The sequence below is a fragment of the Triturus cristatus genome, chromosome 6 (genome assembly GCF_964204655.1).
Source record: "Triturus cristatus chromosome 6, aTriCri1.1, whole genome shotgun sequence".
In the NCBI taxonomy this organism is placed as follows: Eukaryota; Metazoa; Chordata; class Amphibia; order Caudata; family Salamandridae; genus Triturus; species Triturus cristatus.
The window spans coordinates 1731147822-1731292000 of NC_140589.1; the positions used below are offsets into that span (position 1 = coordinate 1731147822).

Sequence of the window (144179 nt, forward strand, 5' to 3'; positions counted from 1 at the left end):
AATTGTACAGACAGCTGCTTCTGAACATGGGATTGAGGCAGTGTTGGTACAGGTAAATGATGAGGGCCAGGATCCACCAGTTGCCTCCTCCCCAGAGAGCAGTGTCGGAGTGTCATTGAGAGGGAAACCTTTGTTGTGGTTTGGTCCCTGAAGAATCTGAGACCCTACTTGTTTGTTTGAGTTCAAGCTGATCACAGATCTCTTAGGTGGCTGATTCAGATTGGAAGAGAGAACCCCAAACAGCTGAGGTGGTCGATTTCCCTACAGGGTATTGACTTTACTGTGGAATACAGACCTGGGACGGACCGTGCGAATGCAGGTGGCCTTTCCAGGTTCTTCCAATTAGACAATGGGAACTACCAGGGTGTAGGTTAATTGCTTATCACCTTTTGTCCTGAGTAGTGCCATGTAAGGAAATGTCTCCTGTTTGCATGATCAACCCCAAAGTTTTGGACTGATGTTGCTGCCTTTTCAACTTAGAGAGTGCACTGAGTCCTGTCAAACAGGCCTCAGTGCCAGTGCTCTGACCCTTAAAAAGTGAATGTCTGATTTCTTCACCCAAAATTGACATAATCTAACTTACTTATAAGTCCAGAGTATATGGTACCAGGGTTCCCAGGACCTGTAAGCTAAAGTGTATCTCGAGTGTGACGAAGCAAAGCAAGACTCCCAGTCTGCCCTTCCTTGCTGGATGCCAGAGCAGTTTTTGAACTGCTAACTCGACTTTGCCATTTAAAATAATGATAATGGCTGCCGAGCTCCACACACCGATAGAAGATTTCTGCCTTCTTGAGAGTGTGGATAACATTGCAGTCTGGGACAGCTAGATACCACACTTGACAGGAGGTTGTCATTAGGTAGGAGGGGACCTGGTAGCCTATTGGCTAGTAGCCACTGCATCCCCCAAGGCCAAGTTCTGGGCATAAAAGTGGCACTCAGGCCTCAGATCACATCTGAGCTGGAGAGAGAAACGAAGATTGGCTGCCCTGTTGCTCCCTGAAAGAAGAAGAATTGATGGACAGAATGCAGAACAATGTCATACATTCACCCCAGTACAGAGATCTGGGCCTAAATCAATCATTTGTTTTTTTGCTCACCATGCTATTCCAGTTTGGACCCAGCCATATGCAAATCAGTCTTGACTCTGCACCCAGTGGGAACAGTCCAGCCCGAACTGCCAGGCCAGGTCCTCCCTGAACTGGAAACACTATCCTCAGTTGAAGGTAGCCACTGGTTTCACTGTAACCAGAGACCAGTGGCAATTGGCTTTTGCCTGGACTTCAACTGGACTTCGAGGGACATCAACCCCTGTGGCCAAAGTATCTGCACTACATTAATGGACCGAGTGGTGTCACCAGCCCCATCACCGGATCAACATCCTCAATATCCTTCGGCATCCTACATCCTTTGCATCAGGACCGCTCCATTGATGTCTACAGCAGTTTGCCCATAGAGCACAGGGTTGAGCTGGAGACTTGTTTGACTGCAAGGTAACTGTCCTGGAAAGCCTCATTGGCCCCTGTAACTTGGCCCCTACTGAAGTTGGTCACCCAGAGTGGGCCAGAGAAGTTATACCCTACTTTGCAAATATTTTCATAAGTTGTCGTAAGTAAGTAAGTAACCGTGGTATTTGCCAATGCTTGCTTGCGATTTGAATGAAAAGCAGTGATTTACTATCTGCCCAATAATTTATATCTTCGAACCCTCTGGTGGATTTTGTTATTTCAGGGTTTCATTTTCTCCAAAAAAAGAGCTATTTTTATAAATGGGTTTTGGATTTGTTCTATGTCGTGTTTCTTACTTGTTCCACCGTTTGCACCTGTTTCTTTGACAAAGCCTGCCTGCCCAAAGCCACAGCCACCCAGGGTTGAGCTAAGATCTTGCAAATGAGCTTGATTGGACCCAAGCCAGTTTGTGAAGTTGCACAACCACACCATATAATAAACCACTTTCCACCGACTTACTATCTATTTTCCTGTCTTTAGCCTTCATTCTCTCCATTCTTTCAGTATTTTAGTCTGTCCTTTCCTCCTTTGCTCCATCCATCCTTTCTATATTTTCCTGCCATACTTCTGTCTTACCATCCTTCTCTCTTCTTCCGTCATCCCATCCATTTTATTTTTACCCTTGCTCCTTCTATCCACTCTTTTTCCATCCAATCGTCTTCATCCATCCACTCTCCCTCCATCACCACCACCTCCCTCCACCCACTCATCATCCTTCTCTTCACTCACCCATCCTTCTCTCCTGATTTCCTTGTACCCACCTTTTCCTCCCTTCCAACCTCCTCCCATCCATTTCGTGCTCTCTTATTCTTTTTTTTTTTAAATGCTCAGCTGTTTCGCACCATCATTTCCCCGTGGTATTTATGAGACTCTGGGGGATTATCAAGAAGTGGCAATAATTATCGCTAACCGCCGTTAGTGTGACTTTTTTTATCGCCGTCTACCACGGGAAGTTATCGCCGTGTTAGCGGCGTATTATCAACACGCCGCTAACAGGCGATAGTTTCTCTTACCGGCTGAAATGTACGGCAATAAAATTAGAGGGACAGCGATAAAAATCCTCGCGCTAACATTAAAAAAATTGGTGATAAGCCCATTAGCAATAAAAAAACGCACGTTAGGCAGCCCAACATGAGTGATTTTTCCCTCTAACTTACAAAAATAGCCTAACAGTCCCCCTCCCATTGAGAAGATGCCAAAAAAAGATTTAATGCAGATTGGAGCAGCCAGGGCCAAGTGCAGCACACATCAACATGTGTCTTGAGCCTGGATGCCTCCCTGGACCTGCGTCTGGAGCCTGGATGCCCCGCTGGACCTGCGTCTGGAGCCTGGATGCCTCGCTGGACCTATGTCTTGAACCTGGATGCCTCCCTGGACCTGCGTCTGGAGCCTGGATGCCTCCCTGGACCTGCGTCTGGAGCCTGGATGCCCTGCTGGACCTGCATCTGGAGCCTGGATGCCCCACTGGACCTGCGTCTGGAGCCTGGATGCCCCGCTGGACCTGCATCTTGAGCCTGGAGTGGGATTTGGAGGTGTGGAGTCGATGAGCCGTGGCGGGAGACATTGATGCATGACGATCGCCAGTACCTGGTGGTGAAGTCTGGCAGGTCTCATGAAGCCACGTAGCTGACCTGTGTGAGAAGACCGCCTTTCGACCCTTGGAGCAGTTAATGGTATAGGTGCTCCTGCGCACCAATGTAGTGAGGTCCACATCGCATACTACAATCCACCACTACACCAGGGTGCACAGAGAGGATTACCAACGGTGTGTGCCATCTCCCTGCATCACAGGCCGAATGATGTTGGGATGGCCGTACACTGTGGAGGCTGAGGCCCCTGTGCTACAGTGAACTTGTGTGGCGTGAGCGCTGTGCCTTCACGGCTAAGGGGACCCTGCTGCATCAACTGCATTGGGAGGTCCACCAGCATACTAGGCGGCGACTGCTGTACCCAGCCGAGTGAAATCATACCTGGCTAAGGGTCCTGCTGGCTGAGTCACAGATTTGGAGAGAGTGCAGTGGATTGTGCCACGGTGTCAATGTCCAGGTAAGGAGAAGGTGGGACGCGTAGCGCAAGAGGGCCGGGGGGTGAGTCGCTCATGCTTAACACACGTAGATGACACACACCCAGTGGCGGCTCTTCCGCTATGGTGGAAGACCGTTGCCCCACCGCCTCAAGCAGTACATAAGAGGAACAATCATCACATGATGATAACTCAATGAATGAATCAATCAGAGGAATTGTAAGCGCGCTACTCACCCGTGAGGGTATCAAGGCGCTGAGGGGGGTGCAGAACTGTTAGCCGTAGAGCCACGTCTTGAGGGTCTTCCTGAAGGTGTTCAGGGAGGGGGCGCATCTGATGTCTGCCGGCACCTCGTTCCAGGTCTTGGATGCAATGTGAGAGAAGGATCTGCCACCTGCTCTGGCTCTCCTGGATCGACCATCATTGGTAATTTCACATCTTCACCTTGCCCACCGGATGCCACCGCCATCTTCGTACCCCTTCGCAGCTGGATCAAGGCCAGCGAAGTACATCTAGTCAACTCCCTCCGCACCAAAACTCCACCAATGCTTCCAAACGATAACAACGCAGCGCACAACCACCACCGATGGATCTCCAACAGCGCCGATATTTGGGCACCCCTCATGAACAGCACGGCGTCAGTACCGTCCGCCTGCCTCATGGCAAGCATGAGGGTGAGGCAGTGCCATAGGGATCGGCTGGCCCCATGCATTGCTAGAGTTGCGTCATGGTTGTGACACGACTGCAGCAATGCGCGACTTTAGCGCAGGCAGATACATCAGAATTCCTGATGTATCTTTCATTACTTGCGTCATTGAGCGCTGTCCAGTGATTACAGCGCACCCATGCTGTCGCAAGAAGGGTGTAGTGAGAAGTGTTGCAACGCTGTCTTGTCGCAGCGCAGCAACACTTTTCATGACTGTGGCACAGGAATGCGCACTATCTTATTGATTGTGTACATTCCTGCACTGTAGTTTTGTCGCAGGGCAGCGCTGCAACATTGCTTGCAGCGCTGGCCAGCGCCAAAATCTGCAGCGACATGGGCCCAAGTTTAATCACCATTTTTAAGACCAGCTATTTTCTGCCCCTTGATAATATGGAGTAGTGATGTTTGTGTGTCTTTTTGCACGGGAACGCCTACTTTGCATGTCATTAGCGATAAATATCGCTAACATGCTTTAAGATAAAGAAAACGGGCCACTATTGCCCAAAAACTCGCGCTAAGGCCCGTTAGCTGCAGCTTGCTAATAGGGCAATAAAACTATCGCCGCTTTAGCGGCAAAAAAGTGCCGCTAAAGCGGCGAGAGGCCCTTGATAATATGCCCCACTGTTTGGAGACAAGCGTTTCTGATATAAAACAAGCTACACATGCCTGCCCAGTAGCATCCACCACCCCCAAGAGCTGTGGTGCTGTGCGGGGACTCAGGTTTGTGCCTGCTACAGCATAGCAGGAAGTACTCCAAAATCGTGATAAGAGTAATATTTGTGAAGTTCAACGTCTTATCTTGTCTGGGCTTCTCGGTACTTGGTTTTGAGCACTGCTGTCTCGGACAAGAGTCGTGAAGATATGGCGCCATATTCTCTCAAGATGGCAGCGCTTGAATGACGCTTCCCAGTCTCTCCGCATGTTGCACGCTGAGCACCATCTGCTGAAAGCATCGCTCTCAATGCATGGCTAAACCCATGCAGTGACCGGGTCTCGGCCGGACAAGTTGCAGTCACTGCTGTTCAGTGACCTTTTGCTGAACTTGACAGATGGCGTGTCGTGAGCATCCCCTGGACACCTGACTTAGTCACCGATCCAAGAATGACCCCGCCTGAGAGCAGCAGAGCCGGACGGCTGACCACACGAATGACAGGAAGAAAGAACCAACTCGGCTCGCTACGGATTCTGAGGAAAATATGGCCCGTAAGATATGTTGAATTCATATTGTCTGCAAAGTATCCCCAGCTAACTTTCGCTTCAGGTTAATGGCATGAGGATCAGCAGAAGTCTTGCAAAAGAGATGGGCTAATCAGGGACATCTTCTGGATTTTGGGGGCCCTGGGTAGAAAGTAGTTTGTGGCCCCTGTTCGGAACAGCTTTGAATTTATGAACCAATTTCACTTCTTTCATGCCCTTTCGACCAGGCCACTGAAAGTGCACAGGCACAGTCATCCACATGCTAAATGTGTTTACATCTAATATTCAGAGATAGTGAGGTGGGTTTACAATAATGTAACACAGCAGCAGCTCACTAACATTACTGCAAATAATCTCCATGACACCCTCTCATTTCTCATATGTGAGGTCCTGTTTTAAGCTAAATGAAACTTTAAATGGATGATGCATGAAAACAGTATTTAAAACAATCTGTTTAAGAAATATTCAAGGTCAAGACTCTCTAAAGAACAGCGATGGCTCTATCAGGGGCCCCCTGAAAGGCTGGGGCCCTGGGCCTGAGCCCACTTTGCCCATGCCTTAAAACGTCTCTTCTAACTAACTTATATGTTTATTACGTAGCAGAATGGCAAAGTTTTATGAAGTGACGTCATAACCTACTCCTATACCGGGCCACTGGAATTGTGTGGCAATGGAAAAGAACAGTTAGGGGCCCATTTATAATTTACATTTTGTTCTAAGTTTAGAAGTGATAGAAACTATTACTACTATTAGTACTACAAAATGCTATTCACTAACCTACGTGCAGATGTCTGCGCTTCCACCGCTCCTATCTTTTCTGCACTCTGACTGCGGCCCGACTGCAGAGATCTCTGCACATGTATGCCTACGTTTTGGTAGTAAATGTGTCAGGGGAGTGGCTTGAAAATGGGAAATAGAAATTACTAAATAGGAGGGGTTTAGGGAAGGACTTGCACCCACTCATAAAAGAGTAGGCCCATTCCTAGCCACAAACTGTACTTATATAGTTACTACAGGCATAGGCAAAGATTATAGGTTTCAACTATGCAGGACATATTGGCATTGTTAATGTTTTGTAAAGATGTTGCACAGCAGCACAGACTGCTGTAAAACATGGCTTAAAGTAAATAGAAACAAAGTGCTATGGCAGCATTGACCGCATCATAGCGCTTTTTGTGTTTACTTTAAGCTGTGTTGCGCAGCAGCCCACACTGCTGTGCAACATCTTAAAAAACATCATTAAAAAAAATTACCAAAGTCCAAAAACTCTCAGAGAGCTATTTGGCTTTGTTAATGGTTTTTTGGGTGGAGGGCAGGAGGGCGAGATGGGGCATTAATAAAGAGAATACATTAAACAAACTACATGAGGGAGGTGCGGGGGAGCGGAAAAAAAGGAGAGAAGGAGGAGGAGACAAACATGAGCAAAGTGCAGGGAGCAACAGCGCACTTCAGGAGGAAGAGGAGGTGGGAGGGAGCAGCAATAATGGACTGTGAGAGAAGAGCGGGGCAGGGGTAGGGAAAGCAACACTAGGGAGTGGGAGGAGGGCGGGACACTCTTTGAGAGTGCATGTCTAAAACTAAAAAATAAGTACCTGCAGGAGCCTGTACTTGGTGCATTCTCCATAGCAGGCACGGCGCTGAAGCCCTGGGAGGAAGCAGGAAGGAGCGGGAGCCGCTGACTAATCAGATGCAAGGAAACAAGAGTGGTGTCGAAGCCAACTAATGGTAAGTAACGGTAATGGGTGGGTGGACTCTAAGCCTATTGTATATTTTTTGTTTATAAGAGATTTCGCAAGCCAAACCTAAAAAGCATTCAATATAGTTGTAAATGTAATCCAGCTCAGAGGTTGAGTAAGTTCAGCACCACAGATGGCCAACCACTGGTACTGCAATACTGTCCTATAGAAACTAAAAGGGGCAGGGACCTAAAATAAATTCTGATAAAAAAAGAATATTAAATTACGTTATTTTGATTGATTGAAAGCCAAATGTAACCACATAAAAGACAAATATCAACATTGAACTTTGGGTGTGATTGAAATATATTTTTTTTAATTTGATATATTTAAATTATTTAATTCAAAATGAAGTTAACAATGTTGTAGCTTTCCAAAATTATGTTCTGAATGCTAAATAATTAAATAAAAATACATTTTAATAAATTGAATTAAGCAAATAAATTAAATTCATTTAGAACAATTTGTAACATAAAATATATTTTCATTTTTTAAAACGTTTAATAAACTTTTAAAAAATATCTCTACACTTTATCACAAATAGATATCCGTTCTGGGTGCAGAGATCTCGCTCAATGTTGTGGGAAGTAAAATACAGAAGTAAAGTTACTAGTAGTTGCTGAACCAAACCCTCAACTAAAAGTGGGCTTTGAAGAGTACAGACTCTTCCGTCAAAACCAAAATTAAAAAAAGAATGAACCAATACTCAAAAAATCGACCCTCTCCATATTGATAACTACAGCTCTCCTCATGTTTAAAGCATGCAGATGCAGACACAATTAAGGAATAGATATTTCTTGTTCAGAATGCAATGAAGATGCAATCTTGGGAATGAAAGAGATACAATTTCAGGACAGGTCTATCGGAGAAAATCCAAAAAAATGGAGGCTTGCAGGACAGTGTTGAGTAAAACCCTTCATAAACATAGAATGTTGAGGAGGATATATTCAAAATGAAGCCTAGTACTGTGCACCACGTTCATCTTCTCAACCCTTCAACAACTGCACTTCTCCTTCATTTAGAACCTTAACAACATGCTTGAATAAGTAAAGGGGCTGCCGGATCACACCATCATTACTCAACACTACAGACAGGGTACCTAATTCAGGTAATGTTGCCCTTATACCCTGATTTGGAATCAATGCCTTTGTGGTAGCACCACTTCTAGAAAAAGCAATGGTGAGCATAAGAATCCAGGATAGACTGTCTCAGGGCGTCATTAACAGCAATTGCTGTTTCTAGCTCAGTGTGGATGGCACTGTGTTAAACTCTTCTGAAAGAACAGACATTTGAGGTGAGCAAATTTTAGAGTGTTATTGGTGTTGTATGGTGCACTATATAGGAGCTTCTCTCCACCTAAACGTGGGAACTCCACAAAGTTCTCTGCTTTTTTGGCATAATTTATGAGGCCCTCTAAGCCTGAAAGGTTATTGTTTTGAGCTATACTGGGTGCTCCCTTGTATCTGGACAAAGCTAGATCTCTCTGAAGAGCTGTAATGACAGCGACACACATGCTATGGGTTGCTTTTATTCATTCCAGGTTGGTTTGAAAGGTATTTTACCAGTCCAAAGCTGTAATATTCTGCCTGGAGTGGTAAAAGGCTTTAGTCATTGTACAGCTTGGATGGATGGCACTAGCTAATCCTATGCTTAAAGACTTTGCTGTATAAATGGCAATATACTTTGTACCTTTCTAGCTCAGTGTGGATGGCAATGCGCTAATCCTATTCTTAAAAACTATTCTAGAAAAACAGACATTTGAGGTGAGCAGATTTTACAATGTTGTTGGTGCCCAACCCCGGGTCGAGATGTGCCAAAAAGGGGACGGGGCCAACACCTTTCTAATATTCCTCTTGTACTGCTATGGGCCGTGTTGTATGCTTCTCCGGCATTATTGTGCGGATGGTCAAATGGTGTCATTAGCCCTGGACTTAATGCATATCCCTGGTCAACTGGAACAATATAGACATGAACTTACATTTATGTTGGTGTGTCACATTGTCTATTTAAAACTTTTGTTTCTGTAACTTCATACAGTGTATGATATATTTTTGGACATGTGTTACAAATCAGAGATATGGGTGACTAATTCTCATACGACCAGACAGTACTGGCAGACCAGGATCATTATTTGCTGCTAGCACCATCTATGACACATTATCAACATTGCAGACACACATGTACTGACTTATAGATACAATGTATTATGTGGTGTCACATCCCTGTGATCCACTATGCTTTTAGCAGTTTTAGTATGACTTACTCATTAATTATTTCAGTGATACAGACTACATGGTGGTTAAGTTGTGGTTTTTGGTACTTTTTACTAATATGTATATTCTGATACAAATACATACCCAGCAGTACACCTTGCCATTTATTTCTCTTTCCAAGATTTTTTTGATCTTCGACTGCCGAAATATGTAGGAGTCATGTGCTGATCCTGGATATTTGGCCACAACGTTGATGAAACAGTATTTGTCATCGCAAATTGCCTGTGCATTTTTTGAGTAAGTATGCTTCTGATTTCGGTACCGATGTCCAGTTGCACATGGTGGGAGAAGGTTGACATGGGTACAATCTATTGCACCAACAACATCTGGGAAGTTGGCTATTTGGTAGAAGCCTTGCTTCACTTTCAGGATTTCTGCACCAGGTTTGGGGAAGCTGATATGTTGCAGCGTCAGGCTCAATATTGCTTCCAAGACTTTGGGCAGGAATGCTGACAAGGGTCCTTGTGAATCACCATCCATAGCATCTACTGTATGCTGGAAGGATCCGGTGCCTAAAAGGTGTAGCACAGACATCAGTTTCACATCTGCTGGTATGGCATGTGATTTTGTAGATGTAGCTTCAGATGCTGGTGCAATTTTTTGGAGCAGACAAACAATCATGTCCTTGCTTAATCTGTATTTTGGTATTATGTCCTCCTCACGTAGATCAAACAAGGATACCCTTTGCTTGAATATTCTCTCCTTTCGCTGTCTCTTTCCTCCTTCTGTAATGAGGCGGCGTCTGTGTCTGACTATCGCTATCTCCATTTTGGTAACTTCTGGTCAATGTCTCCAGTATTGCTCCTTTCACAGTCTCTGCTTGTTCTGTCTTCTTTTGCCCCTGCTTTATATTTGCACTATTTTTTTGTTCAAATGTCACATGCGCTACCTCGCGGAGATTTGCGTTACTTTAGTAAATATGATTACTGCTGGATTGCATATTATTTTGCGTGGGAAACACACAACCACGCCCACTTTGCATGGATTTGCATGTTTTCCACGCAAAACAACGCCAACACTATTTTGTGTCACGCAGACTGTGAATGTGGAGTAAAACAGGTTTCGCGTGACATTGAAAATGTCTGTGGGACTTTGTGGCTCTTTGCGTCATGCAAAATGTCACACCAAACTCTAGTAAATCTGGCCCAGAATATTAAAAAGTATCTAATAAGAAGAGTGCACACTCTATGCAACACTTGCCAAGAAAGACGCCATTCGCTTAAAATACCCAAGTTCTAAAGGTGCTAAAGATTATACTACCTGATGTCTTCATACTTTGGTGAAAACTTCACAGATATCCCATGTTCTGAAGCAAAGAAGCACATGTACAAAGGTTAGTACCTAGTGCACACAATCATTTAAGTTATATAGAAATTGTTATGCTGTGATGATTCTGTCTAATAAGTCAAGGCTGCTTACAATACTTAGGGGCCTATTAGGATGGCGGGTCGACGCCCGCCACTCTAGCGGTGCTGGGACCGGCCGCCAGTGGTGCGGCGGTTCCGCACCGGCAATTAGGATGCCACCGTGGCAGTGGCATCCTCTAGTCTCAGCATTGTGTCGGGCAGTGCTCACAATGCCAGGAATGCACATTGTGCATTGTCATGCACAAGGTGACAGGTACTGCGCGGTGCCTGCCACCTTGTCCATGACAATGTAGGGGGTACCTATGGTACCCCCCATGTGCACACCCAACCCCCTATACCCTGGGGACCCTCAACGGGCCCCCAACTGCAAAATCCGCCTGGCTTCCCATGGTGGGGTCTCCGCCATGGAAAGCCCTGCACCGCAGCCCATGCTAATATGGATGGCACTGTCTAGCAGACACCGCCACCATATCCAGCCCCTTTTCCGCCCGGTCGACTGGCGGAAAACCGGCGGACGGTCTTTCCGTCCGCTGGAGCCCCCCGCCATACTAATATGGCGGGGGGGAAATGGGTGGCGGGCGGAGGGAAATATCGGGCAGATCGCCACCGCCATGCGGGCGGTGGCGATCCGCCCGACATCGAAATCAGCCCCTTAGTGTTTGGACAGGCTCATTGTGTCCGAAGAATTAGGGTATTGGTTGCCTCGAGTGGAACACTTGAATAGAGTTTTATCAGATCATGCCCCTCTATTGGCCACATATACCTGGAGTGGGCACACCCCTGCTATTCCCATGTGGCACCTGCTGCGAGAAGCTCTTTGAGATGCAGCATTCTGGAAGGACCAAGCCGAGGTCCTGGAGGAGTCCTTTGCCATCAACTGGGGAACGGCGACGACCCAGGCTATTGATTGAGATTACTTTAAGGGAGTGGCCCGATGGGAGTGCCTTAGTAAAGTATATATGGGATAATATCTCAAATGCAGAGAAAGCTCCAGGATGACGAGACAAAATTGGCGTACTTTCAGAGGAGTGAGGTGGGGGTATATGTATCTTATTAGGTCTTGTGTTAGCCAAGATCTTTTGATTTTAGTACAATTTAAAATATACTTGCATATAAGGAGCTTTTAGCCACCTCTCTTCATCCATTCGTCTGTTTTAGTGTCATTCACATTTTACTCCGCCGATTACAGCATGAAGCAATGGGTCAGCCTACTTCAGCCACAGTTGAACTTCAGTTTGAGTGGCTGTATTTAGCCCTTTCACAAGGAACACCTTCATAACCATGGTAGTTCTCTTCTGTGCCAGTGTTTTTGTTTTTACTTTACTTTTACTTAAGTGTCAATTTTGATTATATTGCCTGATGTGACACTTTCGACAGTGTGAGAGCACAGGCTTTATCAGTTACTGTCTTCTGCCAAATATTGTTGTAAATTCCTTTTGAAGTGGCCTTTGTTTATCTGACTGCTGCATTTTCACACCAAGGCAGAATATACGCTCATGAGGGAACTCTATATTCACAACCCTGGTTGTGTTTTATTCTTTCTGTCTATCTTTCCTCCCTTATTTCCTTCTTTCTTTCCTTTTTGTTTCTTGTCTCTCCATTCTTCCTTTTTTACCTCTTTCTTTCTTTCTTTCGTTGTTTCTTTCTTTTTTCTTTTTCTTTCTTTCTTATATTCTTTCTCTTTCTTCTTGTCTTTTTTTTTCATTTTCCTTCCTCTATCTTCCCTTCTTACTTTCCTTCTTTTCTTTATTCTTTCTATCCTCCCTTCTTTTTTCTGTCTTTCTTTCTTTCTTTTCTTCTTTTCAACTTTCTTTCACCTTTTCTTTCTTTCATTCTTTCATTCTTTATTTCCTTTTTTCTTCTTTCTTTTTTCTTTCTTCTTCATTTCCTTCTTCCTTCTTTCTTTTATTCTTTCATTATTCCTTTCATTTTCTTTCTCGTTCCCTCTTTTCATTCTATTATTTTTTCTTTCTTTCTTTCCTTCCTTTTTCTTTCTTTCGTCTTCCCTCTTTCTTTCCTTCCAACTTTCCTTCATCTCTTCCTTAATACCTTCCTACCTTTCTTTCAAACAAAAGCAAAAAGAATAGATGATGGACGGAATGCTGACCAAATCAAACATTTATCTCCAGTCACAGATCTGGCTTTATCTATCATTTATTTGCTCTCCACGCCACCCCAGATTGGACACAGCCATTTTCAAATCAGTCTTGACCTTGCTCCCCAATGGAACAGTCCAGCCTGAACTGCATGCTAGGTCCTCCCTGGTGCGGTGAGCAAAAACACAATGGATTCAACCCAGATCTGTGACTGGGGGTGAATGTTAAATTTGTTCACAATTCCTTCCATCATTTGATCTTTTTGCTTTTGTCACCCTAGGTGGGAAGGGTATGCCCAGACGTGGGTCCTGTGCTCACTGTGCCACTGGATTGAAGCTAGCCTGGCTGATGAGTGGTCGTACCCCAAAACCGTTCCCAGGATGTTTTTTTCCAGTCGAGGGAGGACCTGGCAGGGCAGTTCGGGTTGGACTGTTCCCATGGGGGGCAGGGTCAAGACTGATTTGCATATGGCTGGGTCTAAACTGGGGTGGTGTGGTGAGCAAAACAATGATGGATTAAACCCAGATCTGTGACTCACGGTGAATGTTTGATTTGTTCAGCACTCTTCCATCATTTGTTTTTTTGGTATTATGTAAAGCAGCATAAATAGGAAGGAGACAAGAGGAGAGCAAAATGAATCAGTGTTGAGCAGAAACAATCCGGGGGCTTGGAAGGGGGAGGCTGATCAGAAAGTGGTACAGAAAAGAATAATTAGTGGAAATATTTTTGAAAGAGGAAGGTTTTCTGTTCAGCATTAAAAATGAGCAATGAGAAAGTATTATATAAACCAGGAGGTAAAGATTTCTATGCTCTAGTAGCACTCACTGAAAGAGATTTTTTGAGAACCAGGGGGGCAGCCACATCTTAAGGCAGTCTGGAAGCACTCCCTTGCTACCGGAAAGATTCACTAGATTTGTCCAATAAGGAAGCAGGTGGTGATCCAGGTCTTTGGCAACAGGCTCAAGTATTGGATCCACAAAATGCTTGAAGGATATGGTCTTCATGGTAATTTTCAATAACTCATCCTCCAAGCCTGAGTCAAAATGATACTATGTATTCTTAGATTTGTAAACTGTGTAGTGTTCAGGAGTTAAGAATCAGAACTGCCTTGAAATAACTACTCAATGGATTGCATAATGGATTTCTCAACGGGGCAAATTCTTCTGCTTAGCAGTGGGGTAATCACATTTAATGGAAGGAGCAGCTCTAACTAGTTCAAAGAGTTGCTTGTGATGAGTTTTAGCTGGGTTGACTGAAGATCTGAAATAGGTTCCCTTTGCATTGAATATGATTCTTTTGTAAAGTGGTCTTTCTACTCTGAGATAAACAAGGTTGGAGATGGAAGGAGACTGTTATCATTTCTTCTGCCACAATCTCAGCCATTTCCTTTCCTCATATAGATCTTTATTAAACCAGAGATCCAATGATTGTGTGATTTTAATTTTGCTCGTAAGTGATGCTCGATCATCAAGAAGATCCAAGAGACAATCAAGATAATAGGAGTTAGAGTTGTTGATATGACTTATTGGAGGGAGTAGATTCTGTGTTCTATAGGCAGTATTGTAGAGGTCACGATTGTTAGTTTTGTCAAACCAAGAAAGCTCCTTTTTTGGTTGGCCCCAGGTTATGGATTGTGAGAGGAGCAGAGGGAAAGGGATGAAATGTTGATCTGACTAGTTCACATATTTGTGGTCCTCTTCGGTGAAAACCCTGTATTAGATCTAATTAGGGCTAGTGTGTTGGACTAGATCATTTTCAGAGAGAATGAGGAAAGGAGATTGAAAGTAGCATCATCTGGGCTGCCCCAATGAAGACTAAAATCTACCATAAAGATATTATCATCCAAAGTAATTGAACAGTTGGTAATGAGTTCCATGCATTCCTCAAATTTGTGACAAAGAGAATGGCAGGTAACAGTAAGTCTGATGGAGGACTTTGCTGTGAGTAAGATCTAGAGTCAGACACCGAAAAGATGAAAACAAGTTGGTGGATATTTCTTTACACTGTTAAGTACCCCTGGAAGTTACTGCAACACCTTTGACAATCCTCCTCATATGGTCACATCTAATGATAGTGTAATTCAAGAGAGCTAAAGTTGCATGGCATTGTGAGAAGTGTCTTGAACCAGGTTTCACTAACTACTAATCAATAAAGATTGTGGTTGGTAACAGTGTCAGCAATTTCCAGCCTGTGCTTCGCTGCTTATTTACAGTTATGTGGTATCGAGTGCAGAGCTGAACTTATTATTTTGGTGCTTGGAGCATCCCAGAGTGCAGTTTGAATAGGAGTAATGTTCCTGCTTACCATTGCCTTTGCTGAGCAAGCTTGCTGTTTAGCTCTATGCAACAAGATAGTTGGTATCGTGCACAAGGAAATGTTATGAAGGGTGGTAGAGCTGTTGAAAGCCATAGTGGCAGAAGCAGAGTTTGTAACATAGTCAACCAGTAGGTTACATATCTCATCTTTTGAGAGATGAGACAGAACATATCTGGATGTGGTTCAAGGTTGCTTCTCAATATTGTGTGCTAGGTCAGGATAAAGAGATTTCACTAGAGTAGTAAGTTGAAGTTAGATACTGAAATATCCAGGAGAGGGATCTTTGACATGAGGAGACCACATTTGTGCTGGGGGAGGTTCAGATAAGTGGAGTCGGTCCTTCACTGATACCCATTGTGCATCTTCATCATTGAATGGAGTATTACAGAGTTGGCAGTGAGGCCTGACAAATTGGGAGACAAGGCTGTTGGAAGATGAGTGCATCATCAGATTTAGTGGGTGTGGTATTGGATAGGGTGTAGGGTGTAGGGTAAAGGTAGGCCACCATGTTTTTCTTTGATGGGGCAGTAGTAAGAGGAGTGGGGAAGGGAAGAAACACTGCTCTTCAAATGATAGTGAAGAGTGAGTAAATCCAGGTTGACAGAGATTGAGTTATAGAAAATGGTCCATAGAGAACTAGCCAAATGAAGAGCTTGTTCTGATTCCAATATCAGGATCCACAGGGTAGCCAGGGTACTTGATCAGTATGTGGGTTAGTGAGTTGCTGAGGAGGAGCGCCTTGGGATTACACCTCAACTGTGGAAGATTCAAATTAGGTGGAGAAGGTGCTGGAGGAACAGAGAGGAGGTCATACAATCATGTAGACCCATGATATAGAGCAAAGAAGTAATCCTGAGAAGTGAAAGTGGTATAAGGATGATTCTCTATGTCAGACTATAGCATAAGAACAGGATCTAAAGCAGTGATGTGATATAGAGATAAGTGTATTATGAGAGTGACTCTCTACTTACATAAGAGGAATACAGAGGAGTCAGACAGTTGCATGGGCCCAGAACCTGTAGTGGAGAGATGTCATCCTGATTAATTATAGTAGTTTGAAGGGGACTCTCCATGTCAGACAGTTTTATGAACACAGGATCTGTAGTAGGTGAAGTGCTTTACAGAACCTAGAGTGTGGTGAGGGTACCTGCCTATCAAGGAGTAGAGAGTTATTATCTCTGGAGTTGTGGGAATAGGAGACTTTCAGAGAGGGTGTGGGTGCCCTGACAAGAGTTGTGGAAATAGGGTAAATAATGTCAAACTAACATCAGTGGATAGAATCGTAATCCTCCCATTGCTATAAATGTAAATAGTAATTGATGCATTGAAGGATGGAGAGGGAGGTGTTTCAGTTTGCGCCCATCTGGGATGTTTTATGGGCAGAAAACATTAAATTCCTAAGAAATGTGTCAAACCACAAGGACATGTTATGGGTAAAGAAGGTCTGTTTTGAGATTTCAATCGCAACCACATTAGTATTGTTCATCAATGACTGTTTTCTGGAACTCTTCGAGGGTTCTATGTTTGTAATGTTTCATGAATGTTTTTGTAAGATTTGGTGGGTAAAGTATTTTAAAGAATTATTTAGTACCGACTTTTTCCAGTTTATGTAACATGGCTGCTGAGTAGGCAAAGATCATGTGTATTGTAGAGGAGGATCAAGTGTAGGCAACAGAATGGGAGAGAGGGAAAATGTACTAATCTATACAATTGAGAGAATGGCTTAATTCCAGAGAAAGCAACACTGTCTCTCCTGAACCATAAATTGAATCAGAGAGAGGATACATCTACAGGAACGCGATGAGAAAGCTATGCATTCACAGAGCTTCAGTGGGGAGAAGATGTGGTGACAAGGAGAGTAGCACAAGCCCACAAGACACAAGAAGCTTACTCCTATCAGGAACTGAGCATGTGCAGCTTCTCCTGATAGCTCGGTTCTGCTCACTAATAGCCAAGTGTATCTGACGTGGGTGGTGGTGTATCCAGGGATTGGAGAATATCCAAGATGAAGTAGAGGAGATGATCTGAGCCACCTCAAGTCAAAAGTCAAACTGGTAGGCAAAATCGAAAAACAGAACAGGCTTTGAGTTTTTGGAGTTGTAGAGCATTATTAGTTTACATAGATTTAAGGAGGTGGCAGGGCAGGGATTTTTAAATGATTTTAAAACCTTCTTTTATTATCAGTGGACTCAGTTGACTACTACTATACCCTTTGAGGACCCTGAAGGTTACACCATCGCTAGGGATGAGTGAGAAATCAGCAGAGGCAGAGTATAATCTAATTTTGATCAGCCACTGTTGATCTGAGAGAGGCATTTGTGGAGTTCTTTCTCTCTTTCAATCACCCTCAGACTCAGTCCTGTCTCACTTGCAAAGAGTTATGAAGGGCCAGACAGTCGCTCGCAAGTCCTTTGTCTCAATTGCGCTACTCAGGTGCAGAACATTTACCAGCAAATAGTCCTTCCTAGGAGACAGAAGTGCAAGCTTCCAACCAAAGTGTCACCACACGTCAGTCAGAGAACTCACCATTTAAGGCCAAGAGAGAGGTTCCAACAACTAGCTCACTCTCCAAACCAGCCATGTTCCTGAGAGTGACATCTGCTCGGCAAGTGTGTGTGTACCGCAGCAAAGAGCCCCAAAGATGCGATGAAGGCACATGGAGCAGAGGGAAAGAGCCCCCTGATTGCATACATCAGGAAGCCAGTACCACAGTGTGAGCATGGCTACCCATTCACAACTCCTTCTCTACATTCACTACTAGCCCAGCCTAACACACCATAGCCAGAAACGTCCTGGCACAAATATGCAACAGACATCCAGAAGCAAAGGAAAGCTAGAGTGCCTGACTCCAAACGGCGCAGATCCACCAAATCAGGCCACCACGAAATGAAGTTCAGCAGCAAACTTCAGCAGTGGCCATGGAGAGGAGGCACCTCTGACTCTCTTCAGCACACATTTGCTGAGTCAAGGTGCTACATTAACCTCAGACAGACAACCACCACTGAGGGAGTTCTTGTCACATGCATCGTACTAGCAGAGCCAGAGGATACATTGATTCTAATTAGTATGAGGCTCCGATAGGCAAAACATGTTTGGAGAACTCGAGAACAGTCCCAACTGGCCTCTCACAAAGGGTTCAAAGACACACCTTGAGAAAGACCTATGTCGTACCCACACCACATGCCCTGCAGATGTTTCATCTATGGTGCTCAGGTACCTCCTTGAAGAAGCTAAACATTTTAATGCTTCCACTGAAACTGGTAAAGAAGTAGAAGCTATACTGGAGCCACTTTCTGGGAGGAATGGTTTCACCTTCTTAGTAGTAGTGAAAGCTGAGTTTTTTTGATGATGTTCTATGAGGGGGAGCTTGATCTCCGGGGTGAATTCATGGATGTCAGTGAGTGGTTGCAGCTGTGACTAATGCTTCCCCTTGCGAACTTTGGCCTCAAAGGTGGCAAAAACAATGCCAAGAACACTGGGGAAGCTCGCTCTTATGAGGCTTATAGGGTAAGTAAGATGAACTAGCACAATGATATTAAATAGTGTTGAGCTTAAGAAGAAACATTGTTTAAACCCTATGCAAAGACCTCTCACAGTGGAATGGTGGTGACAGAATGGCACCACACGAGTATGTTAATTTGAAAAAAGAGTGTAGACTTGCTAAGACTCCTAACTTAAGAACAGCTGCCTCCAAAGATTACTAATGGATGGAATGTGACACTGCATTGTAGGAGGAATTAGGAATTCCTGGGTTTTTAAGTGCACTGCCTCCTTCCAGCACGGCCTTCTTCATCAAATGGTGCCTTCCCAGGTCAAGGTATGTTGTGAGCAGGTGGCAGTTGAGATGCCTGATGTATCAAGTGCACTAGCCAGACAACGAAAAGCTGAAAACAAGTTGGTGGATATTTTGCCACCCCTCCCCTTCCTTCTTTTTCAGCACTTCCTGTTTGATTTACTGGAAAATTACCCAGGAGATGTTTCTATATGGTAGAATCCTAGAAGCCAGACAGGCTTCTCTTCATTTCCTTGGCTATTCTTGAATTTAGAGGAGCTCCATCACACCTGAACTGGTTCCCTTCCCTACTGGAGCTGGCTGTCTACGAAGGTCCTCGAAATTAATATTAGAAGACCTTCTTGGCATCTCTAAATGAAAAGGAGGTAGTGTTAAGATGTCTTTTGTTCTGCCAACTGTTCCTATCTACTCCCAGATAGCTAATCCCTGCTTAGTGGAAATCTGTGAATGTCAGTCTGCTCTTCCCAGGTTCAGTGACAACCTATTCTTCTCTGGCATGAAGTCTTTAACTCTCCCAGTCAAGGGTGTGTACTGAATTTCAGGGCTGGAGGGATTGAGTGACAAAACTGTTGTAGGCAAGTTTTCGCCCAGGCAGTGCAAAGTACATTTTTATAAAATTACATTTACACTTCAGTGATCAAAAAACAACTTCAATATTAAATGGAATGTTGATAACAATATCAGAAGTAAAGCTGAATCATTTTTCTAGGATTTTTGCAGGTGGAGGTAGGAAATAAAGATCTAGGCCTGTTATGGGAAAGGTCTAGTAAAGCCTACACAGTGAAATAACCGAACACTATCCCCAATAAATAGTGTGTCATATTCTTACGCATTAGCACCCTGCCTGTAGACTAATAAGGCACACTCTAGGGTAACATGTGAATATGTACAAATTGCCTTTTCCTCAGTGGCAAAGGCACTTTTACCTGCAACGTTTAAGTACAATGCAGCCAGTCAGAGCACAGTGGTGCTCCTAGCAGACATATACTTTGATTGGATGAATCATGTTATTTTATGTAGTGCTATATCATAATTTAAATACTCTGAATTTCTAAGTCCAATGCCACAAAACTATATTTATTAAGCAAAATATACCAAATGGAGATTTATTTTTATGCATGGTCCATTCCGTTTTATGACTGACTAGTTGTTAGCAGTCTTTTCACTTTTTATTTAATACAGACTGGTTTTAAAAATGTTGTTTACCATAAACTGACAATGTTTCCCTTTCCTATTTTACTTTCAACAAAGTTATTTTTTATAGGACTTTCTGATAACCATCTGAGATATGTGGCACACTCTACACAAGTGGTAATCTTTAAATTGTGTTACAATCCAAAGTTTTAGTTCCCGGTTGAAGGTGAGATATTAGCAATCAACCTGTCTATAATATAATTGCAATATGGCCACTTGACGAATATTCAGTTGTGCTCTACAGAGAGTCAGTCCCTACAATACCTTCCTCACATTGCAAGATTCTTTCAGATTGTACCACAACAACTCATATCATATCTAGATGTATCTTACTGCTTTACCAAATCCTTTCTGCACTCCGTTTTCTCTATTTTATGGATATGGTATTTTCATTCAAGGGCTCCATATTTTATTTTTTGTAGACTTACATGATCTACCTTTTTTAAATGGTCGGTCTTCTTTAATCTTCGGCATACTGCCTGTACGCCACTTTGGGCACCTAATTTGTCATTTTTTCCTGATCCTCACTAAGCCTGGGCAAAGCACTACGCTACGCTCGCGTAGTTTGCGAAGTTCGCGCTACTTCGCACTATGCGAATTGCACGTAGCACAGTGCGAACACGCGTAGCGTAGTGTTGTGTAGTGCTGCGGTCATTTTTTGCTTGCTCGCGGTCCTCAACGTCAAGTTGGCGACCGAGAGCAAGCAAAATGACATCCCGGCGAGACTTTTTCCTTGTTCGCGATCAGCAACATCAAGTTGGCGATCGCGAGCATGGAAAATAAACCTTCTGGCGAGATTCCCAACGCGAGGAGGTCAGGTTTCTCATTGCGAGTGGTCGCGTATGCTCGCGACCGCTCGCGATGAGAAACTACCAGTTCGCGTTGAGAAAGCTGCAGCTCGAGTAAAAATCTACTCGAGCAGCAGAAAACTACAGCTCGCACTGTGCAAGATGCCATTTTCAATGATTGCACAGTGCCGGTTGCTTGTCCGCACTGTGCAATCATTGAAAACGACATCTGGCACAGTGCGAACAAGGTACTACGCAGTTCGCGAAGTGCTACGCGTAGCTCGCGTAGTGCGAACTGCACTTTGCGTAGCTTCACGAAGTGCTACTTCGCGAACTACACCTAGGGTTAATCCTCACTACATATTTTGCAGACCTTTTTTTGAAGCCAGACATTGAGGGCCTCAGCTCCTCTGAGGGTAAGCGATCACTCCGCTATTTGACTTTGTTCCTTTTTGGCAAATATACTAATTAATTATCCTATAGTTTTAGTTTTTTATACAGATGTTTATAACTATACACATGCTCTAATGAAGACCACTAGATGATTAGCCAATTGGGTCAAAATGTCAACTTTCCATGTGGATCAATGCATTTATGGACTTTGAATGTTAATAATCGACAAAACCATTGAGTTTTTTTCAAACAAATTATATCCTTACCACTTGTACCTGCATCCTTTATCATTGTGCTGAAATGTTCAATTATTATAAAGAGCATGGGTATTATATTTTAATGAGCAGAGCGCTGAAGCATATCCAGTTAAATAGTGGTATGCGCTTATCAGTGTCATTCCACTGCACGTATGCTTACATGAGACCAGGTCAACTGATGTTCTTGTTTAAGACAGTTCTCTTCAGAAACCGTGTTAACTTTAAGATAGCTTACAGCCAATCAATGCACCATAACAGGACACAGAAGGGGACGGCCATCAGAGTGTGCACTGGAGTTGGGAAGATGCATGGGTTCCCAGGAGGGTGGCGTAATAATGTATGTACGTAATGTACCTGGGCCTGATTACAAGTGACCCACTTAAAATAGGATGATCCCTGCGCAAACACCTGCTATAAAGATTGCACCCTTTGTTACATTTTGGCAGGTCAAACCTGTAGAAATTAATAAGGGGAAAAGGCTTGCTATTACTGGGTCCTGTGGTCTTTGATGTGGTAAGCAACAAAAAACATGTTCTTCCCCAATAACTAGGAGTATGCAATATGTATTGCATTTCTTCAATTCTGAAAACTAGGTGTAAACATTTTCATTGAATACAATATGTATCACATTTGACAGGGCTTACTCTTAATCTGGCCCTAAATCGAATGAGTGGCAACCGCAAATACTAAAATGTACATCACAATGAAACCCAAAGTCGAGGCGACTTCGATTGTCCCTGCATTTCCCAGATGCCAAATTGTCCATGACTAAAGAGAAATCCACAGGCAGGCTATGTGGAAAGAGGCCACCTTCTTGGAGTCAGTAGTGGCTCAACCTACACATAACAGTCTGGGGGGATCCACAGAGGTGCTCTAAGTATAAAAGAAAACCCCAGCTCATCTTTAGTAGCTTTGACTGAGTAGCAAATAAATCATGAGAGAAAATGAGTGATCTGGTAAATGTAACATACCAAACAAGCAAAAATCTAATCAAAGGAATACATAGATTAACAGTCTAATACAATTAAAATAAAATAATGAAAATATTAATAAAAAACATTAGCAAAAATTAAGAACATTCGACAACAGAGTAAAAATATAAATAAAAAACAGGTGTTGCGTTGTCATTCATATAATCTGTATACATTTCTTAAAATTTTAATGTGATTTACAGAGGTCTAGCCTCAAACTAGGAACCTCGTGTGGCTGACACACAAATATAGGCCATTGTTTTGATTTTAAGTAGGAGGTTAGTCTTGTCATAGAGTCTAACTTTGTATTCAGAAACTTTTTCCAAGCCAGAAAATGTCAACCGAACTAACATTGATTCAGTACCTAAAAAAGGCAGAAGGAAAACAGGATACACACTAAATGCAGAACGAAACCATCCCAATCAATGAACCAGGAGAAACAGCTGGTAAACACTTGCAGTGGAAACCAATGTAATAGTTGATCCTGTGAATATTCTACATTTCAATCTAACTACCTTTTGGGAGCTTGAAGAGGTACAGCAAAACAAAGAATACGGCCAATATTTAGAGAGGACTCCATGAAATTGGCTTGTTAATAGGCAGAGCCTCTAACTGATTAGGTTAAGCTTTAGTTAGAGAAAGCTTCTACTTCCCTCAGGTCTTGTGCAATCATTTGCCACAGATTATACAAACAAGCCCCTGAGACCCTGGACATTCTCCAGCCTCCTGGACTTCATACTCTCATGAGGAAACTTCCTGCAGAGGGCTGACTGACTGCTGTCCCTAGCAGGGATGGTTCCCATAGAACCATGGACAAGATCAGGAGTCTGGTGCTTTCAGATTTTGGGTTCATGTACTGGAAGGAAACCGTCTGCCAGAGGTGGGGGCAGTTCTTCCATTGTCCTCTTTCAATCAAGCACATATTCATGTAGCACAGCAGGGAGGTGAGTTTTTCTCCTTTTTCCTACTTCAATTCTGTGTCTGAAATGATAGAGGCTCATCCATGGATTTTTAAAAAGAAAACTCGCGTAACAGTGCATGGTGATCCTAGGCCAAACCCTAATTTCAATTTGTACTATGCCCAGTGGTACTAAAACCTTCCCTGCATTAACATCCAAGAAAATTAAGGGAACTTATGAGCATGTGAGAGTTGGAAAAACAAATATTAATGCCCGTCATTAGAGGAAATACTTTTAACAGTAAACTCAACTGTGATAGGTATCTCATTATTACCTCCAGGCGCTGTGCTGCATCCAGAATTTTTTGTCCAAGTCTCGCCAGACCTTAATTTAAATAGCTGTTCAGGGCTCGAGATTAGTAAACTGCAATTAGTTTATATTAAGAGTCACAAAAAGTAAACCTTTTAATTACAAATCATCCAGAATTAAGTTATCAGAGCTGTAGAAAATATCAATTGACATTGATGCTGTCTTTTAAGGTTTTTCGGAATGCCCTTATCCTAAATAAAACAAAGACTAAAGCTATAGACTCATGCTCCTTCTAAGAAATTAGGTTACTCTTTGAGGGAGGTGATACCCTACTCAAGCAGCATCCACAATTTGTGTCATGGTGAAACACAAGCAACCCCCAAATTAACCTGTGCTTAACCTTCTGGTCGTGTTTATGCAGCACTTCAAACAGTAATATAATGCAAACACAGCACAAGAAAATCCCACCCCAATTTAGAAAAATAAAATGTGATAAATTATTTGACACCAACACAACAAAAATGCAATAAGTAGAACCAGAGATATGCAATTTCAAAGAATTTAGGAAAGTATAGCATCTACAGACAGGGCAGCAGTGCAACAGGCATGCAAGGTAGCAGATCTTCTGGCAGCAAAGCAGCACTGCATTCCTTCTTCTACAGTATCCACAGGTCCAGATATGTACTGAAGAGTTAGGTCTGAGACTTCAATATTTATACTTAGTGCCAGCTTTGAAGTAGGGGAAGGTTCTGGAGCTTTCTACCCCCAGAGGAGTTTGAAATTTCCTGCCTCCCTGCCCTGGCCCCAGCTTGTCTGGGGACACAAAAGACTAGTGTCATGGCTACAGAGAGGGGGTGGCCGACAGGAAAACTAGGCGGCCGGCTAGCGGCAGGTCGCGGGTGAAATGAGAGGTGTGCTGTGGGCGTTTGAAGTGGAGAGCAGCGTAGAGCATAGCAGAGCGGGAATTGCGGTTTGCGAATATGAAGGGACTCTAATGGAAAGCCGTGAGTAACTCAGTTTGGGGCCGCGTTTTAAATTCTATCGTGTTTGGAGAGGAGAGTGGGAGGCTGAAACTGCACCGCGGTCAGGATGATACGCTCCCGATGCCGATGTGCTGTTAAGCTGCTTGAGATCGGGGGATTTTAGAATTTTACCGCTCGAGAGGAGAGCGGGAATCCGAAGCTGCACCGCAGTCGGGATGAGAACGCTTCTGATGCCAATTCCGTTTCCGATGCTGATGTGCTGTTACGTAGAGTCAAAGCGATACCAAAGAGTCTAGCTGTCTGAGACTGGGGTATTTGTTGAATATTACCGCTCGAGAGTGGGAGCTGGAATTTAGAGCGGTTAGAATGAGGTTGATATAAACGCGGTAGTAATTTGGAAATTCTTCTCTGGGTGAGCTAGGACCGTGCTTAAGGCAGCACAGAGTGAAAGCAGGAATTTGGCAGTTACTTAAGGCGGCTAGGCGAGGGATTGTGGCAGAAGTGGGTTTTTGGGGTCTCCACGGCAGGAGCTGAAGCAATCACGGCAGAGCAGCCGTGGCAGAGAGCGGCTCTGGAGCTATGTAGAGGGTGCCGGGCAGAGGCAAGGGTTCTCTTTCGGGGGACTGGAGGGGGGGTTGTAAAAGTTCAGAGAGGCAAGAGGGGTGGAAGACAGTGAGCCCCCTTTTTCTGGTACAACGGAGGTGCAACTGCATGAATCTGTAGAGGCTTCAGTTGTAAAAATAAAGGTTAAGGAAAAACGTCAGGCATCTAATAAAGTAGACACAGAAAGTGGAAGAAGAAGCAATGTGACTGGTCTAAAACCTATTGCTAGATCTCGATACGTGCTGAGAAGCGTTGGTGGGGAAAATAGGAGTAGGTTGGAAGTTCCAGAGCCACAGGAGAACTCTGTCAAATGTGCTAAAGAGCAGAGGGTGTATAAGAGAGAAGTAAAAGAAGTAAAACCAAGGGGAGAACTATTGAGTAAAGAGGTTAGAGCTCGGAAAAAAAACGTAAAAGTAGATAGTACGGAGTATAAGATTAAAGTGACACCCTCTTTAAGGTCTTACTTTAAAACAATACCAAAAACCTTAGTGTTAAGGGGCAACCCTAATATGGCAGAAATGGAATCCCACCCCACTCAAAAATAACAACCATCAGGTGATGGACTCACAGATGAGGGTCCAAATTCAATAGAATGGACAGAGCATTTGAGCCCGAATCGTTTTCAGGTGCTGACTTCAGAGTCGGGGGGTCGGCGGGATCTCCGGATGGGGAAGTTTCCATAGATAATGGTACGGTTCTTTTAGTTCAGCCACCCCATGATTTACATGGTGGATCGCGAAACAGTAAAGCGAGCCAGCCCGAACAACTATCTGGGGGCCAGTATAGGTTTGCGCAGAATGAGAAGGGCTTTATTGCTGTCAACTCTGAGAATGGAGATCTCCCTATTAGTAGCCTGATTGCCTCTCTTACGCTCGAGATTCGGAACAGATTTCAAGTCTCAGAGCTGAACCAGAGGGAAATAAAATCTGCTTGCGAAGTTTTGGAGAAAAAGATAGATGACCTAAGTGGAAGGACTCTCGCCTTAGAAGCGGAAGTGAGTGACCTTAAGGCAACGGTGCAAGTAAACAGAAATGAGATAGAAAATCTGAAAGTAAGGGGAAGAGATCAGGACGAAAGGGTTGAGAGGTTGGAGAATTTTCACAGGAGAAACAACCTAAAAATCCTAAGGCTTCCTGAGGGTAAGGAAGGCAGCGATATTAAGAGTTTTGTGGTACAATTGTTCAAAAAGGAGCTTCAGTTGGAGGAGTCGGAAGAGGAAATAGCTAGAGATAGCCAAAGGATTCACAGAGACCCATTTAAGTTAAATGCAAAGAGGTCTAAGCCAAGGAGAATTCTGGTTAATTTCCTTTCGTACTCTTTAAAAGAAAAGATCCTGGCCAAGGCCCTGAAGAATAAATCGCTTGACCTAGATGGAGTAAAAATTGAAATAAGATCAGACCTCTCAATAGCAACATCTAACAGGCAATGGGAGTTGGGTAAAAGAATGGAACCCTTGAGAAAGCTGGGGGCTTCGGTTCAACTGAAGTTTCCAGCTTTACTTAAAGTGATATTAAATGATAAAATGCATTCTTTCCGATTTGTGGAGGAGGCTGACAAATTTATAGAGGAGCTCCAATCGGAGGTTTAGTAAGAAGATCCCGCTTAAATTGCTCTACTTTGTATATATTTGAATGTACTAGATTAGGACCTGTTGGCACACCGTGGGGTTCCCCCAAATGGCTTTTTTTGGCCATGGGAAGTTGGTTACGCTTTTCCAAGGGTGGGGGTGTAGTCTGGGGGGAGCACGGGGTGGGGAGCATTAAGGGGAAAAAAAATACCTCAAATGTCTTGCTTTACACCAAATCAGTCAGCAATGCTAGCCTTTTTGTTTCTTAATTTTTTTTTCTCTTTTAAGGGATGTTTAGAAATAGGGCTAATGAGATTTAAAAAATTGCATGGAGTGTAAATGGGCTTCGGGTAGAGAGCAGGAGAGATAGGATAATGTTGTATTTAAAAGAATGTCCAGCGCAAGTTATCATCCTGTTAGAGACACACTGTACAGAAGAAGAAAGTAGGGAGTTCTTTAAATCGCATAGGTGGATTGCACAAGCTGTCTACATGAAGCAGACATTGGTTACGAAGGGGGTAGCTTTACTGGTTAAGCAAGGGACAAATATTTCGGTAGAAAGAAGTGTTTCTAATATTGCAGGAAGGTGGCTGGTAGCAAAGTTAAATATTTCTGGTCAAAACTTTACATTGGTAGGGTATTAGAGTCCGAAACAGGTCCATTAGATGAGTTGGCAAATGAGATTTTAGGTTTCCCAGATCAGTTTATAATGGCAGGAGATTTTAATACTGTCTTAGACCATAAAATAGACAGATCCCAGCATAGTAGAGCGGCCTGTAATCCTAAAATGTCGTCTAGAGTTCGGATGTTGATGGCCCAGTACGGTCTTTGTGATATATGGAGGTGCAGGGCAGGGTCGCAACTTGGTTTTACCTACTATAGTAAAAAAATATAAACATAAATCTCAAATTCATTATTTTTTGATTGACAGGGTACTTAAAGATGTGGTAGTTGAAGTTAAACACATTGGTGTACACCTGTCAGACCATTCAGCCATTCTCCTTCACTTGAGGTTAGGAGAGAGGAGTATAAGTTCTAGGTGGACGCTTGATCGTACTAGTTTATTGGAAGAGAAGGTTACTGAGAGGTTAAGAGTCGAGACTGTAGAATTTTTTTTAAGTTACCTAGGTTCAGCCAAGATTGGGATAGTCTGGGATGCTTATAAAGCTTATTTAAGGGGAAGATTGGGCACTCTAGCGGCAAATAAAAGGCGAGCTTATTATGGAAAAGTATCGGGACTAGAAGAACGGATCCAGAAACTAGAGGGGGCTTTGAATAATCTAGGTGGATTGGAGGAAGACGAGAGGGTGCTGGACGAAATTTCCAAGCTAAAGGCAGAGTTGTCAGGAGTTATAAGTGATCGTGTCAGAAAGAGGTGGGAGGCCAGCCAGTTGGCACATTTTGAATACGGCGAAGGTTGCAGTAAATTACTAGCATGGAAGGCGAAGAGTGATCAGGCTAGAAACCTTATAAAAGAGATTACTTGTGAAGATTCAGGGGCAGTGTTGAGTGATAGCCAAGGGATTAGTTCTGCTTTTTTTAGTTACTTTGGGAGAGTATATGAAGAACATCTGGTTATAAATGAGGAGGTTGTGACGCCTTGGCTAGATTACTTAGAGCCTCTTCCTGATGAGCCCTAGATGATGAGATCACTTTGGAGGAACTTGAAGAGGTAAAAAGGGGGGAAAGCGTGGGAAGGTTCCAGGGCCGGATGGCCTCCCTCTTGAGGTTTACAAAGTTCTGGCAGGTACTATAATTCCAATTTTTAAACAACTTTTTAACACGATATTTCAGACAGATACTGCCTTTCCCGATTCTTGGGAGGAAGCTATTATAACCTTAATTCCAAAACCTGGGAAATCCCCCAGAACAGTAGACTCATTTAGGCCCATTTCTCTGCTAAATGCAGATTATAAGGTGTTTGCAAAGGTTATGGCAGGAAGGCTGACTGGTTATATGTTTCGGATGGTGAATGAAGATCAAAAGGGGTTCATAAGAGGAAGGGCACTGAAAGAGTTGACATACTTATTGATTGGTTCTATTGATATGGCAACTGCCTATGGTCTCCCCCTGGCGGTGATTGCGTTAGACGCAGCTAAAGCGCTTTACCAAGTCAACTGGGACTATTTGCAGAAGGTGGTTAAACATTTTAATCTAGATCCTAACTTCCGTAGAGCTTTAAACAGTATCTACGCCGCTCCGGAAGCCAGAGTGTTAGTTAATGGGATATTGACTTCTCCAGTAAAAATCATGAGAGGTACCAGGCAAGGGTGCCCCCTCTCACCGCTACTGTTTGATCTTTATATCGAGACATTGGCTGGAAAAATTAGGAATTATAACAATATTTTGCCATTTGAGTTTAACGGCTGGACAAAGAAGGTTGGGCTATATGCTGACGACATTTTAATTTTTACAATGAACCCTGCAAAAACCATGAAGGCCGTAATGAAATTAACAACTGAGTTTGCCAAAGTGTCAGGTTACGATATTAATAAAGATAAGACAGAAGTGATGAGTTGGAATATGGGGGGGATGGGGATTGCTGTTAAAAGAGAAATGAGATATCTGGGGGTAAGGATTACCCAAAATAGTGCCGACCTTCCTAAAATTAACTTTGACCGGGTTAGAAAAGAGATATGTGCTAATATTCAGGGTTGGATGCATCTTCCGCTAATTCTGTTTGGCAGAGTGAATTTAGTAAAAATTATCTTGCTTGAGAAATTAACCTTTTTGTTTGACTCTATCCCCTTAGTATTTAGAAAAGAGTGGTTTGTTAAGTTGCAGAGTGATATAAGTTGGTTTATTTGGGCATCAAAAGGGCCACGAATTTCATGGCGTAAACTAAGAAGGAGGCTGCTGAAGGGTGGTTTAGCTCTTCCAGATTTGAGACTTTACTCATGGGCCTTTTCTCTTAAAAATGGTAGTATGCTATTGGATATCCCCCTAGATTCAGAAATAGGCAGGATGTTTAGAGTGATGCTTATTAAGGAGAAGGGAGCAGGAGTTGGCTTTATGTTTAAATTCGCAGATCCGAAATACTTTAAGAAGATTAGATTGAAGATTCTGAGGGAGATGGCAGACACATGGTTTAAAATCAGAAAGGCTGTAAATATAACATATTTTAGCCATTGGGCCCCAATCTGGGATGCCCCAGGGTCTCCAGAATGGACAAAAGACTCACTGGCTTTACCCTTGAAAGAAGCGGCCATTCTAAGAAGGAAACACTTGCTGTTGGATGGTCAGCTGGTGCCGTGGAACTGGCGCGAGCAGGCGGTGGGCCCAAGGCTTTCAAGGTTTAAGTACCTCCAGGTTAAAAGTTGGTTTCAGAGTATGGGGGAAAAGGTAGGAGAACCAAATGAGCAAGAGGAAAAACTTCTCTCCACTACAGTCGTTAAAAAAGAAATCGCTCTATGATATTGGATGATCCTGGAGATGGAGGATGGTGTATTTACCTTGCCGGCGGATCTGTGGGGAAGATGCTTGCCAGAGACCGAGCTGGAAGACCAATGGCAAGTATCTATGACTACACTTTATAAAACAGTTAAACATGCATATCTCAGGAGGAATCATTTTTTTTTACTACACATAGGGCATACTGGACTCCACGAAGGCTTTCTAAATTTGGGTCAGGAAGAACGGTGATATGTCCAAAATGCAGCAGTCAGAGTGCCGATGACTTACATATGTTCTTCTACTGTCCGGAGTTACAGCTCTTCTGGGAGGCAGTAAGTAAATGTCTGGCTAGCGCCCTAAACCTGCAGATTAAGGTAAGCACTGTTTTGGTTATTTTTGGTGTATTGGAATCCCAAAGTTTTATTACTAAAGACAATGCAAAATTAGTCTTCTATGCTATGCTTTTAGCTCGTAGGGAGATATGTAAACTGTGGGTATCTCCGACATCGCCAACTTTGGATGATTGGTTAAATTCTATGAGTTGTACTGCTAATTTGGACATTTCGGATCTGGGGAAAAGAAGATATACATTTTGGACTCCCTTTGTGTCTAGGGGAAATACACGTTTAGAGGAAACGGTCCAATGATTAAGCCTTTCTCTGCCTCTGCTGTGTACAGTCTTTTCTGCGTGAGCAGAAGGATATGGGGAAGGGTCTATGTTGGATAGAGAGAGGAGCTCTCATTTAAAAGGTAGTATGGTCGCTATCCTGGGAGCCTAGACCTTTTTTTTCTCCCTTGTCATAGCAAATGAGGTTAGATAAACCAAGGCTGGCATCGATAGAAAGACAAAGGGTGGAAGCAAGGCACATGAGGACAACAAAAAAAAGACTAGTGTCAAACCCTTTGTGAGTGTGCTGTGGCAGAGGATTTGTGGTAGGTAACACATCCTCCCACTCATCAAGTCAGAGATGGCACATCCTGCCAACACTGATTTGCCCTGAGAGCATTACACAATGACCAATAGCCACTTACACACAGTCATGTGACCCTGGAGACAGGCTACAGGTATCAAATGGTTGGGATAAGAAAATGCTAACTTTCTAAAAGTAGCTTTTTCTGAATTGTTACTTAAAATCCAGCTTTACAACTAAAGAGGCATTTAAATTACAATTCTTTAGACACCAAACTGAAAAAAGGAGCAAGCACAAGCACTTTAGCACTGGTTAGCGGTGGTAATGTGTGCACAGTCCTAAAGGCCAACAAAATGGGCTAAAGCAAAAGTGGAGGAGTAATGTACAATGGTTTGGGGGAAGACCATCCTAAACTAAGGCTGATAGTTCTAACATTCCCGAAATGTATTCCTATAGAGTTGTGTAGAGTACCTAAATGTCAGGCTAGTGGTCATTCTTCTTTTCCTGAGGCCAGACTATTAAACCTCTTACCCATCTTCATAACAGGGCACATTTTCGCTTTCAAAAAAATGAGATTAGAACTCCTTTCTACTGATTCCTATTCATGTCTTAGCCTCTTACAGCAAGTGGAAGCCATCCTCATTTTGCTAGCACTACACAAGATTTGATGTTCACATAAAAACAGGGATGTTTCCCTACAAACAGCAAACACATATGTAAAAACTCAACAGCTGATTCCATGTTGTATGTTTTTTGGGGGGTAGAGAATGATCATACACCATAGTGTTTTTCTTATTTTGACAATGGGGTGGAAGGACGGCAGAACCCTGAGGTGCTGTTTTCTTTTTCTTTGAAGGCCTGTGTCGAACCACCAGCACAGCGGTCAGCTGCCCTTTCGCATTCCACTCAGCTTTATCACAAGGCCATCTTATACATTTGGAAAGGAGGGCGGAGGAAAAGGATGCAGAAAAAGTGATTAGGAAACTTGGGGCCATATTATCAAGGAACAGCGATAACATTATCGCCGCTTTAGCGGCAGGAAACTGCCGCTAAAGCGGCAATAATGGGCTTGATAATACGCCCTTGTGAATTCCCATAGAAGCCCATGTTCACACCAGAACCTGGGCTTCTATGGGAATTCACAAGGGCATATTATCAAGTTCATTATTATCCGCTTTAGCGCAGTTTCCTGCTGCTAAAGCGGCGATAATGTTATCGCCGTTCCTTGATAATATGGCCCTTGGTTTCCTAGCACTTGGGAAAGGCTGCGGAGCTAGCATGGTCAGAGGGCCGATAACAGTGTCAATGCTTGAATGTCAGATTGTTGCTTGGTCCTAAGTCAAGGCTAGGAAGCTGAATTTAGGTTTCAGTGGGAAATCATATGAATTTTAACCAGGCCAGTGAACATGTACCAACACCTGTTGACCCTGATCAAGCCAGAGGGTAACATGCACCCCATATTTTTGTATCTCTACACTGGTGGCCATTGCATGACTGGTAGGGGCAGGAACGGCTGCCTGTGTTTGTGAGTCACATGCAGCGGGACCAGGTTGATGGCCATACATTCTTTTCCCGTGGGGGTGGCCTTGCGTCTTTTCCATAACTCATAACAACACTTTAGAAAGCTGTAAAGCCTGTTGCTGTACATAACAGTCAAATCCATTCTGACAACATAAGCAACACAAAAACGCACAAGTCTCGAAGAAAAAGGATTTCTTAATTTTATAATCAAAATTAGAACTGTACACAGACAACAGGAGCACACCAGTAGTTTGTGCGAAAAGTATCTTAAATAAAGATCTGTATTCTTACATTCTGATATACATATGTAACATGTTTTATGGCACTGTAACCAGAATCAAGTCAACACATAAAAATAAAGGAAAAACTGTAATTGCTTTTTTTTAAATCCTTCTCACCAAGTTGGCGCGTCTTGCATCTTTATACTAAGCACCCAGTCCTAACCTGTTTGCACACTCAAAACAAATTATTGCACAAGAAGCCACTGAAGGCATATAATGGTCAAGTTCCATGTTGTTGTAACCTCTGAATCCCAAATAGAAAAATATAACATAAACACACCAAAGAAATATTTTCCAATTTTTCTGTGAACAGTGAGCAGTCATTTGCAAATACCAGTATACAGATACTCGTCAGTTCGCTCTCAGTGGGCAAGCCATCTTTGCAAGCAAACCTTTGCAGGTTTCGGCCCACGCTTTTTAGGTAAGTAGCCATTTACTCCATCACCCCAGCTGTCCAGTACAGAGCTACTTGCTTCAGTCTATGAACCTGCACAGACTACGAGCCATAAGCTGAGTAAGAAGCAGGAAGCCAAGAATGTTGTTGCCTAAAAGAAAAACTATTTGCCTGTTGAGCTTTTATTCTCTTGCCAACATCAGACGTGAGTGGGAAGTGCTTTGGAAGAAATGAAATACACCCTTGGCTTATTTTCCTTCATGGATCCGTTTCGGCGTTCATTTTGTAATCCACTGGGATCTCTCCCCCCTACATTAGCATGAACAGGGTGAACAGTCAAAGAGTTCTGCTGTGAAAAGCTTTCTTCCTCAGCTTTTGTTATACCACAGTCTCCACCCCAAGGAGTTTGGGAGTCAGGATACGAGGGGTCACCCCGTTATTTAGGTCTTCTTCAAACTCCAATAGCTGCCCCATAAAGTTAAGGTTTGGAGAAATGATTGGTCGCTTTCCTTTGACAAATTTGTAGGCGTCGGTCATGGTCATCCGCGTGTGCTTCATCAGGTACGCGATCACAATGGTGGCTGAGCGGGAGACGCCGGCTTGGCAGTGGATGAGCAAACCTTTGCCACATTGATGAGCTTCCTCTGCAAGGTTAAAAGAAACAATACAGTCAATGAGCTGGCTTCAACGGGTCACACAAAGCATGGATGTGTTTAGTATTTGCATGCAGCATGTAAAGCATTCTATGAGCCACAGTATATAATGTGATTTGGTACACAAAAATAGGATAAAAGTACACATAATAACACAACACAGTTTTATTACTAAATTAATGGAAACCCATGATTCATAGATATTCGCACACAATAAATGATGGGAATCCATTTTGTTTCACTTTTTAACTGAGAATCAGCAGACCATGTTTGTGGTAAATATATTGCGCTCCTTTCCAATGTTTTGACCAGTGCATAAAAGAATACAAACTGACATTTGGGGATGTAATGAAAACTTATGGCTTGGGAACATTTGTTCAGTTGTGGAGTAAACTCTTCTTTATAGGTCAACTCAAGGACCGATTATAGGAGGCAGCCAGTCTCTATCCAGTCAGCAGAAAATTAAGATATAAATGTGCTGGAAAAGTAGGGGTGGTAATATATCGCACTTCGCGACAGAATCGGCAGGTTCTGGGCAAATTCTTCCAATTGCCGCGTGGCTGAGTTTTTTTCTCGAGCGCGGCTCGCAAACAATAAGCTGCTGAGCGCTAGTGATATTTGGCGTTCCCTAGCATGATATTTAATCACTAAGAGGGCACCTGGTGAGATTACTCAAATGCTGGTGGTCGTGGGCGATCGCGACTGCTTGCTGTCATAAAGCTGCCGCTCGAGTACAAAATCTACTTGAGCTGCAGCAAAATCAACCTGAGAAATTGCACTTTGTGGCACACTGAGTGGTGCTGTTTGCGATGATTTTTCAGTGCGGAACAAGCTCCTGGTGCTAAATCACAGCACAAGCAGCACAACATGCCTATTTCTGCCCGTTTGCAGAATTCTGTGGAATCTCGCAGTTTTTTTTGTAACTCCACGAGTTCCGCCCAGGCCTATGGAAAAGTTAAAAAATCGCAATATGCAAAATGTGCTGAAGGTTCAGGTTGTCTGTGGGAGCCAGATATAGTTATCTTGGCTTACTCATGCCTCCAACAAGTTAGAGCCTTGGGGTAGGAAGCGTCTTTTGCCTAGGAATTATAACATGTAGATAGACTAGGCGTTGTTGATGGAGGCATGTCAGAGACAGAGTAAGCCTCACTTAAAGATTGGGAAACAGCATAGTGACTTTACCTTTGAGCTCCTTTAGCTTGCTTAGAAAGGGAGTATTATCAGTCACTTCTCTAGCAAGGTACATTTTATGGTGCCAGGATGAGGCTGAATGTGCTGCCTTGAGGGGTTTGGACATCTATTCGGAAAGGTATTGGAGCTGGAATTTCAGGCTGAAGACCTGACGCATTTTCTCCTGCTTGGCCTCCATTACGAGGTAGCCAAGCAGGAGATCCTCAGCCCACATTTTATAAATTTCAAATCAATGAACGATGGAAAGTATTCATTTTTTATGTGAAGGGGAAGAGGTGAAGCCGAAGTATGCTCTGCGAAACTTGGCAAAAGAAACATTATTAAACCGTGTGCTGTGTGTATAATTGGTGATACTGCCACGTTTACTTTTTTCTATCACGCAATTTTAACTGCTAATTTTATGTATTTTATTGGCGTAATCCGGTGAATAAATTGCCTGAATTTATGTAGGACAAGTAGATTGTCCCTCATCAGAAGAGTGCAAAAGATTCATTCAGGGGTTCTGCAAAGCACCACACAACATAGACTGCCATACAAAACTTGTTGGAGATAAACCAAGAGCTTGTTTGATCAAGTGGAATGCAGTATTTATTGTGGTAAATCCTTAGGTGTGGGAGGCCCACGGGGAATCTTGCAGCCCTTTCAAAGTGGCAGGCTGAATGAACTTGGGCAAGTCACTGGCTGTCGGGTGGCGTGAGTCAGATGGTACCCGCTAACTCTTGAGCACCGCCTTTGCTGAGAAGGTGTGTGCTGCCCCAATCCCCAGGTCCCCAAATGAAATAGCCAACTCAAGGGTGTTCCTAAGTGCTATGCCGTGCTTGCTAGCACACCATTTTATTATAATTGAATATGAGCTTATACATTTGAAAGAGAACTAGCCACATGATAAGCAACTCCAGCCTGTCAAAATGTGTGATTACTGTATGGAGCTTAATGTTCCCTGTAATAGGAAGAAAAGTGCCACAGTGCCCCCGTGGTGTCCAAAATGACACTGGACCACAGAGTGTACCATCACACACTTTGCAGTTGCTTCGTGTAAATTGTACCAGCCACCTAAGAAAGATGATATTTATGCTAGCTTACAATGAGTGGTGTGATTATGTTCTAGGTGTGACATATGTTTTGCTTTTGAGGGATTCCTCCTCATACACAAACATGCACTAGCTTAATGTCATACTCTTCAAGAGAAAGCAAGGCACTTATTCAGGATTCACTTCTCTTGCACAGAGCTTTTGTCAAAGACCAACCCTTCGCTACAGGGTGCAGTGATCTCACAAATAACCCCATCAAAAAGCTCTGCACTACCTTACTTGTGAGTAGATCACTAGTCTGGGAAAGGACCTCTTTGTACCTGCTGCTAACCCTAAAGTGTCTGCCCCATCTCACATTCTCAGACTCAGCAATCCAAGAGGACATATCCTATAAACTTGAGATTTCCTAAAAATCACATCTAGGGATTTCTCATAGTTTGAAAAACCCCATCACATAGAGCTGTGAAAAACACACCTCCGTCAATGAAGTTTGGTACATTAACGACAGTTATGGACATAAATAGGTTCAGCTTTGCATTTTAGCTGTGTGTTTACTGTGCAATATGTGGTCTGTGAAGTGGGCAAGAGCATTGCAACTTGTAACTTTAACCTCAATCCCATAAGGAGTTCTGGGTAAACATTATAAACAAAACACCCAGTTTTGCCATTACAATCTTCCCAAAATGGCATCGGCGTACCACTGAGCCACCTTCTCACCACCATTAAAAACACAGATGAGGTATACCACTCAGACAACCAGTCTTAACACCAAACTTGCCACAAGTAAGGAATATACACAATGTTAATAAATGACAGTGCAAAGGTGTATGCCCTTGCCATACAGCTGCCTCACCTTGGTTGCACGGGAATAACGGAGCGAAAACTCTAGAGCAGGCCTGCGCACAGCACACTTTACACATTTTCTTTATAGAAGCCATTAGTGGAGATTTGCGAAAGCCCCCAAAATTGCAGCATCATGCACATTATCTTATATACATTATTCTACAAAGCCATGTACAGCATTAGTACATGTCTGACCGTTAACAAAAGGGAAGGGCAATAAATGTAGGACTACTGAAATGGAACAAAGAAGGCATTGCCTAATGGTAAAGCATTGAACCTGTCAGCTATAAAGACTGCAAGTCAATGACAAGCATTGACCGCGCGGCAGTAAAAGTAACGCCGCGTGGCCATAAAAGCAAAAGTCATCGCGAGCGCGATCGCTCTGGAAGCGAAAGTGATCACGATGACACGCTAAAGCACAGTCTTCAAAGTGCTGCTGGCGGCCGGCTGCGCGCGTGCGCGATCGCATGAACGCAAGCGCTAGGCCAGCCTTTATGAACCTGGGTCCCATCAACCAGGAGTAGAATCTCAAAGGAGAAAAAACACAGGGCGCAAACCAATTACTTAAGGGGCAATAAGCATGTTCGCACATACTACGGGTGCATTGTGATGTGGCTACGGAAGGCGTTAGCCATTCTTTTATAGAGGAGGACAGGGAACAAGAAACAATAGTCACATCACAGGCCTCCAAACTGTATTGGTAGAAACGTGGAATGCCCACTTAGCACATGTTTCAGCAGAATGTGCTGCAGTGTTCCCACTAGAGGAGGCCCCTCCCTCAGGGCAACGTGCACGACACACAAACTTGGCAGACCAAAAGGAGTGCGCCCATACGTCCTTTTGCCTTTTAGAGGTATGCAACAAACTGATAGGGAGAGCCCAACCATGGTTCTGCTCTAGCCCTTAGAGCCCACGCGCGAGCCAAGCCCTCAAAATAGTTGACTTGTAAATTATGCAGCTAACATCACGTAAGGGTACGATGAGGCGCACTCAATTTAAAACAAGCATTGGCCGCGCGGCAGTAAAAGTAACGCCACGCGGCCATAAAAGCAAAAGTCATCGCGATCGCTCTGGAAGCGAAAGTGATTGCGATTGCGATGACACGCTAAAGCACAGTCTTCAAAGTGCTGCTGGTGGCCGGCTGCGCGCGTGCACGATCGCGTGAACGCAAGCGCTAGGCCAGCCAGCAGCACTTTGAAAATCTCACATACAAAATGTCTCTCGGAGCCAGCGCATGCGCTGGGCTCAGCGAGACCTAATAAGCAGCAAGCAGAACACTTGTCTCTTACCGACATTCGAATATGTTTCCTCTTAAACATATTCCTGGTAGACTTATTGCACGGGCAATGGTCGAGACAGCTCTTTGGCTAAATCTAAAAATAATTGCCTCAGTCTCAAATATATTGTCATTTACATGTACATTTTAGGCGATAGTAGCATAAAAGTAGAGTGAGGGAGATCACAACATAGGGATATTATCTTCCTGAACTTCCTTCTTCCAATCTGTAATGTAATATAATGGAAGGTGGATTTGTAGAGCACTGCTTGCCAACTGTGAGGGCAGCCAGGCGCTGACTAGGGAGTGTAGGCATCTGGTGAGGCTGGACCTGAAAACAGGAAGTCTTGATGGTCTCGCAAGAAGACTAACTGATTAGCCAGGTCTTCCACTTCTTGCAGAATTCAAGAAGTGAGGATGCCCTGATGTGTTGGGGAGGTCATTCCAGGAATTGGCGGCTTGGCAGGAGAATGATTAACCTCCCGTTCTGCTTCTGTGGATGTGGGGGGCGGAGGTGAGAGTGATGCTGAGGTAAGTTGCCTGGTGGATTGGCAGAAGTGAAGTTGGTGATTGAGGAATGTGGGTCCCGTGCTGTGTAATTACTTGAATGCGTGTGTGAGAAGTTTGAACTGGCAGCCCTTCCGGATGGGGAGCGCTTACTCTGTTTTATTTTCCCAACACTCTTATTTCACTGAGATCAAGAGCTTGCTCCAATGAACTACATGCTAACCTTTGCTAGGTCTGTCACCTCCCTCAAATCCTACTTTTTCTTCCCGCACCCAAAATGTATAGCATTGTTGCTATGGTGCAGGCTGATTAGGAGTTCTCGTGCCTCTTCCATATTTGGTTACATGGTGGTTCAGCGAGGTAGGCCCAATCCGTGGGCCACTGGCACTACAAAGGAGCCACAGGTGTTAAAAAGGTGCAAGCAAGTGAAATGGGCCCATTTGCACTGGTTTCATTGTGCAAGTGGCTTCTTTTTCCACACGTGATATTCAGAGTCCGAGCTGCCCCACATGCTACAGTGGCTCTCATGCAACCCTGAATTCTTCCCTTGCAATTCTAAACAAACCCCAAAAGGTGCCCTCAGCAACCAGTCCTGAATAGAGCTTATCAAAAGAATGGGTTTTAAATAAAAATAGGTACAAAACCTGTACAGAGAAGGGTTTGTTGTAAGATTGCCTGTGACTCTCCCTGTACAGCTTTTATTAAAGGGTGCCAGTGTCAAGCAGGCACTTCCGGCTCAGAGCCTCCTATCTGGAGATGTCAGCTTATACTAGGCAGCCCACTCAGCACCCAGCATGTCTGGTCATGTTTTAAATGAAGACATTACCTTGGGGTTCTTCTAAACGAGAAAGGATGTGGCATAACGCACAATGGGCTTTAACTTCAGCTGAAAGCGAAGCTATTTCATCCCGCCGAGGACGGTATCGTCCTTTCATTTGATATCAGTTAAAAATAGCCTCCAGATTAACATTTTAATTGAAAGGCACTTGCAGACACGCATCAGCCTGCATTTCATGTGCCTACTCAGTGTGCCGTTTTTTAAATGTGCTATGACAAAGCAAGGTGCGACTAGAAGATGCTTCTGTGTGGAAAGCGTGCACATGGTTAGTTTCATAGTAAGTAAGTGCTTTGGTGGTAGAATGGTCCCACTAACCAGGGCTTTAAGTGGGGGGGGAAACTGGGGGTGCTCTAAAAGGGGTGGGGCAAACCTCAAAGGGTTTTGGCCTATCTAAGTAGGGGCGTGGTCTAAATAAAGATAACTATTGTAGCAGTTCCCCTTGCTCTGACAAGCCGTCAGCTCTAGGACTCCTCAGAGTGTCATCAGATTTGGAATTCCCTGTTCTGGCTTGCTCTCTCCCTTCCTTATTACAGCAAGGCTATGTATGAACAGTAGCGGCACGTGGATTTTGTGGTTTGGTGCTCAGACCAGACTAGTTCTGCAGTGCTCCGCACCGTCCGATCTGGTTACGTCTATCAGATAGGTCCAGTTCACATAAAGTTTCTAAAAAGGTATCTTATCATTGGAATGAGGAGTTTTTGAAAAACATGGCGTCCGTTCGGTACTTACATAAACTGGAAAACCCGGACAGGGTGTACCCAAATGTCAATGTCGAGAGCTCTGCCGGCCTCGGGCATATGCGCGATACTCAACTCAGAAACTGGCAATCGAAGAGGTACCTCAGAATCGGAGGACCGAAGTGGACTTTAAAGGAAGACCTTATAATCGAGCTCAGGCGCGCAGCACCCATTGGGTTCAAAGGGCTTCAGCCCACCCCCCCCCCCCGTTGTGTGTGGCAGCCCAGGCTGAGACAGCTTCCCGGGCACACACACAGCCGCACCCGAGTACTTCACAGGTCTTTAAAAGACCATTTGCATGTTAATGATTCTTTGTAGTTTTTTCACCCCTTCTTAGAGCCCCTGCATCTCCACACTTCCTACTACTGGAATAATGACCCCCCCCAAACTCTTTCCTTAGCCCCTCTGGAAATTTGGCTCTAGTTGCGTCTCTGATCGAGCTGGTGTGGGGATGCCATGGGTACTGGGAGCGCATTAGCTTGAATTGCTTAAGTATGTGTGGAACAAGAGTCCAAGAAAAAAAAAAAGATAACGGGCTACCTCTGCGAGGACCGAAAATAGAGACCCGTTTCGAGGCCCCCTGAAAATAACTGCCGGTGCTCAGACCCGGCCCACTTAAAGCTCTGCCATTAACGTATGTTCTGATCACGGCTTATCACTTAAACAAAAGTATGTGATCCTCTGCAAATCCCTTCTTTGGCGTGCTCTCCTGTGGCTGCTGTTACATTAATTACAAACAAACTAAAACCAGTGTTAAGCAAACAACTTGCAAAAATGCCTATACTGTATTCCCAAGTTATCCCTTTCCTTCACAGCCTGGCAAGCGAGACCGATTGACATTGCCAATGCTTGTTAAAAAGGCATTCGTCCTGCAAAGACGCTAGATCAAACTCGACAAGAACAACAATTCCCAACATGGAGCCTATGCCTTCGTGTTTGGACAGGAAGTTGTTAAAATTCCATAAATCGGAGTTTGGTTATTTTAAATTTCAGCAGACTGACCCCAGCTCTGTTCCAAGATGGCGCGGTGATGTCATGTTCACCGCTAACATCTGCCGTGATCTGAAGGTCACGAGCTTGAAACCCGGCAAGGCGGGCTCGTCTTTCCGCCCTTCCTAGATTGCTAACATTGGGTAATAGGACCGTCTCTTATTTACAGCGCCTAGAAACGTTGAGGCCGTTTTTAATACATTTTTATTTCTTCGGGATTTAAGAAGCAGAGAACAAAATGGGATCACCTGAGAACTGCCCGGATACTGTGGCACAAGAAAGTTTAATACAGGCACCTCGAATGCCATTACACCAGGACCGCTAAGAATAGCCCATGTTTAGTCAGACTTGTAGGATAAACTTGGCTGTGGGAAATGTCAGGGTAAAATTAGTCAAGTGTCTGGCTTTGAAGCCATGTTGCCCTGCCCTCTGTGCCAGCAGGTCATATTACTGTAATTCGGGACGGCTTTTAAAACAAACAGGGCTGCGCGGCGGGTTCTCGGGAGGGAATCGTTGCCTTATATCACTCAGTGTAAACAGGGCAGGCACGTGCGAAGCTTCCAGAGCGGGACAGCTGTCCGGCTGAAACCGGAGCGCCAGATGGATAGAAAGTGTGAATCACACATGCATTCATTTTTAATTCAAACGTGATTTCACTTATGAACTTGTAGTTAACCTCGCATGTGCACACATGCATACTTACATATGGACCCAATGCTCTCATGCATTTGTATACGGTTCTAGACATGTCAATGAATGCATTGGTGCACCCAGTCCCGCCTTTACCCAACACTCGCGTTGCATTTATGCATGGACTTTGGCACACTGTGCAGCTGTGTCATCGCTGCCACATTTTGGCTTGACCCTGAAATGTCTCCTACATTCTTTTTTGTTTGGAAACAGGATGTGTGGACCGCAATCCTGAGGGGCTTATCACATTTGGAACTCGCTGTGGTCACACGATTGGTGAACTCAGAGAAGAGACACTAAACTGGTCTCTCCACTCTGTGTGCTCGAGGTGGCAGCCTTTCTTCCTTTTGGCTCTCAGAAGATCGATTGGACCTGGACATGAGTGGACCCTCCTGCTATAGGTGGGTCCAGCGTCACGAGCTGAGAGCATCCCTTGAAGGGCCTGCTGAAGCTCTACTGGCCTGGCTGGCTTCTGGTGATTCTGTCTGCATGGAGTCCCTGGCCCGCCCAATGAAACTAGAGATGTGGGCCAAGCCAGGGCTTTAAGTTAGATGAAAAAACTGTGGGGTCACTCAAAGGGGCATGGCCGATGTAATTATGGGCGTTGCTTAAAAATACACAAGCTTAAAATCTGTACTTAGCATAGTGTGCCGCCTGACTGGTCATTTTCTGCTTCTGTCATTGCATCCAGCTATATAATACAACAAGTAATATTACACCTACAACATGCCAGGAGTATTGGCTTTGCCAATGGTTGTTAGTTGCATAAGAGAAATAAGCAACAACTATGGCTTCATTGTATATAACATTCAAAATGCTTCAATTCTGAAATATGAGACTGTGAAAGGACTATAGCGAGTCTCTTTGAAGTTACATCAAAGGCAGTGAAGGATGATACTGCTGCAGAGGTAAGATTTATTTTTTCATCCTGTGGGTGACGGCAAAATTAGAGAGCCCGATAGGGACCTGTCTCGGCACGTGCTTTTGGGCCCAGCCCACTTAAAGCCCTGGACAAAGCATGTATCAGCAGCGTGTAGCTCTTCCCAACGACCGACTGTGAGTTGCACGATGGACCTTTCTGCTACAACCACCTGCAAGTGAGACTGAGTTGTGACTTTGCCGGGTGCCCACCCTCCTTTGCACCACCTTTACTTTATATCACCGATTAATTTGTGTGCGATGGTCCAGAAGGCAGTTGGCTAGCCAGCTAGGCGGATCTAAGGGGACCTGGATGGTGTGGGTGAATCATTGTGTGGTTTTAGGATTGCATCTCATATCGTGGCCAAAACATGCTTCTCTGGCAACCTCAGGTGCTTCTCATGACGTGAGGAGCCGCAAAGCCCAGAGTCTCTAGGCCCTCAAGGTAGCAAGAGATCCTTGTCCCAGGAGACAAACCAGGGCATCTATATGAATCCCTAGTTCCGGGTAATACACACACGAACTCTGAGACCCTCTCCTTTATCTTTCAGACAGAGGTGCATTGTAACGCGTGCTTTCTGTGCTGCTTTAGATGCTCACAAACCTCCAGGGCTATGAACCCTACATGTCACAGTCGAACTGCAAAGAGCCTGTTTCAGCAGGAAGACTGTATCCTCCTTTTGTTACAAAACGTCTCTGGCTGTCAAAACCAGTCTGTGAGCAGTAGCTGTCTGCAGCCACAGTGTCACAGTACTACTGACTCTGTACAGCAGCTTTCTGGTTTTCAGTCTTTACATTTGAGGTGTGGTCCGATCTTCCTGCACACTACAGCTTAGCAAACATTAGAGCGTGTGCACAGCCAGGGGCCGGGCATTATTGCTGCATTGTTGCATTATCCTTATGCACGGAATATATTTTTAGTGTTATTCATGCTTTGCTGACCTATATTTTATACTGTACTTACACACATGCACACACACACACATATATTACATTGTTGACTTTCTCGCCAGGGAAGAGGTATATATACTGATCAGTAGCTTGTTTTAAATGTATTTGTATAAAAATTGCAGTGGCGCTGTGAAATAAACGGACGAATTTCGACCAGACATGGTCTTGCTCACGACTGTTAGCTAATTAGTACTTCTTTACTTTCTTCTTTTTAAAGACATTTCTCACTTTTAAGAATGTGTTTAACCTGCTCGCTTCCCATTGCATCAAGGGACTTCATACATTTACAGTGATTTTTCTCAATTTCATAAGAGGTTTCTTTCACTTACAGCTTAAGTGTTCCATTGGCATGGAAGTGTCTGTATGTTATTCATTTTCATCATTAACATTTCAGTTTGCTTAATTAATCTGGTGGTGTTCGTTATTGATTTAATCTTTATTTTCATCATTTTATTTACTGCCCTTCAGTGAGTAAATAATTCAGTCTCTGCCGCCAGTGATTTATTTAGAGCTGGAATAACCATTTCTCTCCTCCAGAAGGCTCATTCCATGTGCTTATTTACTCCCATCAATGAGCACATTCTAAACACAAAGGCCAAATTAAGGATCCGGTGAAGATACAAGCTGGGTTCATAGTAGGTCAGAAAAATAACACACCCACCACAGCAAGCTGAGTGCAAATACATAAACACCTTTCTAGGGTGCTTTCCCTCGACCTCTTGCTTTTGCCTCGTCTGGTTTTCTGCTGATCTATGTGTTAGCCTTAGAACTATGAGGCCAATGTGCTGGGCTTGTCATATACACACTGGTGATTGGTGTATACATGATTGGCTGATTTGAGTTAGCTGAAAGTCCCTTGTCTGGGGGTGAGACAGATACCTAGGGCATGTCATTCAAAAGCTGCTCCGTGGGTCTGCAGCACTGGTTGTGCCACCCACGGAGGTAGCTCTTCAAACGTGCCACAGGTTTGCCCTGGCCGCGCCTGTGTGTGCAGGTTACTGTTACTTGGCTTGGCATTTAAAAAGCTCAATGCCAAGGTTCGGCCTGTCTCTCGCTACATCTGAGCACTCCCTGGGGGCAGGGTGTAGTGTCAGGAAGAGGCAGGGCATGTGTGCGTGTGTGCTACATGCAGTGGTAGTAAATGGCACCGGTTGCTGTGTTCGGTATGGTGGGGCCTCCTTCTCGCTTGATTAAAATGGAGGATAAGTGGAAAGGATAATAAGCAGTATTACCTACATGCAGAAGAGTAGTAGTATAGTGTTTGAAATCGATGAGTTAGTAATGGCAAATCCTCTCCGGTAATGCAAGGGATTCAATATTACTAATGTGGAAATGCCACTTTGGGAAAGTGGGCATTTCTGTGCTCGTGGCTCTGTGTGCCTGTCAGCATGTCTCCAATCCACTGGGTGCTGGGGGGAGCTACATCTCTGCTTTCCTGATAGACGGCCAAAAACTTGGGGCTCAAAGGGAACTGCAGACCTCTGACTCTGAGGGTTCTTCCTGGGACAGATTTGAGGGGGTGGAATTGGCTCCTGCATTCCAAAGGGCAGGGTGCTGCCCCCACTAAGGATATTGGCAGACAGGACAACATTTAGAGAGGGCCTGTGCATTTCAAAAGTGGCCTTTTGAACTGATGTCATCTTCAAAGGGGATTGTGGGTATAACTACTGGGGCTCTGCCTTCAGGAGTGAGTGACGCTTTTGGGATTTGAACCATACTAAGCTGGTTCAGCACTAGGACATCGACAAGAGGAACCATTGGGGCAGGAGGGAAAGCAACTGGATTATACGCAGAGTTGTGATGGCCTGGGGCTTGTTGTGCTCCAGGAAGGGGACTATCACTTGGTAGATTTTGCCTGGATGTTGCTGGCCTGTAGCTAATTGCCAACTGTCGTGGCCCTGGTCCCTAAGCACTCTCCGAGGGCAAGTTGGCTGCCCTCCTACCCACAAAATCCCAGGGACAGAAAGGATCTCCCCATTCCCACATGATCATAAGGACCATGCAGGATGCAGCTGAAACTGGTGGAAGTGATCGGCGGTTGGGACAAAGACTGTCCTGATGTACGCCGTAATCACACTGTGCATAGGAGTGTGCTCGTAAAGATCAGCGGCCCACCTGGGGTGCCGGAACGTGAGGAGGTCAAGGAGTACTGGGGAGGTTTGCCGAGTCCGAGGGACCCGTGCTTGCAACCGGATATCTGTGCTAGCTCGCACTCCGTAGGGTGTGGTGTCCTAGGGGTGTTTCAGGACGTTTGACGAGTCTGCTGGACCTGAGCTGGAAGCCTAGACTGTCTCCGACCTCCAGATCGGGAGGACAACAATGTTTGACATTGCGGCCTCCATCAAAAGTCGCCACCTCCCTCTCCCAAGACCCATTTCACAAGGTACCCTGTTGTTGAAAATATCATGACTGGACCGAGGGGTCACGTTGTGCCTTGTGTGCACCCACAGCTGGCATCCTGGAGCAACTGCAGCTCAAACGTCCACCTGAGGGGAAACATTTCTCCAATTGGAAGTGAGCCAGCTCCCGGTGTCACATTCTTTTGCCTACGGGGGGGATAGTGATCCCACACTCGTGAAGGTGCCACTAGGTTCCTGAAAGCCAAATGTGGAGGGACGAAACCAAGTAACTGTTTTCTTCTGCTTTAGGTGGTCTCGACAATCTAAATCAAAGTGTCGCCAGCGGGTACATCGTGTATTGTTGGCTGGTGTAGTTTGAGCGGGTGAGGCGCTGGGACATGGGGCGTAGTCAAAACCCGTGATTTCTTGACAATTACAACTGTACTGGGTATGCAATATTGGGAATGCTGTGTTTAATGCTAATGTGTTAGCGGGAAAGTGGAATACCTCTGAACAGCCTGCATATATCTTTCTGTTGTTTTTGATGGGGGAGGGATCGTTTATATTGTGAACTCCTCAGGAAAGTCTGCGCATGGGTTTATGTTGCTTAAGAGGTCGAGGGGATAACTGGGCAAGTGAAAACCTATGGCTAATACATATATGTCCATGCCATTCTGCTGCTAATGGGAGAATTCGACAATTTCATATAACTGTAAAGCATATATCCAATGTGTCTGTAATTTTAACTTCAATGTGAGTGCAATACAAAGACCAGTGTTTTATACGCACGGTGTGGAGTCTTTTTGTAGTGTACTCAGTGTGTTGCGGGGGTGGTGTTGTGTCAATACTTTACACTTTGGCCCTGGGGATTAGCCTGACTGATCTGTGGCAAGCTACCCAAGGGTGAGCACAGGTTATCGGACAAGTGTATCATACTTTCCTATCTAGGACGGTGGAGTCACTTTACCTACATAGCTGCTCCTCAGGCTCAGCATGCTGGGGCCTACAAGAGTTGCTATGTCAACAGTGCTCACTGTGCATGGTTTCTGGCCATGCAAAGTCACACTTTTACTTTTTAATTCAAGGTTCGTTAAATAAATGTGGCATTAATTTTTGATCTGAAAACCCACAAAGCCTGCAACAAGAATGGGAACTGATTTCCAGGTTCAAGAAACCAGTGGCTAGCATCCAGTAACGGCTGTTGCAACACATACTTTTAGTTGCTGCCAGGCAGTAAAATATCTTGGAGACATTAAGCCAAGCTTAGGTATGCAAACCCTCATTAGGCAATGAAAGAAAATGCTCCCTCATGCAATTGAACTTCTTCATTTTTTAAACCCAGGATCTATGAAGGCAGACACTCCACTGCGTCCACTCCACTCTATGCCACTCCACTCTATGCTATTCAACTGTACGCCACTTCACTGTATGCTATTCAACTGTACACCACTCCACTGTATGCTATTCCACTCTACTCCACTCCACTGAACACTAATCCACTGTACGCCAATCCACTCTACGCCATTCCACTGTATGCAAATCCACTCTACGCGCTCCACTCTATGCTATTTCACTCTACCCGACTCTACTATTTCGCCACTCCAGTGTAAGCCACTACACTATACGCCACTCAACCGCACACTACTCCACTCTACGCTATTCCACACTATGCCACTGCAGTGTACGCTATTCCATTGTATGGCACTCCACTGTAAGTTAGTTCACTGTAGCACACTCCACTGTATGCTATTCCACTGTAGCCCACTCTACTTTAAGCCACTCGAGTCTAGGACACTCCACTATAAGCCACTCTACTGTACGCTATCTCTAATCCCCTTCATTGGACTACATTACTCAACTGTATGTCACTCTACAACAGTATATACCACTAGTCTACCACAGTGTACTATATGCCACTTCCCAACTCTCCACTCCACTCTGTGCCATTTGACTGTACTCTACTGTACGACACTTTCCAACACTATACAACATGCCACTCCACTCAGCGGTGCCACACAGCAGTATACTGTATGACACTTTACTACACTGTATGATACACCAAGCAACTCCACTCCAAGCCCCTCTACTCTATAACATAACAATCCACTGTATTGGTTATAATGCGTGAATTACTTCTTCGATTCTTTTGAAACAGCCAGGAATCTTTTAGATCAGTCAACAGAGCTCCAGGATGTTTGGATATGGACCATAAATCTCCATGAATCTGCAATAAGTACAAAGCCTAAATGTATTTAAATCACACATCTTTATTGGTAGGTTTAGGTCACCTTCAAGCTATTATAGGCAACCTCTTAAAAAGGCAATTGATTCCGATCTACTTGTTTTAAAAAATGCTGTAGAACAGGATTCACAGAACACTAATGAAAACCTGAAGGAAAGTAGAAATGAGCATTGGCAAGGCCTATTGTTTAGGCTATAGTATTATAAAGATAATTTTTCACACATGCACGCCCATATACAACACAACTAGCAGCATTGTATGCTTCCTCTCACAGAGGCTTCCTTATGCCACGGTGTCTGGAGCAACCATTAAACCTACATCTGCATTCTGACCTACAAACACCCTAAAAGTACACATATTTATCTGGATGTAGTGAACTAGAATCCTATTTGGAATATAAAAGGAGTTGTGAGTGAGCAAAACTGTATATTGTAGTTTTGCTTTCGAGAGTGCTCACTTTCACACCCGGGGGCTACTTGGCAATATGTATGCAGAAGGAAGTGTCCAAAGTGACCTAAAAGCAGATTATCTAAATGTACATTTTGCTATTGGTGAGAATGTTTTTGATACATTTCAGTGAAGCTGTTTGCTGCACAGGGCTGTTTATAACCTACATGCTGCAGGTTCATATCCCAGAAAGAGAGCTCAGTGGTCTAAGTACCTGTTCCTGAGACCTAATTGTAATCCCCCCACTAGAATCATTACACTTACCTGCTCCCCTACAATGTGCTCGCGGATAACTCTGTATATAACCAACCCATATATATTAGTTATAGCTTCATCTAACTTGTTTTGTCAATGTACCCATTCTTGCTTTCTTTACAATATTTTAGGAATATTAAAACACACTGTGTACTGTTAGCTTCTTCTCTCACCCTTCTTACTCATGCAATGTCATGTCTGCAGTACATTGCGTTACATTGTTACTCAAACCTCTTAAATCACTCTTGTAGCTGCTCTGTTTGTTTGTTTTGATTTACAGCAAGAAATAAAGGGTCTTTAATCATTTCCAGTTCACCTTCTAATCAATGAATGCACTCAACGCATGATAAGGTATGATCTATTCGAGTGCAAGGAATTTAAAAATCTTCCTCTCTTCTGCCCAAACCAAGTAATGGGGGAGAAGGAACATGCTACCGAGTCCACATTTTTGCAATAAATATCGAAAAGCCTTACGTTAGACCAGCATACTCAAATCTGATGCACATTTATTGGACATCATTTAGTCAGCCGCGGTCCATGCAGGTAAAAACAGTGGGCGGTGGAATCCGCGGGGGGGGGGGCGTGGTGGGAATTTCGACATACGTCCAAGCGGGAACAAATTATTATTTATTTAATTTTCCCTCGCAGTCGTATGTTGAAATCCCCCCCTCCACCCGGCCCTACCGCCCCACCTCTTTTACCTGCACGGACCGCGGCTGCATTGAGCAGATGCATGATATCAAACCTGGATGGAGATTTCTTCCACTCGATTCAGCCCACTCAGTACTTTTTTCCTACTCTGAGTGTAAACTAGTTCTGGACTTAACTTAAACATGGCAAAATTTAGCACCCCAATGGCCATACTGCTTTGTAACCAGGAACTCAACAAGAGTGAAGACCTCTCTTCTTCTATGGCACTGCTCCACTGATGAGATCACTGGGGGAAGTATGAATCAGGAATGTGACAAACGTACTAGTCATGTGGCCTAGACCGTAGAGGCTGGTTCCATTCAACATGTTCCCATCACAGAAGGCAGTAGCTCCGCCCCTCAATGATGACAGGCATTTTTGATGTTCACCAACTTTCTGTTCTTCTTCTTATATTATAAAGACCATGAATTGTTAATAGTCGCATTAAGTGATGATCGATTTCGATAATTTAGATTGGGAAAACTAAAATATTTGAATTTATACATCTGCTATTCCACTATTTGATTTCTACATTGTTTAATTTTGTAGCATCCCTGAAACTGTCTAAATAACATCTTCTTAGAGAAGCCTTATACTTGGCTCCCTACCAGTATTCTGAGCCCTGGGAACATCGAAGATGCATTTATTGAGTACTTGATCCCAATCTGGTTTAGAACTAACCAAGGAAACTTTCAATATTCTAATGTTTCAAGAGGCAGGCATGAATGATCATCACAATTCGGGTTTCTTCTAATAGCTGAAATATAATTATCAATTTCAACTTGATCAAAAGTACTATATTCTCAAATCATTGTATGATACTTACCAATGAATTCAAAGGCCTCTTCGAAGTATTGCCTGAGATTCTGCTTGTTGCTGTCAGTGGCGGGCAACCGCTTATAGTTGAAGATACCTTTCTCATAATGATACAGAGGAAGGTGGGTGGTGACATTGACTATGTACTCTATGTTCATCCTCTGCATTGTCTCCAAGTCCTGAGCATCATGTTCATTCCCGAGAAACAGAAAGGGCAATATGGAAGTTAGCTCTGCATTTTCGATGTCAGGGGTGGATGGGATGGACTGAGGTAGTATGGATGGCACCGTCAATGCTCCCCCTCCGTCTGGGCACTCCTGAAGTTGGAGGGAGTTATCACAGAGGTTTTCATGGTTCTGTTTAAAAGTGCTGAGTCCACCTGCAATTGATGAAGTAAAGCTATTAGATTCAAACATAATTTTATAAACTATTGTCAATATGCAAAAAGAACATCTATCAAAAGCAATAATCTTCATGGTGAGAACCAGAACAGTGATTTTTATTTAATGGGGAAATTTGATGTAGACAGTGAGAGAGGCACTTTAGAGCCTAAATTCATAGAGTATAAATGCGTACCAGTCTCGTAATAATAGGTACGCAGCAATGGGGAGTTTAGGCCTTGGCTACGACTGGAGCAGCACAAATTGTAGTATGACGTGAATAGTCAGGAACTAGATACAAACCATGCAGTATCTCCACAGATTTTAATATTATTGGCTGAGACTATAACAGGAAACTGGACCACAGCTCAGTTGCTACCCACAGCATGCTCCGACTAGTGCTATGATCACTGTGCCTCAATAACTAAATCGGAAAAGAACACTCTAAAAATTAAATGCCTCCTGCATGACCAATGTTACTAAACAGCTGCATTTTTTTAAACTGAGAAAAACAATAATTACTATGGCCAAGAATTAGTAAAGTGAATGAGGGAGATGGCGGTTGGAGCATACCAAGGTGGCTGCTCCTGACTCGGCTCTGTGCCTCACCAGCCATCTCATCGGTCCAGGCTATGGCCAATGCTGCCTGCCCCAATTCACAGCAGGGATCTCTGGAATGAGCGTGATCAGGCCGACTTGACTCCGGAGCTGAGAGGAGAGGAGATGAGCAGACAGGGGACTGAGGCCTAGGGACATTGTCACAGCACCAGCCTTTCCTGAGCACGCGGCTGGCTGCCATCTCTGGAGGCGCGATCTTCTCACAGGGCTTTTGCTCTACTCGGACAGCATCCACCTCAATTGGCAGTGGCACCACCGGCATCACGGAGCTCTGGTGACCTGCTCCACCACAGGCGCAGCATAGAGACTCCCTTTGCGGTCTCTGCCTGGGATCACAAGATGCGGCCTCTTGGACACCTGCTAACCCCCCCCCCCCCCACATGTGAGTGACCCCAGTAGCCATTTGCACTGTTACCTTTGTGGCCCCTGAGGACATTTGTGATTTTCTACAGATACTACTGATTGAGGTGACATCCTCCTGGCTCTGCCCCCCTGTTTCCTAGCTGGCCCCTTTTGCTTGGACAACAGGGGTGGAGGAGTGGGCTCAGGAACTGACCCCATCACAGCGGTTACAGCTGCACGCCCTCCCTAGCTACATCATTACCTTTCTGCTGCAGTGGAGTAAGACAGTAGACCTCTCCACCCTACTTTCTGCCTGGACTGGGTCCTGGACCTCGGTTAAGGGGAACTCTTCCCTACACCCTATTGCTACTCGCTCCATCCATTCTCAGCTGAAAGCGCAACGGAGTCCAGGCAGCTTCCAAGTTTCCATCCAGTTGGGCCTCAACTTCTGTGCACTGAAAGAGGTTGACCGGACTCCTAATCCTCTGGGGCCCATGTAGGGCACACAGGCTAGTAGGCGTGCCACTTGAATGATGTCTGGCCAAGGTGCTCTTGGGAGTAACCATTGACTGACGCCTGGACTGAGGAATTGGTATTGCAGATCGCCACCCATGCCTGCAGCACAGCCCACTATCCCCTGTTCAGCCTTCCATGCACCTGAGTCCCTGAATCCATGTGCCCGGTTTCCACATCTTCTCTCCCACATGTTGAATCAATGACTGACTGCCTGCCCAACTGCTTCTCTCAACATGAGACGCTCTCAACCACCTGTGACCCCAGCCATCACCGGTGACTCCTATGCCTGCAGGACCAGACATGGAGGTGCTCCCTAAGGATATTTCGTCCATTGGGTCTACTCTTACGATGCAAGATGCGAAAATGTCCAACCTCTCTACAGAAGTAAGACCTATCAAGCATACCATGGCAATGATTCATACGTGACTGGACAAGGTTGACAACCACATGGATGCCGTTAAAGCCCAGTACAAGCTTCTCCCGGACTGGGGTCTTGATATTGACATTCTCCACCGGAAAGTGACTGACCTGGAGGACAGGGGCAAAGGGATAATTTCAAGATCTACAGAGTCCTGGAGAGTGCGAAACAATCAGACATGATCACCTACTCCATGCTCCCGGAGCTCCTCCACTTGTGCCTCCCAGAGACTCCTAAACTCAAATGGGCGCACTGGCAGCAATTCGGCTGTGTCTCTGATACTAATACCCCTCGCCCAATCATCGCTAGTCAGTTGTGCCACCAACACAACTGAACAATTCTCCGGGCAGCCAGGCTGGCATTGCAATCTCTCCTAATTGGCAGCAACAGCATTTCGTTTGCTGCTGATTACTCTGTGGCAACTAATGTCCAGTTCAGGAGGTGCCTAGCGCTCTGTCCCTGGCCGAAATACCAAGATCTCAAATATGGTCTGCTCGACTTGGCAAGAATGAAGGTGATCTTTGAGGGGTGGACCCTAGAATTCGTGGATCTTGGTGAACTGGAGGCCTTTCTAGACAAGCTGGAGGGCTCTTCAATGGACATGATCTCACTGAAACAACTGACTGCACCAGTCGATTATATCCTTTTTCATTATCTGCTGTGCTGCCCATGGCCCATGGGTGTTCTTGCATTTACAAGTTTTGAAGTTGTGTTATGTTTGAATCTGATGCCCTGGCCATAAGGGACACCCTGAAACACTCGCCCAGGATTGAAAGTGAGAGTACAGAGCACTGATTGTACCCTTCCTACCCAATTGTTGTGTTGCCCATTGGTCAATGTTGCCTCGGAATTGAAAGTGTTTGCATTTCGCACAGTTTGAACCAGGTGCCCTGCTCAGCAGAGTAGTAGCGTAGATATACTCAAAACCTATCCACTCCCCTTCCTCAGATTTTTCCCACACAATGGAATATGCCACATCCAATGGGACGTCTCTTTTGATTCTCCTGTCCCCCCTTTCCTATCCCGTGTCTCGGTTTCGAGACTGTAGGAGAGAACTTTTCAGTTCTATACCTGCTCCCAATCCTCTTTCTTTCTTTATACCACGGAATGCCTCCTCACCCACCTAGATTGCAGCTTGGGCAATCCACCCTCTACTGTCGATTATTTATGTACTCCCCATGGTTTTCTCCTTCCTCTGCTGTCGCCAGCTTTGGGGACTTTCCTTCACCCTCGTCTCTGGCAGGTGGGACGGGCCTGGCTTGACCATGCATGGGACAGGTACAAGCTTGAGCTCAGTCGCTAGTTCAACCTTCAGATTTCCCTTTCCTGCACCTTCCCCTCCCTAGCCCACGCCTATATGTGTATCTTATCAGCTCCAGCGGTGCATGTCATTGGGGGTCAATTCCTTCCTATTGTTTCCTGTTCCACCCTTCCCTCTCCTCGGGAATGTCTACATCGCTGAACGTATGATCCCTCAACATCAAGGGTATGACACATAATGTTAAGCGCAAGAAAGTTTTACACTACTTGCACATCAAACGGACATTGCTTTATTACAAGAAACACACTTCTCCCATGCGGAACTACCCAAACTAGGATGAGAATGGGTGGGTAACGTCATCAGCAGTAGTAGGGCTGTTAATGATGGGGGGAGACCTGTGCTGCACCGGGCAGCTCCAAGAAATGTGCAGTGGCAATAATGCTGAGGTGACCGCTGGCATGCCAGGTCTTCCAGGTGTGAACGGCCGTGGAAGGTAGTTAGGTTTTTCTAAAATGCTCAATCATGGTGGGTTGAGTATATTCCCTGTGGCTGACCAGACTCACTTCCTGGTTTGCCTCTCAGCTCCTGCAGCAGTTTGGAATGATGCCTGTCTTACTGGGAAGTGACTGGAATGTGGTCCCTCACCCTACTCTGGACAGGGTGAATAGACATCCAGATAGGAGTGACAGGGGACTGTTTCATGATCTCCTTGTCAATCATACTCCCTGTGACATTTGGCGATTTCTCAATCCATAGGAGAGGGATTATACCGTCCTCTCTTGCCCCATGGGATTCAGTCCCAGATTGATTATTTTCTACTCCAGAGGAGCTCACTCCCACACGTGGCAAGCTGTGACATTTTGGATGAAGGCATTGCCGGCATCTGCCTGGTCTGCCTTGACCTAGACATGGGGTGTCACTCATCTACCCCTATTTCGGTGGAGAATGTAAGGCCTTTGCATACAAAACACCAGAGAATAAAGCACAGCTCTACAGCCATCTCTATACTAACTTTCTGGATAACAAGAACTCTGTGGGCTCCAACACAGTTATATGGGCGGTGTGTAAGGCTAAGCTAAGGGGGCAAATGATACAGGACTCAGCATTAGTGAAGCACAAGACTTACTCTGAGCTTTAAGCCCTAGAGACCGAGGTGTGGTCTTTTGCAGAGACCCCTACTCAGGCCTTGCAGACCGAACTAGATTGAGATTGAATTCATTCTTTATGGCAGCAGCGGATAAGGCACTGGTCAGATTTCAAAGGCGTCAGTTCGAGCCTGAGGGAAAGGCCTGGAGGCTACTGGCTGCTCAGCTGCAGCAGTGAGAATCCCAGCTCGCCATCCCGATGACCCGGGACCCCACTGGTCTACTCTTGGTGCAACACAGGGATATTGTGGACCACTTTGGGGCTTATTATGTGGCTCTTTACTTGCCGGAATTGGGCACCAGCCACAACCGGATTAAACACTTTCTTGCCTCCTTATATCTCCCAGTCCTGACCCTTGAAGGTCAGGTGGTCCTTGAGGGAACATTCACAGAGGAGGAGATGGTAGGTGTCCTCTCATCCCATCCTGCAAGTCGCCTTGGGAAGATGGGTTCCCTGGCACACTATATAAAATCTGGAGCGAAATCCTTGTACCTCCCCTCACTAAAGCCATCAAATCAACCCATCTTAATACAATCATAATTTACAGGACAGCCATGCTCTTGGTAAGCCGTAGATGTAGAGAGAAAGGGCCAAGGACATTGATTGCCATCTACCTTACACATTAACCTACTGCAATATCTTGGATGGCAAAAAGGCGACAACAAAGAATGTGTAAGAGATAGCTAAATTGACAAGGCCCATCAATACATAAAGCAGCAGTAATTCTCAAACGTGGTTGAGGCTACTGCTTCAGTATGAATATCTGAGCCTTGCTAAACGAATTCTCAATGACAGGAACCCACTGCCCGTGGCAGTTCTGCCTGTAAATGCTGCCAGGCAAGCATGGACTTCCCTTGCAAGTAAGGCTCTGCCACTTACAATGGCACCTTGATGTTCCAACGTGCTATGGCTGTACTTCCACTGAGAAGGCCTTTGCAAACTACATCCAGGCAAGCGTTTCACTGGTTCAAAAAATAGTGTACTGCATGGGGGCAATGACGTGTTTGTGAGACTTGGCGGCAAAATGGGCTGTTGCTGAGGTCTCCCCGCTCTTTTCTCAATGTCTACAGGGGCCCTGACAGTTACCCGTTCTCACCTCTTTGCCATCAAACACATGTTTGACACAGTTGTGGAACAATGAAGCAGAAGAAGCAGACAGGTAGGTGAACAGGGTGCTCAGCTTACTTCCCCGGGAGGTAGAGTTGGGCTGCTTTTGCTAATCCCTCTCCGCCCTGGTGTTATTTCATGGTAGAATACAAACAGTGTATACTTAGGCAAACTCTATTTTTATGTAATAAGATCCCAGAACTGCTTCCCCTCTGGTCCACATTGTAGAATTTGCTGGTAGAATATCATACAAACTGATAAGGAATGTGTATACATTTTCTAGGATACACTACAACGTAAGTTAGCCAGTGGTATGTATGTTTGTTTGCGTGGAAGCACAGTGGAAGTATCACAAAGTCTATTTTCAATTAAAACACAAGCTTGTTGCAACAGTGCAATTGAACTGATTCCATCTCAGAGGATCTACCGAAGAGCGGTCACTGTCCTCGTGAGCTGCGAATAAGCTCATACACCAGCTGATTAAGAGAACTTGCAAGGTAAACCAGTTTTCCGCAACCTTATTCTAATCTCTTGTTCAGTTGCTTAGCCTAAGCACCAAGCTCACCTTCAGAGAGCCATGGGTAGGGTGAGTGGTGAAACAACACTCCAAACAGCAGTCCATTAAATAAATAAATAACTGAAAGGACAAAACCAAAAATGAACTGAGAAAAGATGAACAAACCTGCCTTTAAGTTTAAAGCGATACTGGATAAATAGATGTGTTCCCATAATGAACAACGAGAAAATACATTAAATCAGGGTAGACATCATAATGTCGAAGGACACTGCCCATAAAGCATGAGGGTTCAGCATACAATATGGCACCAGCCAGAAGGTATGTCTGGTGTGGGTAATGGGTCTGCGAGTTAGAGGTGCAGTGTCGTTTATAGCTGCAGACGAATACCCCGCGGATTGACTTATGGTTCGTGATCGTTGCTGATCATTGAAAGGCTGAACTGGGGTTATGGAGGTGTTCAATGTCTGATTTGCTGGAGTGTCTGTCAATCTTGGTTTGGCTGACTTGTATATGCAAACGAGGCCGAAAGGGCAGTTTTCAGTTAGAGCCAACGAATTAAGGATAGAAAGAGTGTGCTAACACTTGTTAGTCTCAGGGGATCTCAAGAGAAGCTATGCTTTGATGTGTTGAAGTTCAGCTTCTTTCCTCCACCATGGCAAGTGGCTCATCACTACTCCTGCGCCTTTCTCTTGTGTTCTCTGATTCTCCCAGTTTGGGAGACCACTACTAATCTTTCTATTTTCCCTTGTGCGCTCCCTGGTGAGTAGCGTTTCACTCGGGCATGCTGTGCGCCGGGGGCAAGTCCTTAGCAAGGAGTCATTATCCACAGAGACGCGGACCACATGCATAAAGATTGTTTGCGTCTGTGCTAATTGTCAGTAAGTTACATAACAATTTTGGGGCATCTAATCCCTAAGGTGCAAGATGGGTTCACTTACTCCTTCAACTTATTCTCCACAACAAAGGTCAGTCACATGCTATTAACTTTTCAGGGCCACCTTTCGGGTGCACTTCATCTAACCTGTATCAGCGCATTCTACGACTTCATAAACAATTCTGAGATAGGAGACCTTACTAAGGACAAGAAATTTGACCCCTTTGCCATTTCAATGCTACCACCAAATCACCACACAAGGAGCTCTCAGGGAGGAAGATTGAGATCACTCTCATTTCTGAGCAACAGATGTATCCTGGATAGTATCCCATGCATAGCAAAGAGCTATTTAACCTCCACTACGAACTTCATATCTGGACATGATGTCAATTCATGGTGCGTGTACCATCAAGCATGCCTGGTGTTTTAGGTATCAACCAAACAGGAACTCTGTTCATGTGAGGAGAAACCCGTCAAGTAACAGAAACAAAGAAAACATCTATGAAGAATATATTGTCTGACTCGCAAATAACAGCTATGGAGGTACAACAGGGAATAGATGGATGGGTTGCAACAGCAGATATGTCAGTTCACACCGACATGGAGTCTGCCCACTAAATAATCTAGTATCCAACTCCGTCTTTGGTTTTAGACTGTTGCTCTCACAGTCTCTGCCTTACCCTTGGTACCTGTCATGAATTCTAACACCACTGCCGCCGGAAGATGACTCACAAATGTACCAATCTTTATGACAGCAATGTCCTTGAGGTACTCCAGAGCCTCCCCTCCAAAGGCTTCCTCTCATGACCTCTTGTTTTAAAGCCACACTTTCAGCCTCATTAAAAGACACCATCATTTTAGTGGAAGCGACACTCCCTCGTGTTCTTGTTTTGGACAGGAGCGGGCAAATGTCGCAAGCGTCTCCTGCACCCGTGCTCAGAAAGGATGCATACATCAGGCTCCTGCACTTGCTGTGACTCAGTGACTCACCCTAGGGGTGTGATGGGAAGCAGCTGTGGCTAGAGGGCAAAAACTGATGACGCCCCTGGTCAATAACCTCTTGTAAATCCAATGACGTGTTTAAAATCCCTGCTTCAATACACATGGGAATAGTGCGCCCAGGCACACATGCAATAAAACACCAAGAAGCAATAATAACATAGGCATAGACTTAGAGATGGAAAGTGGAAGCAGTGAATGAAAACGATCTAGTCTTTCAGGGCGTCTTCCAAGCAGACACTGGCTACGTCAACAAGTGTTTACATGGGAGGGGTGCGCTGACCTGCAGGTGTGAGTCAGTGCAGCCTTACCCAGAACCATGACTACACATCCAAGCCAGGCTGACTCTCCCTCACACAGGTGACGAACCCTGAGTGTGAGCGGCGGCTACAGCGCCACTCTCTCCCCATTGGATGACGCGTTGCATGTTCTACATGGAAACTGAGCTATTAGTGGCAATGATGGAGAATGGTGATTTATGGCTTCATCCAAATTGCCATTTCTTTTGGAGGAGAACAGAAAGAGACCCTTAATCATTGATGCTGTCCATGGTTTCTAGGTGAGGGGTAGAAGAGAGTGTTCTAGGCAGTGTTCTAAGGGATTCCGTAGAACGAAAACAACTCCTAATATGGAGACGAGGCGATCATATTAACGGAGACATTGATGTCGAAGAGCAATAACAAAATAAAATAATAATAGTGATTAGAATAAAAGTAGTAACTGCAGCAGCTACTTAATGCACAAACAAGAGGGTGAACTTTGGTTGCTAGAGGATGGTATGTGATTATTCTAAAATATTCTAGATAATAAAAGTAGGTGTAGTGCCTACGAGTAAGGCGCTTCACGCGCCTTTTCAGTATATCAGTGTCGAAAGACAAAATGCACTCACAATAGGGAACACCAAGAAGAAACCCAAATGGACTGCAGTCCGCCTTCCTTAGTACCAACACAGGCCTGTAGGTACCCAGTAAACACTGTACCAACGCCTGCGCACTTTGGAAGCTCAGTCCGGGTACAAACTCCTGCTTACTCCTTCAGGGGGACTCCCAGGATACTTTGAAGCTCTTCAATGGTGCGGTTGAGCTCCTATTTCTACTCTCTGCCTAACTTCTCAGGTTCTGTACTTTCAGCAGCACATGTGTCAAGCAAGTAGTGTGAGTACAGCATGCCCAGTCCATAAGCACAGACCATCCTGAGCTTTTCATCACAGCCCCAGAAGTGCCTGGGGGTCACCAGTGGCAGGTGTGAGCAGCTCATCCAGTCCTGGTTTTTCCAGGTTAAACCTGTTTTTCACGTTTTCACTTCAGGACAACAAACACCAAAATATAAATAAGAAACTGGTCTGGATGAGTTAGCCACAGAACTGCAAAGCTTGCCTCCTCTGCCACAGTACACATATCTGAGTCCAAAAAACACCTGGATACCTTTGGCAGCCCAGAGAGTTCACGTATAGACTGAGAAAAAAAACACACTAAATTACATGCCAGGGAGATGAACAGTAATAGATAGGAATACATTGAAACTTGGAAACAAAATCCCGAATCAAAATACACTAACGCTCAGTACATTTTGTAACAAAGTCCCAGTGTCCCCAACAAAGGGGCTTATTATCAAGACACGTGATAAAATTATCGCCGCTTTAGCGGCAGAAAACTGCTGGTAAAACGGCGATAATGGGCTTGATAATATGCTCTATGGAATTCCAATTGAAGCCCATGTTAGATGTCCTTCACATCTAATGATAATATGCCCCGTAATGGCAACCATAGATTGAACATAGGCCTGCTTCTCAGGTTGTCTAAGGTAGAGCTTGGTGAGAATAAATCCAATTTAATGACCATTGAGGATTCTCGAATGTGTACTAACAGTCCAAGACTACATACATTGTACTAGTGCTGTGCAATGTTGTATAAACTTTTTAACCAACTGATCAGTGCAAAACACAATTGCTAAACTAGACAACTGGTGCAACATTATTTTTGCTCTTTCTGGTGCTAAATTACAACTGTGCATTCTGACCTCTTTTTTGAAGTTGACAATGACATGGTGTGTCAAGCATGTGCTTTGGTTGACCGAACGTTGTGGTACAGTGCTGAACAGCTGAAGAAGTCATTATTTTATGTAAGTCTTAAATTGTGAAGATTCAAAACCCTACGTTTTAGCGAGTGTCACATGTAACAATAGCCTGCTTCAAAGCACTTCATAAGTGTGGTGACAGAAACTCGGGAGTCATGCCGAACACAAAGACACTTTCTGCATGTTAGACTAAACTCGAGTTGGTAGCACTTCCAAACTTTGCATACATTGCTTCAAGGCACAGCTCAACACCCCCCCCCCCCATTCCCCCCCGGGCAGGGAATGTCAGAACCCCAAATCTGGTTTTGTTGGAGATTGAAAATATGCTTTGTGGTTTTATAACGACAATAATAAAAACCAGCATCTGTAAGTCGTTTCAATTGGTAAAGGTAGGGTGAAATGTTAAGCAGTAACTTGGCACTGTGACCATTAAAAATAGTTCTAAAGGGCAATTCTCTTGGCTCAGCTGTGCAGGGGCCAACCGGCATCCCCAAATCATGCCTTTCATCTGATCAAAGACAGTCGCTACTACTCCAACCTACTTATGGTCCACCCTGGACCTGCTCGGGGTCAGGCAAATACGTAAAACCAGTGGCGTAGCAACGACGCCAAGGGCCCTAATGCAAGTAAGGGAAATAGACCACCATCCACCGGTTTGGTAGTATACAAAAACCACTAATTGGAGTGAGGTGGACCCCTCACACCATTGAGCCCCGGTGTCACTGCACCAGCTGCACTCTTGATAGCTATGCCTCTGCTTAAAACCCGCCTCTTGAAACGCCCTTCCAAGCTCGAGCTACTAGAGAGTGATGCCTGACTTGGGGTGAATGGATGCACAGTGCACCCTAAAAACTGGCGAATAGCCCTTCTACTTCCAACCCTTGCCAATCTTCACTGGCCAGCTCCAGTGGCATGCCCTGCCAGCCAATGCAAAGACCCACCAGCCAACAACCGACACCATCATTGTTCTGCTTACTGTTTCCGAGGCAGGCATAAGGTTTAAGGTTCACTTTGCACAGTTTTCACTCTGACAGAACTTCAGCTTTGCATTTTGTTGTAGTTCAGGAAACCTCAATGGAAGGCGCGGGGCGGGGCGGGGCCGGCGGCGCTCTGCTTGTATACCTTCCTTCACGCTGACATCAACCCCGGGCTCTCCACCTGCCTGGTTACTATAGCAATCACACAAAGGCACACAATGACATCAGTTGGCTTGACATCAGTTCTTTGAGTGCAAACAATGCAAGAAGAGATACTTTGTTTGAGGTCTGTGGTGCAAGTGTGTTCCAGCCGCCGGTGATGTCATGCAAACAGGTGCCTAAGCCGACATTTGCCTAACTGACAGACTGACAGCGATAGGCCTCGTGGCTGGGTTAAACACGAGGAGAGCCGTTTAATAGGGGTCTTTATGTTTCTGTTGTTGATTTGTTTCAAATATTAGTTTCATACAAGAGTTTGGTTAGATATCAGACCAACGAAAATGCATTTTAAAAGTGTGTAAGGTTACCAACGTTATATCTCTTTTGGTCACTGTCTTTCACATTCTTATATCAAAACTATTGTTTATTAAGCATAGTTTCTTGTCATGAGGGGTCCCCTCTAGCCAGTCCCTGAAATGCCCCCCACGGCCATAGGGGAGTATGTGAAGACAAAGAGGTGCAGGCCAATTTAATTCTGAACCCTTACTATTTACCACTTAGTTTCCCGTGCTTTTGACGCCGAAATGTTGCATCAATTCACATAACCACATCGAAACAAAATGGCATCCAAGCCGCATAGTGAGGAAAGATGCCTTGAAACACCACCACTTGAAGCCGAACAATGGACACCACAGTGTTCGTCAGCATGGGCATCCACCAGTGCTTAATTTGAGCTGGTTGTGTCCGGTGCTCAGCACTGGCACTGTTCATGAGCACCAGCTAAGGACGCATTAATTTACGGGGAGATTGAGTGATTTGCCCAGAATCACAGGATGTTGAGCCCATGCCGAAATTTAAAACTGGTCCACATCTCTGGCCATTACACCACATCCTCTCCTTGCTTTTGGGGTTAGCAGTTGGTTCTGTTTTAGGCGGTGCTAACAGGAGAAATGGGCTGGTATAAACTGCCTACTGACGAGATCCCAGCACTTATTTTTTAACAAATCAACCACTGGCATCCGCATACATGATGCTCCATAAAGGGCCATCACCAACATCCAACAGTCCATCAATAAAAATTGTTGACTCTAACCTTGCTAGCCTCCATCCAGTATGAGTATGAATCGCCTCTTACCAATAGGAAACACAGCTAAATCAATACAGTATCAACAGATCACTTTGACTACGGTCAAATGAGAATCCCAGAACCCTATAGGTACCTGGATTATGAATGCCATTTGGGACACAGAAGTAGCAGGAATCCGCTATACAAATACAGTTATCATAATATATAATTAGTTTCTTCTCTCAGGAGGAATCTAGAAAAAACAGTGTGTCAAATTATAAAAAACATTCACTAGTTATTTTTGTGGCTGTAAGTGCCCTCAAATTGTGCCATTGTGTATGTGATGCTTTCAACTAGTGTCAGTTATTTGGGCAATATCGTCTTGCATTCTGGCACTTTTAAAATGTTAAGCATGCTTCGTAGCAAGCAAAGTGCCATTCGCTAAAAGCCCACAAGACACACGGTACAAGGGATACTTAGCAGCTATACATTTGTACCACCAACCAGCACGCACATTTAATCTGGCACTGCCAACCAAATGCAAACACTCACTGTAGTTTTGCACTGGTAATTATTCAGTATGGTAGCCTTATGTTTTTCCAATGCACAAATGTTGGACTTGGCCCTTTTTGCGGGGTCATCCCTGAACTTTTTGCCTTCCTCCTAGTCTTTTTCCTGACCTGGTGTTGGTGGTTTTAGGACTCTGGGCACTTTAGCACTGCTGTCCAGTGTAAAGGGCATGTGCGCTCTGTGGTAAACATGGTAAGATTGGTCAGCACCTGTTTGGCGTATTTCATTTACCTGTCAATCCCTTGTAAAGTGGTATCTCAGATACCCAGGGCCAGTAAATTAAATGCTACTGGTGGGCTTGCAGCGCAGATTGCGCCACCCACCAAAGTAGCCTTTCAAACCTATCCCAGGCCTCTGACATTGCAGGGCCTGTGCGCGCAGTTTACTGCGGCTGTGAGGTGGCACCTAAAGTGGGCACCTAAATTGTGTGCCAGGTCTGTGACCCCCCTTTTACTGCATGTCAGTCACCCCTGAGGTAGGCACTAGCTTAGCCCTATGGGCAGGGTGCATTGTAGATAAAAGGTAGGACATGTACCTTAATTGTGTGACATGTCCTGGTAGTGAAAAACAGCCATTTTGGTTTCTCACTACTGTGAGGCTGCCCTCTCATAGGAATGCATTTGGGATTCCCTGATATGTGTGTTAGTGGTAATTCCTGATATGAGAGGAGCAGCGTGGTCAAGTTTGGTATGTTTGGAATAGTGATAATAAATGATGCGTAATGGCATGCGCAAATTTATTATTGCTATTTTAGATATGCCACTTTTAGAAGTTAGCATTTCTGTGTGCTATTAGTCTTTATGCCTGCCTGATGTGTATTGCATGTCTGGCTCTAGAGTGACAGGGGCTAGGTGAGTCAGCACTAGGCTGAATAGGCCAATCTGCATTTTGAGTGGTGGGAGGAGTAGCCCCTGGTACTGAATGGGACTGTGCCTGCCTTCCACAATGCTGGCTCCGCTCCCTGTGATGTGTCTGGGGCCAGAGCCTACACTGACAAAGGGGGTGGTGGTGTACCTTCAGAGAAAGGTGTGAGTGCCCCCAGAACTGGTTTGAACTTGGCGCAGAGCCCTGTGCTGGGGGAGAACAAAGACCCTTGCAATATAAGTATTGGGGCTTTGACCCCATGAAAATGGGCTGTGGGTACAGACGTGGAACTGGCGGCCGGCAGGCTGCTGGACTACTAGAAGGAACCGCCAGGGGACTATTGGACTATGGGAAGGACTACCACCCTGCCTGGAGAACCCCTGTGCTGGCCTACCTGGGGACACCTTGCTGGTGTGCCCCTGTGGTCCCCCATGACTTTGTGGCTTGCCCTACATGATTGGTGACAGCGCATGGGGAGCACTGTTTCTCTCCTTTTCTTAAGGCCAAGCGTGGGTTGCAGTGCTGTACGGTGAGGCACCGGCGTGTACTGTTGACAACTGCGGAGTGGAGTGCCACGTGTAACCTGAAGGGCAGTTCCTACTGTACCAGTAGTTACTAGTGGTTTTATTACTTACCTGTGCTAATGGTGATGACAGCGGCCCGATTGGCCCTGTCCTGTACATAACCCCCTGTAAAGTAATACGTAGTGCCAGGTGTCACAGTGTATATATATATATGTGATTGCATTCTAATGTGTTTTATGAATATTACAAAGGCTATTTTTATATAACCTTGTGTGGAGTCTCTTATGTGGTGTGCCTAGTGTGTCGCTGCTGTGTGTGTGTTGCGCAAACGCTTTACACATTGCCTCTGGGATAATGCTCTGCCAAGCTACCAAGGGGGTGAGCAGGGGTTATCTTCGGTGTGTAACTCCCTTGCCCTGACTAGAGTGGTGGTTTCTTCCTGGATTAGGTGCTTGCCCTAGCCAATCAGAAATCCCATTTCTAACAACAACAAATACTGAGTGGGATTTAGGTCAGTCTCTTATTAATGACTGGATGGCTTTGTTGTCCATCTCAGTTTGCTGTTGATTTGATGGCTTTCTCCTTCTTAGGTGGAAACACATATGTTTCCTAGCTCTTGCCTCCTTTTCCCTCTTTCCATTTTTATGCCTCTTCTCCCCTATGCATTGTCTTTACTCCCCCAATCTTACTGACCCCATTCCCCATCCTGCTCCCAGTGTAAATGTTTTTATTTTTTGAATGTATTAATTTATTTTATGAGGGCCCAGTAAGAGCAAAGGGCTGCCAAGCTCACTTTGCGTGGCTTTTTTTGACTATACACTGTCACCCCACGCCCCCTGCTGGCCACTCTGCCCTCCATGATGTGCTTGCTTTCTTTTACACACTTTGCATTGGGGTTCTCTTTGTCTTCTTAATTTAATTTTCTGTTTCAAAATGGCCCTCTGCCTTGTTGCAACAAATACTGAAAGTAGCTGCCATGAGTCACAACACATGCGCATGTGTAATGAAGCACGTGTGAATGCATCAAAATACATGTGTGTGCCTCAGCGACAACCTTGGGATGGGTTTTCTTTAACAGAAATCAATTTCCAGATTGCGAGCCATGTGAGCGTACCCATGCATGCAACTGGCAACAAACAATATCAGAGCCAATTGTTGAAAATTTAAGCGTTAAGACCTATTGACTTTGCTAATGATTCTTTTTTTTTCAAAGGCAACAACAATATAAAACTTGATAGGCCAATTCTTGGAGCAAGAAATCAGAACCGAGAAGTACCAGAATGCCAGCATACCTTTGGAATAAACATATACACGCCCTGCTAACTAGAGTAATGACACCAGAGCCAGTCCCTAAGTCCACTGCTGCACAGATCTGTACCACCTGGAATGTATGTCTGAGACATAATGCAAGGAAAGAAAGGGGGACATCAACTTGGTGCACACATGAAATTGTTGATTCTTTAAGCACAATGCCTTCATGGTGTGAAACTAAAATTCTTACCTGTCAATCGGTCTCCGTTCACAAGGATGATTGACAGTCTGTCCTTGTGCTTCAGGATGAAGCACTAGGCATGCTGGGATGTGTAGTTTATAAATATGAGCCTACAAGTCCTGTCATGTACTGTACTGAAAAACAAACGTACTGCGAACAACATCAACTCATATTCTAGTTGTTAAAGTTGCTCCCAAGCGCTCACTGTAAAGCATTAATGAAACCGGCCCCTAATTATAAGATGTGGTGGAATGGCATAATTTATGGAATTCCTTGTAACAAGTGTAACACTATATTCATGAAACTACATGAAATACACCGATGTAATTTAATTTTCACCCAGGCCTAGTATTCAGCTATATCCCCACACAATCTTCTTTGCGTTTAGAGTAGCAACCTGTAGGAGGGTAGGAACGTCTCTCATTTTCAGTTCCAACAGAGCTCAAAACAAATACCTCACTTAAAAGGCCACCAACACTCCTTTTGTTTGAGTTTCAATTTGGTACTTCAAAAGTGCTTAAGAGTTAAACTAAGATTCGGAGGCAGGTATTTGAGATTTCCAACTGCTGTCTCTAAGAGAGATGCGTGTACCGTAGGAAGGCCCGCTATATCAGTTTATAGAAGTGGTTACACCAATAACCATTTCTTATATCTTCCTAATAAACCTTTATGACTGCCCAAAGAACCCTTTAACCAAGCTCAGAATTGCCAAAAGGTTGAAACAAAAATAGTAAGGCTCCTAACTTTCCCTTGCAGCGTGTTTCCAAGTCCTTGATGGCAGCTCATGTATTATAAGGATTGTAACTTCTCTGCAGCAAGTGTTACCAACTGAGCAATTTACATAAAATACAAATGTGTGACCCATATGTTAAACGCTGTGCTCTACAGTAGGAATATTAGCTCTCAGTGCTATGTTATGAAGAGTCAAACCTAGCACTGGACTGGACAGAGATCTCTCCAGCACGTGCATCAACTGCTAGAGTTATCTTGCTGGTATTGTCCCATGAAAACCCCCAATTCTGCTGCCAGATTGTGTCCAATAAGCCAGAACAGATTCATATCACGTTTGTCCTTGTTTCTAATTTCTTTGGGGCAAGTTGACTGTCAGACATCTGCTTCCTAAGAATCCCCCCCCCCCTTCTGACTCCACCACCTCTCTGCTGCGACAACTTGACCCCACATTTATGGGTTCCAAATGTATTGTTCCATTTCCAGCCCTGCCCTCTGGACACAGGGGCAGGTGGGATATCTGGGGTACATATGTCAGATAAACACGCATGCTCCACTTGGGTAATTCCAATTACTTCTCCAAATACTATATTATTACCACTGTTGTTCTTATAAAATAAAGGCAGGGCTGTTCGGAAGGGTGACTGTGTCAGTAACATTCAGCCAGGTAGTGTGTGAGCAAATGGCAGTGGTGCGTTCGGGGAGGCGGGACTCCGTCAAGGTGGAGACGTGAGGCTACGCGCTCTGTGTAAACAGCCTGCTAGGACAAAAGCGTTACCTCATGTATTTACACTACAAACAAGAAAGCTCTGGCAGTAACAAAGGCACAACGACACTGAAAAATCACCACATCCGGCATGCATTTCTGCATAGGCACTGCAGTCAGGGTCGTTCAGCTTTATCAACAAAGATAGTTCTGTTTCCCCGGATCCATTGATACGCACTTACACGATTTCTCAGTATAAGGTTTCCATGTCTAATGAGATAACGTTGCTCCCATCGCAGGGTGTACCGCAGGGCAGCAAAAATACCACAATTACACCAAAAAAAGTATATAATAGAGTCCAAATCAATGAGTAAAAGTATCACAAGTTCATCAGAGAACAAAGTCAACCATAAGGCCAGGTGACATTTAATAAACACATAAACAAGAAAAACATACGTATTACTCGATGGAGGAAAAATGGTTGAGGCAAAACGACAATTGTTCTTGTGCCACTGAAATACCTCTATTGTAGCCTGATAGGGAGGGTCACCAGCCGCAATGTGAGGCATATGGGTGCCCTCAACAAGATCTGCTGGAGTCCTTTCCCTTCCTACAAAGTTGGTCAAGCTAGGCAATACCAATAGGTCTGGATTGAAAGAAATGTTGTATGGCAATGGGAAGCATTGCCAGTAAATAACATGGAAATGGATATGCATCAGACACGGATGGTACAGGTAAGAGCGGTGGGGCAGAGCGGGGGCAGGAGGGAAGTCAGCATATGATGGGATAGGGAAAATACATTTTTAAAATAAAAAACACTTAACTTGTGCTCGCCGCATCGCCGAGCACAAGGTAAGTGTTTTTCTTTCTTTCTTTATTTTATTTTTCCTCTCCCGTTATATGGTGACTCACCCCCCTACCCCGCCCCACCACGCTTACCTTTACCAGCTGCACCCTATATGCATTTGTGTGGAAGCAAAGAACTGTAGAATAATATATATGTAGGTTTAGTAAGAGGTCAGGCAACAGTTACACTGTCAAGCCCGCCCTAAGCATCCATGAAGGTGAATGACTGCCCTCCTCCCTTCTGTGCTGCTGCCAGAGGAAAAACATCAAAAGTTATCTAGTTTCTAAGGCACTTTAATAGCATTAAAATATGATGTGTGTGCCCCTGAAATTTCAAGCTCAGGCAGCTGTACAAATAAACAAAGTGATCACAGCTGTGTGGAGTGCAAGCACATATTTTTGTGGAAGCACAAAAAGTCTGGCCAACCAAAACATGTACTCCTGGCTCCCAATAAGTGGGCAGTGCCAAAGCCCCTCTCAAGAGATGCTCACATAATTGTCAGGCGACAGCTGCACTGTCAAGCCAGAAGATAAAACAAGAGAGTTTGGGAAAATAAAAAAACAGCCATTATGGCTGTTTTTTGTGTAGACGGCTTTTATGTTCCAAATTGAAAGTCTCTCATTTTGGAAGGTTGTCACAGAACCTCTACGCTCATCACAATTTCCTGCCCTAACATGGTATACATAAAATGATCTGCTAATGTGAACATTTAATTCAAGACAAGGAATGGCACAGCCCTGTGCCTATTTATGGTGGCAATCATCAGCAGTGAGAGTACAGGGCACGGAGCATCAGCTGCATCGCAGGGAGGTTGTTCCGAGCCAGAGAGAGAGCTCCAGGGATCAAAGAATAACAACAGCAGTCCACACGCTCATCCAGTCCTGGCATGGTGGCCTTTTTTCTGCAAACGGGTGCATACCTGTGTACTATGGACGACCCACACAACATTATATCATCACAAGGGGAGGGTCAGGGCAGAGGACAACGCCTTATATGTAGAATCCTTTTGTGATGCCCCCTCTTTGTTGATTGTGCCCTTCAAGACAAGCAGTGGAATCCCACCAACCCAAGCCATCTTTGTAAGGGTTTATAATATTATGCATTGAGAGGAGAATATAGCTTTTCCCACATTCTTCTAATCTAAGCAGCTGAAAGTCAACACTTGTTCGCCATTGTCTTGTTCCTATTCTCTTACATAGTTCAAGTGGATGGAGCGCATGGTTCTTTGCTTCTTTGAGTGGAGTCCTCAAGTCAACGCTTCCGTATGAAGAAGCAAAATAACATGGCGCCCAAGACTTTGCAGCATCTGATGCAAGAGCAACACCCGTCCAAGGGACTTTGATCAGCAAGGAAGAAAAAGCGCCTCTATTGGCAGCATTTTCCAAAAAAGAAGGGGCATAAAAGGAAAGATGCACATTGATAAAAAAACAGAGAAAGTAGCCAAACATTACACACTTTTGTTGAACTGGTAAACAATCAGGCAGGTCTTTTTCACGTACTTCACGTCTAGTGGAACTGTGTTAACCAGGGACCTCGCTGAACAATCTATCTCGAATTGAATATATTTCTACAATGACAAGCCATTTCATTGCTATATTTACATAGGCAGAAAAAAAGAAAAGAATATATATATATATATAACGTGTTTCATTTCACAGACAAACCACGGACATCCAATGGTTACACTTCGCTAGCCAAGGTTGACAGTAGTGTAACCTGATGGGCTGGCAATTCAAAGGATGCCAAGCAAAGTCATTGGCAATTGGCTCATGGAGGCATGATGGATATTTTTTGTATCATACACACTGATAGACATGATTGCCATCAGAAAAGCTGGGTTTTCATTGGTTAGACGAGCAACGCATTACAAAAAATGTGTAAAGTAGTCTGGTTCTGTTGTGAGGCACTCCAAAGTCCTTGGGCAAGGTTCTGGGAAAATAAAACAAAATAAATAACAGTATATTCTGACTATCAAACACGTCCATGACATATAATCTGAATTATACTGCCCTCTCAAGACAGGTGTAGGATTGTGGAATCCTACACCTGGCCTAAGTGTGCTTATGCTGTCATTGACAGGACTAAGGAACACTCCCAGAAAAAGGTTTTGTGAAAAGGGCCATATGTGGATCTACTGGCTCTTAATGAAATATTTCCTTTTAGTACTATTTACTCTGATCCGAAATTCTTTTGCAACATGCTGCCTTGGGTATGCAAACTTTTACAATTCTGCTTTGCGAGATCATTTCAAGCGGTAGGATCTCTCTGGTGGAATAATCTATCCTTATTATTAAGGAAGATGGGATCTGTGCCTTTTCCAGAAGAGATTCAAAGGTTTACAATTCTAACTTTTAAAAAACGCCAATGCTGCCGCCACAGTGCCTTAATATCCATGTGCCCATGAAGCAGAGTCTATCTTGTCAAATTTCTGTTTCCTTCCCTATATCCACGTAAATATCTGAATAATATAAGTTTACAGATGATATCAGCAGGCCTGTCCACCATATCCATACCTTTCTAATTATTTTCTGTTGCTAGACAGTCACTGCAAGACTCCTCACAAAACAGGTGAATTTCAAGGTCACAGTGACAAGGAAGTCTGGCACCAAGGCAGAGTAAATGCACTCCACTACAGAATGAGAACATGGTATACAATGCGACTTTATTAGGAATGCATGGGCTTGGGAAGCCATCAGTTACATAATGTAGTAGGAATTTTTAAAATGCCAGAAGCACCATTGTGCTTGTCTTTTCATAACAGTTGGGTTCTAGCTGGTAAGATATACATGAAAGCTATCCCCCACTTAGGCACCATTACAGCACTATGGGCCAGATGTATCAAAGGTTTTTACCCATTCTGTGTCTATGGGAAAATGTGTTCATACATATGGCCGTATATTACTGCTGTCTCTGGGTAATGCGCAAGCCAGCTTTGCAATTATGTGCGTAGGCGAATATAACGTAAGGGCCTGCCTAAGCTGAGCAGAATATGTGCCTCGAGGAACCACATCTGGTCTCTCTAATTACATGTCTTATTTCTTTATTAAAAGCAACTGATTGTGGTAAGGAATAGCAGAGCAGAAACAATTCACTTCAGCATTCCAATGACCTCAGTGCTTTTGTGGTGCACTTTGATGGATGAGAACTTTGGAAAGCAAACGAGAAGCAAGCAGGGCCAGCAAATGCATTAAAACCATGCACACTGCAGCGTGGCGGCTGTTCTCTCCTCCAGTGCACTAAATATCCCTCGATGGGTTGGTCGTTTCTGGGAGCTTGAACGTATTTTGCTTTAAAAAAAACTGCAGCATTGATTTGCTGGTTCAGATATCTTGTCAGGGCCACTGGAATTATGGGATTGTGCCCCAAATTATGGCTTTACTGCATTTGCAATAAAAAAATGTTTTCCTTTTCGAATCCAATATTTGCTAATTCATTCACACATTCTATTAATTACAACTACCAAGGTCAGGTATTCACAAAATCACTCATTATAATGGAACACTTAAATGCAAGGCAACGTCAGTTTATATAAAATCAATTGAATGGTTTATTTGATTCACAAAGTTTCTTTCACCACAATATGATCATAAAAAATGCATTAAATTTTTAATAAAACAGAAACACATTTAAAAGCAAGTTAAATGAAAAATACTGAATAAGACGAAAACACAAATCAAGGAGATTTTAAAAAAAGACAGTCAATTTGTCATAAACCAGTTAATTCGGAAACCTTGTGGGCAACAATTGAATAAGGGTTGACTTCCTCATTTAACAAAGGTATTGTATGCCCCTTCCAAATTTAACACAACGGAATTGCGTCGACGCGTTTCGGAGGCTATTCGTAGTTTATGACCTCCTTCTTCAGGACTATTAGAAATGGTATCTCCTTATCCATGAACGGTTGCCTGTGCGACCAGCGCACTAGGCTTGCTAATTGGTTTTGCTGCGCTCCTTCGGGAGTGATTTTTTTCAATTCTGCACTTCCCTGGGCTTTCAAGGTTCTTCGTGGGTGTGGGCAATGGACATCTTATTTACTTTCCTCAATTGATTTTATATAAACTGACGTTGCCTTGCATTTAAGTGTTCCATTATAATGAGTGATTTTGTGAATACCTGACCTTGGTAGTTGTAATTAATAGAATGTGTGAATGAATTAGCAAATATTGGATTCGAAAAGGAAAACATTTTTTTACTTCATAGTTTGTCGGTGCTCTATTTCCTTTTTGAGAATACAGAGCCCCTCTCTTACCTTGTTTTAAATATTTACTGCATTTGCCACATACTCCAACACCTGGTGCATATTTTAACAAAATAATTAATTTGCTTGTAGCTCAAATGGATCAAAAGTTACTAAAAACATGGAGACATGTCCCCGCACGGTGGAAGGCCTTTTGTAAAGCTTGTTTAGTCATCTTTATTCGGTTGTTAAACTGGAACTAACTCAGGTGAATTATTTGCCCACAGTGTACCATGAGTAAAAATGACAAAATAATAAAGTAATACTAGTAGCACTCTCTTTCCCTTATGTCAGAAAGAATAAATATATGGGAGCCTTAGGGGGTCACGCGTCCCTATGGCTTTGAATGCAGGGAATGCTTCCGGGAAAAACTGGAGGTACATTTGTTGGTTTGACAGATCTAAACACAAATGTCCAACACGACTGCAGGGTAGGATGATTATTCCGTGTGTTCCCGCACAGTGCCACATGATTTTCTGCTTTTATGTGTCACAAGTGAAGGGTTACTCTATGCCTGCATGGAGTCAGAAGCCGTATATCCTCCTGGCGTCTCTTGTCCATTATTTACATATTTGTATTCCTTTCCTTCATTCTCCCAGTAAGGTGGTCCATTCTGTCGTTGGCCAATCTAATTTAGTATTTCTCACAGTTTGGGTATCTTTTTTTCAAATATTCTGCCTGCTGACATTAACATCTGCATAGTTGTTTTGGTTTCCTGGACAGCCCCCTTCTGTCGACATCACAGCATTCACATGGACCACAGGCAAGCCTAAATTAGGTTGCAATGCAAAAGAAAGACCTCATCACACCAACCCATAGTCAATGGTGAGTCGGTGACATTGCATTTCCTTTGCGTATACCATTAGACAGAACCGCTGGCTGTTATTTCAGGGTTATATATTGGACAACGTACTCCCAGTACACTCTGAAGCCAAAAGCTGGGTGGTCTTCTAAACCCATGTTGCTGCCTACCTAACCCATGAGTGACAATAACTGCTTAGGCATGTGATTCTCACTCATATTAACAGGATCTGAAAAGTGTTAAGGAATCATTTTTACCACTGAAATAATGCCATCTATATGTAAAGAATTTGCTTTTGGTAGTCAGTCTGCAAATTAGCATGTGAGAGAGTCCAACAGAATGCTTGACAAAAGACAGACGTGAACATACCTCCTTGGAAGGATTCTTCCTCTGCTGAATCCCCACCGGTCACTGTTCAACGATCACATGCACACGCTTTCAACACATGAGTAACAATACACCTGCATGCATTTTGACAGCTAAGCTGCCTTTTTTTCAATATATGACAGATAACGCATTCTAATTATCCGGCACATAGATTTGCCAATGCTCAGTGCTGGATTAGAGGACATCTGATGGACCTACATGAACAGCGCTTTGTGAATAAGTGGTGTGCGCACAAATTCATCAGCCACAGATAGAGGTCAGGCAACAACAGTGCAACAGAGAGAGCTTTGTGCACATGGCATGTGCAGTATGAAGGACGCACACGCAAGTGTCACATTTTAGGATCTTGTCCCACTCTCCTTAAAGGGCCGAAGAATAAAGCTTGAGGACAATCTATCCTATCAGGCACAATTTGATGGCACTTACAAAGCCCGCCTTTACTAACTTCAACACTGGCAGTGAGGGCCTCCGTGCCCTGAATTTCAACGCTGTACGGTAACCTCTTCTTGGACATCCATACACTCACCTATATTCTGACTTGCATCTGATCAGGCGCCTACAGCTTCAGGTGCACCAAAATATCAAACAGGGTCAAACTGCACAACCCCATGACCATAAACGTGGTTGAGCCCACTTTTATTCCAGACCTTATTCATTCTTCCTCAATGCATTCACTCCTGTGATTCCATGCTTTTGGCTTTCTCTTTTGGGGGTTACACATTTTTTGTGCATGTGGTGATCTTATGGACAGCCCTTCCATTGTGCAAAAGTGTAAAAAACAACTACATATTTTCTATAAACAGCTTCAAACAGGGTTATTTAAACAACAACCATGTCATCTCTGTCAGTCAGCGCCGAGAAGCCTTCAGCTGTTGCACACACAAGAAAATACAGCAGAAGAGTGACCGAGCCTTATTAATATATACCACGCACATTGGAAAAAAACTCATAAGCCAGTGCAAAATGACATAAAGCCTTTAGAATTAGCCCCATTTAATATTGGCATGGTGTGTGTTGAGGTAAATGACTTTTTGCTGGAAGGTCTGTTTTTTCATTTGTAGAATCGCCTAGAACCATTCTAGTTCATAGTGTGTTTTATGAAACCAAATAAAGCAGCCACTCATTCAATCACTATTGAGTCTTGCCGTAGTATTGGAGTATGTCTTTACTATTTTAAATAATTCAGTAGATCTGGTTACTCCTGATGAAGGAAGCACATTTTGAGCTCCATTTAAGTACGCAAGAACCCGCAGCAGACTCTGCCAAGATGAGCCATCTAAAGGCTAAAGAACACATTGCACAGCAGCTGCCCTGCACACACACAGAGATGGACGTGTGCATCGATTGCTGTGTACATCTGGATTAGCTGTTTCCATTCCTGGGTCTATTTGTTTCTTGAACGTCCCAGGAAATGTGCACGGTCAGGTTTATTCCCCCGAGTCTATTCATTGTTACATGTTTTGATCCGACTGGGCTGGATTTCAATATTGTCAGAAAAGATTACTGTGGACCAAGGCCCGCCCCAGCCCAGCCTGCTGAAGTCACACAACACTTGAAAACAAGGGCAGGTGAAGTCACTTTCTCATAGGGCGATTTAAACAGGCGTCTGAGAGAAGGGCTGGGGCGAGGTGTGTGCATGTCCCTGTTATCAACAAATGTTCACAGAACAAGAAAACACGCTGTACACTCTGTTCGGGTTTATATCACGAGGAAAGGATATGGCATGGTCTTTCTCTTGAAAACATACCAGTCTCGTTCAAGTAACAAAATGTGGAAGCGAATTTCTGTCTAAGATTCAGGACACAAGAGTTCCACAAATACGCACGCTGTGGACCAACCCAATGGTCAAAGACAAGCCTACTTCAACCACACTGGATATCAGTGCTTGGTAAACAAGATGGCTACATTCCCATGTTGTCCTTTTCCTTAGATTCCTGCATCCACCTTTTACCACCCTAACTTGTGTCCATTAAGCAGACTGGCCAGTGTTGAGTTGCCCTGCTCTCGCGGGCTTTAACATGGTCAAACATCTACTTCAGGCCCATATCTATCTGAGGCCACTACATATGTGGCAAACACCACCCATCGTCACGTGTTCCCATGTCACCACTAGCTATGGGAAGAAATACTGTGTTTCCATTCCAACCATGCAACTGCTTCAGTACTCACGGGGCGGTTGTCATGCTTTGACAGTCAACATTCAACCCTCCTGTGCCACTGACGGGTGCAGGGCGGGTAGCGAGCGCTGCCACTCATCCTATTGCTATATGACTTCACACCAGGGGGCGGTGGTGTTACTTGGTTTGAGTCACTGATCTCACCACTTCTGACTGGTTTGTATTTAAAAAGAATATGCTCACGCCAACTTTCAGGTGTGTCTTGGAATCTAGAGGACCCCATCCAACATGCCAGAATTATAACGCTCTCCACTCCTCAAAATGCCGTATCTTAAGAAAACGCCAGCAAACAACACTTCTAATGACTAAAACAACAAATGCATAATGATAAAGCATAAAAAAGTTAAACAAATGTATACACCCTCTCTTGGGTCTAATTCAAACATGTTAATGTTCTTCACGAAACTTTCAAATTCATAAATGACTGTAAGTGAATGCTATTCACAAACAAAGCACTCGGTCCTATTGCCCAGGGTTTTGACATTTGAAAAATGTCCATTTTAACTTTTCATTTTTTTTATGTAAAAACATTTTTCTTTCGTATGTCATAGCACAGGCTTTAAGCTCTCCACAACCAAGCTGTCTCAAAACTCTCTTTGACTCTTTTTTACTTCACGCCATTTCATGAAACTCCACTACTCCTCAATTCAGTTCTACTAATTTTCTGATGTTCGTAATTCCTTGTGGTGCGATGGAGATTCATGAGGACGGCCTTTTATGTGGCAATCGCATAGCAGGAGGCAATATGAGTTGGGTATTTCCGATGCTTCCACCCCTGCACCTTCCAGCCGGTACTCCCAGCAGGCTCGCTCAACGCCACAGCTCTAGGGCATTCAGGAAAAAAAACGTTGTTGCTGGAGTCAGACGCAGAACTTAATCACCTCCCCCTGACCAGATTCTAGGTACTTCCCAGTACACAAGGGGCACTTGAGATACATCACTATTCTGCAAAAACACTTGACCATGTTCACATTTGGACAGCCACCATCTTGGGATCAATCAGGAAGTTAACAACAGGTCAGGGATCGTAAAACAACAGTAAAATAGGGGCCACTCTGTCACGATAGAAAGCAGTTCAGAGGGATGACAGGGAGTAGCACTCATTTCTGTTCCACCACAAGATGGAGGGCAAAATTGGCTCCCAACAGAAAGCGGGAGCAGAAAAGGGAGCCAGATGTCCAGCTTCAACTGGGCTCGGTCAGTTGGTTACTTCTAAATCTCTATCTACGGAGGGAAGCAGGAGCGCTTTAGATGTGACACAGAACAGAAAACACAGGTTTCTGGGAGTAAATCTGATTGATTTAGGGAGCGAGTTCATGGCCTCGTTATCAGCCGTGACTGCACTGCCACTGTGCCTTAACGGAAGGAACCACAACCATTAACGAGGTGCCCCTAAAAATATCCCTGGCTCACTTGTTGTACTTTGGGCTTAGCAGCAAAGCTAACCTCCAGTCAAATATGCTTGTATATTTTGCGTGCAATAAAGCCTATCAAACCACAAAACAGATGAAGAAATAGCGTAAATGTCTAAAACATGTTTAGTTAAAAATGCAAAAGAAATTGAACATGAAAAATACAATAAAAGCAATCGCTAGCCATCCATCTAGTAAACCACTTCCCTTTTCTCAGCTGTGTGATGTATTTGACTGTTTGAGATTTCCCTTGTGTCTTAAGGTCCCATGCATAAACTATTCCTGTAAAATCCAAGATCATGAAGACCTTTCTTAGTGCCTCAGATCTCAGCTCACAAAACCTGGTTACCAGTCAAGTTCACTTACACAACATAGACATTTTTGTGCTAAAACTGGAGATGAGGCCTTCCACAGAGTGGACAGATTCTAACGACTGAAACCAGGTCGGTATTCATACCTCTTACCGGCAAGGTCTAAATATCGCTTCCTACTCATCTTCGTCATTCCTAAAGAAGTCTTTGTCGCAGGGACCACAGCAGATCCCCTGCGAGGTCAACTAAAGATGCTTATTGGTTTCTATCACCAGTCGATACGTGTTAATAAAATGTAATGTACTCCTGGTTGAAAACGGTACAGAATGGTAAACTTCCTAACTTTTTAAACAAGTGGATATTTGAAAGCCATTTTTGGAGTTGGGTGTTTTGACTTAAACTACATAACTATCCAAAAACCATGAATAGCTGCCTCAAAACCTTGAGATATTAATTGAAACACATTCCAGACATATGTGGCTGGATGGAATATATTCTGCTCCAAAGTCACTTAAATCAACATAAAGGTAACTGGACAAGGATGGCCCTGTAACACTAATACTAACTTATAATATAAGGTTTATTCATTTTTTAGCTCGTGTCAGGCATGTAACCGGACACAAATTCAGGCCAGCCCATGCTCACTGAGTTTGCACTAAGAGTGAGAGGAGACACCTTTTCAGTGAGAGCCAGGTGTCTCTCTGAGGCCTGGTCTCAGGCTCTAAAGCAATAGCAAAGATATATTTTCATTGGTTGAGCTAATGGACTGGGGGGGGGGACACTTTGAGAAAATTCCACCTACATCTTCATAAAGATTTCAGCAACAGAATAGATGGCTCACGAGTGAGTGGAGTCCTTGCTACAAAAGTAGAAACAAAGTAGCAAATGGGGCAAGACTATTCAAGATTTTGAAAACTGGCCCTGGAAGGAGAATAGAAGAGAGTGGGGCACATCATTTCTAAAGTAAGCTTTCCATTGGGGATTTCACTTCAAGGTGAGAAAGGTTTCTCCAGTTTCTTCATTAACATTGATAGCAACAACAATAATAGAAAGGACCAAGTAAAACTGTGTGTAGAAAGTCTCTCACTATACGTTTGCACTCTTCATTTGCAACATACAATTTACCATTAAATATTTCCCACAAATATTTTCTTATTCATGGTTTCCATTTCCCCCCAAATTTTAGCCTTAATTTGAAAAAGATCAGCACAAAGAGGGAGAACGAACAAGGCACCATAAAAAGTGAAGACGAAACCTAAAAGGTTGATGCAGAGCTTAAAATGGCTGCATTCAAGGTGTGATGTGAGAAACATTGAGAGGCCTTTTTGTTAAAACCTGAGGATGTAAGAGATAGCACCCTTAAAAGGGAAGTACGGCATTGAGATCCAGAAAGTTATTTAAATAACATGTGTATAGAAGCAAATTCTGCAACTAATCAAACTATTAAAACCCTAGGAGTCCAAAAATATACTCTTGTCAGCAAAATTAGGCACAAAGAAACTGTCCCAAACCTCTTTAACAAAGTTATTTGCACAGTGGAAACTCACTTATGTCAATACATCAGAATCAAGCAAATCCCCCAGAGGCAAGCATATCCCCTGGTGATGTCACAAACACTGCCACATTTGCAAAGCACCATAAACCACAATATTGGCAATCATGAATCACTCAGACATCTCACTTCTCCTTCAGTGCAACCTGGATATCGCCCTGCCCTTCGGTCTCCTGTTGGTGTCTGTCTCCTGCTGTTTTTCCTGTTAGCTGCTCCTCTGCCCTCTCCCCCCACTCGGTATCTACTTTTTTGTGCTGTCTAACATGCTCACCCGGCAAGAACGCCACCGAGATTTGGGACCTCATCAACTCCAACTCATCAGACCTCCTCTTCCTCATTGAAACCTGGCTCAACCCCACATCAGCGCCAGACATCCCCGCAGCCATCCCTAATGAAAACAAAATCCTGCAGCAGACCGACGCAATAAACCAGGAGGAGGACTCGCCATCATCTACAGAAATACTATCAAGTGTACCTCTTACACTGACCCAGAAGCCACTTTTATGGAACACATGCACTTCAACCTTCAAACAGACTGTAAAACCACTATCAAAGGCACCCTCACCTACCGATTCCTAGGACCTTGCACCCACTTCAACAACCTCCTCACCGACCTCACAGCACCCCTCGCCATGGGCAACAAAGACTTCAAACTCAAAGGCAATCTCAACTTTCATCTTGATGACCCCACAGACTCCAATTCCTTCGACTTGCACGAAAGTCTACAGACCATCGGCCTCATCCAGCTTGTACAAGGCCCTACCCACATCACCAGACACACCCTGCACCCTGTCTTCTCCGCCAGCGACAAGGTTAAAGTCAGCCACATAACTCCACTCACACGGACGGACCACTCCATCATCCACTTAAACATAACAGGGCCATCAATCACCTCTACGGAGTCTAGGAACACACCAAGCTGCTGCTGACAGAAATGGAATGGCTCAACGACCTCCAACTACACTACCCAGACCCCATGAACGACCTCATAAATGACACAAACAACTCCAACAACTGAATCGCCACCTGTGCCAATACTCTGCCGCCGCCCCGGAAAAACACCAAACCCAAAAGATCCAACAAACAAGCTAGCTAGTACAACCTTGAAATCAGAGTCCAAGAGATTTTGCAAACAACTCAAGAGGAAAGGAAGAACCACCCGAGGAACCACTGCAAGTAACACCTACAAGACTGAACTTAACTTAGACACTATCGCCATCAAGTGAAAGAGACCCAGAAAAAGGCCCTGACCCTGAGAATGGAATCTAGCTCCAACTTTTCGCCATCTTCAAGGAATTCACCAACCCAACAGCAGCTGCCAACACCATAACCCCATACACAAGAACTCTGCAACAACCTCTCTGACTTCTACCACAAACATATCACCAAGATCTACAGCAACTTTTAACCCCAATCACCCCTCCATCAACCTTCCCAGTCTGCTAACCTCATCAAACAATGACTACCAACTGACAGCATGGAACCCTCTATCCATCGAGGACACTGCAGCAATAATGAAGACAGTCCACTCAGGGGCATCTATTTGCCCCCACCATATCTACAGCCTGGGAAGAGCCACAATCAGTGTTGCACTCACTTCAATCATCAACACCTCCCTCAAGATAGCCACCTTTAGAGATAGCAGGAAATACACCGAAGTCATTACCATCCTCAAAAAACCCTCTCAGTCGACCTCAAAGTACCCAAAAACTACTGACCCATCTCGCTGCTCCTCTCTCCAGTCAAAGTCATTGAGAAGACCATCAACAGACATCTTTCTGACCACCGAGAATGCCACAAACTCCTGGACGACTCACAATCAGGATTCCGAAACAAAGCACAGAAACAGCCCTCATCGCTGCCACAGATGACATACGGACCATCCTTGACAGTGGGCAGACCACCGTCATCATCCTCCTTGACCTCTCCTCCACTTTCAACATCGTCTCCCACAACACACTCATCTCCAGACTACACACAGCAGAAATACAAGGACTAAAATGGATAGCTTCCTTTCTCTCTGGAAGAACACAAGTCAGGCTCATGCCGTTCGCATCAGAGCCCAGGAAATATCTCTGTGGAGTTCCACAGGGATCATCACTTAGCCCCACACTTTTCAACTTGTACATGACTCCTTTTGCTATCATCATCAGAACCCACGGAATCAACATCATCTCTTATGCTGATGACATCCAGCTCATTTTATCCCTCTCAGACAACAACGTCACCACCAAGACAAACTTTCATGATCAGCGTAAAAAAGTGAACTGCCTCAATTTCAGCACCAACAAAACTGAACTGCTGATCTTTAGGAATACGAGCTCACTTTGGGACTATATCTGTTGGCCTGCCGAACTCAGACCCACACCCAGCCCAACCAACCATGCTAGAAACCTAGGCCTCATTCTGGACACCAACCTAATCATGAAGTCCTAGGTCACACCTCCACATGATTCTACATCCTCTAAGCATTCAATCAATCAATCAGGGGTTTATATAGCGTGCTACTCACCCATGAGGGTCTCAAGGCACGGGGGGGGGGGGAGAAGATGGCTCCGGATCAGTCGAAGAGCCAGGTCTTGAGGTCCTTCCTGAATGTTTGCAGGGTTAAGGAGCGTCTGATGTTCACCGGGAGCTCGTTCCAGGTCTTTGCTGCGATGTATGAGAAGGCTCTTCCTCCGGTCTTGTTTCTGCGTATGCGGGGGATTTCTGCCAGCATAAGGTCGGCGGAGCGGAGGTTTCTCTTGGGTGCGTGGAAGGAGACTCTCTTGTTGAGGTATTAGGGTCCGATGTTGTTGAGAGCTTCGTAGGCGTGAGTGAGGAGTTTGAAAGTGACTCTTTTCTCGACGGGGAGCCAGTGAAGGTCGCGTAGGTGTTGGGTCATGTGCTCGTGTTGTGGAGTTCAGAGTACGAGTCTGTCTGTGGCGTTCTGAATGGTTTGGAGTCTGTGTAGGAGAGTCTTGTAGATTCCGGCATAGAGGGCGTTGCCGTAAGTCAAGTCTGCTGGTTATGAGTGAGTGGGTGACGGTCTTTCTACAGTCAGAGGGGTTCAATTTGAAGGTCTTACGGAGGATCCGAAGGCAGTTGAAGCTGGTGGAGGCGACGGTGTTGACCTGGCGGTTCTTGCTGAGGGAGGAGTCGAGGATGTTCCCGAGGTTCCAAGCGTGATCGGTGGGGGTGGGTGGGGTCCCGAGGGCAGACGGCCACCAGGTGTTGTCCCAGGCGGTGGAGCAGGGTCTGACGATGAGGACCTCGGTCTTCTCCGAGTTGAGCTTCAGACAGCTGTCTCTCATCCAGGCTGCTACATTCTTTATTCCTTCCTGGAAGCAGCATCTGGTGTCATCTAGCTTGTTCGTGAGGGAAAGGATGAGCTGAGTGTCGTCGGCATAGGATACAATGTTGAGTCCATGTTGTCTGACGATGGCGGCGAGGGGGGACATGTAGATGTTGAAGAGCGTACGGCTGAGAGATGATCCCTGTGGGACTCCGCAGTTGATGTCGGTGGGTTCTGAGAGGAAGGGGGGGGAGTCTGATCCTCTGCGTTCGGCCGGTGAGGAATAATTGTATCCAGTCGAGGGCGGTTCCTTGGATCCCTGCGTCGTGAAGTCTGGCTGTGAGAGTGCGGTGTGATACGGTGTCAAAAGCCTCGGAGAGGTCTAGTAGGATGAGGGCCGCCGTGTGTCCCTGGTCCAGTAGCATGTGGATGTCATCAGTGGCGGCTAGGAGAGCGGTCTCAGTGCTGTGGTTTCTGCGGAATCCAGATTGGGAGGTGTCCAAGATGGCGTTGTCTTCGACGAAGGTGGTTAGCTGGGTTATGTTATGTTATGTAAAATCTTCAAGTGGCTCCCACTGGACACCAGATGTACCATCACACAGGCCCTAATAACAAACAGATTTGACTACAGAAATGCACTCTATGCTGGCATCCCAACCCATCTTCTTCACAGACTTTAAACCATCTATAACGCCACTGCCAGACTTATCATCGACCGACTGCATCGATCTCACACCACATCACTCCTCAGAGAGCTCCACTGGCTCCCCATCCAAAACCACTACCAGTTCAAACTTATCACACATGCATTCAAGTCACTACCCAGTGCGGGACACACATATCTCAGTCACTGGATTCACTTCCACCAACCCACCAGACAACTTCGCTCAGCATCGCTCTCACTTGCATGCACACCCTAAATCCTCAGAAGCAGAATGGGAGGTCGGTCATTTTCCTACCAAACCGCCAAATCATGGAAGGACCTCCCTCAATAGATCAGGGCCTCCTCCCCACTTCTTGAATTCTGCAAGAAGCGGATAAGCTGGCTTTTCAATTAGTCTTCTTGCAGGACCAACAAGACTGCCTGTACTCAGGTCTAGCCTCACCGCACACCTACCCTCACCTACTCAGCGCCTGGATACCCTCAAGCGTGACAAGCAGTAGTCTACAAATCCACCTTACATTACTTTACAATCAATGGAGTGATATCCTGAAAGTTGTCAATGCCTGCCATAGGGGAAATGAAAACCCTGGTTTGTGTTAATGACCACAAAACCTCAATTTTCACGAGTGAGACAAAAACAACTAAACAAGAAGCTCAGAAGGATGAGGAACAAAATGTACCAGGTTAAAATGGAATGACAGATTAGCACAAGATTTGGAATCAACAAGAGGGACCATTATTAGACTTCTTATAGCAAAAGACCGTATTGGAAAATCTATCAAATCCTAAGGTACAACAAAGATCCAGGGTAATTAGGACCCAGACACAAGATATTGTTTGAATCACTGTCAATTTTTAATTATCATACACATTTTATATAATCCTTACTTATCCATTCTATGAAGTTTAAGAGTACCATTGTCTCTTACAAATCTCACCATAGCTAATTGCACTACAGATGATGTATCTGTTTACTGGACAGATTAGTGCATACATAAATGCCCTTGTCTCCCTCGAAGAAAAAAAAATCTCTTAATGACTCGGTTTTGTTCATAGTAATTCATACCTATATAAAGAAGATATTCAAGAAAAATAAAAAGTAGGTAAAACGTAAATATCATTTATAGCGTATGAGCCTGAGCATTTCTATGCAAGAAAAAGTTATATTTTAAAATTCTAGTTTCAAGCTGTTTTTAAACTTAGTATACCAAGCAATGAATGTGTTTCCACAGATGGTACAAAACATTTGACAGTTATTCATTACAGTGTGGTGAAAAAGAACAGCCAGCTATTCTTCTAGGTCTGATCAAAGAACACTTAAGCTTCCTCTGTCAAGGTAACACATTTACAAGAAATGGGGCTCAGTGCAAATGAATAATCAAATAGCTGCAAAAGAGAATTATTCTTTTGTTGTCTATCAAGTGAGGTCACTCTGGACTTCATTAAACCTGCCTGCACAACATCATGTGATAGCAGAGACTTCTGGAAATCACAGAACATCCAGTTACAGTTTTGTGCATAGCAAGCACTACTACCTTTGTCAATCGGAGGCATTTTAGTAAAGCACAGTGCCCATCCGAATGAGACATTTCTAAAAGTAGACATGAGCATAACAACATCAGGTTACACTAGGGGTGGGTGAAATATTCCATTGCGCCTGTGCAATTGGCGTAATTTTAGCGACTCTGTGTTACTCATGTAACGCAGAGTTCCGGCCAAATTCCGTAAATCGCCACATGGCGGAATTTTTTCTCGCATGCAGCTCCAGAACAGTAAGTTTGCGAGCGCAAGCGAGATTTGATGTCTGAGAATTCTGGCAAGATTTTTCTGACGCAGGGCTGTTGTGAGCAGTCTTGGCCGTTCGTGATTAGAAGGCTGACCCTCAAGTAGAAAATCTAATCAAGCGGCAGCAAAATCAACTCGCCTAGATGCGTCCTCTGGTGCATCACGTGGTGCCATTTGTGCTGCTTTTTCAGCACAGAGGCGCTACCAGTGCTAAATCGCAGCACGACAGGACTATTTCCACGCGTTGGCAGAACTCCGTGGAATCTCACTGGATTTTTAAGGGACTCCACAGAATTCCACAGAGCCAAATTCTGTGAGATCCACCAACCCACCCTTAGGTTACACACACATATTATACTATAGGCTCTTTTTCTTAATGCCCATCTCTCTTCCATCTCACAGAGCAAAATGATGCTTTACATTTGCCAAAGTGAGAGCAACAAGTTAACGGAATTAATTTCTTCATCTCCAATGAGTGCAAACAAAAAACATGCAGAGTGGGAAGTAGAAGGATTGGTTTTCCTTAACAATCTGAGACCACTGAGAATTTGTTTGGAAGTATTTTACCTTGTTAGGCCTCACCTATAGACAGCTGTCTGTTGTCAAAACACATATTATGTACAATAGCAATACTTAGAGTTCCTTGGGTTAGCTGATTGGTTGGCTTGCTCATCAATCTCACTTGTTTTCGTATTGTTCAATGGCATTACTCCCTTTTTGTGCTTGTCTTTCCTGTGGAATATAGTTATCATACTTCTGATTCAGGGAACTACTTTTTTATTTCTCTACTCCATGGGGGTTCATCTTTTTTTCTTGCTTTCTCCCACTTCCGTTGTGTGCTGCTTCCCCATACACATCCCACCCACCACCCTCTGTGCTGCTCCTCCACCCTACGGTTGTCTGCTGCTTCCTCCGCCCATCCTGTCCCGCTCTGGTTTTTTAATCTCCCAGACAGCATGAACGATATCTCCCTGTTGACCACTCTCTTACATACACTTTTTAATCCTTCTTTAAGTTGTATTGGTTTAAATTACAAGGTTTTAAAATTGTTTATCAAGAAATATCTGGTCCTGCAGCCATAAATTTGGAGTTACAAGGGCTTACGGTGTATGGCTAAAGTATAGTAAAAGAAAGGACTTACTTCATAAAGAGAGTTTTGGCAGAAAATAAAACTCATCCTCTGGTATCTATAAACGTGGAGAAGTATTTCAATTGGGCAGTTTAATCAAACTAGAGATTGGGGACAGTGCTATAAGACTAAGCCCTGAGACATCAGCTATGCCAAAATACACACGCTACAGTCTACCGCGATGCTAGATAATATGCAATGAGCATCCATATCTGGAGTGCCTGACGCATTCTGCTCTAAAGAGCAGGTGAAATCCCAAAGCATTGCTCTAACCTCCCACGCTCTGAGTGTGCGCATTACGACCCCCAACCATTGGGGAGTGGGGTAGAAGCCCCCTCAAGCTGGGTCCAATCAGGGTCATAAACCACTTTTATTATACCAAACTGTACATGCCATACATAAAGAGGTCGAAATCAGCCCGTATGAAGTTGTTTGCAACTCCTCTGGCCTGTAGTTTACCTAGCTAGTGCCTTGTTTTATAAGAAGATATTTGTTGGTGCTGGCTGGTGTGGGTGCTGGCTGGAAAGGTATATTGCTGTCTAGATGATTGATTACACCTTAGCTAATATAGCGAATATAATACATATATTAATTTATATAATAAATATAGTCCTCGTCTTTGGTAGATTTCACTACAGCAGAATGTAAGTGTGAGTCCATCTCTGTATCGACGGTCACCTCGTAGTTTATAGATCACAACCATAATGAAATGAGGAACAGAAGACAGTGAGCAGTCAAGTGGATGACTTGCTAACCGTGGACCTAAACCCCAGCCTCTGTGAGAGCGTCTATATTTTCTAACCCCCCGCGCAAACTCCTGTTTGCTCAAGGGTCAAAAGCCTGAATTGTATGGGGTTTACTGCACCTAGTAATTACGGAGTGTTTTTTAACCCAACTCCTTACATTTGTATCAGTTTATCATTTTGAATACTTGGGGAACATTTCATACCATTTGCAAAAAAAATTACCTTATATTTGCACTTATTGCATAGTTCATATATACAAACAAAATGTAAAAAACACTTAATGTCTATTGACTTCAGGCTATTTTTAATGTAGAATTCTAAGAATGGGGCACAGAGCACAAAGCAACAAAGCCTGGTTTGCATAATGGCTGATTAGCTACTGGCAGAGAGCATCATGGTCTTTCCATGACTAGACCACGCATGCCCCATGGCACTGTCCTTAGCGCCATGATGCAGTTTGAGTGAAAGTTCAGACTTCATAAATAAAAATAAAACCAGGGCAAAAGTCCTATAAAAAGAAGTGGGCGGACTAACAATATGCAAATGACCTCTTGACGTCACGTGCTGAACGTGTCCCGGTGTCTGAAAATTACACCGGACACTTTCAGCATATTTCTGTGGGGCCCAGCTTCTTGGTAGGGGGGACGGCGTCCACCCTGTGAAAAGAGTGGGGGGACGCCGTGTACCTGCGTGTACCCCCTACTCGAGCCCTGTATATAACTAAATATACTATTTCACCAAGTGCGTGCTGAGGGACTGGCAGTAGCAATGCTTATCACAAATGATAGCTATTGCGGACAATTGGAGCCACCAACGCCGATGTCTGAATACATGTACCTGTGGGTTGGACTGGCATTACCCTGGTAGGTTTCAGACTAGTGGGCTACTTCCCAAGCAGGATGGTCTACCATAACCCACCAATGAAACCCACCATGCACCATCCTAGCTGTCGCATCTTTCAGTCACTTCCTCCAGTGTGGGGTTGCCTCACACATTTTTGCCTGGGCAGATGTTAGTCCCCAGCCATGCCCTGATGTCGTTCACGTCTTCACTGCTGTTGCATCGAGATAAGCACCGTCTCATCCACACATCATTACGTTGCAGGATTTTGAGACAATTTCCGCACCCATCCTGCGATCTTGCCCCCAACATGTCTCCCATAACAAACAATTCTTGCTACATTTGTACTGGAGAAAAAATATACTTGTTTGCACACAACCATTTGAGTAACTCAAGTGCCTTCAATGGGAAGTAACTGAAAAAATAAGCCAGGGTGATTTGACCGCATCACTTTTTTTTGCTGCAACTTAAAAGTCAGGTTTGCACCAGCCATTGATAGAATAAGGTAAAAGGGTTTGTTGCTCCCCAGATTCCCCTACAGAATCTGAGCAAATAGGCTAGTAAATGGATAATTCTAGATCTATAAGGAGGAGGCTGCCATTCAGGAGTACACAATAGCTTCAAGCGCGGAATCACAGAGAGACTCATTCATCGCTATCATAGAGGCTTAACATGGTTTCCTGGCTCGGAAATGCCCACAGTTCTAGTTTAACAGGTATCGCATACCTAGGCAAATTTACAATGTCAATAAATTCAACAGTGGCACGGGTAACCCTAGCTGAAATTCTAATTTCCTTAAAAAGTTGAACCACTTGGATTTTCATATCATTCTGTTCCATAGATATGTTTGTATCGTGACCAAAGCACATTCAATAGGCTAATGTAATACAAAGAGCAGAATGTTATACAAATATGGTATTGTTGTGTTACTGCTCAATAGAGATATGATATGAAATCGCACTGAAACGAAGGGATTAGAAGGATAACAGTTCGTCATTGAGTAGGTTTGTCAAGCGGTCAACAAAATGATTACCTCATGGATAAACACTCATTTACCAATGTTAGTTTCATTACATCTATCAAAAACAAGCATCGACAAACCCAATAGCATTGCCTTTATTAAGGTGCATGCACACAGGGACACACAACATTTATGAATACACTTACATATACTGCACATACATATGCATATCCCAAGAAAAACACACCTGTGCACATCCACGAATGCACAAACCAACAGATCTAGAGATACTCAAACATACACAGCATCAGACCTACATGTGTGCACATCAATAGGTAGACATCATCACAGCACACAGATTAACAAATAACAGAACCTCATGCAAGCACCCCAAGACCCAGCGGCCCACAGACAGACTGCTCACTAGGTATTCTTTTCTTTCTAGGACTAACATCATCATCATAGTCTTTATTCGAATTTAAAAGAATTCATACAAGACACAAACATGTACAAAACACAAAAATATTACTAATCACATACCCTATATAATACATAAAATCATCCAATAAATACCTAAAAGTTACTATTAAAAGAGAATTAAACATGTCGGCAGACTAAAGATGGAAACACATTTTAAAATACAAAACAAAAAGGAAAAATAAAACATCAATTGGAACAAGAAAATTTTCAGCCAACGTCCCAGGAACATAAAGCCCTACGGAGGTACTCCCACAATTTCCCTAAGAGCCTTGTGCCTTAAGGACCAAGCCCAACCCAAGTATTTAGCTAGGGCAATTGAAACAACTGGAAAAGTGCTTGTGCATAAGGGTCTTAGAGCAACAGCAGAGCTCCTTGTGGCCAAAGTTTTACACATAGGAGACAACCATGTTCGTCTAGGGATAGCGTATGCAGGGCAAACAAACAAAAAATGGGCAGTTGATTCCTCGTGAAAGCCACAGGCAGGGCAAGTTCCTACACTAGCACCAAACCACCCGCTAGTAAGGGCCCTGAATGGAAGAGAACCTGCTCTAAATTGGAAGTAAAGTTTCCTGTCTCTAGGTTGGGTAATTAGGTCCCAATAAGGTTCAAAAGCTGGAGTAACCTTCGCCTCCAAGTATCGGCTAGTCATCGTAGGGGAGTTAGAATCGCTCCAGACCCGATAGTTTACCCGTTCCCAATAGAGCATTTTCAGGAGTCTCTTGGGAGGAAACACGGCAGCTACTGGGTCACTCCATAGCCCCTCCAATCCCAGGTCTATCAATGTCTCCCGGAGGTTCCTCAGCCACCCGATCTTATGGAACGTATCGGCCTGTATTACGTCCATAAGACCCATTGCGTATGAATGAAGCTCCGGGGTGGTCCAGAGCCTCCGCCAGTATAAGACCGGACGGAGTTTGGCTAGGTCCTTGATAGCCTTCCTACCCAGATCATACCGCAGTGGTACCAGGGGCGTGCTCTGCGGGAGGCCAGTTATGCTACGGAAAAATTTATTTTCGACGACTGTTAGAGATGTCAATGCGTCGAAACCCCATAGCTCGGCCCCATACAACACAGAGCTTAGAGCCTTTGCCTCATATACTTGGAGCACGGGTTTAATAGGCTTAGTGAAGGATTTTTTGTGCTCACTGGTCAGAGCTCCCGTTATCTGCCTAAATTTCATTGTAGACATTTCCATGTGTCTATTCCACTTATTATCGTGAGTCACATGCATGCCTAAGTAGACAAAATTATTAACCTCTTCGAGTGTTTGCCCATTCATAAAGAGCTTTCCTGCTCTATAACTTGAATGCGGGTTAAAGGCCATGAGTTTAGTCTTGGTCACATTAACCTCTAGGCCATAATTTCTGCAAAAATCTTCTAAAACTGACAATGCCCTTTGCAGGCCACTCTGAGTTTTAGATACAATGAGAGTATCGTCAGCAAACATCAATATTGGGGTAATCACTCCAGCCAGCTTGGGAGCGTCGGTGTTGACTCGTAGCATATAATCTACTATTCCATTGATGTACAGGGAAAAGAGCGTGGGTGCCATGGCGCAGCCTTGGCGCACACCGCGCTCTACCAGAAACTCAGGGGTGATTTCACCCGGGCCTCCCCACTGAATTTTTGCAAAATTAGGCTCATGGAGCCGCATGATTAGAGTCAAAAGTTCCAAGGAAAGCCCCAGCTTTTCGAGGACCCTCCACAGCCGCTCACGAGGAACGAGGTCAAAGGCAGCTCTTAGGTCCACAAAAGCGACGTAGAGACTGCCTTTACCTAGCGTTACTACCTTCCAGTGCAGTTGGACAAAGCGAAAAACCTGGTCCACAGTGCTGGTAAATTTGCGAAAACCAGCTTGAAAAATGGAGAGTATCCTATTGTCTTCAATCCAAACCAATAACTCATTCAGGACCATCCTCCCGATGACCTTTTGGATTGTGTCTATAAAACTAATAGGTCTGCAATTTCCTGGGAGTGTTTTATCTCCCTTTTTAAAGATAGGAATTATAATAGGACCCCCCCATGATTTAGGCACTGGGGCGCCTTCAGCCACAGCATTAGCCACTAATGCAATATACTTGCTCCAACAAGGCTTGTTATTAAGGAAGAGATCAGATGGGACCCCATCCAATCCCGGTGCCCGCCCAGCTGCTACACAGGCCATGGCAGCTAGAGCATCCTTGGGACTAAAGGGACCGTGCGTGTAAAAAACGTGCGATGTCGGCCCCGGGCATTTATATAGGGGATTACTTGCATATTGTGGTTTAAAGTGCCCAATCCACTCCTCTTGAGTGACTTGGTTTGATGGACTATCTGGCATACCACCTCTGTTCCACTTAATCAGGTTCCAGAACAATCTAGTGTCCCTGGCGTAACATGCCTCCTTCAAATCTAGCCGGTACAAATCATCCCATCTTTTTTTTCGCTTGAGCAAGGCATTTCTTGTAAGAGTGTCTGGCTAATTGAATACTTGTCTTGCTCCCACTAGAAAGGGCATGTGTCAGGTTACCTCTGGCTCGTCTGCACTCCCCGTCGTACCACCTTAATCGCTTGAGGGGGGGCTTGTTACCCTTGCTCATTGGCTTGAGGAAGAACCCACGTAGTCCCTCAAAGAAGGACTCGTGTAATCTGGTGGCTTGTTCTCTACTTTCTTTAGTCGCCAGAACGTCCTCCAATTTCACAATGGTTTGGGCAAGCTCAGTGTCAATGCTAGCAGTAACCTTGACATTAGTCTTGACCTCGGACCACTTGAGTCTCCGCATGTCATTAGTGGGGACACAATCAGGAGGAGCTAATTTTGGTTCTTCTCCCGCCATGCTACGGTCCCCCCACCAGCAGTGAGTAACACAAATGGGGTTATGGTCGCTCTCGACTCTTAATTCAACCACCATGTCGGTAATATGCTGCCATAACCTCATGCAACAAAGAACATAGTCAATCCTGCTGGCTGAGCGACCGCTATCAAAGGTGGATGCGCCCTTCTTATCCCCTAGAGTCTAGGACTAACAAATTTCTCATTTACAGTTGTGAGGTGGCCCCACTGCATAGCATGTACAAGTCCTAGGCATTCATTTTACAAAGCATTATCAAGTCTGTTGGCTCGAATAGGTCACACGAGGCACAGACAACAGTTCTGAGAATGTATTACATAGTAAAATTAAATTAAACCCTAGGATAGAAACAGGACACTAGGTGTACATGTAGAGATCTTGCAACACAGATTGTACAATGCAGTTTGCATGCATTAACTGTACCAGGTTTAATTTTGAATACTTAAACAACTCGTATTTACAATCTAAATTCATTCTGATTCCTTTTCAAAACGTTTTTCTATTGCCTTAGGATTTTGTAGCTTGCTACATACAATGCAAACGGTTTATTTTTCATTTAGTCTTTCTGAATTGGAGTCTTTGTTTGTATATCAAGTAAGTTTTGAAGAGTCCATAGTAACACTAATGTCTACTGGGTAATTAGTATCTGCTGATTGAGGCGGAGAAGTGGGAGAGAGCAGGCACTTTGTTTTCTATTCAGTCGCGTCTCTGCACTAACGTGGTAGCACATTAGTTGGACATGATCCGTTGGATACCCGGGAGAGGCATTTGTTGTCCTTCATTGTTCCTCTGGTGAGGAGTAGTATCCATAGATAGTCATACCCGGCCCCCCTCCACCACAGACAATGAAGTTTTGATGAGTGAACTCTCGCTGTGGGGAAGTGCTGATGGACTGTGTGGCCCTCCTAGATGTACATCTCTTCTAGGAAGACAGCAACAACTCTCTGTTGCATGCGCCATTTCTTCCCATCGAGGGGCAATGCTTCCCTGTGCCCAGCTGTGCCCAGCTGTGCAAGTTTCTTACAGAACCTTCTGATAAACCCCGGTGCATTCTGGGAATCTGAACTTGATGATGCTAGGTGAAGGGCCTTGCTGGTTTTTTGGCTGGGCTTTCACTTATTCTGAACGCCCCACTAAGTGATCTCATAAAAAAACAAGTCGCTTGGGTACAGACTGTTTGTTATCAGTGGGAATTCGTAAAAATAGAATTCAATTTCTACAGAATTCTTTGTCTTTGCTTGTTCAACAGTCAATTGTTTCCAGAAGAAGTCTCAGCATCAATAACTCTGAAATGTAGTGTACAAGACTATCTGCGACTGTAGAGGCTTCCAAATAATTTTGGATTTACCGCATTTCCAAAGTAATCTACAAACTAAAGCATATTTTGCAGATTTCAACAAAAGTTTCCTTTAGCTCAAACAGATCCAAAGTTTCTTAAGGAACGCATGTTTCTGTAATCGAGGTTAGGTTTTCAATAAAAGCACATCCTATTTCCAGTGTGTCTACCAACAACAACTTACCAAAATCTTAGCATTGATAAACTTGAGACAAAGGCTGCTGTCTGCGGCACAAGGTGTAGGCAGACAGCACAGTCAGCCCTCATAAGGTGTTTTCTAAAGCATGCTAAACACATGACATCTGGAATCACCGAATATGTTATGGCTGATTACCTCAACTAAATACTTTCTGTTAGGGGCTGTTGTGCATATACAACACACCAGAAGGGGAAATTATTACATTAAATTTGACTAACATTTAAACCAGGCACACAGGAGCCCATAAAGCCAAAAGGTGAACCTGAACTGGCCTCCATGAACTTTACATTAATAATTACACCACAGTTCTATAGCCTCCCGTCTACTAAGAGGAATAGGTTATTTATAGGATGTCACGTAAGGCAAAAAAGAAGCTGGACGCGATAATGCTTCCCTTCAGTATTTGAAAAGTTCAGAACTATACATAAAACAATGAGAATCACCATTTATTTCATTTCTAATGTATAATCTGCTAATGATCATGCTTTACTTTAGACATTGTCCTGCAATACTGTAGAAAAGAGGTTGAGAATCCTACCTATGAATGGAATTCTAGGATACGGACTTCAGCCAATGAATATTATGAATTCAAAGACATTGTTGGAGGGAAGTGCAGTTTTTGAAGTGGAATTTTGCAGGATTGAGGACATTCTGTGCTGATGCACAATATTGATAGATCATCATTTTCATAAGACTCTGTAAATTGAAATTGATTATAGATCTCATACACTTAAAAAATCACCTTGGAAAATAATAATGATATGTGTATTTGTAAAGTGCATCTTCAACCAGAAGAGTACCTTGTCACTGAAATAACAGGTATTTATTGTTAGCCACCTTAGTGGTACTCATTTTATCAACCTCAGAAGGGTGAAGGGCTGAGTGGACCTGCCAGGATTCGAACCTGTGACCATAAAATCAAACACAGAGTCCCCCAGTGGATACAATAGTCCATGAATAGGTGACATGCTCAGGTCCATGAATAGGTGACATGCTCAGTTTCTTAATGTTTTAGTGAGTAAACCCGTGGAAAGATGATGCTTGATCTGGGAACGTTTGCTTTGGAAAGAGCACAGGCTGACAGCACAGACAAGGCCTTCCTTAGATTTCAACAGATGAGTTCTCAAGGATGACGATCTGCTATTGGCCACCACTGTGAAGGGCCACTGCCTGTGAGGTGGCAGTCTGTTGATACTCAGTTTGGGTGATTGGTCCCTCCCTCTTAAATTGCTATTACTTTCCACGGAAAGCGAAGGTTAGAGGATGTGAGGTACTTCTTAAATGGAAGGGTTGTCAGTACCCTCCTGAAGAAGACATTTGGTGTCATTAATTGTAGGTCAAAATGAGCGGCATATGATCCATGTATGAAAAGCCACAAAGAGATCAAGAACATGGACGTATCTCAGCCCATTTTCAGGTAGCCTTAGTTCGACATTTAGCCGCATTACCTTTTTGGCCCTTGTAGGTCTTTTTGTGTCTCCATTTTTTTTTATTGTTTTATTCAATATTCAGGTGAGTGAGTTTTTTTATTTGTGATGTGCACTATCATTTGCAATTGTGTGGTTACAAGTTAGCTGATTTTGTCTAGGTTTTTCAGGAAACTTCTCTGTGTTTTTGGATTGGTGTCAGAGTTTCACCTTGGTGAATGTCAATGATAAAGGAATCTGGATGTGATAGGAACAATGAACCTTCGTTTTGTCTTGAGTTTGTAGACTTCCTAGCTTGAAGAGCATTTGACGTATTGTGGATAGGCAGATATTATTTGAAGTAACTTTAGATCAGCCATGTGGTGGTGGGGTTCCACAAAGAGCTTTCGTTCTTTATCTGGGTTGCAGGTGATGCCCCTGTGAACTTCAATCGAAATGCTTATTAGTTCCATAGATCGTCTGATCACAGGGCTTAAATGGTCCTTTCTCCAACTAACGCCGCCTGGTGTTCATCGTGCACCCCTTCAAAAGCCCACGAAGGAGAACAAAAGGAGCACACATTGGGGGTACGGGATAACTCCCCAACTCTTAAGGCAGATCCGTCAGCAATCTAGTCCACTGCTGGCCCACACTTTCACCCCACCCCACGCTAAACGCAGCCACTTTTTGAGTGTCTACTCTCGACAAACGGCACAGCCATGACACAAATTACACAGACAGCATTTGGAATTACAGGGGAAAAAACAGAAACTACTCGGTTCTATGTTTTTACAGCCTTTGCTTTGCTCTTCTCTTTCCTTAATAACACATATAGTGAACTCAAATCACCACCCTGCCAGGGAGCTGGAAAGAGAGGCGGTAATTTAATCCCAGAGGCGAGGCGCGGAGGCGTTCTGATCAATTTCTCCCCCGCCATGACACCCAGCCCCTGAAACAGCAGCCGCGCGGCGGGCTTGACAGGCAGCACCAAACATGGAGAGCGCGCGGCGCGCAGGGCGAGGGGGGCAGAGGCTTGGCCGGCCCGGCTAGCAACCAGCGTTTACAAACACGAAAACAGGGGATCAGATGGGCGGCCATAAATTACAGCGGGATTACAGCGCGCAAGAGAAATTTCTCAAAATAAAACACCGGTCTGCGATCTCTCCATCTCAGTTCGACCCTCACGGGCCAACTAGAAGGGGTTTTCCCATGCTAATGTCGACGGCGCTGCGATCTATGCTTTAGCAGTTTCATTTGAAAGTGGGGGCTTTTGGCCGCTACATAGTTAGGTTCACTTGTTTGAATGCTGTCGGAACATGAGATTCTCACTTTGAAAAAAACACTAATTCAGTTCAATAAAACGACATTCTCCCAGCGCAGACTGCCAAACAGGTATTCTCGTTCCAATTCGGATTAATTATCAAACCAATGAAAGAGACAGCTCTGACCTAACTCAGCTTGTACGTGGTTTGTAACCTCACTGCAGCCGTGCCATGGTATCGTCATTTCCTAATACAGACACACTGTCACGCGGAGATGCATTTGGAACTTGAGATAAGGGCCTGCCCCAACCCCCTCCGCCCCGCAGACATAACTCTTTCGCGGATTTGTGAATACATGTCGGCCATTTGTGAATGCTTACACCTTTTTTTAGCTAGGTTGATGTAACTTTCAAGAACGATGTATTTGTTTTCGATGTTTATGTGACTTTAAAATATATACAATGTGCAAGATGCTGTGACTAGCAACAACACCTGTTGTTTACAACACTTTGAATCTGAAAATCAAGTTGTAAATAGCTGCCTGCAATTTGTTGAATTTTTGTTATCCTTATTCATAAAAACGTATATTTATGACAGCGTTTGAGGGTGGTATGTTAATGATTTAAAAAAACTAAGTAGATGGGTAAGGCAGTGGTATTCCATTAAGGCCCCTGCATACGAGTCGGGTGGACCAGTATGCAGAGGTGGGGTGTCGCTCTACCCGATTTCAGCTGTCTCGGGGTTCCTGCACCCATGCTTTCCAGGTGCCGAAACACCAGGCCTGAGATCTGGCGGTAGAGGCGGGGCACACACGGCAGTCTGCACACTCACCACCTCCTACAGTACAGCGGAGGGCATGGATAGCTCTTCTCTGATTGGCTCCCGCCTCCTCTGCCGTCACCCCTCCCCGGACACCTGCATGCGGCACATCAACCGCAACAATCGCTCCCACTCCCATTCACCACCTGGCCCAGCGGCTGGCACATGCCATCACTTTATTCGGAATGGGGATCCGCAGGCTGATTTTGGCCAGTAATACCGGGTCCATGTGTTATTCCCCATTCCAGGCAGAAAAACAAGAGGAACTGGATTTACATGTAAGGGTACCAACTGTAAATGGCATTTCCACCCGCACAGTATCTGCACCCAAATAAGGTCACTCGTAAGGTGGACAAAACAAGAGAGCCCTTATTACTTAAACTGCCTGGTTGGCGCTATCTCAAAACAGCCTGGTTGGCGCTATTTCTTTCGGCTGCTTTATTTGCACCGAGGTGCTACTTTACAAACGTCAGTGTTCCTGTTTTCTAAGCCAGACAAAATACAAATATTGGGCCTAGTTCAAAAATATTTTTTTCCTGAACTGCTCTAGCACAGATTGGGGGAGAAACATGTTTGCACGCGCACGAATTCGGAAAAAACCTGCAAATGCAGAAAATGCCTTGCACGTGCACTCTTTCCCCAGCGCAAATTTTGTGTGTGGGGGGGGGCAGGTGGGGGGGGGGCAGACATATGGCAAAGGGAGACTCCAGGGCATCCCTCATTCCCGAAGAGGTGGTCTCAGGTCAGAGCCAGGTGTACCTCACCTTCCCCTACGGCGGTCCTGTCCTAGTCTCCAGAAGCTGGGCAGTGCAGCCAGGGACTAGAAATGTTCGCTGCCTGTATTGAGGATTGTGTGCCCCACCACTCATGTCATAGAAAAAAAGTGCAGTAGAGATAATGTTCCTAAGCAGTGCTTGGAATGGAAAAACGGAAGTGCAGGAATCGTATATACCAGAGTGTCTACTTGCTTCTGAGAAGCCCCAGTACTCTCCAATCAAAAGTATTGCACCTCTGCTAAGAAGTGCAGGTGCCGAGTACCCGACAGCACCAGCTCATTTAAAGCACTGTCCCTAAGGGGTGCATCTGTAAATCTAAGCATTGACAGGCATGGGCCTTCTAAGGCCAATAGATGTGGAAGTGGCTCCCATGGGGGCAAGACTGCTGAAATAAGCAGGCCCCGTCACCACGCCCACTTTTTTCATGGGAACTAATGCGTAATTGAGCTGTGGGTGTGTCCACAGCTTTGTTACGCAGGGACTGCTGGGGCAAAAATGTTCGTGCAGCTTCAGTGTTTGCTGCCCAGCCTTCCTCATGCCAGCGGGTACGGATTTTGAATTAGGACCTGATGGCAGATAGTATGCGGCTGCACATTGCGGTGGACATTTTACCCCTTAAAAAGATGTGTCTTGAGTCCATTGGTTTTTGTTGCTACAAAACAGCAGGCACCAGCAAAAAAAGAAAAGAAAAATAGCACACCACTTATATATATATATATATGATTTTTTTTTCAAATGCATATGCCTTCCTTATGGAATATGTTTGCCTAAGGGTAAGAGCCTGGACAAGTGTTAGCAATGGAACCTTTTACTGCTAGGGGATAAGATGGCAAATGTCCCACACTGCAAAGAATGGGAAGGTTTTGTGCCATTTACCAATATTTAGCCTCTAAATCTGTCCCAACACTGGACCCTAGGATTGAAGTACTGAGTGAGTCTCCCAGAATAACAGTTGAACCATTTTTATTTCTCACAATCAAACTGAGTGGGACCCCGGGCACAAGCCCCTCTGCTCTCCTGCTACTTGCCTTCAGTGGGACACCTTGGCAGCGGCCGATCTTAGAAGACAAGCTCCTGCCAACCGCTGAACTCTGGAGTTAGGGAGGTCTTTGAACCTTGGCAGCAGATGGACATGGCTGGCTCTCCTTGATGCTGGACTGGAGTGCGGCGACAGATTGAAGTGCATGGTTTGCACACTTCGTTGGTTGCTCCATAACATGGCGCCTCCTTCTAGTGCCCCCAGTGTTTACCCGCCTTGGACAGCTCACATTCAAAGCCTAGTTGGCAACGCTCTTCTCTTAAAACAGTTTTTGTCATCTTGCTATTTTTAAACATTAGCTTTTTTCAGAAACAGGCCGCACTATAATTCTTTTATTATTTTTGTCGGCCTCCGTTATTTGCGAAAGGTTATAGGGGTCTTAAGCTTTTGTTGCACTTTCTATGGAATCCTAATGTGTCCATTGTATGTTGAATGAGTATGGATTATGAAACAACCAAAGAACAGTCATAATTTAGGTCCAATCACACATGCACAGATATCTGGATTAAATACACTTTTGTGCCTCCATGCTGGATTACACTTTACTATGTTTGATTCCTCAGTTTATAATCCAAAACGTGAGGGCATTTGCTGAATATACTGAGAATGTTTTCAGTTGAAAAAGCTTTAGCTAAACATACTCCTGCACTCGCTCACCTTCCCTTCCCCACACACCAAGTGTCTGACACACTTAACTTTACTAAGGAAACTGACACACTCTTTGACCTAACCACACTTAAGGATAACTTCCAAAAATATCCAACAGCCCAGAATATCCAAGTTCAGCTCCTTATGAAAACTGGATAAAGCAAAACTGTAAAGGCAAAGTGCATTCTCGGTTTGAGGCCTGGCCACTTTTAGATTTGTCGTTCTATCAGTCGGTTTGCAATGGAAACACAACGGGTCTTGTTGTATCTCACAGTGTCGTAGTAGGATCTGGGATCCTGTGATGGCTCATGAGATCTGATGCATCGTAACATGAGAGATGTTAATGTCTTTCCATAATTGTAATAACAATGCTATGATAAACACCAGGCTATGTGTACCTCTTATGATCAAATCAATGAGTCTCAAATCCCAGAACACGAAGAATCGATTAAAGACAGGCGACCTTAGCACGATGGTCCTCAAAAAGGCACTGATCAGCTTATCAAACTGAGGACCAGAGCACTGTTGAGTTATAACAAAGAGAACACAAGAGATTGGTTCATCTAAACCATCATCTATGGGTTAAAACAGAATAGCTACACAGAATACAAGAATCCCAAAGTTGGAGACTTTTAACTTGCATGCACACTTATTTTTCAATACATTTCAATCCGGAGTTTTAGAGTAAACTTAATGTTTGTCACCAATTGTATTTGGAAAAATAGGAATCATGAGAGAATTTTAGGCTATTAAATAGAATGCACAAGCAGTGAGTCAGTCTCTTTTTTTAAATACATGGCAGCGATATATTTAAGAAATATTTCTATTTTAATGCCCAGGTGCATCAAATATGTCAGGAACCACAGCAGGGCATACATTAAAAAAGATCTGAAAGAAAAAGAATGTACCTTTCAAAACAAGTGGCTCTTTGCCCTCTCGCTTCAGCGACTCCAGTACTATGTGGAGGGGTTGGGAAGGCATTACTCGGCTTGGCTCATTGGTATTGTCATCATAAACTATGATTTCTTTGGAAAATATTCTCTTGAAAGAGTCCTTGCCCTCCCGGCAGGAGATCAAGTCCAACACAGTGATCTTGCCCTGCTGAAGCCTTCTCCTGCTGATCTTATCAGAGCAATTAATATGGACGGCCCCTTGGATGTGGCTCTTATTGTATTCCATGAATGGTCGGCAGTCAATGATCACCGGCCCTTGGCTTTGCAGGTGAGTCTTACTGAATTTGGTCATCTTCTTGGCCAAATCATTTGGGTAAATAGTTTTTATGTTGGCAGATTGCTTTGCAATGCTAGACTTCGGGCTTCCGACGCTGCCCGACGGGCTCAAAGTGCCAGTGCTCTCATTGTTATTTACCATCGGGTTGGAAGGGCAGGTTGGAGGTGCTCCTAAAGTATTGCTGGTGATGGTGGTGCTGGCAGTCGCTAGGATTTGAGTCTGATTGTCTTTTTCGTACGTTGCCACAGTGCAGCAACTGGCACTGCTGCATCCACAATTCAGGGAGCGTGCAGAGCCGTTGGATGAGGGCATATACGTCAGATTAGCAGCCTTCAGCGATACAACCGTGGTGCTGAGGAGGGTTTTACGGGTTTCCGTAAGCGAGGATGCTGATTGAATGTAACTGGAGTCCAAGCAAAGGTTGAGATCCTGAGGTCTAACTGGCCGAGACAGTGCCACCACAACCCTGTCGTCTAAAGGCGATGGAGGCATGAGGGAGCTGAAGGCCAGCAGCTCAAGGTGAACTCAAGGTCTCAGTCTGGAAAGGAAAGTAGAAAAGTGATTAAATATACCAAATGCAATCAGTTTTCAATTGTAAGTCTGTTAAATGGTAGCGGCAGTTTCAGTCGATAACCTTCCAAGTATTTGCCCGGCGATAATCGCCTCTCATACCACTCGATAATTTACCAATAAAAGAGGCAGGCGCCGGAGACTGGAAGGCAGGAAACAAGGTTTTATTCCGTCGGAGCAGAACACATCAGATCAGACAGCAAGGTATCGTCACGAGGTGCTCTAACCGCATCTCTGAGACCTGGTCTCTTATACACTGGTTTATTGCTTTATTACACATAGTACATTCTTGAGATTCTTTTGAAGTACGGGGGAATATCCCCTGGAGCCCCGGTTCAGATCCGATCCCACACATAGATACAGTAGAAGTTCCCACCCTACCCGCAGTGGGAGATGGCTATCGCGCAGCAGGGAATTCCGCTAATTCCCGGGGTGTGTGCAACTGGCCGGGTCTCAGGGGGTAGGGGCTTTGATCTACTGTAATCCCTTTGATGTGGGGTGTTTCCCTTACAGTAGGGGCAGTAAACTGCATCCGCAGGGCTAGGTGATGGCCTGGGACCAGTTCAGACAATGGGGCGCAGAGGAAGGGGGTTATCAAAGGAGAGGCATGACCATGTATGGGTTGTCGGTTGGAAGTGGTTCCGTAGCAGGGTCGCGCGGAAGGAGAGGGTTTATGGCCTGTATGAGAGAGCGGGGGTGGCCGGCGCGCGGGGGATGCTTGCAGCGCCAAGGGAAAACGCTGGCGGTCGAGAGTGAGCGGAGAGAGCGGGGTGCCTAAAATGGCGGCCGTGCATTCGTTGCGCGTGGTGCTGGGGAGGGGCAAGATGGCGCAGATAATGTTCAGTTTGCGAGCTAAATTTCCACAAGTCAAGCGTGAACAAACATATTGATCAAGTTCTTCTTCTGTAATAATATGAAGGAAAACTGGTTAGCAGATTCACTGGAGTCAAGGTCCTTTTTCCCAAATATGAAAGCACAGGACATGCGGAAGACACTAAAGAAACAGTAAAGTGGGAATTGGGAGAAACCAAATGTTCTATCTCATACAATTTCTGACTTGGAGGCAGCAGCACTGACACACGAGTCATACTTATTGGCTTGCAAAAGATGATGGATGAGAAGTGCTATTGTCTTAATATAAAAAAGTTCTTATAAACTTGACTATTTTTTTAAACAGATTAAACTGGCAGTGGACGAATGACAGACATACATTCCACGTGACAAAGACGCAAAGCACGAAAAGAGCTATTACAGTGTTTCAATGACTCATTATCATCCCCTTGTGCCAAAATTGAAATCCTGTTTCTCAAATTGGTTTAACTTGGAGTTAAAAAAACATGAAAAGAAACAATAGGATGAGTCCACAAAACTCAGCAGGATGGGTGTGTGGGTGGGGTGTGTGCAAACTGCTTCACTGCTTCCTTTTCTAACTGAATTTTAAGCATTTCTTTTTGCATCCTCTGGAAACCATGCCAACCTCTTTGGCCTAAACTGTGGCCTATGCAAGATCCTGGGTCTTCTTTCAAAATGGCGCTATAAAGATGTGGCACATTTTAGGATCTTTCTCATCATCACATATCTGCACAACACACACATTTGCTTTTTTAATGAAGAGCAAACAAGACTGTGCTGAAAACGGGGCAACTTGCAATGAGATCAGTGTCGATTACCATATAAGTAATTCGTTTTTTTCTATCATACCAACAAGTACCATCGTTCCTATGGAGCCCGGTTCGAAAATATTGCCCTAAATGGTTACATGCTGCTATCCAAGGAAATATATAATCTGGCATTTATGAACGTTTAATCTGCTGGGTTGAGGGTTATGAATGTGCATAATGTGATGCTATTATAGGAGTTTAAATGTGCCGTGAAACAGGCAAATAAGCAAAATGCGCTTCCTTTCCTCTCTTTGCATACAGAAAATAAAAATAAAAGAATGGAATTCAAATCAATGTAATCCCAGTAGCTAAAAATACACGTTAGCTGTGCAGGACTGAAGACAGAGAGCATCTTTGAATCAACCCTGCGCCATGCACTAAACTAACACACACTCACAGGGCTATGAAAACAAAGCACGCCAGAGGAACTGGAGACCAGGTGCAGGCTGACAGCACCCTGTCCCTGTGCTATGTGTTACCATCTCACTCCAGGCGAGAGGTCCCTGTGCTGACTTTGGCCATCTCACTCAATGCAAGAGCTCCATGTGCTGAGTCTAGCCATCTCCCTCCATGCGAGAACTCACTCTGGCTGTGCCCAGTTTGGCCATCTCACTCCACGTGAGAGCTCTCTGTGCGGACTTTGGCCATCTCACTCCATGCAGGAGCTCCCTGTGCTGAGTTTGAACATCTCATTCAATGCAAGTGCTCCCTGTGCTGTGTTTTACTGTCTCACTCCATGCGAGAGCTCACTCTGGCAGTGCTGAGTTTGGCACCTCACTCCAAGTGAGAGCTCCCTGTGTGGACTTTGGCCATCTCCCTGCATGTGAGAGCTCACTCTGGCTGTGCTGAGTTTGAACATCTCACTCCACGTGAGAGCTCCCTGTGCGGACTTTGGCCATCTCACTCCACGTGAGAGCTCCCTGTGCGTACTTTGGCCATCTCACTCCATGCAAGAGCTCCCTGTGCTGAGTTTGAACATCTCATTCAATGCAAGTGCTCCCTGTGCTGTGTTTTACAGTCTCACTCCATGCGAGAGCTCACTCTGGCAGTGCTGAGTTTGGTCATCTCACTCCATGCGAGAGCTCACTCTGGCAGTGCTGAGTTTGGTCATCTCACTCCACGTGAGAGCTCCCTGTGCTGAGTTTGGCCATCTCACTCCATACAAGAGCTCCCTGTGCTGAGTTTGGCCATCTCACTCCATACAAGAGCTCCCTGTGCTGAGTTTGGCCATCTCACTCCATACAAGAGCTCCCTGTGCTGAGTTTGGCCATCTCACTCCATACAAGAGCTCCTTGTGCTGAGCTTGGCCATCTCACTCCATGTGAGAGCTCCCTGTGCTGAGTTTGGCCATCTCACTCCATACAAGAGCTCCCTGTGCTGAGCTTGGCCACCTCACTCCATGCGAGAGCTCCCTGTGCTATGTCCTACCATCCCGCTCCATGTGAGAGATGCCTATACCCCATACTCCCAGGCAGGCCTCAGAGCTGCCTTTCACAGACTGTTCTCTGCGAACTCTCAAACCGGCGTGGATGGGATCGCACATCCAAAGAAGAGCAGCGCGCTGTCCATCCCTTGGGAAGAGCTTCCATCCTCTGAGGTCACAACACACCCTCACGTCTTGACGAAGAGTGGCCCTAAAAATCCCTTCAAGTGTCATGCTAGACACAACCCTCTTCAAATGTGCAGGTTTAGAGGCTGGTGTTGTGGGAGCTCGAGCTGCCTATATTTGCAATAGAAATATGCAATGCAGTGACCTGGAAGGCATCCCTTTGAACATGAAAACCATCTAACTACTTGACCGCAACTTATGACAACCCGTTCTCGTTTCACTGCCCATACACACACTCTCCCACTTGCCCATAGCAGGTTTATATTTTAATCTCATATCACTTAACAAGCTAAATATTCTTTGATCAACCAATCTGTAAACAAAAATCACCGATGGCTTGAATCTCTACTTGGTATAGGAAGCTCAAACATGGCTTGGACTATCAACGGACACGTTATCCTGTAAACCATCATCACGTTTGACCCACAGTAGAATGCAGAGCCTTTATATAGTACAAGCGTAGTCTGAAACCAGTGCATCTGTTTTTTTTTTTTATTGTATTTATTGTCAAGAGTGCAAGCACCCTAGCAGCAAGGCACATCATAATAATGCATATATCAGGAAAGCATGAATTAATCATATATATCATAATTACTTCACAAAATCAGAGTAAATGATTGGGGATAGGGAAAACAAAAATTAGCATAATCACCAATCTCTAATCTGACATCAAATAATCCTTCATATTCCCCCAAATAGGATGAAATGTCATGGTAGAGCCTGTAGCCTTAGTTATCTGAGATTCTGATTCACATGCCGCCATTGCTTCTTTCCGCCACTCCTCATGCTTTGTCGGAGAAGACATTTCCAGTTTCTTGCCATGTTAAGTCTGGCTTTGGAAAGAATGTAAAGAACCCAGCCAGTGCCCCTATGCCAAGCAGGATCATTGTTGGAGTAAGTATCTCTGCCGGAGGATGTACGATAGATATCTGCTGTTGTATCAGAGACCAAAACTGGTATCAGTTGAGGACATGTAGCAAACATATGGGTGTTATCAACTGCTCCGAGAGCGCAACGGGGCAGCTGTATGATCTATTATACCATTTAGACAATTTGGAAGGACCAATGTAAAAATCAAACATTGTGCGATAAATAAAGCAGCGCGTCTCAATACCAAGAACAATTAAAGAAACATGGGATCTATGGATCCAATTCGAAGATCTATCTTTGATTAGCTGTGGATTGAGCCAGACTTACTCCTAAATTGCTTCTGAACTTCTATTAGTAGGTCAAACTTACTCATACAAAAAAAAATAGTGTGAACTAGGCACCCAGTTGGATAATTCAACCCTGAACAATAGTTGGAGAGGGAGTAGATATTGGGGGGAGGGTTCTGTTGCAGGCCTAAGGGCAGAGAACAATAGAGGGTCCTTATCGGTGACCAGTGCTCTCGGAGGATGCCGGACTTTATCTAATTTGGGGACAGAGGGATCATATATCAAGGTAACTAGATTGCCCCCCCAAAAAAAAATCCAAAAAAAGAAGCAATGGAGGATTTTTAGAATTTGCATGGCACTGGAATGTGAGCATCCTAGCTCGCATGAGCATAACATGTACCTGGCATGTGAGTGCAGCCGCTGAAAAGTCATTTTTCTGAACTAAACTGGGGGATGCTGTACTGACTGAAACTGACAGCAGACGGGTTCAGAGCCATTTACTAAGCTAGGAAAGTAGATGCAACTGGCACTGTAAAAAAACCCATAAATAAATAATATATCCATCCTGTAGGGCGGGGGGGGGGGGGGGGGTGTCCATAAATGATAGGATAAGCGATTTTGGAAACGTGAATATGTTTAAATTTAAAGGTTCTGTCCGTGATAAGGATTGCCTAAGCCGCAGTTGCACATAGAGGCTGTCTTTTAGTGCTTAGTACTAAAATCAGCAATGATGTGGTACGTAATTCAGTTCAAGCGTCCTGGACTGTGGAAAAAGTTCAAACAAGGTGCAGCTAGCTCTGAGTCTCACGAAACGTGGAGAGCTCTCGTCCAGCAGGAAGACACCTCTCGACTCCCACAGTGGCATGAGCCAAGCACACAGCAAGCGACACATATGTGATGGCTGGCGGCTGAAACCATGTGCTCAAGTCACACATGCAAAGGCTGTGACAGTCCGAGTTATCTGGTAACGTCGCCCTGTTACGCACCTCCAGGTTCACTGTTCGCCAAACCAGAGTGCGCAGCGCCATTCACAGACTGCAAGGGGAACAGTACACACGCCTTTCCCCGCAAATCCACAACGTAATTTGTTAACTTTCAAAGTGCATGTGTGTGACATATATGTGTGCGACTCATGCCGGTTCTGGCATACGAGAGGAGTTAAGGAAAGCCTGCCCCCGCTGCGTGGAGAGTTTGTGTGTGAGTGTGTGTTTGTGTGTGTGCTGCCTATGCAAAGCAAGCTGCCTTTCGGACAGGAAGAACGGATCATGTGCATTTTGCGCGTTAAATTAAGGTCGGGTACATCATACAATGTGAAACCATTCGATAGAACAGCTTCACATTGCCAGTAAAATATTAACATATCAAAACACAACGCCAATATTGCAATGGAAACTTATATACGCCCTTTCTACTCGTATTCAGTCTGTCTCCCCTATTTAATAATGTACTGCGCTTTCTCTCTCTCGTACCTCGCCCGTCCCTCAAACGAAACATAAAACGTATGTAATAGCTAAGGTAACATCTCTACGACAAAAAGAATTAAGACATTCTTACAAATGCACGTTCATGTTGCGGCGCGTGTCTGTCTGTCTGTCTGTCTGCTGGTCGCCTTCCCCTCCTGTCACGGCAGCGGCAGCCCAGGGCAGAGACCGGTGCCTCTCAGAGCTGGGCATGCATGTCTGATCGGAATATGCGTCCCTGCAGCACGGGCTCGTATATTTCAAATGAAACGCGTGCCAAAAGAGGCAAGACCTCCCCCACCCACCTCCTCCCGCATGAATGGGAGACAAAAAATAAAAGCGAGCTAAAGACAGTCAAGTATCACCAGCACCGGAGAGGGAGGGGGGAGACGGGGGGCGACGTGCTGTTCCCTCGCTCTGCCACACTGCAGCAATGCCCTTAGAATAAAGCAATGGAGAAATCAGCGAGTGTTTTAATAAATAAACAAACTACAAGGAACGTTGCAGTTCAAATACAACCCTGGGGATTAAAGGAGAAAAACGTACCTGTTACTTAAAACAATCCAATGCATCACTTCCAAAAATATAAATAAATGTTCAAGTCTTAATTGCACTGCTGCTTCCAAATGCCCATTCATGATAAACAGCGTCTCCCCTTACCTCGTGAAAAAGAGTGGGAACGTCCACCCTCAGCAGGGTGCTTGGCACCTTCTCTGCAGCTATTGATTTATACATTTATTCTCCATTCACTCGCAATTCATTGATCTCCCAGCTGCAACATACTTACTTTTCCTTTTAGCCGAACAGTCACGGAGGGGCGTGGCCAGTCAGACCTGCCAATCCGGGGCGGGGAGAGGGGGAAGGCGTGGCTGCGTGAGAGTTGGTCCTCCCCTACTGGCAGGCCGCTTGGTGCTAGAGCGTTGGGAAGGTGATGTCATTGGCAGCCAATCCGACTGGCCCCCACCAAGCCAGCACGAGCTGGCGAGAAGCAGCTGCTCTCTATTTACATGTCATCGTAGGCAGGAAGTGGTGTCCAGGCGGCTGTTGCTGAGCTCACCGAGGGCAGGTGATCGCTAGCCGCTCGCCTCTTGTGATCTGAGGCAGGGCGCTAAAAGCGTGGCACCTTCCTTCCAGGCAGGAACCCCCGCTTCAGTTTTGCTGGTTCCTGGCGTATTTACCACCGGCCGTCGCATTTTCATGTGACTGCTTTTCTTAACACCTCAGCCTGTTATTGACTTTGCCGCTTTCTCCGTCTGTGCTTAGGTAAAGTGCATGCATAGATGTATATTTTCATGGGCCCTCCCGTGAGTAATGCCACAAAAAGTCAGCTAGTTTACCCTCATTTGTAGAAGAAAACTAACCCGTTTCATGCCAAGAGTCTTCAAACTGTATTTTCGGTCCTTGCATTTCGAATGAAAGTTTATGCTAAAACCGTAAAACCATGACGGCTTTAAAGCAGTGGGTAAGAAAAGTCTGAGGGCCTCTCTGCAAGGTAACAATAGCCCGCCCCCATACACACACACATACCTGTACCTTGGCCACCCGGCCTGTAGAAGTGCCACACCTCTACCACTCACATGCATGCCTCCAGCGGGAGTTCTAGTGATACACTTCACTTCAAAGAGAGATATTAAAAGAGGTAGCCGTCAGGGATCAGCATACTCTTTAATCAGTCATCCCAAAGCACACTGAAAAGCAGGTTCAGAGTTACTTGATTTACAACATGCATTGACAAGGTCAATAGGTCTCACCCATGCGAGCCCCATTGGCTTTGTCAATGTTTTTTTTTAATATATAGCACTCCAGCGCCCAGCATGCCATTATATGAGTGCCCAACCGTAGTTCATATTGAAGTTGTGGGGTCATAATATCTATTTGCTGGCCGATGTGAGCTACGTTCGGTAGGCGTATGGACTTCTGTTTAACATGTTTTACTGGTGGATGACATGTAGCGTAAAGGGGAGTACACTGTTTGATATCTGTCAGGTGTTCTGTTTAATATGTTGGGTATTTTAATATGTTGCTTCTTAATGGAGTGCACAGTGAGCCTGTTCATACCCTTCTCTATGCCACTTCTGCTCTGAGTGGGATGTTAGTGCAGTCTTACCTCAGCAGGAGAAGAATCATCAGGTGACGGAAAAGTATATGCTTCACATGATGATGTACTCAAAAGCTTTCTATACTATTGTTTCCTTTATTTCATATTTGAGTTAAAACATACGTGTTTTGACGAACCAGCTCCTTTTCAGGGCTAAGTTTAATTTAATTTCCACATGCAGATTTAAAGTTCAGCATTCCAAATGTCTAACTCCCCCAATTTGGAGATTTATTTCACTAGGGCTCAGTTTGCTCGGAGGAGTGATGTAAAAAGCTTCTGATACCATATCAAATTGGGAGAGAACAACCAGAGTATTAGGAGTGCAGTAGTGCAGCAAATTCATATTTCTTTGTCTGTATACCAATTTTACACGGAAGCTGAAGTTTAATATAAAAAGCCCTGAACAGCCACAGCATTAACGAACAGGCTCCTCGCCCATTGTGCAGCAAGACACAATTCCTCTGCCACCCGGCCACGTGTTGCCACAGAAGCAGCTAGGTTATCCTCTCTCACTTCCATGGTCAAGGCTGACATACAGGTCACTCCTAATCCCTATCATTTGATCCACAGCATGTCAACCCATTTTTCCTTGTTGAAACTCTGGACTTAGCACCGGGGACTAAAGACACTGACAGGGAGCCAAGGTCATATCAGCAGGAGACAAAGTGGCCCCGTGGAAAAGGGGAAAATACATAGTTCACACTGTTATATGCCTGAACACTGAATCTGCAAGCGATCGCAGCCCCTGTAGACAAAGTTCTGCCAGCAGCCATGCTATAAGCACTCTATCTGAGCAATCAAAGTGAAAGCTCCTGAACCTTCATCACCATCTCCCTCTGATTCCATCACACCCAGGATGTTTGCAGTGTACATGCGACTTCTGCAGCCAGTTGATAGTGCAATGGTGGCAGCCATGTTGGACTGACCCAATACTGTGGTAGCACATCATCCCATTGACAAAGCTGACAAAGACACATTTATCTTCTTTTTTATATTTTTACACTGTATTGCACTTCCGTTGTTTTAATTTGTGTGTTTCTAGGTGTTTTAAATAATAGGGCCTAAGATCATATGACATGATGGTGTTCAATTCACCTACTCAATTTTCCTGCGTCAGGATAATAGAAGCTAAAAGATGTCTCCACTAGGACACGAAATCATGATCAGTGAACACTGCATATATTGGTATTGAATGATCAAATCACTAAGCCATCCAAACTAGGCGGACAGTGTGCTGGAAAACAAACAGTACCAATGCTAGATGACCCAAGCAGGGCATGTGGTGGAGGATGACAGGCATGTGCCTTTCTTCTGTGGTCTTCAAGGCTCTACATAGTCCTGATTGCTTCCTGAAACATTCTTCAGCTCTATTTCCTCTTCCGTTCTTGTCGGGTCCACCTCACAATATCCCTGTGGCTCTACACACAACCTCCTGTCCTTACTCCAAAAGATCTACAAGCCTGACAATCTCTTGCCAGGGTTCAGAGGGTGGGGTAGTGATGATCAACTGCACATGTATCCACAAACTGACCACCAGTACTTCTTGAACACCAAAGCGACCAAGAAATTGGGTTAGTAGTTGAGCGGGGTACGTACCCACCCACCAGTAATAATCACAATCCTTGTCAGGGTAATCCATTAAAGTCACTAAATAGACCTGATCTCACCCAAGTTCTGAAGTATTTGTATGCAACTAAACAGTTAATGAAGGTGACATGCAAAATAATAAAAATCCTAAATTGATTTAGAAAAACACAGTAAAAAAATTCACAAACAAAATGAAATGACAAAAATCCAATAACAGAACCAGAGATATGATTTTTTAAAGATTTGAGTAGAAATAGCACCAATAAGTACAACGTGTCAATGATAGTCAATGGATGCAGTAGAACAGGATCTAGACACACTGACCGTCATGGAGCATGGGTCAGATAACTAACCAGACTCATCCTGGTCAAAGATTTTAACTTCTGAACGTTTAAGTCCCGATCCACCTCAGGAGTACTCTTTTAAAGCCCCCAGGACCTTATGGGAGGCACTTTGAGACCCACTATGTGTCAGGCAGAATCCAGTCCAAGGTCTAGTTGCCACTGATCAGCTGGGCAGCTACAGGAAAGGCCTCTTGCAGCTTGTTGTATTCCTGTAGCTTGAACAGGAGGACATATTTAGGAACCTTGGAGTCTACTTCTTTCTCCTGGGTACGAGAGAGAGAGAGAGCAGGTCCTGTCCTCCTGGTCTCCTCTCAGGATGACACAGCAGGTACAGTTCTCTTCTGAGCTTCCTCCGGTTCAGGAGTGTTCTGAAGTGGGCTCCTAGATATGCCACATTTATTCATAGCACAAGCTAGTGGGTGGGAATGACCCCTGGGAGCGCCCTAACCAATCTGGCAAAGGTTCCCGGTGCTAACCTTATCCATTTTGGTCACTTTAAAGATGGCTAAAGTCTTAGACCATACTAAATGTGGTCTCTGAGAGCTGGGGTTATGTGTGCGGAATGTACCGTGACATCTAACACTAAAATCCAGTTTGAATCGGACAGCAACCTCAGAGACAGACGTTTGGTAGGACAAGACAGCAACCTCAGAGACAGACGTTTGGTAGGACAAAACTGAGTTTTCCGCAACCAGACATTAGATGTATCATGCTACTCACCTTGCTCTTGTCCGCAGAGATTATACTGGACCGCCTATCTCTCCTAGGGTGGTGACTGATCTGGGAATTGTAACCGTGAATCAACTGCCATCCCAGAAGGGAAGAGGGGTCGGGTCAACACAACAAACAGAAAGACTTGCGTGCCTTCCAGATCAGCCACTGTCTTCTTGGAGTCAAATGTACATCTCTTCTCAGTCCTGGAGAGTGTTGTCATGATATGTGCATAATATAGTGTAGTGTAGTACTGCAAATGCAAGTAGAAAGGTTATTCAGCAAATGAGTAGTCATGAAATATTCCCTCCTGCCTTTGACAAACACTCACCCCTAATCAACTGATCTGGGTTGAATCCATCATTCTTTTGCTCACCATGCCAGCACTCCGTCCATCATCTTGGAACCGCAAAACCGGTCCTTGTTTCCGGTCAAGGGAGGACCTGGTCTGGCAGTTCGGGCTGGACTGTTCCCATGGGGAGCAGGGTCAAGACTGATTTGCATATGGCTAGGTCCAAACTGGGGTGGCATGGTGAGCAAAAGAACAATGGATCTAACCCAGATTTCCTGAATGGCAGTGAGTGTTTGAAAAGATTCAGCACTCCGTCCATTATCTTGTTGTGTTTGCTATGTCAGCCCAAATACCACCATAGACATGTGACTGTGAGTCCACCCAAAGATCTCCATAGTCATGATGACTCAGCCCAAATATCACCATAATCATGATGAGTCGGCCTGAAGGTAAAGGGGATTGTTCTGTTTGTGCTTTGGTGTTTGTGCATTACACGGTGGCCTAGGAACACGGGGATAATTAGAATGCCAAGAATGTTGTCAAGTCTATGGAGCAATGAGTCCCATGAACAGCCAGGAAGGCATTGCGATGTGCGTGTGATCCTGCAAGCCCCCCACATGCAACGTACAGGTGGAGTGAGAACACAAGGATGTCAGGGTCATTACTGGATACACACAAATTGTTTTGGCATTCTGTTTTCCTCCTTTGAAATGCGCTCCACATGTTACTTGTAAACCCAGAAGACCTTTCAAATAGACTCAGACACTGTAATGTAAAAACAAGGCCCATTGTGATTGGGGCCTGTCTTACTGGGGGTAATATGGGATATACCCAGCGACAGTTAACATTTGTCTATGACAGAGAAGGCCTTTTTAAAGTGTGCCCCAAATGTCATCTAAACCTCCAGTAGACCTAACAAGAAGGACTTGACATTCTAGCAAGATTTTACACTTTACTGTCAAAAGAACCCTCACAGACCCTAGCCTGCATATTCTATCAGATTCAGGTGGGTTGTCTCTGACCTTGGCAGCACGTTTACTCTTCATTCATGCTTATTCAAATGATAATTACTTGCTGGAAGACGTGGGAAAGCAAAATGCAGATTTAGCTTCCAGGGACTTCAGGCAGTGCAAAAGCAAAGGCAAAAAACCATATAAGAAATTATTGAAATAAGGCATGCACTTCACATCCCCTTATTTGTGCTTGCCAGAAAATGGTGTCCCATACCCCAAAAAACCCAGGCTCCACGTCAACTTCCTTTGTGAGCATTTACCAGTCAGTACTTAACCCCATAAAGTCTTGTGCTTTCCGTGTTCCAGCAGACACACTGAGAGGAGATAGAGGAAACCAACCAGGGGCCATGCATCAGGCTCTGCACTTACAATCCCTGAGGTCACCCTAAGCTTGCCCGCTCTCCTGAGATCATTGCCAACCGTGAGTCACAGAGTGCGATGAGGATAGCTACAGCAAAGCTAAAAGGCGCACAGAGTGGACAGTTTTAGGTTGTCAGTGTCATCATCATGTCTGAGGAGCACCCACAATTCTTATCATGGCCGTTGCTTCTCAGCCAATCGTGAACTCTCATTCTGGGACATTGGTTGAGCAAATGTGGCACATTTATTGAGCAAGACAGATAGGAAAGAAAATACATTTTCATACACCCTGAGATTGATGGCTACCTTGCTTTAAAACATATTTAAAGAAGTGTGGCAAAGGCGCTCATAATTGTCTGTGAATTCTTAGGATGTGCAGTCTTTCTTGTTTTCCAGATTAATAGACTTTAAGTTTCCTATAATATTTGGGGAGGGGGAGAATTCTAGCACCCTAATGGTGCATCAATGGATGAATAATTGCTGCTACAAACTGCAACTAGCTATCTAATTGATGTTCTGTCTCGCCAAAAATGTACTTAAGCTCCAATTTGGAACCACAAAAGTACATAAGTTCACAAATATTTTCCGCTGTTTGGTTACAATTGGGGAAACACAGGTTTTCCTATTTCACTACCTTTAATGTTATAAAGCAGTAGGTTTGCAGTGAACCATTGTGAAGTGTAGAGCACGCAGAAATGAGACCAGAAAACTGTAGAGTTGCTTGAGGGTCCTTTAATGTAGATGGTAAACTAGAGACCTCATCCTCCAACAAGCAGATCCAACTGATGCTACATTCAAGAAGTAACATTCTAGACAAGAACATTCTGAGAAGGAACACTAATGGAATACAAGTACAGGGTAGAAAGAATGTATGACATGCGTATGACATCACCAAGTCTGAACACTACATCACCTCCCTCTTTTCATTAACAAAACTAAAAGAAATAAAAGCAGTAGATAAAAACATAAGTTCAACACTTTACACTTAATTTTGAAAACGAAGAGGAATCTTCCTTAACCTAACCGGTCTAGTTTCATTAGAAAATGCGGGAGCTGCAAGAACCTCAGAAGGATTTCCTTCACTACATTTAGGAGGACATTTGGCTATTCTATTGAGGTTCCACACGCTATGATCTCGGGTTCTCACCGCATTTCCTAGAAGTTTAGTTACTTTAATTGGCTGACCAAACTTGGACTTACCAAACTTTCTTTCGGGAAGTTTTATCCTGACCCAGTCACCAACCTGAACAACGGTTTTATTTACAGCCTATCTTGTATCAAACACATTTTTCCTGTTTATCATTTTCTCTAACTCATGATCTTTCCAACCCACCGTTTGGTCGACAGCACCACCCACTCCCAACCTCCTTGAAGTCACCCAAAGAGGATTCAGCTGGCTGCTAGGCACCCTTCCTTTGAATAGTGTAAAAGGAGTGATGCCAGTTGAGGAATGGGGAGTAAACCTATACTCATACACTTTCTTAATGGCTTCCTCCCAGTTGTAATTAGACACCAAGGCCAATTGCATAGCCACCTTCAGAACTCTTACAAATCTTTCAACTACCCCATTGCATTCTGGATGGTATAACGCTGCACGTTTGTGAGTAATTCTTTTTTCACTCAAGAATTCCTCTACTACTCTGGAGACAAATTGTACCCCATTATCCGTCAACACAGAACTTGGCAATCCTTCACTCGCAAAAAGATCGGCAAGAAAATTAATAACAGATGAGGAGTCTACACAATTGACAATTTTGATAGTTGGCCACCTAGAGAACATGTCAGTACACACAAAGACATACTGATCTTGAGATCTTACTCTGACTGGGCCTAGAATATCAATGGCTATGTCTACCCAGGGACCAGTTGCTTGCTTTCTAACAACCATTGGTTGAGTTCTACATTTGAGAACTTTATCACTACTGGCGCACTGAGGACAAGAGCGTACTAACCTCTCAACCTGTGTGTCCATCGCAGGCCACCAATATGTCTCCCTAAGTCTTTCTTTAGTTTTTGCGATGCCCATGTGACTAGCATGCGCATTTTCCACTATTTTTGTGCGTAAAACTAAAGGAACAACAAGTCTACTCCCCCTGAAAAGGACACCAATTGAAAAGGACAACTCCTCTTTGACACACCAAAAACCTCTAATCTCTTCATCACAAAGACGCTTTTCGCACCACCCGTCACGTACAAAACCTATGACTCGTTGAAGAACCGAATCATCACTCATTGGCGCTTTCCATTCTTCTTCAGAGATTACACCTTGAGTGACCAGACACACTTTCAAACCTTCTCCAGAATCTTCCCCAAGAAAAGAGTCGACCTCATCACCATCACAAACGGTGGTACCACCCAGCCTTGATAAGCAATCTGCAAGAATATTATTAGCTCCCGGTAAATAACAAACAGTGAACTCAAAATCTTGTAGAGCAACTACCCATCTCCTTATTCTATGGGAAACATGATCAATTCCTTTCTTCTCAAACACTTCCTTCAAGGGTTTGTGATCAGAAATCACAGAAAATACTTTACGCCACAAAAACGTCTTGAGTTTTCGAACAGCCCAATACACGGCCAAAGCCTCTTTTTCAACAACCGAGTAATTGCATTCTGCACCTCTAAGTGGTCTTGAGATGAACAGAATTGTGTTGTCTACCTTTTCACCAGGCTGTAAAAGTAAAGCACCCAGTCCCTTACAACTAGCATCCGTCATGACATAAGACTCTTTCATGGGGTCAAAGCTAGAAAGATTTGGTGCTTTATTCAAGCAATCTTTAATTAGATCGAACTCATCTCCACAGGACTTATCCCACGTGAATTCACTCCCCTTTTTTAACAAAGACCTGATTTTCTCTGTTTTTTGAGCAAAGCTAGGAACAAATTTATTGTAAAATTCTGCCATTCCCAAGAATTTTACAAGCTCGTCCTTATTTGCAGGATAGTTGAGATTAGAGATTGTTTCTACTAAGGAGGGTTTAGGTTTGATACCCGACCCAGAGATCAAATGCCCAAGATACTCGATTTCTTTCACATCAAATTTGCATTTGTCTAACCTGAGAGTAAGCCCTGAATCTTGTAACCTAGATAGTACTAGATTCACTCTCTCATCATGTTCTTGTAGATTTGAACCATGAACAAGAACATTGTCTTGTTAGACCTTAACACCATCAATATCATGTAAGATACTCTCCATTACTCTTAGGAACACTGAAGCGGCTGAAATTAAGCCAAACGGCATTCTAAGGAATTTAAAGCTGCCAAAAGGTGTTATGAAAGCTGTCAAGTCTTGGCAAGAGGGATGGAGTCTGACGTGTTGATAGGCCGATGACAAGTCTAAGGTGGAAAAGTGTGTGGCACCACCCAAGGAGGACAACATTTCCGCTATGTTTGGAAGAGGATAACGATCAACTACCACTGCCTTGTTTAGTTCCCTCATATCAATGCATAATCTGGCCTCTCCGTTGGCTTTCCGAGCCATAACAACCGGAGATATCCATTCAGTGGCTTCAACTTTTTGGATGACACCATTATCTAGCAACTTGTTTAATTCATCTTTCATTCTATCCTTGACCAACAAAGGAACATTCCTGACTTTGGCTGCAACAGGGAAAGAATTACTTTTCAGTTTGATTAGGTGTAAGTATTTTTTGAGACAACCGAGATTTTTATCAAAAACTTTGGGAAATTTTTTGACCCAGGAGTTGTGATCAGAGATCGAGGCAATGGTGGGAAGATCTCTTAAACACACTGAAGGAGATTCATTAGGATCTAGAAAAACTCCAAGATCACGTTGATGAGACCAACTGATCAAGGAGTCTCTTTTCATCGAGACATATATCTTGCCTGCAGTAATTCTCCCTTTAAAGTCTATTGTTCCCATAAAGTATCCCAACAGATTTATGATTTGACCACCATAGCCTCTTGGAACAATATCTGGTTTAAATAGCTTCACTCTCGTGGACAGATGTTTTTCATAGAATGTTTTTGGCACTAGAGTAATTTTCGCCCCAGAGTCAAAAAACATATCAACGTAGTTGTTATCAATCAGAACATTTTCCATAGGCCCATCTATTACTTGACAGCAAATTTGAGATACAACTAGATTGTCATCATCTTGTTCGTAAAGATCTACCTCCCTTACATTCTTTAGACTTCTATTAGATCTGCAACACTTAGAGAAGTGACCTTTCTTTTTACAAATCGAGCAGACAGTCTTCCACCCAGGACAGTCTTTGAAGTTGGCCACATGTCCCGCATTACCACAACTAAAACATCTCACAGAGGAAGACTTAGTATTCAAGTTTGGTCGTGTGAATTTTGAGGAACTTGAAGTATTCTGTTGAGAAGATTTGGAAGGCTTATCAGAACTCGCAGACGATTCTGCTTTTATTTCTTTAACATCAGATTCAGCACCTTTGTTGCTATCTGCAACTTTACGTATTGCTTCAGAGCACGCTTTGGAATGCCCGTGCAGTTTCAAAGTGGTGATAATATCTTCAAGGGATGGATTATCTTTTTGCCAAAGCGCGTCTTTTGCTTTGTCTATGGAGGAACCTAACATGAGCTGATCTCTGAGCCTTTCATCCAAGCTCCCACCAAACGAACAAGTAGAAGCGAGTTTACGTAGAGAGGTGACATATTGTTCCACTGACTCATCATGTCTTTGAACTCTTTTCCCAAAATGATACCATTCCAAAATCATGCTCATTTTAGGTAGATAATGTAAATCCATCTTCTTAATACAAATCTCATACTCATTGAGAGAGTTGCCCTCACCATCAGGTAAGTCTGGAAGGTGCTCAAACACCTCCTGTCCCTCTGAACCCAAACATGTAGAAACAGAGCGGACTTTCTTTCCGCACTCAGGGACGTACCACAGACCCTAGCATAGTTAGCAAACACTTTTTTCCATTTGAGCCAAGGTATGGGAGGTTCACCTGGAGTGGAAAGGAAGAAAGGAGGAGAGGTGACGTTTTGCATGGTAGTAACAAGCGAGTGGTGAGGAGAGCGTGAACAATCCAAAATGAGGCTGAATGTTCGTTAAATATGAAAGTTGGTTCTAACACCCGAAAGACATCATTTACATACTGAAAGAAAGAGAAAAAAAAACGAAACAACAAATATTGAATCACTCCTGTGGATTAAGAGTAAGTAGTTGGAAATGTATATAAACAACGTGAAACATAGACTTTCAAATGGGTGTTGATCTGGAGGGCACAATCTTTCCTTGAATGAAAGAAAGAAGTTGTGCAAATGAGTGTGGTTTTGAAAAGAATAAAGCACACTCCTAAGGCACACGTTCCATTTCAAACAGGTGTTGATCTGGAGGCCACAAACCTTCTTTGAATAAAAGAAAGAAAAAGCTATGCAGATCAGTGTGGTCTAGAGATGAATAAAGCACACTTCTAAAGTACACGATCTGCAGAATGTCAGATTTAAACGAAAAGTAGCTGTGAAGATCAGCGATAAAGTCATGTAAAACTTAAAATAAACAGTACCTTCCTCCTCCGTTGAGGCAGTTGGTTGCGAGATCGTAATGAAAAAGAAATGGACAGTACCTTTTTCCTTTGCGGAGCACGTAGGCTGTAAAGAGTTTTTGTGAGATGCTCCCCGCGCAAGGTTTAACCATCTCGCTGTGGTGAGACCAGTGAGGCGCTCGCTGAGTGAGAATCTGCAGGGAGACGACGCACTGATGAAGTCAGCGACGTCGACGTTGACAGGGTGACGCGACACGGAGCCGGTCAACACGGGTTACTAGGCAACAGTGCCTGAAGTACTTGTAGGCCTTTGGTGAAACGGGTTGCTAGGCAACAGGGCCCGTAGTGCCGGTAGGCCTCTCTTGTTGACTCCACATTGTTGAGTTGCACCCGGAGTAGTGGCAGCCTTTTGTATTTAAATCTGCATCGCTGAGAAGAACATGAGCGGGGATTGAGACGATCGCTAAGTTGAACTTTGGATGAAATGAGCCCAGAATTGCGCCGACAGCGTTAAAAGTGGAGCGCTGTATCTTTGAAGTGTGGGAAGGTAGGAGATTCTTTTTTTTAAAAACAGATAAACCAAGCTGGAGGGAATATATTAGAGTCCAGATGTAGATGAGGTTTTCAAAGTAGATTGCAGAGAAAATGTTGAGTTGAGGTCTCTTGGGAAAACTTCCAGTCGTCGCCAAAATGAAGTGTAGAGCACGCAGAAATGAGACCAAGAAACTGTAGAGTTGCTTGAGGGTCCTTTAATGTAGATGGTAAACTAGAGACCTCATCCTCCAACAAGCATATCCAACTGAAGCTACATTCAAGAAGTAACATTCTAGACAAGAACATTCTGAGAAGCAACACTAATGGAATACAAGTACAGGGTAGAAAGAATGTATGACATATGCGTATGACATCACCAAGTCTGAACACTACACATTGTTTTTAACAGGTTTAATTAAATTCAAGCATAAAACAGTGGTATTGAAAGGATTTCATGGGCTCCAATGCAATCAAGAACAACACCGGCCCATCTGTTCACCCTACAGCCCCTTCCAGTAAAAGTTAGCCATATTTGCCACTGCAGCTCCTGTAATGTTGGTAGGTAGGCCTGTGGAGCATGTATAGCTGCTTTGTATAAAACCCTACCTTTTAACATTATTACCACCGGCGGCTCCTTTGATATAGCGGAAGAGCTCTGCCCCCTCCCACCGGCAGCTGCAAAAATTGAAAAATAAAATGATAATAAACCAGGTTTATTATCATTTTATTTTACTCTTCTGGGCGAGTCTTGGGGGTGGGGCCATCACGGGGACAGTCATGGAGGGTGAGTGGTGGGCACTATTGTCAGTGGACATGTGGGTTTTGCCAGCCCTCTCAGGACGCCCAAACTGACATGCTCACTGAAGCTGTCTCCAACCCGAGCTGCCTTGCCGGCTTGCAGTCTCTCTGGGAGTGCAAATTGAGGGCAGACAGGCAAATCCTGACGCTGCTCTCGTGCAGCATCAGAGCAGTGACAGAATTGGCTGCAGGGGATTCTGGGAGTCTGTGCTGGTGAAGAGCGGAAGAGCGGAAGAGCGGCGATGCAACAGGCACTTTATTCCTTATTTGTTTTTTGTTTTATTGTAATCCTTCGTCCCCCTCTCCCCACCCCACCACTCAGCCCAGGCACCAGCTGCTATTGATTCTTACAATAGTTTTTATTGAGTTTAATAGAGTAGATGCTACCCTTGAGTTGGAAGGTAAATATTGCATGCTGCTGCTCTTACGGGCCTAGCAGACTATAGACAGGGAGAATGAAGCAAAGGGCCAAAGGTCTACAGCATATTACTAAACAGCCGTAGGCTGGGGCGATGGCTCACTGCACAGAAGTTTTCAAGAGGAAAGCAGGAGTGCCGTATCCTAAAACATCACCATGCTTTCTGATTTTCTACACTTTAACATTTTCTGGCACAGGCGTCTCCTATCCTTGTTTTTCTGCTCTCCAGGCTGATACAGTTGCAGAGCACACAGGTGCTCCTTGAAAGGATCACTTCAGGCTTGTATACAAGTAACACCCTTCAAAGGGTCCCACATATTTGACAAAATAGGCTTCTCCGACCCGCCCAACCAAAAACTAACTTTGTTTTTTATTTCTTTTCAATGCCTGGGAAACATGCTGAACAGTGAACACAGCAGCTACCTTTTAGAAGCAAAATGAAATTCATAAATGCACTGAGGAGATTCTTTTTGGATTGGGAGGCAGAACACACCCACCCCTCCCCGCACCACAGGGGAAGCTGGGGTGTCCTGTACGCCCCTGGTTCATATGCGTGGAGGCAGTCTGCTGCTGCTAACTTCTAATAATGAGAGGCACTAGGAATAATTAGCATATCTGATGACATCGCAGGAAGTGATGCCACACAAACTTTGATATGGATTAAAACATGTAAAGTGATATTAAATGATACAGAAAAATTTGAATGAAATTAAATAACATCAAAACCATACAAAATTAGATTCCAGGCTTACAGCTAAATTAATTGAATGCTACAAGCTGATATCCAGATACAATTTTGTACAAATTATCTCTAAGTAGTGGATAAGCAGCCATATGTGTGTGAGATTCCTCATTCTATCAAGTGAATGGTCTGTGGGAGGCACCGTCCAGTGATGGGAGGGTTTCCAGCAGCCTCTACATCTCACATGACAAGCTCTGTACACTGTAGAACTCTTAAAAGACCCACCATTGAAAGTCAGGTTCTAGCCATTATCTCCAGGTGTGACATTTAACTTGGTGGGAGTAAGAGTTCAGCCTGACCTCCAAATGTTCGAGTTTCGCTCCCAAGGAACGAGACTTGAGATCTCTGCATTTGAAATTACACATTGTGCCAAAGTATTTGGAAGCACCCACTGCCTAATTACTGTCCATTTGCCAACAATAATCTTCCACAACAAGCATTGGCACTTGGTTAAGTGTATAGAACAACCCAGGTTATCAAAATTGGTAATTGTCAAGGTTGAAAAAAGTGTGAGACTATGTTTGTAAGGACATTTGGAATATGTGTTTGTTCATGATGGGAGATAGGCCACTTCAAAATGGTGGCCCCCGATAGGTGTACTCGCTCAAGCACTCTTCTTCTCGCTCTATGTTTATGATTGAATATCTCAAAGTCGGACACCGTGTTACTCTATGTTATGATGCGGTATCTTGTGCCTGGAAACTTGTTCGTAAGTACAAGAACCTTTTGGATCCCTTCTTTCAGGCTGATTGTATAGATTACACACACTATAGCTTTACCTGGTGCTGCAAAAGCTGAGCGGAACTTGGCTCACACAATTGCTTTAACAGGCGTGGATCTTCTATACAGCAATACACCAAAGAACTACAAGGAATCCTTTTAAGTGTATTTTTTAACCATATTCGTTTGAGAATTGGGACTGAGTACTTGAGCTCTGTGTCATTAGACCAGGAGTCTCCAACCTTCGCTTTGATAAGAGCTACTTATATTGAATGAAAATCATCCCGAGGTACTAATATTATTAGTGTTGTAATAGTGACCACATCGAACATGATTATATTAGTAGCACCAGATACAAAACGCAAGCAATGATCACCTCAGTTCATCAAGAATGGTTGCCTACGGTAATATAAAAAAAGCTTTGTCAACATGGAATTCTTCTACATGGGTAATGTATAAAAGCCATAGCTACAATGCTCTTGGCACCAAGGTCATCATATTAATTAATCTCCCCAACGCTGCATGGTTTTACACTCAAATATCAGCCTTAACTATATTTTGGAAATGTAATCATTACTCTCCAAGCATCAGCTTATACGTTCTCAGATTGTATGCACTTTCATCTCTGATATCGGCTTTGCAAATTTGATATACAATAATTAACTGAACCCAAAAATAGCTTTAGATTTAGTTGGCTGAGCTGCACAGAGGAGAGCCACTTAGAAGTACCTGGAGAGGTACCAGTAGCTCACAAGCTTTCCTTTAGTGCACTGGTTGCTTTGGCTGATCCTGACATATACAAATCTTGTCATTCAGCTCCAGCACTCACATGGGTTGGTTGTAGCCAAGAAGCGTGACAGTGATCCCACAGCCAAAGCTAAAATAAGACCAGGTCTTGTGAAGCATCCCTTGAGCAAGCCCAAAACAATGGCAAATGTTTACTAATTAAGAAGACTGAACTTACAGTTCTACAAGTTGGCATGCCCATGACAAGCTCATGACGTATGTGCACACCAGATGGCACTTTGTGCTGCAAGTCTCCCTGAGCTTAATAGTGAATTGACCATAAGGTGCCATAACTGTTTACTGCACTCTCTGAAGGTATCTATGGGTGAAGGGAGGCTGCTTGTAAGGTAAAAGACACCAGGCACGCTCTAATTTAATGGAATCAACTGTTGGGTTTGTGCTTGCTCCTCTATAAGCTGAATCAGACTTAAGTCATCTCTCATTGATTCCAAAGGAGATGGAAGGAGATATCCAAATGGCAAATAGAACAGGCACACACCCATGACCGGACAGATTTTGGGTGGTCAGACTCCAAAAGATGGTTGGCCCCGTGAAGTTTTTCAAGATTATGGCAGCATTTTATGAAGTCTCAAGAGATCATGGTGACACTTCATCAAGACTCAAGAAGTCATGGTGATACTTAATAAAACACAAATGATCAAAGCAACACTTTGGGAGCAGCCATCTTGGAGTCAGGCTGATTTAATCTGGGATGCTGCATAAGGGCAACCATTTAAGAGTCAGACACTCACACAAGTGCTGCTGAAAGTATACAAATATAGCCTGTTGGGAAAAACACAACCCTAAAGTGACTGTTTCTTTATTTACATCATGAATGGGATAACAACTGTAATGTGCGATGATTTAGTGTGCTTTTGCGATGTAAACTAGACATTTATGCTTTGCCGTGCGAGTAGTGCAAAAGAAACACAATGATGTACATGATACACCAAATGTTATGAGGTGAGAGTTTAGTACTCCCTTAAGGAGTGGCCAAAACCCATTCCTCATATTTCTTTAGGTATTGATTGCTCCTTACCCTTACAGGATAAATAAAGGAGCACAGTCTTCAATGCTAGCAGACTTAATATCACTGAAGATCTGGTGAAACTAATCAATCACCAGCAGATATTTTACCAAATAATGTGTGTTGCTCAAATGTTGTTTTTATACTTTTCTGCAAGGAGAACTCTGTCTTTCACATTACAATGGAAATTTAACTAAATGAACCATATCTTTTTGGAAGGAATGTAATATAGATGGTATGTGTTTCCATTATGTGCAATGACTGAAAGCATTTAGGGCCTCATTTATAAAAAGTGACGCATCGCTGCGTGAAAATAGCGATGCAGGACTTTTTATTGCGCCCTCCTTGCGACACCAATGATGCATCATATTTTCTGTATGACGCATCATGTCGCAAGGAGTTACGAATACGTCAGTATTTCTGACGTATCTTTAGGCGCAAAAATGACGCATTGCGGGAGTGTGTCACAAAAGTGACGCAACTCCAGCAATTGGTCAATATACATGGGCAAGTCCCATGTTAAATGTGACTGCGTCAGTCTTATGCCTACCATGAGGCAGGCGTAAGATATTGACGCATTTGCGTCCTAGAAGTGGCGCAGTGAAATCTTATAGATTCCACTGCGTCACTTCTACGACCCTTTCTTGCGTCGGAACGCCCCCCCCTGCATACATTATACCTGGAGCAGGTATAATGTGGTGCAGGGGTTTACAAAGTTACGCATCTGCTTAGATGCGTCACTTTGTAAATATGATGCAACAAGGTGCATTTTGGCAGAAAAGGCAGTCTTTATTAACAGGGGATGCCCCCGAAAATGGGCATGAGTGTGGGGGAAATGGAACAACTTTCGGGGAAACATATGTAACCCCCTTACCTACGACTCAGATTCAGAGTGACTGATTCTCAAAATATGGATATGCTATGAGAAATATCAAATGTGGCTCACAGATACTTGGTAATTATGTGGCAATGGGGGGGCACACCTGTATTTACATGCCCTTTACTATGTGTGAAGTTACTGTGTGTTGCAGCATATGGGTTACTAACTGTATACGGTCATGTCCGTGAACTGCTTTACTCGATGTGTATTGAACTGTCAATAAAATGTTTATAAAAAAACCTAAAAAAAACAAGGTGCATATTTTACGCCGCAGGTACGTCACAAAAAGTGACACACCGGCGGCGCAAAAGTGACGCAAGTGCTCATAAATAAGCCCCAAATGGGCAGATTTACAAGCCCCTTGCGCCATTTTTGCACCGCTATTGCGTCGCTTTTTGTGACACAGCAGCAGCGTAAAAATGCGGTCCATTTACAACGTGACGCATCTAGGGAGATGCGTCACGTTGTAAAGCCCTATATCACATTATACCCTCGTCAGATATAATGTATGCAGGGGGGGCGTTCCAACGCACAACAGCCTCGTAGAATTGACGCAGTGAAATCTACAGGATTTCACTGCGCCACTTCTAGGACGCCACTGCGTCAAATTCTTATGCCTGCTTGAAGCCGACGTAAGGAGTGACGCAGCACAATGAAGATAGGCCTCCCCATGCATTGCTGAAGTTGCATCGTGCTTGCCACACAACTCCAGCACTGCGTGACTTTTGCGTCAACAGATGCGTCAGAAATCTGCCCCTTAGAATGAAACTAAGTTGGCACACAGTGTTTAAGTTGGTAACTGCAAACATATAAATGTAAAACTTTGAAATGCAACAGGCAAACTCAAAATCTGACTGAGAAGGAGCCATTGTTAATTCATATCATTAATTTATACTAGTGATCAAAGATAATGTTCAAAATAGGCAAAACTGTAATAAACACAATTAAATTGATATCAGTTTAAAAGAGATTGGCAAATCTCTAATGCAAGAGCTCTAATACATTGTTCATCCTCTGTGGTCAGGGGGATTTAATCATCTTGGTTTAATTTTAAATGATACATATTTGTATGCCTGTGGGTTGCACAGTCCAGGAGCTTAGACAGTGAATTCTACCAAAAAGGCGTCTTCCACTAAAAAATTACCCAATGTACTATTCAAAAATATATGTATGTAATTAGTAGTGTTCATGTCTAATTCCGAATAAATGGAGCACTTTGCAAAAAGGGGAAAAATGTGGAAATCTCTGAACATATTTTTGTTTCTTTTTGTACTGATGGCACAGTTACTTACCAGTTATTTTCCATACTCTGAGCCGATGTCTTCCTCTTCTCAGTCCTCACTTCTTAAGGCTTTCATCGTTACACACACAGGATTCACCTACCTTAATCTTAGGTAAAACTCAAAACATAGTAGTTTCCCTAGTCTTCAGGCAAGGCTGCCCCTCGTGAGTGCCTTGAAGGTAACCGCTCCCAGCTTACTTTCTTTCCAGTCTACTCTCAGGCCCTGTGGACCCTGGGAGTGTGAGAAATGAGGACTGTGATGATGAAGACTAGGACTAAGTAAAGAGGTAATGAAGATCACAGGTCAGTACCCCGACACTGGCTTCCTCATCCGCCTTCCTCATTCATGTCCTAAATTCTTGAGGATGTACTACATAAGAGACACAACCACTGGTTCTGACAGAAAGGCAGCCCCAAGGAGACAAATTATTGCATTGCAGTTTGAAACTTTATTTGTAAACTATAAACGACCAAGAGGTGAACTGAGGCTGGAACATAAGACCCAAATTCAGCTGAAAGACTTCCATTCACTTGCACCTGGTAATGAAACATTTTTAGAACTGGCATCCTTGGCGTGCTTCTCCCCTAACATTTTGTCTTTAACCCTCCTGAATTGCTGACTTTGTTTTTGCTCTGCACACTTTACCACTGCTAACAAGGGCTAAAGTGCATGTACTCTAGCCTTAAACCATGGTAGAATTGGCTTACACCCAAATTGGCACATTTAAGTTACTTTCAAGTCCTTATAAAGTGGTACTACATGTAACCAGGGCCTGTAAATTAAATGCTACTAGTGGGCCTGCAGCACTGATTGTGCCACCCACTTAAGTAGGCCTTCAAACATGTCTCAGGCCTGCCATTGCAACCTGCATGTGCAGTTCTGAAACTGTAATTTCAACCTTGCAAAATAAACCTTTGCCAGGCCCAAACCTTCCTCTTGAATACATATAAATGTGGTTCAAGAGCTACCTAACCGACCGAATAACAACAGTCCAACTGGGTAACATCATCTCATGTGAGAGACCGGTCGAGATGGGAGTGCCACAGGACTCTATTTTGAGCCCGACTCTTTTCAACCTGTATATGACGCCGCTGGCCAAGGTGATCAGATCTTACGATTTTGATGTCATATCCTATGCAGATGACACGCAGATTCTGATCACTCTTGGCCCAGACCCCGCAGAAACAAAACAACGTTTCAAAAAATGCATGTCCCATATAGACAGTTGGATGAGTTCAAACCACCTCCAACTGAATGGAGGCAAGTCGGAGATCATGCTTTTCAGCAAGGCTCAGGAGCATTGGTCCCGCGACTGGTGGCCACCCAACCTTGGCCCTTGTCCAATCTCCAAACCAACTGTACGAAACTTAGGTTTCTACATGGACAACCAATTGTCAATGAAAAGCCAGATTAACCATATCATCGGCACTTGAGTCGGAATGATGTGCAGCTCACGAAAGAACTTCAAATGGATTCCTATTGAGGCTAGGAAAGCATTAGTCCAGGGACTAATAATAAATCGAATGGACTATGGAAATGCCGTACTGTTTTCAATTAATGAAAACCTTCTAAATAGACTTCAAATTCTGCAGAACACTGCGGCTAGACTGGTCCTAAATCTTCCGCCCAGACCTTCCTCCGCTCCTTGTCTAAGATCCCTACATTGGCTCCGGGTGAGAAAATGAATTATCTTCAAAATCCTCTGTTTAACACACAAGCATATGTATGGCAAAGGCCCGGGATACTGGTCCAAAAAACTATGTTGGTACCAACCATGCAGGATCCTTAGATCCAGCAACAAATCATTGCTTACCCCTCTTAGAATTCGTACCGCTAGAAAAGGAGACAAATCTATCTCCTTTTTCGCCCCGGCATCATGGAACAAAATCCCTTCAAACTTATGTACTATCCCAGATCATAACCGCTTTCGAAAGAAGCTGAAGTCATGGCTATTCGATAATTAAGCTAGCATTTTCATCAGAGCCGTCTGTATGCGCCATGAGACTTTCGAGTGATGTGTGCACTATGCAAATGTCCCTGATTTGATTTGAATTGATATAAATCACCTGTAGGTTAGGCAGGGTGCAGTGTATTTACAAAGTAGGACACGTGCATTAAAGTGTTACATGTCCTGGTAATGAAAAACTCTTACATTATTTTTTTTCTACTGCATGGCCTATCTCTGCCATAGGATAACACTGGAGTTACCTTATTACATTTAATAAACTGTAACTTCCAATTGGGAGCAGGTAGACTGGTCATGGTTGGTGTATACAAATTGTAATAAAATGCCCTTTTAGAAAGTTTGTACTATGCAAAAGGGCAATCCAGTTTTCCCATGTGGGCTTGGGTATCAATAATCAGGTAAGGTAAGTTGCCAACAAAGGGAGTCATTTAAAGAAAGAATTTATAATATTTAAATTAGTTGGGGGGTGTCCTAAGGTGATGTCATATATACATTTGTTACAAATTTGAAGCAGTAAGATGTCAAATGACTCACAAAAGACCTCACCCACCAGGGTTGCCCCTTGGTGGCATGCTTCATCATAGGTTCCTTCCTGTTCCGCTGCGGAATGGGGCGTGCTGCAACCAGACGAACTACGCAGGAGCACTATCTTTTGACTTTGAGAGACTGGTTGGTCTGTGAGGGAGGAGTGAAGGAAGAGACGCTATTAAAAATACCTGGCTAGTGGGTAATGACTATTTTATTCCAACCCCTAGTCGGTATGGTTAAAAACAGGGGAAAGATTAGGACACATGGAATTAATGTTCCAAAATCCTAAAGGTCGACATGTTTCTAGCCTTTCTAGCTATTTTTCAGGATCAAGCGTATTTGTTGCCTGATACCTAGTTCCACTCTTGTATACTAATTACAACATTCAACATTGCATACTTTGTAGACACTTTATACGTAGGTGCATATACACTTGACACCACCTGAACCTGTGTTCTTATTGTTGATATTGGGGTTTAAGCCATTGTTTCATGGTTCCTCGGCGGGAAGATGTGGTTCCCAAGCGGCTCTCAAGTAGGTCTCAGAAGCGAAGTGTGGTTTTGATGAGAGTGTGACTACAGACCAAACGTCCCGCCAAGGAACCATGAAGTGATGGCTTAAGCCTTAATATCAACAATAAGAATACAAGTTCAGGTGGTATCAAGTGTATATGTGCCTATGTATAAAGTATCTACAATGTATGTAATGTTGAATGTTTTGATTAGTATTCAACAGCAGGAGTGGAACTAGGTAGCAAACAACAGTACACTAGGTCCTGAAGAATAGCCGAGAGGCGTAGGCTAGAAACAAGCCGACCTTTAGGATTTTGGAACATTCATTCCATGTGTCCTTATCTTTCCCCTGTTTTTATCCATACCAACTAGGGGTTGGAACAAAATAGTCATTACCCACTAGCCAGGTATTTTAATAGTGTCTATTCCTTCACTCCTCCCTCGCAGACCAACCGGTCTCTCATAGTCAAAAGATAGTGTGCCCGCGTAGTTCATATGGTCGCGGCAATCCCCGTACCGCAGCAGAACGGGAAGGACCCTATGATGAAGCATGCCACCAAGGGGCAGCCCTGGTGGGTGACGGTTTTACAGAAAACTTGATGTTTTCCCCTTGAAAAGGAACTTTCCTAAAGTAAGGTTGGGTGCCTTTTTTCTGTGTTATGAACTGTTCTTGGAGGGCGGCTCCAACCTTTATCCTCTAAATCCCCCTCTTTTTTGTTTAATTGACTCACAAAGACAGGCATATATGGTTTTCCAAATTCTATTAGATTGAAACAGAAAAAAATTAAGGGGTTCAAAGAAATGAAAACATATAGTACATCGACAATGTATTGTCCAAAAAACTTCATACTGTTGCTCCTTAACATTTGTCATTGTACTAATAACCCACTCTCTCATGAAAACGCTTGAATGACCGTCTTGACATTAAGACACAACTTCTGAAGGTAACGTGAATAGTCCAAAGGAGAGATGGGCTGCATGTCGATGTTATTGTCTCATACGGTGTGTATCCATGAGACCATCTTCAGGACTGCAATATATTATGAAGATGCACAAAAAGACCCCACTATAAACAATAACAAAGGATTAAAAAATGAAGAAAGGTCCCCTGAAGTACTCCAATTTTTAAGACCCCAGAGGTGCTAGGGGTAGCACCCTATTACTTCGAGTACTTCCTGATGTGGTATTATAAAATTCTGCATATCTTGATAATATAACAAAGAACTTGGCAACAGAAGCTGAAATATGAAAAGACATCTTTATTAAACTCAAATGAGTGAGACTACGTCGCACAGAAGCCTTAGCAACTGAATGAGGCAGTCTGCATAACAGAAACCAGTCTCCTCTTTTATGGAGAATGTTACGCTCTGGGCAACACCGCCCTTCTCTTGCAGTTGGTCATTCACATGTATACATTGCAAACGAAAAGGCAGAGTCATGATGACCATCCCACATTCCAGTTAAGCCAGCCCGTAATTATTTACCCAGCAAGGCTCAGATCCCACATCAGATATCGATAGGCCCCAATAAACATGAGCATCTCCTGTTTTGGGAAACAAGCCATAAAGCAGGAACAGTCAGGTGTGAAAGAGATTAGCCGGAGGCTTGTGTAGGATGAAAAGACTTTATGGTGTGTCAAGCCCTGATGCTAATCACAGGTGGCCAGAGGACGGGGAACTCGTGAGACCAGTTTGACCTGGGGTGGCGGAGCCAAGCTGCCCAGGTCACAGAAAAGTCAAAGAAAGGCACATGTGCTCTAAAAGGCCCGTTTTCGCTTCATGCTATATAGCCTATGTGAGGGCAACCATAAGATGGCCACCGCTACAAAATGGAACCCACGGAGTCAATGTATAATAACGTATACATAGTGCATTCATAGCTAAAACGTTACACAAAGCACTTGTACATACCGCATTGACCATTCGCGGTTCGCTAATACCGGGATAGACAGGGGTAGGGCCCTGCCTCCTACGTGGTCCCAAATTTTAAAGTACGACAGACCCTCCTTTTGCCCTTACATAGGCAATAACTATACTCTCATCAATCCGAGTCCAGGTCTACAGACATGAAGTCATGGAGATGTTGCTGTAGCATCATCCTATTACTTAGCGACTCTCACGGGACACGTCTCCTTACACATGTAGTAGCACAAAGGCCACATATGGCAGGACAAAATAAGGAATACCTCTATCTAGGTGGCATAAGATCACACCCCCAACAATTAGTGATGTTTACTACTAACTAGTGTCGATGCAGAAGCTGTACAAAAGAATTGCTTACAAATTCTGATCTTTTAACCTGCTCATGTTCAGGAAAAGGGTGAAAAAAAGTGCAAAGAAACAGTGGTAGGGAAAGACATAGGTTGGGAAGAGGGTGCAGAAGTCAATTGAGTAGAGAAAATCAATCCCACCCATAAATGACGTCATGTTTAAAAAAACACTAGAAAACACGTTATTAAGAATATATAGACAACGGGAGAAAGTAGCGACCACTATTACAAATGAAATAATAATTGTCTACAACCCTGAGGAAAAAGCAAATCCTAAAATTATTTAGTAACATTTTAGGGCTCCTATACATTTTGTATGTTCAGGTGAAACAGTGGTGACCCTCATCAATGCTCTGAGGTGAAAAGGGGGTACTCTTCCACAGAAAATGGATTTTATTCTGCTTATACTAGACAATGCCAGCAAAACAAACAGTCTTCTAACACCTAGTCTATACAATCACACGGAAACCTCTTGTGAAACCACCTATGCCCAGAGTCCGTTCAAAAAGCCTCTCTGGCAGGCTTCTATTGTCCATCAAATCTTCTTCTGTTGTTTTCTTTTGCGTGGGCCTCTTCATTCAAGCCTTTCATGAGAAAAGTACTGCTTAGTTGGAGTGCCCTCCTGGCAAACACCCACAGCTCACTCGAAAAAGTCTCAATGTCTCAAGGCAGTGCGCCAGTATTTTTCCTTTGCGGCAGGCACTACAGGTAGTGTGCTCTCCATTGATCAAGGGCACAGGTCATCTCGTGCAGATTTGGGACCATTCTCAGACTCCAACACTCGTCATTCAGTGTCAGAGGACGCTCAGGCTGCTCTTCCATGGGCACTGGAATGTAGTGCCTTCTGTCAATCTTGGATCCGCCGGTGCACTGCACTTCCATTGAAGCAAAGGAAAAGAGGGGGGGGGGTGTGCGGCCAAAAACTCAGGCCAAGGGGCTCAAGGGACTGCACACTGTCAGAGGTTACCAGCACATGACAGGCGCTCTTTTGCACTGGAATTCTGGTTCTGTGGCAAAACCAGCTCCTCCTTCTTTTCTGATGTTGAACGCCTTCTGATGAAGCAAGTGTGATGCTTTAAACAGTTCGTTGTATAACAAGGGGACTGTAAACAGGTGGCCTGTGATTTTCAAAGGAGTGGCCACACGCCATGGGACAATTTTCGTCTAGAATACACTGTCTTTCTCAGGAAGCAATACAAATAAAAAGGCAGTAGGCAAAACAGTGCCTCTAAGCTTTTCAATTGGGTTTCCGTGTGAGAGCCTCCATCATCTAAGGGTAGATAACTACACGAGAATTCTATCTAAATGGATGTCTTCACATATGGTGGCATTGTCTAATAGGGCAAACACATTTTTTTTTTCAATGATTATATATAAGTGTTTCTAAATTCCTTATCTAGGACATCTCAATAGAGAAATCAGATGGTACAGATTATCATAGGCAGGTAGAAACCTTTCACATCAGGTGCACTAGGCAATACACAGGCTAATAGTCAGATATAACAACAAAAGACAAGAACTAGAGGGTCCTGATATTTGCATGATTAGAAACTTCTGATCCCACCGAAAATTAAAGCAGCAGGAACAAAAAGGGGAAAAACCACATTAAAATATAGACATTGAAAATTCGTCATGTTCAAAAAAGGTAAACGTAAGTTATCTCCTATCGGGATGGAAAACTTGTCTTACTATAATATAATATACTTGACAGTCAGGCTGGAAAACATTGAAGCAGGCCTAGGGACAATTCTTGAAAACCAGTCTGGTCATACAAGAGGGGATTATACATAATATGGAGGTTCCTGGTGTATCACTGCAGTCTGGAAGTGTGTACCTGAACAATACACCTACAATAATAAATGGGCTGACTGGTGAAAGGAATACGGAAAAGGGAATTGGAACTAGGACACAACTAAAATCCCCAATAACTAAGCATGATGCGACATCGGTCAGGGAAGAAGCAACAAAAGCAATAAAAAATAAAAATCTATAGGAAGGACAAGAATTTACTTGGGTGATAGTCAGGCATGTGACACTACACCAAGAGTACGGGTGATACACAAAAGGCCAAAGTTACATACATTTTAACTCTACCGCTGGTGACTACACCATATACAGTAATCTTAGCTAATGTTCCAGTTCCTTCTGCAGGGAAAAATGAAAACCTAGTTTTCTTTTAAGAAGCAAAGGCCATATGCTACTTAGGAGACAGGACACCATTAACTAATGTAATATAGAAATTAGGCCACCTTGAGTCACAGATCTATAATTTCATCCTTAGGTCCAATCAAGGATACATAAATGTAAGGCTGCCTGTTCCATTAAGGGAAAGGGCAGTAAGTGACTAACTGCAGGTGACACACTTTGATCCTGTAGATCTCTTTTAGTTTTCTGTAATACCATTATAGCCAATTTAGACATGCACTGGTAAAGTGCTGCCTCTCATGTTCACAGCATGAAATATCATTAGCTGTGGAATTTAGTAACCAGAACAAGTTCAACCAACTGTTGCGTAGCGATGGGCATCGTCATGACCATCCCCTCACAACACAGGTAAACTTGTAATAGTATAAAAAGCAGCAACCAAAAACAACGAAAACATGCAAAAAATAATAAAAACGCACAAAACGTCAAGCCATCAGATATACTTGCTGTATATCAAGCACAAAAAGAATAGACAAAACAATAGCATATGTAAATAAGCGGTGACACACAACACCATGTCATGTACTTTTATGCACTGTAAACCTGCAGCCCAAAACCCAATATTTGGGCCTGTTTAATTTGTCAGGTTTAAAATCCTTACCCTCCTTTTTGACAGTAGATCACCAGGCAATGGAAATCTGCTGTCAAATATAACGTTACTGTCTCTCTTCTAACATACAGGACCAGCAAGAACAATTCATGATAGGACCAAATACACAAAAATAAATTGCCATGACTTAACTGTACCCCCTTGTCAGTCCTTGCAACATCCAGCCACTTTAGTTTTACCTTTCTAAAAAAAATCGGTACACTGACACTCCATATTAATTTGGCACCTACAATTTCCACTGTGAAAAATAAGTCGTAATTTGTCAATTCGTTCACATTTAGGCATGTAGCCTTAAAAATTTTTTAGAATCTTTTTGTCTGTCTAAGACTTAATGCAACACTCCGTTTTCTGTTAAATAAGAGCTAATAGCAGGCATCATTCTTTTTTTAAATTTTTTTTTAGAGCGAGACGCAAATGTATCAGTTCTGCAAAGCATTTAACATGATGTTTGGGCTTCCAAAGAAACCCCTTTGCTATATTTTCCCTTTGGAATTAAGTTCTTTAGTTTTATTGATGTTCTTATGGAGAAACCAGAAACCCCACCTTCAGAGGCCCGTGTAGCAAGGTCATTCTGCATTCCACAGAGGCAAGGCCCTAATTTAAAAGGTCATAAATGTCAACGTGGCAGCCTACTCCATTGAACTAAAGATAGCATCTCAACAGCTTAACTTGAGCCAGCCTCTGCAGCTCTCCAACCCCCAGCTCCTGCCACTCTGAATTTGTCAAAGCCAGAAGGCCTTCCTAATTCCTCCTAACTTGCAATAATTCACTCTATTTTGAAAAATAATTTCTCCTTTTTAGGCGCTAAAAAAAAATTATCTCTATTCCCAGATTATTAAACTACATTTACTGTGAATAATTCACGAAACTTAATAACACACATACCACTTTTTAGAATAAATCCTTCTTACAAACCTATGTAATGGTACACATTTCAACAACCTTAAATGAATGAACGTCTCAGTAGGCCCAGCTAAAGTTAGACTGAACTCCAGCAATTGGGACCGCTTTCTGCCCCAGTCCACTGGCACTGCGAATTGCATTTGCAATGAGTTTTGATATTTTCTTCATCATTGAGTCATTTACCTTTATTCAAGCTCTGTTCGTCGCTTTCATATTAGCATATGAAACTCAGTGCCTCCCGTTAGGTAATTACAATATTTTCACCCCTACTGCTAGAACCTGCAATCTCATCTTTCCCCTCCCACTTACTCAAACCGATACCAAATTCCTTTTTATTCCCTTCGTCAATACAACCTTCCTCACGCTACTCTTCATGTCTTTATTACTCCCCTTCATCATCTCTCTTCCCTCCACGGCATTCTATTTTACCAATTGTTCTTCTCCTTCCTACGTATTACCTAGTTCCTATAACCGTAATTCTACATTTCTCCACCCCTCTATCATTACTGACTTCATCACGTACCTGCTCACAAACATCCTCTTTTTCCTTCATCAAAAAAGAATTCTCCATTTCTCCTTCTCTATGTGGGTGCTAACTCCATTAAGGCCGTTTTCTATTAACATCAAATAGTTGCGGGTTGCGACACCATATTTTATTTAATTTCTCCAAGTTTTAAAAAGGTCCTGTTTTTCATAGCGTGTTCAGTAGTATCGTGACAGACACAGCTAAAGTTAGAACCTTCAACCCTGATATTAAAACAAGCCTTTGTACTGGCACATTGACTCATTGAATCATAAGAAGGCACAACCTGTAAATATATATCAAACCTAAATGTATGCATTTACTGAAGTCTGAGACACTTTAAAAAGTACTCTGAATGGAAGAAAATGCAGTTCAAACAGTGTTTTCTACCCAAATTCGACTTTCATTTTTTTGGCATTAAAAAATGAATATCCTACAATTTCTTTGCATAATATGCATTACCAGAATGTTTATTACATAACCCATGAGTCAGGCATTGGAAATAATAACTTATACTTTATAGAAATGAGCTTGTTTGCGCCTGCGCCAAGGGTAAATTGTACACGCGAATGCTTGTCATTTTAGTGATGCAACACAACTTAAATCAAATTTTAATGCTAGGAGGTCATAGTATGAGTATTAAGCTTTATAAATATCAAAAAACGATTTTGAAAAGCACTTATTTTTTTAAAATAATTTTTCCATGATTAATAATTTTCTTTTTAAAAAAATCCCAATTATTCGTTTTTGTGATAAATCCATGTATAAAAAACAAGCCTATCATTTTGGACACGTTAACTCACACGCCTAAGCGCATAAGCCCAACTTGAAACGCGTCACATTTTTGCGCCACTTTCATTTAAAAGGATGGTTCTGCAAAATTCCACCCGTGTTCAACTGGGAAGGTGCTGGCTGAATGAACATTTCTATCAAATATACTGCAGCTGAAAAGTTTGCCTGTGAACATCTAATACAATGCATCTAAGGAAAATGCTGTAAATTTATTTACTTTTGCAAAAATAGATAATTTCGTTTTTGGGGCCTGATTTATATCTATTGAATGTGTTTCTAATTTTATCCTTTAAGCATTTAACGGCAGTTTTGTATATGTGCACAATTGCTCATTCTATAAATTAAAGAGCACCATATAGCTATTTTAGCACGTCACATGGTTCGTTTCTGGATTTCTTTTTTAAGTTTCTACTTGATATTAATTACCCAACAATTTACTTAACAGACTGGAAACATCAGAAGACCCACAAACACATATTGAGCTCATTTCAGATATAAACAGAAAGGGGTTAAACAGACAATACAGCGCGCTTTAGCCATTTTTCATAAATAGCGCAGTCGCAATCTACTTACAGAATTGCACTAATGATAAAAAAAACACAGACATTTTTAAACACACAGTTGACTTACAAATCAATACGCATGACAGAAAGAAAGAACAGCTCACAGACTATACTTGAAACAAACCATTTGCAAATACTAGTTGTAGGTCATATTTACAAGCAACGCTTTTCAATAGTGTTCCAAAAGGCTGCATAAACAGCCCCACAGACAGATGCATGTCCAAGAAGTAGTGAATGCGCTCAATTCACTAGCTTTGCCTAGCAGAACACCACACAAAATCGTTCTGCATATCTTCATTCATGAAACTGCGCAGAACGAAGGATCCTTGTTTTGTATTATGTCATATTTTAATTCCCTGGGGATACAAAATCACCAAGGAAGAACTATGTTTTTAAATTTAACCTATTTAGATATTTCCCACACTATGGTACCTTTCAAAACAAAAAGCAACACATTTTTCCATGTGAGCTTACAAACAGGCATGCCAAAAATACTGCGGAAAACGCAAATATTATAATCCAAACCAAATGGACAAATATCCTACACAAATTGCAATTCTCATATCCAAACCTATACAAACCAAAAGCTACATTTCCAAATTTGCTAAGATCAGGCATCTTATAGCTCACTAATCTAGCTTCAAACTTCAAGGGGTTATATCTACCAATACACTCGCAAATATGCGAGACCCTCGGTTTTGGTAATTGCAATGACCAAATCAGAAACCAAGAAACCAACCCCTCGGCTTTGGTAATTGCGATAACCAAAGTAAAGACCCAAAGAACCAAAGGACTGGGAGCGACCCACTTATACTTAATTCTTATTCTTAATAATCAAAAGGTTATCCAAATTCTAATTGTCAAGTTCTACATGACCAAACGTCTTCTATAATACTCACGCCAAAAGGGTTCTTTTTCTCACCTTTTGAGTGACATCATGTGGAGGATCAAAATCAGGAAGAGCAGCAATATACCGGGCTACATAATCAAAGAATCTCCAGAATCCCTGTGCACAGAGTACCTTCTTGGTAGAATCCCGTTCTGTCCTCCTCAGTAGATTTCAGTCTCCTGACAAGATCACTCCCACAGAAAGTCACTTCTCTGATGAGGCCGCGCTGGTGGGCGCCAACTGAAGTACTCCAATTTTTAAGACCCCAGAGGTGCTAGGGGTAGCACCCTATGACTTCGAGTACTTCCTGATGTGGTATTATAAAATTCTGCATATCTTGATAATATAACAAAGAACTTGGCAACAGAAGCTGAAATATGAAAAGACATCTTTATTAAACTCAAATGAGTGAGACTACGTCGCACAGAAGCCTTAGCAACTGAATGAGGCAGTCTGCATAACAGAAACCAGTCTCCTCTTTTATGGAGAATGTTACGCTCTGGGCAACACCGCCCTTCTCTTGCAGTTGGTCATTCACATGTATACATTGCAAACGAAAAGGCAGAGTCATGATGACCATCCCACATTCCAGTTAAGCCAGCCCGTAATTATTTACCCAGCAAGGCTCAGATCCCACATCAGATATCGATAGGCCCCAATAAACATGAGCATCTCCTGTTTTGGGAAACAAGCCATAAAGCAGGAACAGTCAGGTGTGAAAGAGATTAGCCGGAGGCTTGTGTAGGATGAAAAGACTTTATGGTGTGTCAAGATGCTAATCACAGGTGGCCAGAGGACGGGGAATTCGTGAGACCAGTTTGACCTGGGGTGGCGGAGCCAAGCTGTCCAGGTCACAGAAAAGTCAAAGAAAGGCACATGTGCTCTAAAAGGACCATTTTCGCTTCATGCTATATAGCCTATGTGAGGGCAACCATAAGATGACCACCGCTACAAAATGGAACCCACGGAGTCAATGTATAATAACGTATACATAGTGCATTCATAGCTAAAACGTTACACAAAGCACTTGTACATACCGCATTGACCATTCGCGGTTCGCTAATACCGGGATAGACAGGGGTAGGGCCCTGCCTCCTACGCGGTCCCAAATTTTAAAGTACGACACCCCAAGATAGTTCAGCAGGACAGGATTCCCAACCCCCACTTGAGCAGAAAAAGAACTGATTCCCTGATAACCGGTTCTCAGGGAAGAGCCCCTCTAAGTGCTTAGACACTTGGACATTTCAAAGGGGATGCCAAGTGGCCAAAGCGGGCAAATCCCCCACTGATGGGCACATACTGGGGCTAGCAAGTATAGCACCTAGGGAGGAGACTGCCCCAGATAGCATGGGGGTAGGGCAGAGGTTTCCCCAGTGTCCTTGAGTGACAGAAGGATGGTGACAAGGGCTCACATGCCTAGTAATACTAAGAACTATCAGCAGTGGGTTGCCATCAATGGGCAAATGGTGGAGGCTCTGAGAAACACTGGCCAGCATGACAATTGTCAGATGTCATCTGATGACCTCAGAGCATGTAGTTCCTAATGCATCACACCATGTTATTGTAGCTGACAACCATGAGAGTCACTATCCAGTGGCTCCAGTTCCTTTTGAGTGGGGAGGGGGGGTCACAGGTTCCTTAAGGCTTCCTGTGAGTCCCTCCAAGACTGTAATTGTATGCTTGGCAGTGAACTAGAGCATACCATCTGGAAAGAGGTGAAGCTTAGCCTCACCTGGAGATGTTAGGGTTGCCTGAGTGGGTGTGCCTGACCACACAGTCCATGGCTGCCCAAGCGGGTAGTCAGAAGAACATGGCATTGGGCCTGAGAGAATGGCCCAGATGCCTGCCAAAAAGAGCAAGGGAAAGGGATGTGGGAAACCCACTTCTGAAACTTCCACAGTGCAGCAGGAGGCTGGGCCTGAGGACGACACCCAAGGAAACTACAGGGAGGACATTGCTGCCCTGGGAAACCTAACTGACTTGACCAATGGGTAGAAGGAAGGGGGGTTTACCAGGGAGGAGTTCTGCAGGGTGCAGAAGGAGTGCCCTACCCTGTAGAGCCTATGCAGCAGTCTCAAACAACAAGAGAGGGGTCCACCTTACACAAAGGGACAGGAAGCTAAAATGACAAATATTCAAAAACAACAATTCCCTTTGTGTGTATTTAGATACGCCCATAATAAATCATACACCATTCATCCAAGCATACCAATATCACAAAAGAGTGCTGACCATTTGCAAAAATACAATATATGTATATTTATTCTGTAAAATGAGTTAAAAAAGTCATATAAAGAGTGCATGTAATAAAAACATGGATTAGTTCAAGATAAAAAAAACTCTCTAAATAGAGAGCCACATCAAAATTTCACAGAGATCATAAACATTGTTACAAAAATCACAGTAAATGAACATGGGAGAATGCCATAGACATTAATTTGCTGTCATTGTTACATACTAATCACGAAGAAATTCTTTGGCTAACAACTACTTTGTACAGTCTCTTGTTTGGCCAAGATAGGGTTGATTTAGTGCTTTTGTAGAACCAGTGCGACGCGTTTCGGTGGGTTAAAATGATCCAACCACCTTCTTCAGGAAAAAAACTTGGTGTCTCCCACAACTTCAGATCTATTTGATGAATACAGGCCCCAGCTAGGCCCGCAGGACACAAGGGTTCGCTCTCCTGTAAAGTAACCTATAAGGAAGTTGGCACGGAAACTGCAAAGTACAAAGACAGAATTTATTAACCCTTGAGGGTGGTCCTACAATCCATACAATACCCTTCAGTATTGCATAGAGTAGCACAAAGAACTTGCATACACGGTCCCCTTTTATACACAACAGAGGGGCTCATAAGTGGGAGGATACGACATGAGACGAAGAATGTTACCTTTTATGGACATTTTCAATACAAGATCAATATGTGGGCGGAGCTGGCATACTCCTTAAGCCCGCGAAAACATGGTCAAGCAAGGACTAACTGATGACAGATGTGGTCAAGTCTGGGCATGCGCCAGGCGGACAAAGGAACTATTTATAGACTGTTACTAGGCAGATTACAAGAGCAACTAACACAAAGATAAGACTCTCCTCGTGTTGAGCACGTGGAGACATGACAATACAAAATGGAGTCCAAACTTCAGTCAACATAAGGAAAGAGACATGTGTAAGGCAGGAGAGTGCATGTCTTTAGTAAATGCTTAATCACATCGTAGTTTCAATTTACAACAGACGACCCTTTCAGCATTTACTGAAGACATCCGGTTTGTTAGGATAATCATCGTATATATCAATTATCATCATCTCTTCTACTTCCTTAGCTAAACGTTTCTGATAAGTGACATTGTCAATAGCTTTCTTATCGGGGATACAGAATGATACACATAAGGAACAGAGCAAAGGACCACATTGAACACAGATGCAACAAGAAAACAGAACTGCTATAATTATACAGAGACCAGTTAAAACCTTCCAACCCCAAGCAGTGATCAATGCCCAGAACCATCCAGAAAAGGACAAAGTGCCGTTTTCTGTATGGATTTCAGCTGCAATTTTATGCAACCTGTTAATTGCATTATAGACTGACGGTGTGTGGTCAGGAATAAACACACAGCAACTACTTCCGATAATTTTACAAGCTCCACCTCGATCAACTAACATAACATCTAACACCATACGATTCTGTAATGCAACAATTCTGGTAATCTGTAATTCTTCCGTAAGATTCCCAAGAGCAGCAGCGGTTTGGTTTGTCACAGCCTCTACCACTCTTGTTAATCTTCGAACTTTCCTACTATTCAAGGCAGCTCCAACGAAGAAAAACAATCCTAAATTAAAATCAATATACTGCTGCAGACTGGTATCAGTCTGGTCCACGTCATCAATTGATAGAGTACGTTTATACCTATTTACAGTCACATTATTTAACAACTTCAAATCCTTATGATAGGATGCAGGTGCCAAAAATACAGGAGGCAACAAAAATGCTACATAACATACTCCGGACCAACCGGCTGGCAAACGGTAATAACCTTTATTTCCGCATACGAAGTATGTATTATGGGATGCTAAGAAGGTACTGTTATTCAACCCATCGATGTTTAATATGGTAATACAATCGCTAACACCAACAGGAAAATAACCCACACTTTGGACACACAGGTCCGCTTGAGCTTGCGCCACTTGAATCACAAACTTGTCTTTTCCCACAGTGTCTCTGGTGTTCGTGAAAACATATGGAATCGATTCATTGTCTGGTCGATACTCTTCCCATTCCCAAATTGTCCCATTCGCTTGCGGATATCCATCTTTATCCTGATGACATTCTTTATTGAGTCTGAAGAGTAATCGTCCCACTGTGGGTTTCCGAGTGGCAAAAAGCAAAGTGTACCATGCTCTACAAGAGCCATTATGAGAGAAAGGAAGAGGTATAAATGGCGTTCCTCCTTTCTTCTGATGAGCTGGCATCATACCACATATCCAACAGTTCGTAGCATTGGTGGCAACGTGGGTATGATGTAACATCTGGATGAAAGTGTTATTCAAATAGGACTGACGATGCTTCAATTCTTGATACGGAAGGGTATAGAAATAGTGCTCCGCAGGCACTGGAGTGGTCAACACAAGCAACTCTCGAGCAGGAGTCACATCCTCCACAAACCATGTGGTTATCCCAACAATAGCTACTGTGAGCATAAAACCTGTTACACAAAGGATCTTCTTTTTCTCCATGTCAGAATAGAGAATCAATATCTTCCTGAAACTAAAAGGTTTGTCAGAACTCTTCCCCTTGGGCAGCGGTCGATTTCTTCACCAACGGGCCAAGACGGGTGTCGCTACACTAATGCAGGGCTGATCCCCCCCCCTTGCCTCATTGGCTCTCAGTTTCACTAACCCAAGGGCCGTTCTGACAACATGTCCCGATACTGAAGGATTCACTTTCTTGGCCTCAAATGATATCGCCTTCCTCCAGGAGCCGCGTGGTCCGGAAAGAGCTCCTCAGCATCGTTCGATTCCACAGCACGGCCTTTCTCTGTGGTCAGAATCTCTCGTTGATCGGTCAATACAGCAGGCTCCACCAATCCGGGCGGTACTTTGCGGCAGTGCAGGGAATGGATCCAATTCTTCCTGTTGGAAACTCGCACAGCCGTCCTTGTTGCCAGTAAGACTTGCTCAGGGCCAACCCATCTCGGCTCCAGGCTGTTCGTCCTGTCAAAGATTTTCAGCATGACATAGTCTCCAGGCCGGAGACTATGTCCTTCGCCGATGGACCGATCGGGGAGCGCCTCCCGGACCTGTTGATGAATGGAAACCAAGTTATCCGTTAACTGTGCCAGATAATCATTCATCATTACACAAGGTACATCATACACAGTCTTAGGTTTTGGTGGACCCCAAATATTCATTGGACGTCCAAAGACAATCTCATACGGTGTAAGACCGATTCGAGAGTGCGGTACCGACCTAATTGACAACAATGCCAGCGGTAAAGCATCTGGCCAAGTCAAA

General features: G+C 43.9%; 1 protein-coding gene across 3 annotated transcripts; it reads right to left on the minus strand.

The window, feature by feature from the left end:
* Positions 1–32978: 32978 nt before the first annotated feature.
* DUSP10 (dual specificity phosphatase 10) lies at positions 32979–108658 on the minus strand. Of its 3 annotated transcripts, none has more exons than XM_085612965.1 (4): positions 108626–108658; positions 101060–101919; positions 50901–51269; positions 32979–34120 (listed from the first exon to the last, which is right to left on the minus strand). In XM_085612965.1, the coding sequence occupies exons 2-4, from the start codon at positions 101871–101873 to the stop codon at positions 33855–33857; spliced, it is 1449 nt and encodes a 482-aa protein (XP_085469091.1). In that variant the 5' UTR covers positions 101874–101919; positions 108626–108658; the 3' UTR covers positions 32979–33854. The 3 variants fall into 3 exon arrangements, with proteins under 3 accessions (XP_085469091.1, XP_085469090.1, XP_085469089.1); XM_085612964.1 differs by having other exon boundaries at positions 108499–108631; XM_085612963.1 differs by lacking the exon at positions 108626–108658 and adding an exon at positions 107933–108273.
* Between the last annotated feature and the right edge of the window lie 35521 nt (positions 108659–144179).

What these genes read in the sequence shown, in the direction of transcription:
- DUSP10 (XM_085612965.1), bottom strand. Translation starts at nt 101,873, where the DNA reads ATGCCTCCATCGCCTTTAGACGACAGGGTTGTGGTGGCACTGTCTCGG. An exon ending in AGAGCCACTTGTTTTGAAAG is followed by an intron (nt 51,270 to 101,059) that starts GTACATTCTTTT and finishes CATCAATTGCAG; the next exon opens with GTGGACTCAGCACTTTTAAA. An exon ending in AGAGGCCTTTGAATTCATTG is followed by an intron (nt 34,121 to 50,900) that starts GTAAGTATCATA and finishes TTAACCTTGCAG; the next exon opens with AGGAAGCTCATCAATGTGGC.